Source organism: Lactuca sativa, chromosome 1 (genome assembly GCF_002870075.4).
Source record: "Lactuca sativa cultivar Salinas chromosome 1, Lsat_Salinas_v11, whole genome shotgun sequence".
In the NCBI taxonomy this organism is placed as follows: Eukaryota; Viridiplantae; Streptophyta; class Magnoliopsida; order Asterales; family Asteraceae; genus Lactuca; species Lactuca sativa.
This window is the reverse complement of record NC_056623.2, coordinates 87,311,771-87,455,949: the sequence shown is the minus strand read 5'-3', so window position 1 is coordinate 87,455,949 and position 144,179 is coordinate 87,311,771. Positions and strand designations below refer to the sequence as shown.

Here is a 144,179-nt window from a genome sequence, read left to right as displayed (position 1 = left end):
TGTTATGTGGATAATATGTCAAATATTGTATCATTTGAAATAACAAATATAGAAAAGGAAAATTGATAGAAAATAAATTTCCAAACACGTTTTGTGATCTTCTAAAATAGAAAATGGAAACTCAATTAGTTTCAACCAAACACGTTTTCTAGATTTTCTACTGAAAATAAAAACCCCGCTCCTGTTTCCGTAAACATTTCCAAAATAAACTTAAACATTTTTCCACAACTAAACACACACAAAAAATGGTACTAAAATTAATGCACATTGAATAGCAAACATATCAACAAAATATGATTATCGATCACCTAAAACAAGCAATTTCCTACAAGATCAACCCTTTTCCACCTCGAATCACATTAAAAAAAGAAAAAACTAATCAAAGTAGTTTCAGAACTTGAACAAATTCTTATGAACCTTAGATACAACTCTACAAGTCAACGAAACCCTAGTAGCAGATCTATGAATCACCTTCAAATCCTCACCATGCATTTCAACCTCACTACCATTCACAGCCTGAAAAGTGAAAAACAAAACAAAAAAAATGTATATAACAACATAAAAAATAAAAAAGTTTGTTTTTTTTTAATCATATAATGATGCCATGATGATTTTCAAGTCATCTTACCTCATCATATTGTTGAATTTCACAATCTTTTATACCATGTAAGTAATCTGATCAGCAAAAGGTAAAAAATGGTAATAAGACTTTATTAAGATCAATTGAAAAACATTTAAAAATAGGCTCACCTGAGTATGCTGTATCTTTGAATACCAATAAACTGCATGGCATCAGTGCAATAGAGAAAGGAGGGTAGTTTTGTAAATTCCCATGACTGGTTTCTTGAATGTTGCTTGTAGTGTCTACTAAAGTTGAATGAGGAGTGAAGTCCATGACAACAGGTGATCCTAATGAAAGAATAGCCACCACCGGAAAATAAGCGGGCCCATCTTGGTGGGGCTATGTTTTAATTTCACCAAAAACAAATTTATTAATAAATGGGAAAGTAAAAAAAAGGGTTAAGTGCAAAATACAATTTTTTTATCAATTTAGTCACTTAACTACAGAGTACAAACCATTATGCCTTGATTGGGAAGATACTCATTGATGAGAACATGATTGATTGCAGAAGGAAACAAACACAATTCCTCCTTGATTTTTTCTGTAATTTTTGTCAGCCATGGTGGTACTACATAGAGAAAAGGGAGAGGTATGATTAGTTGCTAATTTGATGTTATCCATTCATCCAATAAACTTCATAACTTTTCACTACATATAGAATTTAATACTTCAGTTTTATGACAATAAGGTATAGAATGTCTTAATCCCGAAATGATATTGATAAGAGAGAAGGATTAGGGCTTACAATCTTGAGGCAAAAGACCTTTTTCATGGACAATCCCTCCTGTAACAAACATCACACGAAAACAAACGAAAAATTCCATCAAAACCAACATATATTTTAACCTCCAAATTAACAAGTTCATAGATAACAGCAATGTCATACCCCAATTTTGCAATCTCCTGTTTTTCAGAGACTTCCATTTCGAAACCGGAGCTGTGTAAATCTACGAAATCAAAAAATAAAACCTCGCTTCAATTTGAGAATAAGACCGGAGCTGGTTAACCAACTACACCACTGTTCAGTCTGTTCTCAATTTCGAAGTGAAAAATCACACTGTTGTCGAATGCCCCAAAGAACAACAAAAAGGAGAGAAGATAGCAAACAGAAGATGCGTTAGTAGATTACATACCTGATTTAGGAGTAGTTTTTGATCGGAATCGGAGATGAAGTCCGGTATGTAGTACAACGTCGGAACTGAGCCGACTTTGAACTTGTTCAAATGATCACTCGATTCCATTTCCCTCTGTTTTACAAATCGATCGGAACCTTCACGCTATGTGTTGAAATGCTGACTAGTTTAACGACTTTAGCCTATCCGGGTTAAATAAAACCGATCGGATCCGATTCCAAACGTACAAAAATGCTTGAAAAGTAGGGGTCGGGTTAAATAATTTGGGTTCGGTTAAATAAGTTAGGTTGCCTTCATGTTTCAGGGAAAATGACTCTCGAGGGTAATTAACTTTTGCGTTTGTACTCATTTGGTCTCTTTTTTTTGTATTCAATATACCATCGAAGTTGTTGTTGGTGTTTACCATAGCCCTTTTGACCGGCTTTTGACCTGTGATAGTCGGTCAAAGGGTTATGGTGAACACAAACAACAAGTTCGATGGTATATTGAGTACAAAAAAAAGGAAAGGGACCAAATGAGAACAAACGCAACAGTTGGTTACCCTTCTGATTCATTTCCCCTTTACTCATTTACAACAAATCTCACATCATCTCCTATTGATATTAATGACTTTATGAGATTCATTCTTGCTTCTCTTCAAAACATAACTCACGAAAGGACATTATTCATGCATGTACAACTTTGTAATGCACTTGAATATTTATTAGGGGAATCCTGACTAAGCAGGTGCATTTCATGACTACATTTACATTTCCAATCAAATGATTTATCGTATTATGGATTCTAGACAAGTCTACAAACGAGTGGAATCACAAGTGCTATGATTTTTTAGTTTACTTAGCTTTAAGATCGAATTCATGGGATAAGATACAACATCAATATGTACAATATTATGGTGATGTGTCTACAAAAGCAGCATGATATTGTACATTTTGATGTTGTATCTTATCCCACGAGTTCGATCTTAAAGCTAAGTAAACTCAAAATTCACAGCACTTGTGATTCCACTCGTTTGTAGACTTGTCTAGAATCCATGATACGATAAATCATTTGATTGCAAATGTAAATGTAGTCATGAAATGCACCTGCTTAGTCAGGATTCCCCTAATAAATATTCAAGTGCATTACAAAGTTGTACATGCATGAATAATGTCCTTTCGTGAGTTATGTTTTGAAGAGAAGCAAGAATGAATCTCATAAAGTCATTAATATCAGTAGGAGATGATGTGGGATTTGTTGTAAATGAGTAAAGGGAAAATGAATCAGGAGGGTAACCAACTGTTGCGTTTGTTCTCATTTGGTCCTTTTCCTTTTTTTGTACTCAATATATCATCGAACTTGTTGTTTGTGTTCACCATAACCCTTTGACCGGCTATTATCACAGGTCAAAAGTCGGTCAAAAGGGCTATGGTAAACACCAACAACAAGTTCGATGGTATATTGAATACAAAAAAAAAAAGAAAATGGACCAAATGAGTACAAACGCAAAAGTTAATTACCCTCAAGAGTCATTTTCCCAATTTTGAAAATACACATAAACACAAAGTAATTCAATCCTTTTAATCTCATGATTTGATTAAATTCTAAAAATCTATGGTTAATTTTTTTTAGACCTATTTAATAAGAGCACTATACAACCATTAGTGTTTGTTCCTTTGGATCATGGTATCCTACATATACAACAAAGTAAATGAAATCACTAAGGCCCCGTTTGATAGTTGTTGACCGAGAAAGTGCTGACTGAGAAAGGTCTGTCCCAGTAAGAAATTCTGACTGAGTAAGAAATCATATTGTTTGATTGAAAATCTGACTGAATGTGCTGACCGGTGCAAAATGACCATTTTACCCCGATGCTCTACATGTTTCTATGCAATATGAAGATGATGATAATAATGATAATAATAATAATAATAATAATAATAACAAAAACAACAATAATAATAACAACAATTACAATAATAATAATAATAATAATAATAATAATAATAATAATAATAGACATTAATAATAATAATAATAATAATAATAATAATAATTATTATTATTATTATTATAATAATTATTAATAATAATAATAATAATGTATAAAAAAACTTCCAACATAATAGACATTAAATATATTATTTTAGAAATAAAACACAAAAAGCCATTTAGCTTGCTGATAAACACCATCCCTTATACAAGGGAGACCTAAGTTCTAATCCCGTAACCTTCATTAGCTGTGAATTTTTAACCAAGCCAAGGGTACTATTGGAAACCCTCACTTTCTTTCTGGGTCAGCCATCTCCCAACTTTTTTCTCGGTCAGACCTTGCTTTCCGAGTCAGACGTCAAGATTTTGTCTATCAAACACCTTTCGTCTGACCGAGTCAGCCAAAAATGTCTTACCTGACTCGATCAGATGCATATCAAATAGGGCCTTGCTTTCCGAGTCAGACGTCAAGATTTTGTCTATCAAACACCTTTCGTCTGACCGAGTCAGCCAAAAATGTCTGACCTGACTCGGTCAGATGCATATCAAACAGGGCCTAAGAGTTACAATAAGAAATATATAAAGTTGAAAATAATACTGCAAAAGAAAATAAGAAAGTCGAAAAGACCTTGGAAGAGATGTTTTCTCAACACCACACCCTTGCGACCTGCATTAAATAAAAAACGTTACAAACATCAAACAAAGAACTAAGAAGAATCATGACTCTGAAGAATAATGCTTCAAAACACAAAACAAGTTTGTCTACCGAATTCGACACTTACCCCTATCTAAAATCAAATATTTATATTCGAGAGAGGGTCGAGGCTTTTGAATGTGAACTCATATTTCAAGAGTCGAGAGATACCTTAGTCATTAAGCGTCCAAATATAATATTAGATTATAAAGAGACTTAAATGTTCTTGACTTGATTGTTGTTCAAGGGTTCCAATATGACATTGTGGATATTGGGCATTCACAAGGCAGGTGATTGTGATTTACAAGGCATGCAATGGATTCAGTTCCACGCAAACACATATAGATTTATAGCCCCTCTATTTCTTTTCAACACATCTTACATAGTTAATCAATTATTATGGGGTATGTTGGGCTAACTTTGGCTTTAATGCAGTAAGACCTTAATTTTATTTTTTTAAATAAAATTTATATAATCTAAAAATAGGCCCTTTAATTTTGTGGGCCCTAGGCGGTTGTCGGGGTGGCCCATCGTCAGGACCGAGTCTAAGTTTTATTTAGAAACAGCTACGACTATCAACCATCTTACCTTCCATTTATCCTATTTTTGTAGGACTTGAGGTCTTATTTTTGTCGTTATTTTGGAGTCTTCTACTAATTTGTTTTTACTATTTTTGTTTTTAAAAGAGTCTTCGAACATGATTGTCATATTTGAACAAATGGTTGTTTTATCATACTTTCGGGAATGAGATTTGAAAGATTACTCTGTATTAAAAATAAAATTTTTGGTTTGAAAGTTATGACATTATACCCAGTGGTGGCGCTAAACGGGGCGGTGAGGATGCTATAGCAACCCAAAAAAAATATTATATATATATATATATATATATATATATATAATTTATTTGTAAATATGTTTTATGTTATTGTATCATCAACTAAATGGATTGTACCATGTTTTTTAATGTCCGTGATAGGATAACTACATAAAATATATATTGTCAATGTTTGTACTCATGTATCAAAATCCCTGACTCCACCTGTAACACTCAAAATTTTCAAACAAAAATTTCATTTTTAAGATTCCCAAAAACATAGTTGTTAACACCATCTCATGTCAAATATAATTTTCAATTACATTACATCATAAAAACAAGTCAGAATATCCCATAATCCACAAATATCCCCATTAGCAGACGAGTGTGTACGATCATGTTGGCATCTTTCCCACGATCCTAAGATGTACCTGAACCACGTTTACATCAACATCGTAAGCATGAAGCTTAGTGAGTTCCCCAAAATAACACATACACAAATAATTAGCCTCTCATAGCTATATCACGGTAAGGACCCTCCGGTCATGTGTCTTGGTGAATACCCTCCGGTCCCACGTCTCGGTATGGACCCTCCGGTCATCACTCAATACACACGTAAAATAATATAACAACATAAGTTACAAAAACATAATGCATAAAAACACATATCTCAGTATAAAGACCCTCTGGTCAATAACATGAATAAGGCCTTCCAATAAATAACACAAATGAGACCCTCCGGTCACACATAAACTACTATACATATAAATATAGTAAGAGGACTCACCTCACGCAAAAAACAATAAATCTCGCACCCGAACTGCCGGTCAAGACTCCGCCTAAAATATGTCACATCTAACTCTAATTAATAATTAATATTAACCCCAAAATGCTAGACCGAGCCTCTCTACTAAATCTCAGGAGGGTAAAAGACCATTTTGCCCCTCCTTGGCCAAAAGTCCACAAATTGACCAAAAACTCAAAAGCCAATGAAAGTCAACGCCCAACGAGTACGATGGGCGTACTACTAGCTAAGCATGCGACAGATATTCTCAGCGCTACGATGTGCGTAGCTGGGAGTACGCACGACGTACTCCTCAGACTCCTTTTTTTTGCTTCACTTGGTCTTAATCCGCTATGACAATCACTCCAACTATAGATCTGAGCTAAATAAGGCCTATTGATTCATAAAGTTGCTGACTTTAAGCCTTTGCATGGTTAGGAAAGACCCAATTGTGACATCCCCAAGATCACGGCCAGAAAAAACCGATTTTGTTTATGCTTTGTTTAAAAATCATAGTAACATTTTAAATAAAAGTGTTGCGGAATTTGTCCCAAAACAAAATATGATAAAGATTTATCAAAAGCATTTCCATAGAAATGTATTTCATTAAAAGACTTGGGATGTCATGTTCGTACAGATCAAAAGCATAAACAGTACAATATAAGCTTTACTACATTATTTCATATCTACATGCCTATATTCGTAATCCCTTGTCCAAACATCATATCTATGCTCAAGCGCCACTACCTGTAATACATAAAACTGAGTGGGTCAGGCTTGGGAGCCTGGTGAGCACATAGGGGTTTCAACCCACAATAAATAAGTTTATTAATTTCATCAATCAACAATAACCCGATTACCCGTTCCCGTTATCCTCACTTTACGTCCCTAAACACCTATCATAAGGGACCTAGCCTAAGGATCATCATCTGGATGGACACTACTGCTGAGGGAATTCCTTAACAATAAATGTCCTAAAGGCAACCATGTGGGGGATGGAGTACACCGGTGAACACATCGTTCACAAACACCTACAGGTTGCGAGCCTGCTAGTGTTCCACTGGACTGTCTAGAAGAGTCCGTGGTCGTCATCCATACTCCGCTAGATGACAGAATCAACAACATCAACATCGAGGCCTCTCATCATTTTATCACACATCACCTATTACATCTACCCATGTTTTACCCCAACATTTTCGTAGATATAAAATACGCATACAGTTTAAATCATTGAAAACATGTATAAAAACGTTCATCCAGCATAGATAGCAAGTATTCGGATAATATGCACACATAGCACGTAATTTATATAAAATACTTCATATCTATGTGTAAGTTGAAAGTAACTATGCACTCACCTGAAAGGTGGTGACTCAGCACTCGGACAGTGCTTCGATACTCTCAAAACGATATTCCTTCGATAAAACCTAGTATCAATACCACTAGGGTTTAGTCTAACGATAACCGCGACAAATTAATAGTCTGACTATTATTATTATTATACAAGCGTTAATAACACTCAATATAACTCATAATAATAACCCAAATAATTATTTTAAGGACCTAATAACATTCCTATAATTATTTGAAAGCTATATTAAAAATTGCGTAAGCGTAGTACACTTACGACGAATTTTATCGAAAACCGGAACTTATTTGGAGCAGCGTTTTGAAACCGAAAGACTCCTTTTTCTCGGGACTCCGGGAGCCTCGGGGCTTCCCTCGGGAGCTAAGGGGTTTATCTAGGGTTTAGGGGGGGTTTGAGGTTGTAGAGAGAGAAAGTAACTAGAGAGAGAAGTGACAAATGAAGTTGCTTTCGCTGCCTTTTTATAGCCTGCGAGGCCTCGGTACGCTGGGCGTACCTCGGACCTATGCGGGGCGTAACCATTGGATAAGGCTGCCAGCGAGCTTCCAGCTGTCTAACACTCGGAGTAGATCAGGGGCGAGGGTACGCGGGGTGTACAGATTCCGGACACGGGGCGTATGCGGGGACCACGTGTCGGCCATCCGAAGCGAGCTGTGATCAGCAAGCGACGGTCAGGATAAAGCCACGTCATCAGTCCATGCATCAGCTTCGCAATTTCACTTTCTAACTTTAAAAATTCATAACTTTCGCATACGAGCTCCGTTTTCGACGTTCTTTACATCCACGCGAAGGTGGGAACGTACTCTACAACTTTCGTTTAGACTCTGTCAACTAATTTTGACTCGATTTTAAATTTTATATTATTAACAGGCCGAGACAGGATTGGTTCGTTAAATCCTCATAACTTCTTCATCCGACATCCGTTTTCGCCCATCTTTTTCTCGTTACGCTACTCTTAACGAGATCTTCGATTCTCGTTTAGGTCGTGTTGGCTAAAAATCACTCGATCTAATATTCGAATTTCGGGTTGTACACTGCTAATCCGAAACTTCGAAAAATCATAACTTCTTCATACGAAGTCAGATTTGGGCGTTCTTTTTATCGATGTTCTTAGTTTAACATATTCTACGACTTTCGTTTAGAGCGCTAAGGCTAAATCTCGCTCTATCGTAAATTCACTATTTACGCTTCCCGGTATCGTGCCGGTTCTGTCGCGGAACTTCGATGGGTCATAAATTATTCGTTATAACTCGGATTTCGGCGTTCCTTATATATCCGGAATCCTTGTTTCGACCACTACAACTTTATGTAAAGATATCGGGCTTATCTCACACTTTATTTTTGACGCTTATTTTTATTCTTTATTAATTATACATTTATAATTAAATAATAAACACATAAACACACATAATTCACATAATACTCAAATATTTCATCTTTATTACTTCAAAAAGAGTTACAATAGTTGACCTAGACTATTACATTGACAAAAATGCTTAGCCCTGAAACCCGGACGTTACACCACTCCCCAAAAATTTAACTTTCTTAACACAAAAGACCATACAACTCATGCATAGAGAGATTAAGAAGTTCAAGCACCCATTTTTATGGATTAAAACAATCTAATACAACTAAAAGGACAGAAGAATAGCTTTGGAGTACACCAAACTCACAAAGTTCCATACTTGGGACATAAAACCCTAAAAAGGACCCCAAACACAAGAATTATAACAAAAAATGAACAAGTTTTGAATACATTTGGAAGATGCACCAACTGAAGTAGAACTCAGATCCAAGAGTTAGAAGCACAAGCTATCATTCCTTCAAGGTTCCTTCTTCACCAAAAGTTTCACAAGAACACTCAAATGAGTCACAAACACTCACACAAACTAGAGGAATGAGATTAGGGTTTAGAAGAGGTCGGAGGCTGATAATGGTGGCTAGAAATGAGGCCATCATGTTCTTTAAATAGGGACACAAAAAGGTAATAGGGTTTCTTCTGAGCCTAGTACGCCAGCGTATCAGGTGGCCTCCACGATCAAGCTAAGCGCATGAGTACGTTGCGCGTACACATGCGTACACCCCCACGTACTCAAATGCCACCTTTTTCAACATAAGGACCAATCTTAACATATATAAAAAGGTTAAGGTTTGAGAAGTTATACCTCCTTTTTGGGGATGTTACACCACTACTGGTTACACCTTACATGTTATCAATGTTAAGTACAAAATGGATCGACCTAGATTCCAAATGTACAACTGGAACAACATATATTATCAATTTCATCACATTCACAATGACATACACTGGTATTAAGGATGTTACCAATGATGGTCATCATGTTGATCATACGTGATATCTCGGATCACCGTTGATTTATGTTGGTGGTCCTAATTGATTTGATATTGTAACACTCAATAGAAACATAAGTGGACTCCTCCAAGCGGAGATAAGGTCACCGTGAGCACGTGCAATGTATATGAGAGAGGTATGCGAAATTCCTTGAAAGTCCCAATTACATGAGTTAAGATATATATATATATATATATATATATATATATATATATTGTGACATCCCCAATTTCACGGCCAGAAAAGACCGATTTGTTTATGTTTTGTTTTATAAATCAGAGTATCCGTTTAAAGATAACGGTTGCGGAATTTGTTCCCAAAACAAGATATGATAAAAACTTATCAAAACATTTCTCAAAGAGAATGTATTTTCATTAAATAGTAAAACCTTGGGATGTCATGTTCCGATACAGACACATGAGCATAAACAGAACATACATTCATTTACTCTAGTGATTTACATCTCCTTTAATCTCTCAGTGCAAAGCAGCTTCGTATTGATACCTGTGATACAATTAAACTGAGTGGGTCAGACTTGGGAGCCTGGTGAGCATATAGGTTTTCAACCCATAATAATATAGTTATTATATTTAATTATCAAACAATCAACCCAATTACTCATCCCCATTATCTTCCTTACTCTTAAGGGTCTACCCTAAGAATCATCTATTCGTTCACTCCGTATTAGGCACTAAGACAATAGCTGCCATGATTCTTTATTAGGCACTAATACAATAGTTGCCATGATTCTTTATTTGGAACTAAGACAATAGCTGTCAAGGTTCTTTCGTAAAGCACTAATTCCATAGTTGTTATGGCTTATTCATCGGGTACTAAATCCATAACTACTAGTGTAGGTACTAAGTCCATAGTTACCAACGTTTATCTAACAATACTAAATCCATAGCTACCATCGTCTATCTAATAGTACTAAATCCATAGCTACCAACGTTTGTCTATACGGTACTAAATCCATAACTACCAAGGTTCATCTATACAATACTAAATCCATAGCTACCAAGGTTCATATATACATTACTAAATCTATAGCTACCAAGGTTCATCTATACAGTACTAAATCCATAGCTACCAAGGTTCATTTATATAATACTAAATCCATAGCTACCGAGGTTTATCTTTCGTCTCATCCTCAAACACATCCTTCATCGCACACCAACTATTTTGTCTACCTATGTTCTACCCAACATATTTGTAGAGATAAAATACATATACAATTTAACTCATTTAAAACCTATATAAAACTTCAATTCCATGCCCATCTCAAATAGACAAATAATATATAAACACATAGCACGTATTTCATAGCAAATACTTCGTATTTATGTGTTCGAAGAAAGTAACTACACACTCACCCAAACATATACTTAATACATTCAAACAATACTTGTATTATACTCGTGTTTATGAAAGGGACTATACACCCACACATATAAACAACTTTATATTATACACATAACACATATTTTATAAAATACTTAATATTTATGTGTTAGAAGAAAGTGACCACACACTTACTTGATCATAAGATGATCGGACAGCACTACGACTCTTCAAGTATATATTCTTCGGTGAAACCGGGATCACTTCACACACCGGGTTTCTTGCGGACAGAGCTTCGGCTCGGAAACTCTTTTCTTCTCGGGATCTTCGGGCTTCGGTACTTGCTTCGGGTCTCGGGGTTGATACCGGGGCTTCGGGGGTATTTCTTTGCACGTAAATCGATGCAATACAGGTGAGAGATGAGAGAAGGAGCAACCAAACTCGGCTGGCCCTTCAAATCTATTTATAGGGCAAAATCTGCCCTTGCCACGTTGTGGCACATTTTTCCACATCGTGGGCTTGGTCGTCACTGCATGCGTCATCGCAAGTTGCATCTGGGGGACTCCCGGAGGTGTCAGAAGACTGGCCACGTCGTGACACTGCTTGCCACGTCGTGGTATCTGACAGTTTTGGGGTTTCGCGCCCCGAACTTCAGAAATTCATAACTTTCGCATATGAACTTCGTTTTCGACGTTCTTTGTATCGACGCGAATGTGAGATTATGCTCTACAACTCTCGTTTAGACTCCATTGGCTAAATTTGACTTTCTTTTTAATATATTATAATTATATTACTTGTATATTATTTTTAGTAGGCCGAGACAGGAAAACTCCGTTATAAACTCATAACTCATTCATCTGACGTACGTTTTCGTATGTCTTTCTATCGTTGGACTACTATCGAAGACATATTCGACTCTCGTTTAGATCACTAAGGATAGATATCTATCCACCTTAAATTCACTATTTACGTTGCGCTGGGTCGCGCTGGGTTGTGCCGGTTCTGTCGCGAAACTTCGACAAGTCATAACTTCTTCGTTATAACTCGGATTTTGACGTTCTTTATATGCACGTAAACCTTGTGACATATACTACAACTTGGTTAAGATTAACCCTTCTAAATAATCTTCCATCAAAAGTCATTTTTGATGCTTATTGTCTCTAAATTGACTAGCCCGGATCTACGGACGTTATATATATATATATATATATATATATATATATATATATATATATATATATATATATATATATATATATATATATAATGGAAGAAGTGTCTATCTTAGAAAGAAAGTGAATGAGAGCTCGATTGTAGGATCAAAGTGGATGGATTGAGAATGTTAAGTGAGCCAACAAAAGTGACAAAACTAAGGATGGGAGCGGGGGTATTTTTTGAAAAAAAAAATCGGGGACGGGAGTGGGGGCGGGGGCATGGTTAACCCCCGTTTTACTTTCGGGGGCGGGGACGGGGGTTGGTAGTCTCGTCTCGAAACCCCCATTGGCGCCCCGTTAATAAATTATATATATTTACATATATTAATTATATATAAATATAATAAACAATATAATGATTTTTACGTACTAAAATTCAACAAAAACATGTTTTTAAGATATTTGTAACATGTAAAATTATGCTATAAATAACTATTTGTTACCTAAAAAATAGTTTATTTTAACTTAAACAAGAACTTCTTTTTAGTCTACATAAGGTAGCTCAAAATCAATCGGGGCGAAGGCGGAGGTAAGAAAGGGAATTCGGGGGCGGGGGCAAGGGTGGAAACAAGGATGGAGATTTCGGGGGCGGGGGAATGAGAGAATTTTGGGGGCGGGGGCACAGATGCAGTCCCTATCCCGTTTGCCCTCGTTGACATATTTATTGAGTCGACGTGAGAAGGATGGACAATATAACAGAAGTGGTTGGAGTGAACAGCAGGACAAGAGGTGATATAATCATTGGTAAAAACATTGGAATGTAATTAGCTAACCAAAAGACCAAACGGATTTTTATGTTTTATAAACTTTCGGTCGTTTTTCTTCCAAATTGCCCTAATTTTCAAAATCTTATCATTTTATCCGTATATATGATATGATTTTCCCGATAATTATATTAGTAGTTATGAAATGTAATTAGCTAACCACCGTAAAAATCTTCATTGCCACCTCCCAAGCCCCAAGCTGGTCACTGGGTGCTTACTCCACACGCAGACATCTAGGTTTTGGCCATATAACTTCCCGCCCAAAACCCCTTACGTTCGCAAATTCGCCATAGGTTTCGAATCTTTGATCCTTCAAGCCACCTGGTATAGCTTCAATGGCGGAAACAGAAACTGCTGATACTAGTAAAAATGTTATCAAAGTTGAGGAAGAAATCGAAGGAGACCAAATTGGCACAAAAAACTATCGTTTCAGCAAAATCGGCGAATCTGTTCCCATCAAATCTGATGCAGATTTCAAATTCGATATGGACAACCTTCCGTCTCGTCCCATGGCAGTCTCAGAACGTTTTGGAGTGATTATTGTTGCTCATTCCTCCGGTAAGAGCTCTTTCTCGTTTGGAGTTTATTTACGTCATTTGATGTTAACTAGGGCTGAAGGTCGCAAGTATCGAGTTAGTACTCTTACTTTTGTATCGAAGCTGCTACAATACTGATTTTTTCTTTTCTTAAGTCAGTTTCATTTCCCCTGGAGAATTGTTAATGTTTCGGGATAGAGTTTGTCACAGTGTATGTATTTACTTTAACGTGGCTTGGATTGGTTGCTGGTAGAGTTATGTCTTATGAGGTGTAGTCGAGCTGATGTTTACCAAAATTTCTATCAAACATTGAGTTAGTTGTTACTTGTTACTTCAGAACGATCTGATTCTGAAACTTCTCCAAAACTTGATAACTGCGAATAGTTTAATAACACAAACTGCCTATTGAAAATTAGTGGTATTCTTTTGTACCTATACCCATATGCATATTGTAGAAAATTACAAGGTTGGAACTTGGAAGTTGGAACTCAGAAATCAAAGTTCTTTTTATGTATTGCAACAGAAAGGGAACATATATTATAAACTGTTCAGGGTTTCCATAATATTACTCCACTTTGTTGCTGCTAGGGTTTTGTGTTGCAAGGACCAAAGATGTTATGGATTCAGCAGAAGAGTTGAAAAATGGAGGCACTGGTCCTTGTATACAGGAGCTAAGTGTTGTGGATGTTTCTGTTGGAAAGATTTCCATATTGGCATTATCTGCAGATTCTTCCATGCTTGCAGCCTCTGTTGGTTCTGACCTTTATTTTTTCTCAGTCGAAGGTCTTCTTAATAAGGTTCGTGATGCTTTTGTTATTTCATTTGCTATCTGTATAACCCTCAAATCTGGTGTTTCCATACAATGATCGGCTTAAGCATTGGTTTCAAAATGGTTTTTGTTGATGGGCTAACTTCTTGAAGTTCAATTTCCTTTTTATTCTTTCTTGAGAATCAAAAGATAGTTTGTTCAAGAGTTGATGCAATGCCACTGTGGATATGATTGTTTCTCTCATCTTTTAGGATCAAGAACCTTCCTTTTCCAAGTCAATCAATGGCTCAAGTTGCATCAAAGACATGCAGTGGAGTCCACGCTTGAAGCAACAGTATGTTGTTCTTACAAATGATGGAAATTTATACCATGCAGCTGGCCAAGATGATCTTAATAATCTTATGGACAATGTTGATGCTGGTAAATTTTATATTCTCAACTATTTAAAGTTTTCTTGGGTTGATTGATTCCTTGTCCTTTTTTTTGTCTGTAAAAGGCTTAATTTCTGAGTAGATACTTTAAGAAAACTTAAATACCACTTTGTTTATCACTGTGTTTTTGTTGTCTAGTTAACTGGAGCATGGATGGAAAGTTTCTTGCTGTGGCGAAATATGATTATTTAAGCATTTTATCATCAAAATTTGAAGAAAAGTTACAAATTAAGTTACTATTCGATTCATTAGTTGATGATTCCGCTCCAGATTCTGTTGTAAAAGGTATATCACTATCTAAATCTTGATTACTTTAACTTAATAACCTTATATGCATGTAGTCTACTTCCATATAGCTTTTCATTCTTGTGTGTTTACAAGTCAAGAAGGAACCTGAAGTGTCTTTATGCTTTTCTTACAGTGGATTCTCTCAGGTGGGTCCGCCCAGATTGTATTATCTTAGGATGTTATCGTCTGAATGCTGATGGGAAGGAGGAGAATTATCTACTTCAACTCATCAGTGTCAAAGATGGAAAAATCACAAAAGTAAGTAAACACATTAGTATCATCCTTAAGCTCTTTATTAACATAATTTTGTATTAAAGGTTTATGTTTTTGGTTCAGATTCATATAGTTTACATGTGGATTTTGTTTGTTTGCATGCAGCCCTCTTCCAATCCAGTGGCTTTGACTTTTAGTGATGCGTTTCTTGCTATAAATGAGGATGACATTCCATCTGGAAGTGGACCCCATATGTTTGTGAGCTATGTGGATGAATGGTTTGTTTTTATTTTCTCTTTTCCTAATATACATATTGCTTAGCATCATAACTGTTTTGGAAATCTCTGCTGTTTCTTGCTAATTCCATGTTCTTTTTGAATCATATGCAGTGAGATTGCATTTGTTGCTAATAGGAAGAACACAGATCAACACATTGTGCTATTTGGTTGGTCTTCAGATAAGAATAATGAAGCTGAAATGATAGAAATCACAAATGATGCATGGATTCCAACAATTAATCTTCAAGGTAACAATGGCATCTGCTAATAATCTTGATTAATTTATTTCAATAATTCTAATAAAACTTGCTTCCTACATCAGAAAACAGTGATGATAATCTGATATTGGGGCTTGCTGTTGACAAAGTTTACAAGGATGAGAAACTTAGACTCACACTTGGGGAACAAGATACAGAAGTTTCACCATGTTGCATTCTTCTTTGCCTTACTATTGATGCAAAGGTTTTTATGTTCCATTTTGCCAGGTATTTCTCATTTCCGAAACTACAAATAATATTTAAAATGTTATTATTTTTCTTTTCTTTCAAAGAAGTAAAGCTTTGGTTAACTTACAACTTCTTATGTAGTGCCACAGGCCCTTCCCTTTTGTCAGAAGATGCAACTTCTTCTGTCTCTGATGAGGAAGTTGAGTCTTCTCCAATCAGTTCTCAAAATCAAGTGATGAATATTGTTAACAATAATAAGCAAATTGAGGATCAAACTCCTCAAAAAGTAAAAGTGGATGAACAAAATGAGAAAGCACACAGTGAAGCTCATACAATGAAAAAAGACGAAAAAACCAACTCTACATCAGTTTTACAGCTAGATAAAGGTGCTACACAACAACAAGTTCCTGTTGTTAAAGATGTGAGGAAGATTGAAAATGAAAAAGTTGCTGATTCTGTTTCAAAAAATGATAAATCAAACAAAACACTATTTGGAGGTTTAGAATCATCTTTCAATAAAGCTTCTTCATTTGGTTTTCATGGTTCATCTGGAAGCTTCTCTAGTTCTTCAAATGTTTTTGGGATGCAATCTTCTAAGGCTTCATTTGGTTTGAATACTTCATCTGGATCATCACCCTTTTCTTCAAATGCTTTTGGGATGCCATCTTCTTCTTCTTCTTCTTTTTCGTCTTTTTCTGGTATCCAAAGGAGTGCAGAATCATCAGGCAAAATAGGATCAACTAATCTGCCTGTTTCATCAGGAACATCTTCTAGTGGAGGCATGTTTTCTTCTAGAACTTTTGAGCTGAAGTCTCCCTTTTCAAATACAGGAACAGGAACCACACCTTTGAAACTTTCATTTCCCAAAATGCCCTCTGCTCCATCCACAACTACTTCAACCACATCTGGGGTTAATGTTATCAACACATTGCCTGTAATGTCTACTACACCACCGAATCTAGGAAAATCTTTGGATTTGAGATCATCTGACAAAGGAAATTACAGAAGTCAAACTCAGTCAAGGATGTTAAATTCTGACCCAAATCTATCAGAACAACACAGTGTAAGTAAATGTAATCTTTTCACTTTAAAAAAAAAAGAAAAAGAAAATCAGTCTGGAGTTTATTCTGTTTTGTATTGTATTCAGGTTGAAGAGATGGCAAAAGAACTAGACACTCTGTTGGATTCTATACAAGGACCAGGTGGTTTTTATGATGCCTCTGTTTCTGCCCATAAGCAATCTGTTACAGCTCTGGAAGAGGGTATTTTGGTACTTTCAGAAAGATGCAGAAAATGGACTGTAAGTTCCTTCCTTCCTTCACAATCACCTCATTTGATTCTTCTCTGTAGTTTAAAATATTTACCATACCGACCTTACTTATAATAATAGGACACAATGGATCATGGGATTGAAGAGGTTCAACTTATCCTTGACAAGACTGTTCAAGGTAACAAACATCAAATTTATACGAAATAATTTCTATATTTAGTTATTTACCAATATATTTTAATTGCTTTTAATTTATAGTTTTGGCAAGGAAAATATATATGGAGGCAATAGTGAAACAAGCAACCGATAGTCAATATCTAGATATTTGGAATCGCCAGAAGCTGAATTCTGAATTGGAAATGAAACGTAGACATATTTTACAGATAAATCAGGTATTTACTATTTAGTTCTTTTCTTACCAACACTTATTTATTTTTTATTTTTTTGCGTTATATTTTATTAAAATAAAAATGTTTCCTTTCTGCCAGAATTTGACAAATCAGCTAATAGAACTTGAAAGACATTTAAACACCCTTGAACTCCAAAGATTTGGTGATAAAGGCGACCTTGAAACGAATCGAAGATCTTTCCATACGAGACATGGCCCACCAAGGTGATTATTATTTATTATTTATTATTTATTATTTAATTAATAATAATAATACTTTGTATTTAGGATTAAATATTAATGAAAGAATCTTTTGGTTTACAGGCACGTTCAGTCTTTACACAGTTTACACAACACCATGAATGCACAGTTGGCAGCTGCAGAGAAACTCTCTGAATGTCTTTCAAAACAAATGGCTGTGCTTAGTATCGAAACGGGACCCACAAAAAAACAAAACGTGAAAAAGGAGTTATTTGACACAATCGGAATCTCCTACGACAATTCTCCAAGTCAAGAAAAATCTAGGTCAGTCCCACCAAAAAGTCAACTTGTAATCTCTGCCAGCTCAGACACAAAGAAAAGTCAACAAAGTGCTGTGAAGAGTTCTGAACCAGAAACAGCAAGAAGGCGCAGAGATTCTCTCGATAGGGTAAAACCGTAAATTACCTTTCTTCTTTCTGTTACATAAAAAAAATGACATTTTTAACCTTGAAAATTTCATTTCAGAGCTGGGCAAGCATTGAACCCCCAAGAACAACTGTAAAAAGGATGCTTTTGCAAGAGGAGCGGACAAGTACAAGTACAAGTACACCTCCCGCCAGATCATCTTTGCCACCTGGCACTAGAAAACTCGATCGGTTGTCTGTGGGTCCCACGGTTTCTCATAATATGCCATCAGAAACACAAATAAAGCGACATTCTGAGAGACAATTGAATTCCTCCTCAATTTGGGGTAATAACAGTAACAGTAACAGTAACAGTTTAGATTCAACAAAAACTCCACTGGTAGCAGCTTCTGTGCTTTCTTTAGGCTCTGTTTCACATTCACAGTCAACGCCTGTTGTAAGTCAAGAGGTTGAAAAGTCAAAAAGCCGTTTCACCTTCAACTTAAAATCAGATGACCCAAAAATTACTCAACAGCCTCCAAGTTTCTTGGAACCTTCAAAGTCACCTGCAACAAATATATTCCAGAAGAAGCCTCTTGACTTCTCAGAATCAAGCAATAAAGAAACCGAAAAACCAAACTTTTCAGTTGGAGACATGAACCAGAAGCCGAAACCCAAAGTGGCAGAAAGCTCCTCAATTTGGTCAAAGAAGAGTCAAGAATCACCATTTTCTGCCACGTCATCATCTACTGCCTTTTCTGGAAAAAGTTTCTCTTTGGATTCATCATCATCATCTACGAAAGAGAAACAGCTTAGTGAAGCTGTGTCTTCTTCTGTTGCATCATTGTCTGTTCCTGTTACTTCAACACCTGCATCCTCAACGCCTCCCATTTCATTTAGTAAACCATCAACCAGTTTTGGGATCCAATCAGGTGCTACTCAGACAACCACCCCACTCTCTGCACCTTCACCTTCACCTTCTTTTCTTTCGTTTTCATCCTCCATTAAACCTTCAGCCAACTTAGATTTGAACACTTCCAAATCAAAACCAGATACAACTGAAACTCCAACTCCAACACCTAGTCTACTTTCATTACCCAAGTTCGATATAAAACCAAATGAGAATTCTTCAACTCAAATTTCACCTCCCACCCCTGTGGTTTCCTCAGTTGCCACAAGTAGTCCCTCTCCTTCGTTATCATCAAATCCAAAACCAAAACCAGAACAAGAACAAGCATCATTAGTGATACAAGATGCTGCAGTTTCACAGGAAGATGAGATGGAGGAAGAAGCTCCTGTACCTGAAACACCTCCCACATTGGGAAATTTCAGTGGGTTTGGGCTCGGGTCATCCCCAAACCCGAACCTGGGTGCACCCAAACCGAACCCATTCGGTGCACCATTTGGTAACCCGGTAGCTACTCCATCTCAACCGGTTCCTTCATTTGCTCCTTCTCAACCTACTGGTGGTCTGTTTAGACCTGCATCCTTCAACATTGAATCTTCACCACCCATGCAACCTTCACAACCGTCTCAACAACCAAATTTCAATGCGTTTTCTGGCGGATTTGGTGGTGGTGGTGGTGGGCAGGGGTTTGGTCAGCCGCCTCAGATTGGGTCGGGTCAACAGGTGTTAGGGTCGGTTCTTGGTTCTTTCGGTCAGTCGAGACAGTTTGGTGCTCCAAGTTCTTTTGGGGGTTCCGGTTTCGGTGCCAGTCAAACTGCTGGTGGTTTTGCTGCTGCTTCGTCTGGCGGTGGGTTTGCCAATCTGGCTTCCGGCGGTGGAGGTTTTAGTGGTTTAGCCACCAGTGGTGGTGGGTTTGCAGCGGCAGCTACTAGCGGTGGTGGATTTGCCGCTGCGGCTACTGGCGGTGGTGGTGGATTTGGTGGTGCCGCAGCAGGCAGTGGTGGATTTGGTGGTGCTGCGGGTGGTGGTGGGTTTGGTGGTGCTGCAGGTGGTGGTGGATTTGGTGGTGCTGCAGCGGGTAGTGGTGGTGGATTCGGTGCTTTTGGGAGCCAAGGTGGAAGTGGATTCTCTACATTTGGTAGTAGTGGAGGAACAACACCAAGACCTCCCTCTGAGCTCTTTACACAGATGAGAAGATAGATAATCATATATAGTTTCAAATCTAATGTTGAAGGTAGTATATTCCTATATGTTTGTTTATCTATTAAACAAAACCAATATGAACATTTTTTTTGTTTCTTTAATTAAACAAATGTATTTCTTTTCACGTGATAACGAGTTCAATGGTTTTTTGGTTATGGTTAAGAGAAAATGCTATTTTTAAATGTTTTCGTTATTAAGTGCGATTTATGTTTAATGTATTATTTTATTCAGTTTGTCAAAATCTTAGCATATATAAATATTAAATCTTAATATTCAAAATTTAAAAAGGTTTAGGCGCTTTTGTTTATGCTATCACTACCTATGGCAAATTTAGTAATAATAAAAAATAAATGATAAATTGCACCATCCGAGAACACGACCAATTCATTTTTGTGATCTATCAGTGCATATACTCCCATTTCGGGGGTGCAAATGCAAATTCAGTAATAAGTAAAGAGTATATTGAATATGGATATCTTTTATTGGTCGTTTTCGAGATTAGTTATTAGATAGTTTGATTCTCTAATAATGGTGTCTATTTTGACTTGTATTCTTATAATCACAAAAAGATAATGATACCTTTTGGTATTTTTTTTCAACAGATTCCCTATTTTTCGTCAAACTTGTCCATTTTTGTGATTTATGAGTATATATACAGTATACTCACTATCTCCTCTACTGACCTTGCTTTCTTTTTGTGCCTAAATTGAAAGGGTGTTTGGTGGATTGTAAGACATATGGGAACAAAATATAATCACGAAAAATAAACTCACAGGATCCATAAAAATTCAGTAATTTTTTGATTACCAAACTCGATAACTTGCAGTTTAAGTTGCTTCATAATCATAATTGTATTAACAATTTAACATCATCAGTTTTCACTATCTTCTCCATTGAGAAAAAGTGAGGTTAAGCTTTTCTAACGGAGACACTGAAATTAAACTACCATCTTATCCTCCTTCAACCACCACCACTGGCGTTCTATCTGATTTCAAGAAAAGATGATAGGTAGAGGGTCTAATTTCAAGACTTAAATTAGACAAGGGATAAATGTTGGCATATAATGTAAAAAGTTATTTAATTAACATTTCAGAACATAACATCCCTAAACTATATAAAAGCAATATGGGCACTTTATTATTATTAACGTGACTTGGATGTGACAAATTTCTAAAATATGTACGGAAAATTAATGATATAAGTTACATTGGTTCTATAATAGTACCAAACCCTTAAAGAATTAAACTTTTTCTTGCATCCAAAAAGAATGAACCTTATATCACCCTTTCTACATATTGCATGTACGTGTTGACATCCTGTGAAAAACTAACACGTTGTCATCACCAATATTTGTTGATAAATTGTTAGAATCTTTGAATACCATATTTATAACAAATTAATGGTTGAGAAGGATAATTTGGTAATTTTAGTATCTTGTTATGTGTTGTTCTAGTCCTACCAAATACTATACATAAAAGTTGTTCATTTTTATTCATTTATGTTTGGTTCAGTTCTTTCTCAGTTCGGTTCAATCCGCTGTCTAAATGACTTTCATACAAAACTTTAGGGGGTTAGGAGTCACTATTTTATACGAGAGGGATTGTAAATGTAACTTTTCAATAACCCAAAAAGCATAAAGAAATTGAAGTAGCGGGTTCATGCCAGTGTTGAACGCTTTCCTTTTTCATCTTTCCCCTCAAAAATCTTCTCCCCAATTCCTCATTTTCCACGATCAACACACATATAACGCATACTCACACAAAACAGTGTTCGGAGAAGAGAAACCCCACAAGAAACAATCATATCTTTATCTCAGACATTGATTTAAGATTCCGTTTCTTTCAATGTAGCCCAATTGATCGTATAACCGATGTTCTTCGCAATTTGATTGATTGGTTGAGGTGGGACGAGTTCAAATTTATCAGTTGTTTAAGGCCGGATTGGAGGAGGGAAAGATTGTGTTTGCTTTATGATGCTTTGTCCTGAATTGAACACTCAGATACAAACCTGGCTTCGTGATTACGACAAGATTCAGTCGTTCGCCGTGATTCTAATTTACATTCAAGTAATTTCTCTCTCCCCATTTTGTATTCCCATGTCAATGAATTCATGTTAGTCGTACACATTGTGATTTTACACTAGTTTTGATCCGTCTACAAATGATTCCGAAACGTAGAACTGAATTTATGAATCATGACCTAGAGTTTTCATCTGAATTCGTGTTTTTCATTAATTTTAATATAAATAAATAACACCGATTCACAAACTGTTCGTTTATATCGCGATGTACTTTTGATTTTGTATTAATCGATTGAAGTTTTATGATATGTTTGAAGATTGCTTGTGCTTTGATTGGATCATTGGGGGCATTATATAATGGAATTACGCTTGTAAATCTCGGAATTGGGTTATTCGCATTGGTTGCAATCGAGAGTAGCAGCCAGAGTCTAGGTCGAACTTATGCAGCTCTATTATTTTCCGCAATTTTGCTAGACATTCTGTGGTTCATCTTCTTCAGTCAAGAAATCTGGTTAGCTTTCTCTCTTATAATTCTTCCTCTGTATTCAATTTTTTTTCTCTCTTCAGTTTCATCTAAAACAGTTCAGTTTGGGACGTATTCAGGAACATTTCTTCAGAGATTTATGGAGAATTTGCGATATTTTCAGTGAGATTGACTCTGTTAATGCAAATAATTGGGTTCACAGTAAGATCATCATCCTCATTGTTATGGATTCAGATGTATAGATTGGGGCCTTCACTTGTAGATAGTATAGTTCCTCGAGATGGAGATATGGATTCGAGGAACAGTTTCATGAATCCTGCAACACCTCCTCATGTAGTTAGACGCACATCTGGTTCTCTTGATTCAGTTGGAGGAGGAGGAGGAGGAGCTTCCATCTATGATCCATCATACTACACCTCTCTTTTCCCAGATAACCATGATGAAGAATCTTTACAACCGGTAAATATCTTTATCATACACATCGTGCCTGATATAGAATCTATATCAGGCATTGTGCCTGATAGTGATAGACGTACTATCAGGCACACACACTATTAGGCACTGTGCCTAATAGTGCCTGATACATGATACACATGTATCAGGATTATATTTGGGATGGTTGCATGAGAAATTGGTGTAATTTTGTAGGGTCAAAACCGTCGCATGGGCATGGATGCGTCGCTGTCTGATTCTCTGTTGAAGCCACCTTTAGGAAAATCTTTTCGGGGTTCAAATGTAAGTTTAAATTCCTATTTTTATAATTCTATGATTATATGAATATAATGTTGGTAAGTTTGTTTTTGTATATGTAGGAAAGGAGCATAGTAAACAGGCTTGGGAGTCTTTGAAGTAGAAAGAAGATTATTTCACAATATATCATATGATTCCTATTTCAATATATTCTTTTTTTAATTTATTTTTACAGAATGCAGCTTTATTATTATTATTATTCTTATATTGAATGATTTGAGGTAACATACTCTAATGTACAGTTGCATCTTCAATCTATTCATTTAGTTGAATTACATTTGAACAAATATGGTATGCATGAGGGTTGTACTTCATGCATGTTGGATTGTACCTTTGCACTGATCAATGTCCAATGATCACAAAGTGGACGTACACAAAACTACAACAATATGTTGTATAAAAATATGCTATTTAAGGAAAAATGGATTTTAAAATCTGTTATTTGATATATTTAATTCATAAAATAATAATATTGAAACGTTAACATTATAGTAGTTATGGATTTTTTTTTTATTATGAAGGACTTTTGATCTCTTTTGGTCTTTGATTTGATATTCACCATGGTAAAAGGTCTTGGTCTACTTCTAATATCTTAAAAATAATATTTTTCTTTAATATATTTCTGTATTTCTTAAAATGTGTTTATCTGAGACATTTAATTAAGGGAAAAGTAGAAGAAATAATAATATATGTTTAAATATATGTTTAACATGTATTATTTGACGAAATTGAAATGAATATAATAAAAATAATTGGTATGGTGAATTATTTATAAGGTTTAAACAAAGGCCAAATAACATGTAATAATGTCGACACTTGTTTTTAATTTAATTAATAAAAGACTAAATCATTAATTTATCCTCTGTGTAACATAGTTTAAAATATGCTTATTTAATATATAAGTCGTAAACACATAGTTATTTCAAGATTTTATATTATATCTACATACATCCAAAATTCCAAATAATAATGTTTATGGTAATATACATAAACGGTAAAAAGTAAAAACTAAATTGGTTGTTTTTTAGTTTAACCAATATCGATTAAAATATTCCACTAAACCTTATTTCCATATCGGTCACTTTGACATTCTATAGCTCGTTAAAATGATAACAATAGAAAATTAACAAAATTGAGTAGTTTTAGTCAAATACTTTGATTCTAAACATTAAAGTGTTGACCAAAATATAGTAACTAATTTGCTTTTATTCATAATTTTTTTTAGGTTGATCATTTTGACCTCCACGAAGACCACCACCGACGATGCGGTATGGGTCAATTTTGCTCGTTATGGGCTTACGTGGACGGCCTTAACGCCGTTGTAACGGGGAACACCCCCCTCCCCTACTCGTTGCTTCTCGTCGTGTTACAATTCGTGTTCATTACCACCGGATGAAATGGAAATTATACTGTTTGATTTTAAACTCAAACGGTCAATTTAATAAAAAAAACTTTAAAATTAATTATTCTTTTCCTATACATACATATTATCTATACAATTTTTTTACACATAACTTCTTTCTTTCTCTTTATGTAATTTCATTTATCTTCAAAAAAAATTATGGATAACTTTTCTCTTTCTCTCTCATAAGAAGATTAATCAGTATTTTGAGTTGGAATTACTGATAAATCTTATTTATAGATTCATAATAACTTATGAATATAAATAAAAGTTACACTGAAATCAAAAGAGTGTAGTTTAACTTACAGAGGTTTTAACAAAAAATCGAGAAAAATGCACGAACAAAACTCCAAAACCGAAAGCGCTATTTTGTTGGGCTCCTAGCTACTTTAGAGCCTAGTTAAAATACTCAAGAAACCTAGAAAAATCGGACCTAAGAAAGCAAAGAGGTTTTGAGAGAGTTATGAAGGAAATGGTGTGGAAAATGAGCAAATTCGGAGGAGTATTTATAGGACATAGTAGGACGCGCTGGGTAGGGACAAGAGGCGCGTTGCGCGCTCTTGCCTTGTTGGCTCCTCTGGTCCTTTGTCACTTGTCGCAAGCGAAATCCTCCACCCATCCTCCTTCTAGAAGGTGACAAGTGTTACATTCTTATGGAGCCACGTGATGCGTTTTTGTGGAGCTATGTCGACGTGTCACTCGGAGGAAGGCGGCTCCCAACCATGCCACGTGGTGCCACGTCATCAGCGCGTGTGGTGCTCTTCGGTCGCACGATTTTCAAAATGGTGTAACTTCTTCATTAGAGCTTCGTTTTTGACGTTATTTATATCCCCTGAAAGCTCTCGATGAGATCTACAACTTTCCTTTAGATCATAACAGGTAATTCCCACTCTATCAAAAAATTATATTTTTGATAGGCTTAGACTGGTAGAAATCGTTGTAGAAAGCATAACTTCTCTCTTTCTCTCTATATAATTTCAATTATCTTCAAAAAAAATTATGGATCTTTTCGACTCGTCCGATGATTCCGATGACGATATATTCTTCAGGATGATGTATCATTATTACACTACCGACCTGCTACAACCAGACCCAGCCCCGCTACTAACAATACGTGTGATGTTAAAACAGAAATCACAACGAAGGACACGAACATCTATATCGCGATTACTTTGCGGATAATTGTGTCTACCGGTCGAATGACTTTTAAAGAAGATTTTGTTTGAGTAGGAATGTGTTCCTACGGATCGCCAATGCCTTGGAAAGCCGATATCACTTCTTTACTGTACTTTTATACAAAATAAATACAAAAGTACTATATGTTTCTTTAATTTTACAACAAATGTATTATTTTTTTAAACTGTAGTTAATATATTTTTAGGTATGAATTTTTCAATTGAGATATGATGCTAGAGGCAGAGGAGGGTTTACAACGTTGCAGAAATGTGCTGCGACCATTCGTTTGATGGCTATGGGGGAGTCACCCGACACCATCGACGACTATATGAGAATGTCCGAAAGAACCGCAATGGGGAGTTTGTATACATTGTCAAGGGGTGTTGTTGAAACATTTGGAGACGTGTATTTGCGGAAACCTTCGTTGCATGATTTTCAAGAATTGTATGCGGCTCATGAAGAGCGCCATGGGTTTCCCGGAATGATGGGAAGCATTGATTGCACACACTGGAAATGGAAAAATTGTCCGATAGCATGGAAAGGGCAATACACAAGTGGTCATCAAATCACCATTGTTGATTTTAGAGGCTGCTGCTTTTCAAGATTTATGGATTTGGCATGCATTTTTTGAGGTTGCGGGTTCCAACAACGATGTAACATCCCAAAAATCATGACAAAAAATTTCTTTAAAAATATTACTAACCATAGCATTATATCTTTTCAAACATACTAAAAAGGATTATATGACAAATTAGAGTATTTTTCTCAAAACACTTATTCATTTCATTAGAGTAAACATCCCAGGCTAAACTTCTTGGTGTGTGCCATGCGATCATGCCGTGCTCTTCATTACGCTATCGGAAACACCTGAAACCAAAACTGAAAACCGTAAGCACGAAGCTTCGTGAGTTCCCCAACCTACCTCATACCATACATATCTACTGATCGAAACATGCCATACATAATTCTTAGCACATAACCACATACTGGGCCCCCGCCCGCTGTATTGGGCCACACTCGCCATCGGACCCCATCCGTCATCAGGCCCCGCCTGGCATCAGGTCCCACCTGGCATCGAGCCCCGCTCGGTATACAAATCTATTTCCCTTAGGTCCCGCCTGTCTCTGGGCCTCGCCCGCCATTCACATACATACGATTAAATAACATACCGAAACATACATAAACATTCCCTAACCATACCCTGATCTAAGGCCTCACCTAACTTGGTCCCCGCCCCTGGTCTGATACTGAAGTAGTGGAACCCCGTCCACACTCCTACTAGTAGTGAGATACGGGCCCCCGCCCATACTCACATACTTCCTACCACGGGCCTCGCCTATGTTCTGCTAATATCGAGATATGGAACCCTATCCATACTCAGCTAGTGATGAGATACGGGACCTTGCCCACACTCACCTCCCCACCAGGCACATACAAGTATCACGATGACAATAAGTATAATCTCATGCACTACATAAGAATCTTCCTCGGGAATACCCCGACATCGGATCCCCGGCCCAGAAACATACTATTATCCAACGTACTTTGGGCTTACCCCGACATCGGACCCTTGGTACGGATCCTATCATACCAACACACGCAAGAATCACAAAGACCTCTAGCATCCTATCATTCCTCGGGCCTCGCCCGACATCAGGTCGTAACCCGGAACATATATCAATAAGTGCCTAGGGCTAACCCCCGGGTCTTCCTTCTATATATAAGCAAAACATAAACATGAATATAATGGGCCAGCATTGTGGTCGTAGACCCATACACACAGTGAGGACACCTCGCACTGCTGAAGATTCGCTGAACACTTATGACTGCTAACTGACACTTCTGAACTGCTGAACCTTCGGCTCCCCGAACTATCAATACCCAAACAACATTTAGACCATAATAATCCAAAAGTCAACCCTGGTCAAACTTGGTCGAAGTCAACGGTCAAAGTCAACCTCTAGTTGACTTGAATTGCCGAGTTGTTCTACTAACTTGTCGAGTTCATACCCCTACAACCCAATACATCCATCGACTTAACTCGTCGAGTCTAGCAAGAACTCGACGGGTCCTCCTTCAACCATACAATCGGGACCATCTTCAACTGACTCGTCGAGTTCATCCTTGAACTCATCGAGTTCATCATCCACATATGAATGTGTCTAGACGGTGACTTGCCGAGTTGTATAAACAACTCGTTGAGTCCATCTTCAGAAACTAAGGAGATTGCCTTAGACTCGCCGAGTTCTTTCTTGAACTCGTCGAGTACGATGAACTTCATGACCATCATGGACTCGGGCCGACTGAGCCCCTTTCCAAACTCAACTCATACCCTTAACATAAGGGTTTTGGGGCAAGAACTGGCCTTACTCTCCGAGTCCCACAACTGACTCGTCGAGTCTCTCTATGTCCAACACTATTCAGATGATTTCAGACAAGCTCATGGCATCCAAAACATAGATCTGGACTCAACCATCTCCTAACCATGCAAAGCTACCGCCTTTTTCCTCCATTCATGGCCTTTTGATCTAAAAAGGCCAAAAGAACACTTCATATTCTTGCATGGGGATTCCTATGGCATAAAGCTTGCACCTTTATGCTATAACAACCCTTAATAGTGCTAGATCTGAAAACACAAGCTCTTGGGACGTCCATTCCTCTCATGCTAGGGTTCTTGGACTAAAAACCCCCAAAATGAAAAAGAAGAGAGATCTACATGCATAATGATCAAGGCGGAAACTTTCTTACCAGAAAATGGAGGAGAATGCAAGAGGTTTCTGGATCTACTAGTCTCTTCTTGAACCCCCAAGGATTCACCTTCTTCTTCAAGCTTCACACCACTCAAGAATGCTCATAAAGGCTCACAAACTCATGGGAGGCACTAGGGTTTCGTTCTGGAGTTGAGAGAGCATCAAGGAGGCTGGTGAAGGGTTATAATGTTCTTTAAATAGGGTACAAGACCTGCATTTAAGATTTTCCCCAAACCTGAACAACTCGCCGAGTCAGTCCTTTGACACGTTGAGTAGGTCACTTAACTCGCGACCCTATCCGTGCTCCTACTCGTCGAGTCACTCCATCTACTCGACGAGTCCTTTCCTTAATTTGAGGTTTTCTTTCCTTTCTAGACCTCCTGAATTCGGGGTGTTACAAACGACGTCAACGTTCTTGATCAATCACCAATATTCAACGATCTTTTGAATGGAAAGGCCCCGAATGCTCCTTTCACGATGAATGGAAACGAATACAAATATGAGTATTACCTTACAGATGAAATATATCCTCAGTATTCCACATTCGTGAAGGCATTCTGCCACCCGGTTGAAGAATGAGACAATTTTTTTAAGAGAAGACAAGAAGAGCACGTAAGGACGTGGAACGTGCTGAAGGCGAAGTAGCATATAGTTGAACATGCAGCACGACCATTGGATTTATAAACTCCAAGATATATCATGTATGCATGTATCATAATGCATAACATGTTAGTAGAAGATAAAGGACGAAATATTGCACACTATATGCCAACGGAACCCAGACACGTTCAATTTCAACTAGGAACAACAGAGTATTTGCATCGAGTCGTTGACATTCAGGACGCAAATAAACACAGACAACTTCAAGAAGACTTGGTGGATTATTTCTTCTATGGTAACGATAATGATAACGAATAGTGTTTAGTTTTTAAAAAAAATGTTTTTTTAACGAATAGCGTTGTATTTCTTTTTTGAAGTTGGATGTTATGTGTAATTTAATTTCAATGTTATTTTTAATTTTTAAAAAATATTTTTATTCTATGTTATTTATAATTTTTTATACATTATGTTTTATTTATTATGTTATATTTAAAATATATTTGTTTAAATTAAAGAAAAAGGAATTCGAAAAAGAAATAAAAAAGAAATTATAAAGTGGAAAAAAGTTGGTGTTATAACAAGATATAACATGGTGACCATTTCCGCACTTAGTGTTATAACACCATTGGTGATGTAACATGTGAGGTGGCAACAAAATTGTATTATGACTAGTTGCTCATACCTTGTACTCTCATTTTTTAAACAATACTTGAGATTGGTTCTTCTAATCAAGTTTGATATAAAGGCATTTATCTTAGTTTTATGCTTCACAAAATAAGTGTACAATTTCTTTCATTGTGAGGACACTTGGGTTGGCAAAGTTCCTTTACTTGTTTGATTTCAAAGAATGTATGCTTTGGAAATTAACAAAATATACACTTTTAATCTCGTTTTGTTGGCAATTTGAATGGTGTTTGGCAACGAAATGTGAGGTGAATGTTCTACGGTGTATTTTACATTTAATTAGTCTTTCCCATCAACCAAACATGTATAAGTGACATTTAGGGTCCACAAATGAGCATACACTTTACTCCCTAGAAGATTTATTGATGACAAGAATTTAATTGTAACGGGAAGAAGCTACTCATTGTAATATAGTTCTTGTCCCAATAATGTTTATTATAACCGATATTTCAATGATATGACACCATTTTATCCATATATATTGTAATGGACTTCTGCTTTGGGTATAATTTTTCATTTTGTGTAATGTCACTTCTATATTTCGGAAAGGTTCTTTGACTCAATGCTTGAAATGCATTTTTCAACATTTCTACTCCAAAGCTACATCATATATGTTATTATTTTTGTTATATTGCAGAGGGTTTATAGAAAAGAATAAATATTTTCTAGTATGGCCTTGAATTGGACCCTTTCAAACATCACTTTCAAAGGCGTTCTTCAAATTTTGGAGTATGGAATGCATTGTTTAATGTTTCTACTATAAAATGACATCATTTATGTTTCTTTTCTAGTTATAGTGTAACATCCGAGTTTCAAGTAAGATTTTATACATTAAGTTTGAGAGGGGACGCGAGGGGGGGGGGGGGGGGTTCCTGGTCGCCACATGGTGGTGAAGACCTATTGCGACGTAGCCATATCATTTAAATAGTGTCACAATCAAGAATTAGACCGCGACACGGTGGCGGCCGGGCATAGAACCCTAAATCTCAAGCTTTATGCCATATATAAGTGCACTAACTTCTAGGGTTTGTACATTCTCTCTGTCTCCACCCCTAGACGATAAACCCTAGCCTTAAGCGAGTGCATCTGGTGTGTTTGTGTCGAAGAACTTGAGCCTTTGGGAGCTCTTTTGAGAAGAAGGTGGTGCTTGATGTTTGTAAAGCTTGTTTCATCCAAGATCCTGCCCTACTAGTACTAGCACTCTCTGGACCTTATGAAGGTATAAAGCTCCCACCTTTATTGCTTATTGGTTCTCATTTCATGCTTAGAGGTCCCTTTTAGTCCTTTAGAATAATGTTCTTGAAGTTTTGAGCAACTCCAGAACCTTAAGATTTGATTGTGTTCATTTTTAGACTTGTTTTGATGGAAAAAGGTGTGTGCTTTGGTTCCCTTGGACCCATGCACAAGTTATTGTCCTTATGAGCATCTAGAGGAGTTAGGATTTGAGTTATGGTGTCATTTTTGGTTGGGAAATAGATAAAGTCAAGAATTTTATCCAAAACCCTTTTGAAGAGCCATATATATGAAGATTTGAGCCTTGGACGTTAAGGGTTAAGAGCTTAATTGATTAAGCTTTTAGGACCGCTGTGGATCGCGACGCGGGTCATGAGATTTAGTCGCAATTGTTTTGGCTTTTAGTGACCGTTGTGTGACCAAGGAGTTGGTCGCGACATAAAGGTTGTTGACTGTTGACTCTTTGATAAGTTTAACTTTTTTCGATGGTGTATACCTTGAAGGTCTACACTTGGGAACCATCCTTCAAAGAACTATCTATGCGTACGGGGATATTCCATTATAAAGTACGACTGTGAAAATAGTATGATTCTCGTCATACAATGCTAAACGTTATTTATATATCGACCTTTAAATATTTATCTCCGCCATTACAACATTGAAAATACCAGTGCTTGTATCATGTCATAGAAAACCTCAAAGAGTATCGTTAACATTACATTTTGTTCATCTTCATATATCGTGTATATGTTGGATTTGGTGTCTAAGCCCATAACTATAATTGGTATGTACTTGACCTGATAGTAACATGGTCCTTTTGAGTTGTCTTCACCAATGCAATTTGATAGGATGGTTTTTTGAGAATAAGGTTATTTACGACTTATTAATATATTATAAGCATAATATATTAATATGGTTATTTAATTAGTATTGTCCAAGAATTAATTTGGAATTAATTTTAAAGAGACTAATTAAATATGGGTGGAATGATTATGTAAATCAATGATACTTATAGTATGGGCTAAGTGATCCATGATTATGTAAGTGGACTAAACCAATAATATAACCCATGGATAGTCCATGAAGGTTAAACCCATGGATCATAGGAATGTGGAAAGTCATGGATCATTAGGGTTTACAAAGTGTAACCCTAGCACTTGCCACAACTATAAATAACCCCCTCCATGCTCCAAAATCCGTTGCACCTTCGATAGAGACAAGTAACTTATTCTCTTAGAACCTCCTTTGAGAATATTGGCGCTTGTGAACCATTAGAGGCATCACACTTGAGGTGCTCAAGCTTTCAAAGGTCAAGAACTCTACCATACTCAAGAGGTAAGCATCGTAACCAAAGTTTTGTTATATAGCTTCAATTGTATGCTAGTTAGGGTGAATGCTTTGGAAAAAGAAAATGCATGTATAATTAGAGAAAACATAGATCCAAGCATTTAGGATTGCATATGCACTTAGGAAGTGTTATAATGCTCAAAACCCAACAGTGGTGTCAGAGCTTAGGATTGTTTTCTATTATATTTGATGCTTGCTTGTTTTCAAAGTTGGAAAAATCGAGTTTTCTGCATTTTGACTGATGAACTCGCCGAGTCCATGCAGAAATGAAGCTACTCTACGAGTCCAGTTCATTGACTCGCCGAGTTGGCTGATCAGAGTGCAGAAATTCGTGTTTTTGGCTAAAATTGGATATGATCATTACCCCAAACTGTTTTGAATCATAAAAATATGTTTTTTAAGATATGGTAGTGATCTTACTCATTCAATTGAAATATAATTATCAAAGTTTTAAAATAATTGTTGTTTTATACGATAAACCAAATTGTTTTTAAAATTGTTGATATGGAATTGTCTTGTTTATGAGTTTAGTTAGATTATGAATTATATGATAATTTAGTTGTTAGTAAAATGATCTAATTGATGTTTAATGACCTCCATAACTTGTCGTCAAGTTATGGAAAATGAAAAGTCTCATCATTAAAATCAAATTACACTCATAGGTTATGAATGTGAAGAGTTTTGACAAGTTTCAAAACTTGCCCTCAAGTTTTGGAATTTGCATAGTCTCATTAAATGAAACTTTAATTCCAAACTCGAGAGTTTTAAAAGTTAAAATTCAACCCTTATACTTTATAGTATTATAGTTTAGTAATTATATATATATATATATATATATATATATATATATATATATATATATATATGTATAAGACAAGTTGCTCTTACCGTTAGTAGGCCTTATTCACGAAGTCAGTCTATAGGGGGGGTATAAGGTTACTGCCTATATAATGGTGGTTTAATGGGTGTCCACTCTCACCCACCGCTTCCTTGACTGGTGGAGGGTCGTTAGCCGAACGGGTAAGATAGGACACTAATTCTCCCTCATTAAAAGTATAATGATACATATAAAGTAACTAAACTTATATTTAATTCACAGTCTTAGTTACTTTAGGAAATATGTGAAGATGGTGCTAATCCATGACATTACACTTTGCACCTTGTTAAGTCGTTAATGGAGCGTGTGTGGTTAACTGGAACACTAATCTGGGACTGATAATGTGTGGCAAAGGGTAGCTTGATGTTAATCATAGATCAATGGAGCGAGTGTGGTTAACCGACACATTGATTAGGTGATTTGTAACATTGGGTGTACCATGTTAATTTGCATGGTTTTTCACACCTTGTTTGTGATCCTTGGCATCCCAGTCACAAACTTGGAAGACACAATCGAGATTTAAACATGCCTTTGAAAAGTTCAATGAATCTCAAAGATCTAGGAATTTCAAACCAATTAAAACTTAATAATCTATTTCGTTTTTTATGGTGGAAATTGTAAATTGTCATTTACCTACCTTCAAATATTTTACAATTTGATTACGACATCCCTCTTCGCAATTGTATAATATTGTGTTGGATCCTAGCCTTAATATTTCATATTGGGTGTAATATTAAGGATTCTCATCTAATCTAAACTTTGTTCTTCTTCCTTTTCAGATGTCTATCCCAAACAATGCTTCAACACTGATTCCTTCGGGTTCTTTCTCCCTCATTAACCTATGTGGGAGGGTCATTTTTGATGGATCGAATTTAAATGACTGGATTCGAATCATCAGAATGGCTATTCGTTATGAGGACAAAGAATATGTCCTTGATAAAGAGATAAAGGAGATTGATGTCACCACTGCTACTCCTGAAAAAATCGCTGAACACATTACTCATGAAAGGGATGCGATAAAGGTGTCGTGTCTTATGATTGCAACCATAACTGCTGAGCTGCAGAAGTCCTATGAGGACTACTATCCCTATGAAATGTATCATGATTTGATGGAAAGATACCATCAAAGTGATCGACATGAGAGGTATGAGATCATTGCCTCCATGATCACAACCAAAATGAAGGATAGTGAACCCATCACGACCCACTTGCAGAAGATGCAGAGATATGTGGACCGCTTGCTAAAATTGAATGTCAACTTTGATGAAGAAATGACCATAGATATAATTCTATACTATTTTCCTTTTTGTTATGATTAGTTTCGTATGACTTATCATATGAACAAGGAGGAGGTCACTCTTATCAAGATTCAAGGGCTTTTAAGGACTGCAGAAAGCAACCTTAAGGGCGTCATGCCGGTTTTGTCGCAATACTTCGACGGGTCATTACTTCTTCGTTATAATTCGGATTTCAACATTCTTTATATGTATGGAATCCTTGTGACATATACTATACTTTATTTTAGATTATTTATTATAAACAACCTTCTATAAAAAAGTCATTTTTAACGCTTATTGTCTCTAAATTGACTAGCCCGAATCTGCGGGAGTTACACTAACCCGGCCTAATCCATGGGTCTATCCCAACATAGTAATGAGCCTAGCCCAACATACCATGCACAAGTCAAATAGCATAACATAACCTAGTGGGCCGACATTGGTGCCTTCGAGCCACGAGTACAGTGAGGAGACTCACCTCTAGCTGTTGAATCTCTCAAATAAATCTCAATATGTTGGTCCGGAAAATTACCACGCTAACTTCATCAAATAATGTCCAATTAATAATTAGACCTTGACCCATAATCCAGAACCAAGGCCCAACCCATTTGCTCAAAAGGCCCAAATTCCTAAATGGCATCACAAGGCCCAATAACGTTGAACTTCCAAATCGGGCCCAAAAATCATCGTGGACCTAATCCCAAGAAAGTCCATAGTCTATCTATGGCCCAAAGTCAGAAGTCCAACGGCCCAACAAGGCCCAAATCCTAAAAGCCCAAAAATATGGCCCAAACCAATAAAGTCAAACTGAAGGTCAACCTGCTAAGTACGCGGGGGGTACTTAGCTTGTACGCTTAGCGTACTCCTTCCGGGGTCAGTACGCGCAACGTAATCGCTGGGTACACCCAACGTACTCCCCTGATTACCAGCCCAACCTGTTAAGAACTTAATTGGTTAAGCCAACCTGCTAAACTCTCAGATCTGATTCTAAATGACTACTTAATACGTAAAGTTGACAACTTTACACCCATGCATGACTTAATGGGGTCCAACACTAAAAAAGAAGCTTAATAAGACGCTTAAAAATGGCATGGACCAATATTTCTCTTAAATATTACATTTTTATGAACAAGGGACCTCAATAGAGCTAAGATCTAACATCCATGGCTTATAGAGTAGATAAAAAGCTCAACTTTAGCTCAAAAGACCCAAAGATGCATAAATAACACCATAAAATGGATGTAGTACAAATGACCATTAATATGAGAGATTTTTTCCTCTAAAGGCTTGCTAAGGCGAAGATAACTCTAGATCTACAAGCTCAAGCTCCTCCCAAGCAACCTCCAAGTCTTCTTCTTCTTCTTCTTCACCACAAAACACCAGCAAACACACTTTCAAGCTCAAATCTCACAAAATACACTTAGGGTTTCATTTTTAGGGTAGAGGGTGATGGAGGCTGATCAATAGAATGTCCAAAGGTGGTATAAGTTGCTTAAATAGGGTGAAAACCCTAAAAATTAGGGTTTGCCCCAACACCACGTATGCCCCGCGTACGTGGGTAAATCCCGTGTCCAAAAAAGAGCTTATATGCCCATCGTACTCCTAACTCGTGTACGTGGGTGAATCCCTCGTCCAGAAAAGAGCTTGTATGCTCAACGTACTCCTAAGTACGCCCAACCTACTAGGCTTAGCCTTTAAGTCTCCAAACTTTCGAAAGCCATAACTTCTTCATTCTAGGTCCGTTTTTGACAATCCTTGTATCCCCGAAAAGGTAATGAGAAGCTCTACACTTGTAACAACTCAAATTTTTAAACAAATTTTTCATTTTCAAAACATAATTATTTCCATTAAAAACAAGGCATAAACAGTTTAATTATTCGGTCAATACAATTATTCAAACTCCCAAGATCATAAAACAATCTTCAGTGTGTATCGATCATGCCGGCGCCTTCCCACGGTCCTCGCTAGTACCTGAAATACGTGCACAACAACTGTAAGCATAAATGCTTAGTGAGTTCCCCAATATACAACTTACGCACATACGCCTTTCCAGGCCCGACCTTCCGGTCCATGTGTCTCTGGGGACTTCCGTCCCTGCTGGGTAAACCTTCCGGCCTTACCCACGCCGACCTTCCGGTCCATCACACATCATAACGCCTTCCGGCCCATAATATAATCGCCTTCCGGCCCGTAACATACATAGCATACATAACAAATAACTTACCACATATAGTATACATATCATATATCATATCCGACCTTCCGGTCACACAGTCAAACCCTTCCGGGTACAGTATAGTGAGAAGACTCACCTCGTAAGTGCTGAAAGCTAGCAGCTCCTGAAATCACTCGCGCACAAACCAACGAGCTACAACCCTCCTATAACATTACATAACTCATTAACTCTCATATCAGCTAAGTGTGACTATCCCTAAGAAGTCAGACTTAGGTCAACTCTGGTCCACGGTCAACTCGACTGGACTCGGCGAGTACCATGGCGACTCGGCGAGTCTAGTCGTCCTCACAGATTCCTGAATATTCCCTTTCTACTCGTCGAGTATACCTCTTGACTCGACGAGGTCCTCGTGGAAGAATCGCGGGGCCACCCCGACTCCACTCGCCGAGTCTGATGAACAACTCGGCGAGTCCCAGCACATCTTCAAGCTACTCGCCGAGTCTGAAGAACAACTCGGCGAGTCCATGCCATGCAGACGAGTAACTGCTTTCTGAGATAGGTCTCGTCCCGAAGAACACATGCATGGGACCTTCTGGACCTCTAAAGGTCCTAATACAAGACTATAATCGTGGGGGTAACAAGGCATGTCTTCATCAAATCACTAAATGGGTTCTATAAACCCTAATTCATAAATACATCAAAATGACAGATTTGGTCCGAGTATTACCTGAAAACGCACTCTCTGTGTCCCCCAAATCTCAGGACTCAATCCTCCTTGATATTCCTTTAGCCAAAACCCTCTTCTTCTTGCCTAACCAATTCTTCCAAGTTCCAAAGCTTTCTCCCTTGCTCTAGGCGTCCACAGCGATTAGGGTTCCTCTCAATTGACCAAAAGACTGAAAATGACGGCCTAAGAGGCGTTAAATACGATCCAAACTGAACGGTTAGGGTTTCTGCTGAACAGCGTCGACTCGCCGAGTCCATATCTGGACTCGTCGAGTCCAGTCGCGGACCCGCGACCAAGTCCGCGATCCTACTCGGCGAGTCTAGGCTCCAACTCGCCGAGTCCCCTCTTAAATCTCCCCAAAAACATAATTTTAAAAATACCTGAATTCCGGGCTGTTACAACACTTATATCAACTCTCCCTTTCCTTAAAACTTTTCGAACTTAAATACAAAATCCATAAAAGGCCCGAAGTGACACTTACCGATATACCCTTGGGCTCCAAAACATAATCCGAACTCCCAAACTCCCGGGTGATCCAGTATACATTTTCCACACCGAAAAGGGCTAAATCTCTCTATCACAAAGGCCCTAAGCCTTATGATAAGTTGATAACCGATCTTCGGATCATGGCCCCGAATTAGGAAACGATTCGGAACACGATGTTACAATTCTCCCCCACTTAAATTAGACTTTTTCCTCGAAATCACTCCTTACCACTCTCCTGGAAACCAAACGCTCCACCCGATACCTCCTAATGATGAACAAAACACTGATCCTTTATCCAACGAATCAACATCCTACTCCTATAATCCCAAAGCCATAACTTGCTTGATCCTCCACACAAGTAAAACCTTTCCGAAACACAATCATGTGGACCTCTTACTACAACCTGAACTAAGGAACTTCCTTTTGATCATGAACCATTCAACTGATACCTTGGCAGGCAGATTCCTCAACCATAACTTTCCGATGAAAAGACCTTTTATATAAATAATAAAAGCCCCAAATGCGAGTCCTGACCAACAACCAACTCGGTACATAACTCATATCCTGAGATCTAAAGACTTACACTTTCATTTCACCCAAAATATTCTAATTCCAAGGCGACCTTCCATTATATTGAGATATAAATTTCCCAATCCACCACTGAGACTGTCAGTCTCACACTTGGTCCTACTATCAGGCTTCTTCCATGAGTCTAACGGATAATGGCTTCCCTAGCCTATGCATCACAAGAATGCCAAACACTGACCACAGGGTCATCCCATTCTAACCAAAATCCAATACTTTAATCCAACTGATCTCTACCAGGGTCTCACCCACACTATCATAACCATACAGGCGTCGCCCACGTGTCTCACCCAGTCAACACAATCGAACGGGTCACGCCTATGGGTCTTACCCAATCGAGTGCTACTCGACCTAACCTCGTCTCAGACCCCAATGGTCATCCTCCTACAACAAGGAGAAATTGTCCGACAATCCTGGCCACCTCGCCCTAGGCATGTGTTGATCCCTTTTCAGCCCAACGACCACTCCGACCATGGCCTACCAAATATGGTGAATGTTACGACTACATCACAGACTTACAACACATCCCTGGTAACCCATCATCCTTGTATATGCTACAGATACCCTTTAGCCCTACCACAATCCCATATCACCGTGGACCCAACCTATTGTTTTGCCCTTCCTCTACCATACCAACCATAGTCCCAACCCTGGAAATCTATACGACTCTCCCCCACTTAGATTAAATTATGCTCCTTTATTCCACAAGGTCTGATGGATTTCCAACCCATCTCAAATCCTTTACCTTTTAAGCTGTCGACAACCTAAGCTCACATTAATTGGCACTCCATTACCAGCCACCCTCAATAATCGCACGAGCATTCAAAATCCAGATGAATACTTTCTGAGATCTTATTAAGTCCAAAGATTTCATGAACTTCACATGATACATCACCACATCCTTAAGTCCTTTATTCTTGTGACAAAAACTATGATCTTCGATCGGAACTGACGAATCATCCCTCCAACTACTCACTCTCCAAAGCATCCCTGCCTTCTAACCATCTTCAACCAATGTGATTCTTTGGCACTTCCAATGTCCAAACATGCTCAAGCGACCACTATCATCATCCTCTTGCTACCGCTTCTTCCCTAGCAACGATAGTGATCGAACCCAAAAGTACTTCCATAAACGATCACCATCGCCTACTAAATGCAATGCTTCAGAACTTTCACTTCACTGATAAACCAATCATGCCAATCCGACTACTCATCTTCCAAGCGATATCCCTAAATTCTTTCCATCAACGAACTAAAACAACCACCGGGTGGACTAAACCTATCTCAAAAAGTATGAACGAACAAAAAATATATTTTTTTAATATTAATAATAATAATATATATTTATTAAGAATATTAAAAACAAAAAATAACAAAAAAAAACATCTTTCATGAAAGGTAAAAAAACAATTATGAGAAGAAAACCCCTTAAATAAAATAGAGAAAATTACACGAATGGTCCCTATGGTTTGTGATTACTTGCACGCTTGATCCCTAGAAAGTTTTTTTAACTCGGACCGTCCCTGAAACTTTAATTTGTTACCCGCTCAGTCCCTCTCTTAACTTTTCCGTCTGTTTAGGTGTTAGTAACTCCCATACCGGGGGCATTTTTGTCCTTTCGCCATTGCAAGATCTCTAAAACCCACCCCCTTCATTATTTGTGGTCATGTAGCCCTTTGTGCCTTCAGAATTTGGAAAGATGGGTCGGGTTGCTTGATCATTTCATGGTTGCAGATCGAGATCACGATTAAGATGGAAGTGAAATTACTGATTCGGATTGCTTAGAAGACAATGATGATGATTTAATCAGGAATTCTTACTCGCTTACACCCGTGACGATGGTGGCTAATCTCATCGACAACTATCTTGTTGAGGTGGCATCCGATGTTAACTTAAAGCTCAAAAAGTTTCAATCTTTGGTTGCTACTGTCACTGATTTTGCAAGGTCAATCGATGAAGGAATGTATCGAGCAATATATATATATATATATATATATATATATATATATATATATATATATATATATATATATATATATATATCTCAAGGTACAGTTGACTTTTAAAGTCAAAATTGAGACCGAAATTGTTAGAAATTCAGGATAAAGATTTTCTTATACGTAATATTTGCAATCATATAAAGAGGGACAAAATATTTTTCAATTTATTCATAGAAATTTCTAAAATGTTGAAGCAGAAGTTCGAACTCAAATGGCGAAACCTTGTAATCGTAATTTTACAGGCACATCCATGGCTGATAGATTCCGATTGGGAGCTACTCTGTCGATTGATGGCCTACCAGAAACTGTCACTAGAAGCCAACACACACGCCGCACAGAATGAGAGACTGCCGCTCCGTTTCATAGTTCAGGGTTGTCTTCTTCGAGAAGCTCCGGCTGCAGACATCTGTTGCGGACTGCTTTTATGTCTCTTAAAATTACAACTCACAAACATACCTGAGCAGCATGTGCTGCCGGAAAGTGGGAACGTGCACCTTTTTCCCTTCGTTTGGATTGCAAGCCCAAGAGAAGAACACGAAAGGAAGAAGTGAGAAGAAGAAATTGAGAAAAAGAATGAACGAGGTGGGTTTTAGAGGCCTTGCAATGGCGAAAGGACAAAAATGCCCCTGGTATGGGAGTTACTAACACCTAAACAGACGGAAAAGTTAAAAGAAGGACTGGGCGGGTAACAAATTAAAGTTTTGGGGACGGTCCGAGTTAAAAAATCTTTCTAGGGACCAAGCGTGCAAGTGACCACAAACCACAGGGACCATTCGTGTAATTTTCTCAATAAAATAATATCGAATTATTTATCAATTTTAAACAGCAAAGAGCAAACAATAAAAAAAACGCGGTATTCGTTGTCAGTCTTCCTACTTTCTCAGAAACTTCTCCCATTTCTTGTTATTCCATAAATCCAACGATCAAACTTTGGATCCTCATCTGACTTCTCTTCAGAGACCATAAATTCCCAAAATCCACTTCCAGCAACACGACAACTCCTACAATTCATATGACCCCACAATACCCATTCAGATTCCACCACAAACGTCTTTGATTGCATCTTTCCAACACAAACACGTCTTTGATTGCAGTTTTCCAACACACCGGATTTCGTCTGCTGATACTGGTAATTGTTTCACTTCCTCTTTCTTATGTTAGTCAGTTTCGATCCAGATTGGCTAAGTTTATGAAAGAATTGAAATCTAGAAGCTTTCAGATTCTTCCAGGTATAGATCATACTAATCTATACCAAGAAATTTGACTTTCTGGATCTTGTTATATTAAGTTTTGAAGATCTATTTTTCTTGTTAATTACCAGTATAATTTCGATCTTTGTAATCTCAGATCATGGGTTTCTAGGGTTTTATATACTTCGATCTGTAATAATATGTTTGAATTAACAAACCCAATTTTTTTCTACTCCGTGGTTGCTGATCTTGATTGCGATTGATAACAGAGCTTGATTCTGATTTCTGAAAGTGAGATATGGATGAAGATAGAGAGTCAACAAGATACTGGTGTCATCAATGTAATAGGCCCGTAGTCCCGATCATAGAAGTGCTAACAATCAAGTGTTCGAGTTGTCATGGTGAATTCATGGAGGAAATGGATAGTGTCACAAGCGACCACCACCACCACCACCGTGAAGATGTTCCTGACCGTGGTCAGTCGTTATGGGCTCCAGTCTTTCTCGGCATGATGAACAACCCTCGCCGTCGCCGGAGATTTTCCCACATCGACTTTGATGAAGATAACGAGGAAGAAGACCGCCACCGGAGCTACAACTTCCGGGAGGGAGGAGACTCTGATTTGGACCGTGAGTTTGAGTCCATCATGAGGAGGCGGGGCCGGAGCTCCGCCGCCATCCTCCACCTCCTCCAAGGTGTTCGATCTGGATCTGAAAACAATACATCACAAGAACGTGATCATGATAGGGAACGTGTTATTCTGATTAATCCTTTTAATCAGACAATAGTTGTTCAAGGTAGCGGTGGTGGGACCCATCCAATTGGTTCTTTAGGTGACTATTTTTCGGGTCCCGGATTAGACGAATTACTACAACATTTATCTGAAATTGACCCGAATAGACACGGAACCCGACCCGCACAAAAACAGGCGGTGGAAGCAATGCCAACTGTAAAAATCGATGAAAATTCAGTTCAATGTTCGGTTTGTTTGGATGATTTTGAAGTTGGAAATGAAGCTAAAGAGATGCCATGTAAACATAAGTTTCATAGCAAATGTATTCTACCATGGTTAGAGCTTCATAGCTCGTGTCCCGTTTGCAGGTTTGAGTTACCTTCTGATGAAACAAGACCCGGCCAAGAGACAAACGGGTCGGGTGGTAGTGAAGATGGGGATGATAGAAATTTGAGACGTTTGTCTCTTCCTTGGCCTTTTAGTACCTTATTCGGGCCAACAACTGGGCCCCAACCCGGCTCGATGCCATCTGCATCGAGCTCGGGTTCGTCACCATGGGCTCGTAGAGCCTATGGTGAGGATGAGGAACAGTAAGTTTTCATGTTTGTTAGAGAGTTGTGTATAGAGACCAGTTGGGAAGTGTAATGTTGAAACTTATCGGCTTTCAAAAATGTATTTATACGTATTATATTAATGTTCTTGTGCCTTTCTAAATCGTATAATGACATATTTATGCAACCAATTATGACCAATTTGCTATAAAGGTCATGGAAGTTGTTAGTGTTAAGTTATAGTCATGTTCTTTGGATCAATAAACCGTGATTTGTGTTCCTCATGCATATAATAATGATTGTCCAAGAAAGAAATTAAGAACAACAAATAATCTCCTCTCATAGTATGTGTTTGATCAATTTAATCGTAAAACTAAATTAACATCTAAATCATAACATGTTAGGATGTTCCAAATTTACAAAAATAGCCATTTACACTAATGGGATTATAAAAATAGCCAAAAAAAATCGAAATTACAAAATTAGCCAACGATTTCGCAGATGGAGATGCCCCATCTGTGCGAAAGTACAAGCACCTAAAGCACAGCTGTGCTTTAGGTGCTTGTACTTTCGCAGATGAGATGTGCCATCTACGAAATCCCCTTGTGTTTTACTATATAAACGTTTTTTTTCTCCATTTTTCACTCTTCTCTACACAAAAACTCTCTCTATCTTTGGGTTTCTCTCGGAATTTTGGTTAGTTTTTGAAGAAAATGGAGGATTATGTCAACAATCCCGCAAATATGGTTAGATTTTAACTCTTTTAATGTTTAAACTTATTTTTTATTTTATCATTTGTTGTATTATTTAGTGTTAAAAAAGCGTAATTTTGTTGTGTTTGATAGTTTTAATATTTCTTTAGTATACTTGAAGTTTAAATGCTATTTTGTTAGTGTTTGTTTGAATGTACAAGTAGAGACTGCGTAGATAATGTTTACAATTTGTTATTTTTGTTGTTTGTTTAGTTGTTGTATAACCTGAAAACTTGTATATTCTTATCGTATAATTGTTTATATAAAGTGAAAAATAGTTAAATTATAGTATATGCAAAATAGTCGTTTGTATATATATTTGTCGTATAAGTATAACATTTGTATAAGTTGAAAATTTGTCGTATATATATTGTTAGAAATTGTTTGTGTTTGTCGTATAAGTTGAAAATTTGTATAAAGTTGTCGTATAACTTGCAAAATTGTTAATTTTGTTGTCGTTTTATTTGAAAAATTGTTTGTTTATATGGTTATAAAATGTTAGTTTTAATTAGAAAGATAAAAATTGTTTATATATTTGTCGTTTAAGTTGAAAATTTGTTTAAGTTGAAAATTTGTCGTTTAATAAAATGTTTATATAATTATGTATGATATGGTTTTTATCGTAAATATATTTGTTGTATAACTTGGAAAATTGTTTATATATGTGTATGTTATTGTTTTTTATCGAATATATATATATATATATATATATATATATATATATATATATATATATATATATATATATATATATATATATATATATATATTAGTAATTAAGAAATTGTATTTGCATTACTAATTGTTTATGTACTTATTGCAGTTCGTAATCATATATTTTAAAAACAAAATATTTTTTAGTTCTCTAATTTGTTTTTGTGTTTTTTTTGCAGCATGATTTTAGTTTTATGAATACGAAAGCCTTTGCGAACTTAAAAGGCTCGGGCAGTAACATATGGGAAGTATTTGAAGTTTTAGATGATGCCAGACGTGCCATTTTCAGAGATACCGTATTTGGTTATTTTATTGATGTCCCTCGTTTACAAGGGGACGCATTATTGTTTCATAAAATGTTTTTTCATCAGATCTGGCCGGACCCTGTTTTATCTCCAGATGGAATAAAACGATTATATTTTCGAGTAGGCAATACGAAAATGGTTTATGGGCCGGAAGAGTTTTGTTTGATTACCGGCTTCAATTTTGGGGAGTATTCAAAAAACATTGGGAGAAAAGGGTCGGAAAAATTATTAAGCAGTAAAAAAAGATGTTTATTGCGTGAACGGCTATTTCCGGACCATACTAATGGTTCGGTGAAAATCGGCGACCTGAAACGTTTAATTTTAAATCGAACATTCCTAGCACTTGACGACGTTGATGCAGTTAGAGTATGTTTGATATACATTTTGTGTGAAGGTTTTTTAGGTAAAGAAGTTAATGATCGGGTGCCACAAGATTGGTTTTTTTTGGCTGAGAATTTGGATATCTAGAACAGGTATATTTTGTTTACGTTAAAAGTTCTATTTTATTAAAGTTATAATTTATATAATAACCAATTTTGTTTTTTTGTTTTGTTAGCTTCGCTTGGGGTAGCTATCTCTGGGATTTTACTTATGTTGACCTTGATGATACATGGAACAAAATACATAATTATTTATCACTTTCTGAGCGTCGTCAAACTTTAAAGTACTCCGTCTCAGGATTTACGACTCCAATAAGGGTATAAAAATTTTCTTATATTTAAATTGTTTTATTGTTATGTTTTTTATTTTAATTTTAACTTTTATTACTGTAATTGTAAAAAATTATAGATATGGATATATGAGATGATTCCGGCTGTTCGTGCATGTGGATTTGTATTGAGAAAAAAATAAAGACTTGCCTCGGATGAAACGATGGAGTGGAACAAAAAAATTGAAATGGGTTGACGTGAACAAGATTTGGTCAAAGATACAGGTTTATAAATTTTTCGTTTATTATTAATAAACTTGATTATTATACTTTTATATGCATTTTTAATATGTTTAATTTTTTAGGAGGGGCAACCACCAAGACAAAACATGTTACCGGGTGATGGTGAGATGACATCTTGTTATTATATGTCATTTCAAGAGTATGTATATGGTGAAGGGAAAGCAGTTCCATCCCCAGTACGGGACCATTTTAGGAGACAAGACGAATCTTCGTCTAGTATGTCATCCAATGGTCGCTCTCATGGTAGAGGTCGGGGCAGTGGGAAACACAACCTAGACGAGGTGTTGAAACGACTACATGCACTGGAGCAGCATGTGTTTATGAACCGACAACCTACAAAGGTTTTTGTTGAAGAAGTGAATACTGAACAATTTTGGAACGACATTAGTTTTGATGATCCGATAGTGTCACAAAGAAAATATGATGAACAGGTTAGTTACACGCTACATTATTTTTTAAATTTTATTAACATATATGAATATCTGTGTTCATATTTTATATTTGAAAATATAGGTTGTGCAAGATGAAGTGATGAATAAAAACAATACAACTGAAAATGTTTTTGGTGATATTCAAGATGACAAGGTTGTTATAGATATTACCTTTACGATTTTAATAATTACTTTTTAATAAAGTGTCTTTCGTTATTAAGTAAAAAGTTATATTTTTAATGTAGGTGTTGGAGGAGAGGAATGACTATGCGGGGAACAAATTTGATGATGATGTGTTTGATGTAAATGATTATAGTGAAGTTAAAGAGGTTCTTATAGTTACATTAATATAAATATTTTGTTTTTAGTAGATTAAATCATTTATTTAATTAGATATTATTGCTTATTAAATTATGTGTATTTCGTTATTAAGTATAAAGTTTTATTTTTAATGTAGGAGTGGGAGGAGAGGAATAACAATGCGGGGAGCAAATTTGATGATGATGTGCCGGACGAAGACGAACTAATAATAACGGGAATTGTAGATTATTTTGATGAGTATGATGGTAAAGAAGTTACACCCGATAAACTGAGGACTCGAAAACCATCACAATATTTGTGCCCTCCTTACACCGAGGTATTCGTTTTATTTGTGCCCTCCTTACACCGAGGTATTCGTTTTATTTGTATGGGGATACATTTGAAGTCGATGACAATTTTGCCACCAGCAACGTACAACTTGAACGAAGGGTATGTAGTTGTGGTAAATGGCAAAAAAGCGGTATACCATGTGGCCACGCTATAGCATGTCTAAGAACCCGTACATCTGAATCCATTCACGGAATGGTTGATTACAAGTTCACTAATTATGTGTATCGACTTGCATATGGATCTGAATTGGTGAATACTATACCATCACATGTGCATTGGGAAATACCAAATGAAACGGTGGTCCTGTTACCTCCCTCAATGCAGTAGTTATTCATGTAGCACCTTTATGTTTTATGTAGTATTATGTATTAGTTTTTTATGTCCCCTGTTTTTATTTTAGTGTCGTGTTACGTATTAGTTATCCATGTACCCAGTTTATATTTTATGTCGTATTATGTATTAGTTATTTATGTACCCCATTTATATTTTATGGCGTTCTATGTATTGGTTATTGAGGAAACAATATATATTAAAAGAAATGGACGTTTATTAAATAGTAACGACTACACACATACAACAACAAGCAACTTAAATAACGAAAAACAATTAACTTAACCAACATGCATTTAAAAATAAGGGACATTCTTTAAAAGATTCCATGCATCTAAGTGGGTAAACTCGCTACCATCAAATTCAAAACGGTATAGTTCCAAAGCCACCTGCCGTAGAATGTCTTCATCCGTATTTGCATGTTCGTTATCCAACTCGTTATAAATACGTTGAAATTGTTTCACCTTTATTTTCATATCCAGAAACTTCGCTTTGACATCTCTTCTTCTTCGATATTGAGTACGACTCATTAAATGGTGAAACAAATGACAAACACGAGACCAAAATGATCCAACACGAACTTGTGGGGGACCCGGTGGAAAATCCTCCTCTACAGTTATAATCCAAGCTTGAACCAAAGCGACCTCCTCTGCGTTCCTCCATATATGTGGTGAGTCCATAATTGCAAGGAGGGAAGTAATACGATACAATTACAACGGATATTAAAATCTATTTATAACGACTCCTTACTATCCTGGTGCAATGGCTTGTCAATTCAAGCAGCAATGTATTGTGTTGTCATTCGACCGGGGATGACTTGTCAACTCGAACAGTGATCTGTTGTGTTATAAGTATAGTACACTGCATTCGTCAGTTTGACTATGAATTGCAGACATATTAGAAGATTGGACTGCGATTTTGTGTAGAAACTACTATAAATTGACCTTAAGTTACATAAATACTTTATTAAATAAACCAATACAGCTGTTCAAATATTGTTTTTTAGATTCTACTCTCTTTGTTTCAATCAAAATGAGTTCTATATCATGGAGCAATGAAGAGTTCTTGGTTCTTACACATGCTTATATTCATGTGTACGAGACAAGCAAGTTGAACGATCCAATGTTTTGGAGCTGTTTAACCAATATTTTCAATGCTGAAAACCGAATGGCTACAAGAAACGATCGTGACGAACTAGACATCTTAGCAAGATGGTATGAAATGAAAACCGAAGTTCTATTATTCAACGATCTTTATACCAAAATTGACGACACCCGTTTAAATGCTACTGAGGAGATCATCTTGGAAGCTGCTAAGGAGGAATACAAGTCATTAAGTAACGGGTTGGAATTCCAGTTTGAAGCCCCTTGGAATATTTTTAAATATATCCCGTTTGTTTAAAATCTATTTTAGTTTATTATGTGAGTACTAGGTTATTTTCATTTAGTAGGTTATTTTCATGTATTTCGTATGTATTTCGTTTGTTTAAAAACTATTTTAGTTTATTATGTGAGTACTAGGTTATTTTCATGTATTTCGTATGTATTTCGTTTGTTTAAAATCTATTTTAGTTTATTATGTGAGCAACTCGTATGATTAATTTGAATAAATAAATGTCCATTGCATTAAAGAAGAGGACAAAGAGTTATCCCGACTTCTCACTGAACTTGCTAATGATATTGAATCGGAATGCAAACAAGCTCAAGAATGGATTGACCTCAATAAAAACAAAATCAAAGAGCATAAAGATTGGATAAAAAAGAGTAAGAAGGCAATCAAAACGACTGAAAAACGGCTTGCTGAGAAGGATGAGCAGTTGATACACATTATGGTAAAAAAGGATCGTTTCGAAGACAAAATGAGAATTAGGGATGACTATATAACAATGGAGAAAGAGAAGTACCCGTTGCACTTCCCTGAGTTTAAAAATTAGTTACAAAGTTGTTGTAATATTATCATGAAACAGATTAGGTTGCAAAAGGATCGTTTGTTGTCTTTTTAAATAACATGTTGTAACTGTTAAAAAAAATCTGCAAACTATATTTTATAATATAAAGGCTTCATTCATTGTTATAATCAACAAACTTAACTAAAATATGAAAGCATAGCAATGTCTTGTAAGAGTTAATAAAAATATTACAATACATAATAAGTTAACAACTTGTCATTACTCTTAATTTCAAGGTTGTTTTATATCAAAATCAGCGTTATAGGTTTGTGAGCAACCCGCTGAACCACCAATATTATATGCCATTTCTGCAGTAGACCTGCTCTGCTACCGGACGCTTTTCTAGTACAATTATTTCTCGTGTGTCCTAGTTAACCACATGTAGAACACTCTTTTATAATTGGACCCTCGCCTTGGGATGGAATGCGGTCTGTGTTTCTTGGCCTGCCTGGCTGACGTTTATCCATTATAGGTGGCTTAACAATCATCAAATCATCGGGGATCTCCCATTCGGATGGATTTGGCAGAGGGTTTATTGATTCCTCATATGTTTTCCTCAGTGTTTCGGTAAGGTAAGCATTTAATGCAAACCTCGAACAGTCTTGGTAATTGTTCACTGTTAAACATCTTATGACATGACCACAAGGTATCCCATCAAGTTGCCAATGCCTACATGTACATGTCATATGTTGAAAATCAACAATCACATTTTGTGCCCCCTTTTTGACCCCGCATTTCGTATTTGAGATCATGCGAACATCCCATTTGGTAAAAGTTTTCTTGTTTTCTTTTACAACTTCATCCGCCCAAGGGGTAAGTATTGTTGTTGCTTCCGCTAAAAAAACAGCCAAAATGAAGAAGTTAAGATCAATAACATCAAAACTAATAAAACATTAATATTACAAATTTACTTAATACCTGCAAAGTTACGTCTTTGAAACCACCATTGTTGCATTGTAGCACAAAAAAAATCGATCAACATAAGTATTGGCACCTTACGTGTGTGTCTAGATAATGCATTTATAGACTCCGCACTGTTGGACGACATAAGATTGTATCGGTTCCCTTTAAAATGTGCCCTTGACCAGGTTTCTGGATTTATACTTTTTAAGTACTCCCATATTGGTTCTTTTGTCTTTTTCATAACATCCATGGCAACATCAAAAGCATCAACTGTGTACGCCCTACACGCCTCCCAAAAAATTCCTTTATCCGTCTTACTCTTGCCGAATCTAGATACTATGTTGAAATACAAATGGACACCACATATTCCATGATGAGCGTGAGGAAAAATGTTGGCAACGGATGTTGCTATAGATGGAGACATATCAGATATAATTGTAAGCTCCTGCATATTTCCTATGCAATCATGTAGTTTTTGAAAAAACCATGTCCAAGAATCGGTACACTCATTTTTGAATATACCATATGCAACCAGTAATATTTGGTTTTGTCCGTCCTTAGTAACTGCAAGTAACATGGTACCTTTGAACTCGCCCTTTAGGTGAGCTCCATCTACTACTAGGGTCGGCTTACAAAAATTGACAAAAGCGCGTACCTACAATACATTGTATATCTATTCAAATACACCAAAATAAATATTAAAAAATTAATATAATATGATAATACTAACCGAGCAACCGAGTGCAATGTACAAAAACTCAAAGCGATCATCAGCATCTGTTTTAATATGTGTGACAGTACCCGGATTATGTTTGGCCAAGTTGTGACAATACGCCGGAAGTTTGGTAAAAGAATCCTCTTTCGTACCCCTTAACGACAACAATGCATATTGCTTCGCACGCCATGCCTGATGGTATGAGATATTGATATTCAATTGAGCATTCATATCATTAACAATTTCTTTTCCCCGATAAACTCTACTATAGTCTTCAGCCAAAACATCAGCAACATATTCACCCAAAACATATTTGTTTGCTTGTCGATGATTAGGTTGCAACAATGTTGAAGAACATGTGTGTACATCAACAAATTTATTCACTTGGAAAAGTCCATCAGAATTTTTAATTGCTTTTGCTCTTAGTAACCAAGAACAATTTTTCGAAACACACACAACTTCATACCTTGATTTGGTGGATCTACTTGTCCTCGTCTGGAAACCTTCTCGAAGACATTTTTTACCAATACACCGCTTTAAAAGTTCTTTGTTCTTAAATATACTCTCACATTGAATCTTTTGAAGATTCATGTCTACCATCTGTGTTGGGATATCTTCATTAATATCAACTGGCCATGCTGGTACAGGGGGCATACCGTGAAAAAGGTTATCGGGAAACTTAGCTTTAACTTCATCACCCAACTCATCTCTATCGGAATTGCTTTGTAGCTCGGTTATATCTAAACATACATCACCAACATCAACATAATGCCCGTAAACATGATTTTTTTTTTCATTTTTTTGACTTGATTTTTTTTCTTTTTAGTTTTATCTACCACACGCCTATTCATAAGTTTAACTTCTTGTTCGGTAACATCATCACAACGACCACCCACATGATTAAGATATGTACCAACATCATCATCACCAACAGACTTGTAATTCTCAGGATCCACATAGTGAATATGTGAATAACTAACATTAACATTTTCAGCAACACTGTGAAACTGAGGTACACTAGGAGTATTGAAAGTACCTATCGGATCGTTGCTCCCTTTATAACTGCATAAATTACCAACAAGCTGGTTTCCAATTTCACCACCCCCATTAACCTCCTCAACTTCATCAACCACCACAAACACTTTCACAGCCCTTCCTCCACTACATTTGATTACGTTTATCAACATTCTAACATCCATGTCTTCAACTATAGCTATATAATAATTTAATTCAGGATGGTGGAAACGAAGACTAATTCTATATTTGTCTAACAAACCAATTTTGCTTCTTACCAAAGATACAAAATCACTATAACTAATATACTCAGAAAATATCAAAGCAAGTTCAGAAATACCTCTCTATGGACATATGTATCCAGATTAGTTCCATTAACTTGCCATCTCCCACCGGTTACAAGACAAACCAAATATTCAATCATTTTTTGAACAAATTGTAGAGAAAGTTCCTAAACAAATAACAACCAAAATGATATTTTTTCTACAAAACTTTTTATATAGCAACATGATTTCGTAGTCAAACCAATTCATTTCATAGTCAAACTAAAAAAAAAAAAAATTAAAAAAAAACCACGATTTCGCAGATAGAGTTAGAGTAAATCGCAGATGGACCTATTCCATCTGCGATTTTACCCCTATATATACAGAAAAAAATTAAAAGCACCTGCGAATGTACAAGCACCTAAAACACAACTGTGCTTTAGGTGCTTGTACTTTCGCAGATGAGATGCTCATTTCGCAGATGGAGCATCTCCATCTGCGAAATCGTTAGCTAATTTTGTAATTTCGATTTTTTTTTTGGCTATTTTTGTAATGCCATTATTGTGAATGACTATTTTTGTCATTTTCTCAAAAAATAATGTATGATTATGGAAAATCAATCATATCTTAAATTTAAAAGGATTTGTGTTTAAAGCTACACACCTCTTCGGTTATGACATCTATTATGAAACATATATTTAGTATTATCATTGAAAGTTGCATACTATGGGCATGCAACTACTAGAAACGAGAAGTTGCCACAACAATTAAAGGAGATTTCTTATGGACAACAAGGCCATACTTCTCACTCATGTCCAAATCCTTTCCTTTGACTCCATCTGGTAATGCCAAATCGAACTTGTATATCACATTTGCTAATGCTAATTCAATGATGACTATAGCGAATTGAATCCCAGGGCACCCTCTTCGTCCACCACCAAATGGAAGAAACTCAAAGTGAAGCCCTTTGTAATCTGTGGAAGAGTTGAAGAACCTTTCAGGCCTAAATTCCTCTGGGTCTTCCCATAAGGTAGGATCTCTTCCTATCGCCCAAGCATTCACAATCGCTTGTGTGCCAGCTGGAATGTCGTAACCCATTACTTTCACATCTTGTGTTGATTCTCGAGGAACAAGTAGTGGAACTGGAGTATGCAAACGTAAGGTCTCCTTGATGATGGCTTTAAGATAATTCATTTTCTCTAAATCCTTTTCCAAAATCATGGATCTTCCTTGTGCTATTTCTGTTACTTCTTGTTGTACTTTTTCCATTATGCTTGGGTGTCTTATTAGCTCACTGATTGACCATACCAAACTTGCATATGTAGTATCTGTTCCAGCAGTAAATACATCCTACAATAAACATAAGTTTTAATGGTGTTCCATTACTCTTGGGTGTCTTTAGCATCGTCATTATTGCGTGTTTATTAAAGTCATTAATCCTATCAATCCCTTCCCTCTGTTGAAATCGTGGAAGTGGGTGGTAAGTAAATTTCCTTTGTGAGTAAATTTATTCATTAATATTGGTCCAAGTCACTTCCATCAATGATTAGATGTCTAATGTTTCGTTTGAGGTGCAAATGTGACCTTATCCAAAACAAAAAGATCACAACTCTTTAATTCAAAATTAAAAGATGAAAATAAAACTCTTACCAAAATGAGGGCTTTGATGACATCTCTATGAAAGGTAAAGCCAGTTGCGTTATCTCTTTGTACATCCAATAAGGTGTCAACTAGATCTTGATCTTCACTATATAAAGTATCCACCCCTCTTCTCTTATCTAAATGTTCTTCAACAACACATTCAAGAAAGTCATCAAATTCTTTAGCAACTTTATGTGCTTTCTCCTCTAAACCACTGAATCGGTCTATCCAAGCCAACCATGGAATATAATCACCAACATCGAAACCACTGAGCAGATGCACAAACCTGTCCATTATGTCTGCAAACGTTGACCCACCGTATTTCCTCCCTAGACTCGCCATGCAGACAATGTTATTCGTAAGCCAAAAAAACAGTTCATTAAGATCAACTAAAGAACCATCACTGTTTTTGATCTTGTCAATCATAAGAGCCACCTCTTTTTCCCTCACTTGTTGAAATGACTGGACTCGAGTATTATTTAGAAGATGGACTACAGCGATGCTCTTCAGTTGCCTCCAATACTCTCCATAAGGAGAAAACGTTATGTCGTTGGAGCCATACAAAAGTATGTCGGGGATTCTTAACTTGGGTCGGCTTGCAAATTTCAAATCATGGGTTTTCAAGATCTCTTTGGCTGCTTCAGGTGAGGAGGCAACAAGCATGGGCACGTTGCCAAGGTGCATCAACATGAGTGGACCATGTTTTTTGGACAGGGCCTCAAGTGAGCGGTGGGGGTTCAACCCTAGTTGGTGGAGGTTTCCGATGATCGGAAGCCTTGGTGGAGATGGTGGTAAATTTTTATTGGTCTTGGAAAGAGTAGTTGAAATCCATTTGAAACTGATGATAATTATTAAAACGATGCATGAATAGTAGAAAAGAGGAGAATTCAGTAAGAAAGAAGACATTTCCCTTACGAAGAGATTTATGATGCCCAATAATATGGAATGGTTTATATAAAAAGCTAAAATCTCAGCACGCCAACAATTCTTTATTATTATTTCTTGGAGCTAAGCGGTTCATTTGTGCGGTATGCATTATATTTCAACAGATAGATTAGTGTATGGATAAGGACTACTATGCCCGTGTTTTTTTAGATGACTTACAATGAAACTGAGTTGTTTTTCAAGAAATACTTTGATAATAGTTCTAGCCCGTTTACATGTTAAAGAAACATCATTACATTTATTTTTGTTGTTTAGACGGCTAGGAGCGGGCAACGCCTAATGGCGTTATTATGACGTGGCCTCCAAACCGGCGTTATAACGCTTGGAACACCGCACCCCGGTGGCATTTTTGTGTGTTACGTTAGGACGTGTTACCGTGGTAACGCTTGAAAACGGCTATTTCTTCGAGGCTCAACGTATACATTTCCTTTTTCAAAGAGGGAGATCACGAAGGAAAGGGAAAACGGTTGCGGTGGAACAATTGGAAGACGAACCTCCAACATCGTGGACCGCGGACGAGGAGTACGCATTGGCGGTGGCTTGGTGCGGAACATCAAAATATCCAACGCAAGGAAACGACATGTGAAGAGTTGCCTTTTGGGAAGCCGTGATCGAGAAATTTCGTAGCCTTTTGAGCAAAGATGAAAATTACCGCAATCACGACATGTTGAGTAGCAAATGGACTCAAATAAGCAAGAAGTGCACCAAGTTCAATTCCACCTACAACAAGCTTTCCTCGCACAAGCAAAGTGGTGCAACCGATTTTGACGTTTATAGAGCGGCGAGGGAGCAATATCATGTGGAGATCGGTCAGGTTTTTGAGCACGAAAAAATTTGGGAGATTGTGAAGGAAGACCCAAAGTGGAATAAAATCGACACATTTACAGAACAACAATCGAAGAGGTCGCGCGGCACGGGTTCCGTCGATGTTTTGGACGCACGCACGAACATCAACCTCAATGCGGACATGGATGAGATACCGGACGACTTGAACGACATTGAAGAGATCTCCCCTCCTCGACGACCAATAGGCCGCGACAAAGCGAGGCGTGCTCAACGGTACGCGGATGGAACCGAAAGTAGACGACGAGAACAAGCCGAAATGAAAAAAATTTTGACGAGCACAACGAAATCGCGCGTAAAAGATATGATTTGCAACGGGAACATTTTGAGTTCTTGCGTCGTGAAGCCGAGGACGATCGTATTGTGAAAGATTTGACAATTCTTCAAACTAGCGAGGATAATCTACCACCGAGACGGTTGGAGACACTCCGAAAAATGAAGGCGAAGATTGAGCAGAAATATTTAGACGAAGATTAGTGTTTTTTTTTCGTTGTAATGTTTTTTTTTTCGGTCTATTTTTTTCGTTGGAATGTCGTTTTATGTTTTTTCGTTGTAATGTAGTTTTTAATTAGTATTTAATTTAATTATGTGTTATTTAATTTAAATGCTTTTTAAAAATTATTATGACATAAATTAAAAATAAAACAAAATAGAAAAATCGGAATTACAAACATAAAAAAATTAAAAAATAAAATAGAAAATAAATGGTGTTATTACATGTTATTTGGTGTTGCCTATTTCCACATTTGGTGTTATAACACCAATTTATGACTAGGATGATGATGTGACACCTTTTGGATGTGGTAACACTGATTAAACTAACATTATGTTGTACAAGAAACTGCCCTAATAGTCAACTTCGACAAACATCAATTTCTTGGTTATATTTTCTGGCCAACACAATTCCAAAGAAAAAAGATGACACCATTTGATCCGGTCATTTTGTAAAAAATATTGCAAATCACACAGTCTCGTCTATATTCTCTCTTGTGAATACGCTGCACCCATCTCTTTACGAATTTTCGGCCTCCCTTCCATTGATGCTCATACCTTTCCCCACTGCTAGAAATAATAGAGGTATCAATGACAAAATCAGCAATGTAAGTTATGCCAAGCTAATGAACGACAAACTTCCAAGGGGTCAACAACAGAAAAAACCAGGATTTCTGTTCGGTAAATTCTAGCCATTTAAAAATGGATTGGAGAGGGATTAGCGATGGGTTCAACAACAAAAAAAACATCTCTCATTAAACGCGGATTTTCAATTTTTTTATTGTTTTCATTGATTTTCAGTTATCTCCTATTTTCCACCCCACCCAGAATCTCTATATTCTTAACTTAATTTCATTTGACACTCCCCACCCTAACATCGAGTCCGATCACCCCCAATCCTAACATCGTCGATTCTTGCAACCGCTACCCTGTTATCTCCGATTCCAGCCACCTCCACAACTATCGTTGCAAATTCACGAAGTTAGGTACACAACCTTTTTTCAACGACGTCAAATATCAAGAATATTTAAGCTATATGTCACGAAGTCAAGATTGTGGTTTCTCTTTGAGGCGTCGACCTCCACTGTTATGTTATTTGTTGTACATCTCAACAACACATCATCAAGAGCAAGACTTTTAGGTATCAGATGCTCTAACTTGAATGTTGTTTAAAAGGATTACATATTTTTCTATATTTTTTTTGTTGGTTTTGACCATGTTCGAAAGACGTGAACTAAGTAGAGTTTGTATGTGTTTGAAGTTATCCAATTTTGGTTTTAACCATGCTGAATATTATAGGATCAGGGATCAAAAGTAAATGTATGTTGATTGGAGTCTATCACCGGTGATGGGGATTGGTAGGGATGGGAAGGGGAAGGGAGCAAAGTGTTTATAATTAAAGTATTTTGAAAGAGAAACAGGTGGTTAGGAAAGTATTATTGTATTTTTATATTGAGCTATTTGAGGATCACACACAACTTAATTTTTAAAAAACCTAAATTGGTTGTCATTAACTTGTGTACTTGGTAAGGCATAACAATATACAAGCCACGAGACTTAACTTGTGGCCAGGTAGAGGGTGCACCACATTCGTGCACACCATCCCCGATGCCACGACCATGGTGGTTTGCGGATAGTGACACGATGAGAAACGCTCTAATGGGGGAAGAACTTATGATTACTTACGGTTAAACAGCTACTTGTGGCATCTTTAAATATTATTAAAAAAGAACATTTAATTCACCAATGAAACAATCAGGGCCTTTGATTGTGTTTTAATCCTATATTTTCCACCATTAAATCAAACTGCTGACATCATCTTCCCCAAATAAATTTCAAACAAATTTACATTTAATTATACAATCTATAATAATTATAGCATCTTTAAATTCAATAATTATTTTATCAATTGAAACATATCATTCTATTTATATACATGATATCAGTTTCTCTAATTAATATTGTTCGTAATTTAACTCTCTTATTTATAGCTTTTGATTTCCAAATTCAAATCCGTTTATATTTTATTTTTTAAAAAACTCATTTAACAAGAATATCAATAATTAAGTTATTAACCAATAAAATCTAATATAATCTCATTAAATCAGCAAAATATTTAAGAGTCAAAATTAAAATCAATATTATTCATAATTTATCTTCTAGTATATCCCATATAAAATGAACAAAGCTAGTGGAACGGATCAAAAGCAGGATAATTTTTTTTTATTGTTACACTTCAACTTGCATGAACAAAAACGTATCTGTTGTTCCAAGGTTTTCAATAACTCTTTTATACATATTATTATAATCTCCGATTAAATTTTCAAATTTTATATTAGTGAATTTGTTTCTATTAATGGTTTTAGTTTCAAAATCGCCATTATAGTACAAGACTTTACCGGCGTTGTGTCACTTACGTTATTTGATCGTGACGCAAAGAAACTTCTGTAAAACAAACACACTAGAGTTGCTTCAAAAGTTTAATGAGGTTATCGGTATTAACTTCATTTACATAAAACTAATTTTACTTTTTGTCTGTCTATTTTTATAACCGTTTGTTTTTCCATTTTTAGGAGGGTAATATGAAGATTTATCCATCTGATTTGAAATTACTTTTGGATAAAAAGTTGTTGTTCAAAATGCAAATTTCTCATTATAATTTGAAGAAGAATGTTGATGGTTATGTAATCTCAAACTTCAATGTTGATAATAAAATCACTTTTGAATTGGAATGAAAAATTAACATCGAACATATAACATTCTTTTGCGAAACATACTACAAACACTATACTTATTCGATTCGTTTTTTTTTATATTTTAGTTGATCAACTAACATATGTCTATGTACTACAATTATAGACGTCGTAATCTGATTCGTTTAACGTTTTATCGGCGAAATTCGGATGTCAAGACACATTACATTTAAAGGTTTTAAATATATTATAACTAAATCTAATATTTTAAATAGTTTAAAATATTATTAACTTTTAGATTGACATATGAATTTATTTTCTATATTTAGGATGCAGTTTCGTTTACTGGTGATAACGTCACACCGGCTTCGAATCTTGATAAAAGTATTATAACAAGTCCACTAACTAAGTGGACATCCTTTAAAAAAATGTCTAGACATGAAGAATTAAAACACAACTTGGAATGTGTTTACGAAGTTGATAATACGGAGACAATGTCCTCAACCAAACGATCATTAACATCAATCGCAGATCGTATTTGTTGAGAATGCAAACCAAAACTGTTAATTCCAAATAAAGAAAAATAATATATGATTTTCGTGATTTTATATGAGTAGTTGAGTGATTTGAGTACAATTGATTTCATATTATGTTTACATACCATTTGGTTTTTGGGTTAGTTTTTTGATTACTTTGTTTAATACTATTCGTTTTTTGGGTTAGAATTTTGATCATTTAAATACCTTTTGGGTTTTATGAAATGTTGAATTATTCATCTATTTGTCTTTTGGGTTTAAACTCATATGAATTTAGAATTTTAATCATTTTTACTCTATTATTCCGTTTGAATGTGAATTTGTCAACATTGTTACAATGTTATTCATTACAACTTCAATATAAATATTAGCAAACTACAACTTTTCATGAAATTATAAGCTTTTATAAATCTTTTAACCGTTCTAGAACAATAATTTACAATTTCTTGTGAATTTATTGAAAAATTTATTAGTAAACATTTACCATTGAAATATTATTATTTTTTAGATATTAATGATATCCACAATTTTACAGATTTAAATGATAAAACCCATTACAATGACGCTAGAGAGAGGCAAAGACTAAGACTTTTGCATTTTTTTTGGAAAGGGAACTTCCCTAACGAGGGTTTCCGGGCCAGCTTTCACGCACCGACTAATCCCCCGCTGCGAACATGAGGTTATGCTTCATGACACGAAGTCGCTGCACGCGAAACTCTATGGCCACAGAGGCTGAGTAGTGCGATGATTTGAACATGAGTCAATAGGTTATCCACCATATCTTCCACATGTCTTACGAAGTCACCGCAACCCAAGTGTATGGCATTTACATATACAAAATAGAAGATTGAATTCTATGTCTAAAAGAGAATCTTTATTTCATCATCTAAAGCAATATTTTTTTTTATTGTATTTCACTTATACATTTTCCACCTTTAGATCAAATTGTTTACGTCATCTTGACCAATGTTTGGTCAAACATGTTGTGCATCAATGTTTCTTCAAAAAACTTAGTTTTCTAATAATTTTAATAACAAATTTGTTGAATTAAGCATACTTTCATGATTATAAATTTGTCTATTTTCTATTGTTAAATCAAGTGTAAATGAATTTCGTTAAATTTCATATTCTATGATGTAATTTATGCACTAATTAGTCAAATAATAGTAGATATCCAAGTGGTCGGGTACCTCCATGACAATAAGCAAACATGTAAATTATATGCAATTTCACAATATTGTAATTTTTTTTACTGGATTTAAATGAATAATTACTTCTTTCACTTGATTTAGATTCTTTATTACTCATATAAGGTTGTAAAAAAATAAAATTCTGATAAATTGAAAAAAATGTTCAACAAAACCTTAGAATTTTGAAATTTGCTGGAAATTTGGTTATACGCCAAGTTAGGCTTCTTTTTGTGTTGTCATGTTTGCTGATTTGGCTATGTAGAGTTCATTTGAAGTTCCATTTCTCTACAAGAATATTAATGTTCGCATCCAAGCGGAAACAATCAAAACTGGTAAGCATTCTAAATGGATGCACTTCTTGAATCAAACATCTAAACCGAATTTCATTTGTTAGTTGGATGTACCGACCAAAATGTAAGATTTGTGAAAGTTCATTATTATTTATTAGTGTTAACCTTTAGCAAATTATGAAACTAATATTATATTTTTGTTAATAACATTTTTTTGTAATAATTTATATGATCAGAAGATATGTATATGTGATTGGGTGTAGCCTAAAAAATCATATTTTAATTTTTATAAGGAAAAATACTTTGAAATCGACCAAGTTACAATGTCTGAATTTGATGTTTATGGTTATGACAACTCACTTTATTTGTAATGTTTATCGAATTTCTTTGCAAAATTTAATGTTGCCGGTACATTTAACAACTTATTGTTATTTTTGGTTTTACATGGCCGATATGAGAAGAGCCATATTAGCCTCCATGAGGGTTGGTACGCCAAACACACTCAATTCATAAAGCAACTACACAACATGTTTTAATCAAGAAGTCGCATTATGTTGTGATAAAATAAAGATCACATAGATTATTTATGTCAAAAATTACTGTATTAAAAAAACCAAATTGCTCTAATATAAATATTAAATATTTTTATCTACTAAGTTTGGTTCAAAAACTCTAACAATGAATCTAACTAACATTTTTTTCATTAAAATTCAACCCAAGACAAAGCCACTTATTAATGTGATATGTATTTATGATATGTATTTAATCATTGCCCGCGTTTAACGCGGGTCATAATCTAGTTTCCTTAAGAAAATCATATTTACTTAAACATACTCATCATCTCATCTATATATACCACTAAAATTTCACTCAAAGTCTTCAATATCTTTTATCTATCTTTAACACTATAAACATGGAATTTTCGAAAAATACGATTTTGTGATGACGGGGAGTTTTTCTCATCATTCTTTAATATTGTTACAAACACTGTTGATCAATAATACACGCATGTTAAGCACACAAAAATCCATTGTCAACCAATATCGTCAAGCTTCATATGAACATTTGGGTATGTGATTATTTTGCTGGGAATTGTATTTATAACGAGGAAGCATTTGATCATCGTTTTCGTATAAATAAAGAGGTATTTTTACGCATTAGTAACACTTTAGAGGCACGATATGATTTTTTAGCACAACCGGACCTAGAGGTAGAATGGGCTTTACTATTATACCGAAGTGTATGACTAAACATAGGTATCTAGGTTATGGTATTACCTATGAGGCAACAGATGAGTATTTAAAATATATGTGAGAACTGCACGAGAGTGTGTGAAGTATTTTTGTGCATATGTTACCGAGGTTTTTAGCAAAGAACACTTACGTAAACCTACTAGACGTGATATTGTAAGATTGTATATGGCTTATGAACAAAGCATGGTCTACCAAGAATGGAATGATAACTAATCTTGATTGTAGGGATGGACATATGGACCTGGGAAACGGCCGGAACCGGTACCGGAATCGGAATCCAATTGAACCGGTCGGGTCGGGACCGAGACAATATTTTGGTGGATTTTTGGAACCGGGAACCAGTAGGAACCGGAACCGGTAGAACCGGCAAAAACCAATAGAAACGGCAAAAATCGGAACCGTATGTTGCTATTTTTCGAGGACCAGTTCCAACATTGAAGACACGATAAGAACCGGTAGAACGAGCGGTCCGGTTCGGTTCCTATTTTCCGCCAAGTTCAGAATCGGGCAGATTCCAGCAGTTCGGTTCCTTTGCTCATCCCTACTTGACTGTATGCTTCGGGAGTGGGAAATTGTCCAAATATATGGCGAAGTAAATTTACCCAAGGTGATATAGGTGCACCATCTTTGATACTAGAAGTTGATGCATCTAATGATTGTGGATTTGACATGAGTTGATAGGGTAGTAGTGTCCAACAATGACATAAACATTCTTAGTAATTCCCTGATTTTCAACGATATTCTGATCGGGTAAGCACCTACTATGTTTGTGATAGTGAATGGAAGAGAATACAAATATGGTTACTACCTTTTTGATATGATATACCCTAATTACGCTACTTTTGTGAATGAGTACAAGTTAGTATGAGATTAAAAAAATCACAAAAAGGCAAGAATCTTCTATGAAGGACATATTTAAGTACGAGATTAAAAAAATCATAAAAAGGCAAGAATGTTCTATGAAGGACATATTTAAGGAGGGAGTTTGGTGCATTAATTAAGAAGAAATGACATGTAGAGAAACACTACACGACTACAGGATGACGATAAGATACACAACATAATATACACTTTTAACATATTACATAGTATGGCGGTTGAGCCAGTAGGACATTCTATTTGCACATATGATTTAAGGCTTATGCGGTTAATTAATCGTCCGCAATAATTCATTTCCATGTACAGATGATGAATATATGGCAAGAGCTCTCAAAGTACAATATGTTGAAACGTGCCAAATTTTGGTACAAGACTTTACAGAGCATTTATACCAAAATGACGTTGTCGAGGACGAATAGTAATTTTATGTTTGAATTATATCTTTTTTTGTAAATTTTATTTTTATTTATGTAATTTTCATATTATTTGCATTTTAATTTTAGTCGGTATGTAAAATTATTAAAATTAAATATTATTTGATTAGTTAAAAAATGAAAAAAATGTCATATTAGCCTAACAAATTTACCGCATTTGTTTTAAAGGGTCATTCTAAAGGGTTTTTTTTTAATTTTTTTATTATTATTTTTTATTATTTTTATTTTTATTTTTAATTTAAGGGAATGAAGTATGAGTTTACCTGCTAAAATTGGGTTTAGTAGAGCCATGAAAGACAAGTCACCCAAATTTCAAGGGTGGAAAGTGTAACTTGACATAATAATCAATTCAATGTACTTGAATTGGATGAAGATGTTTAATGAAGTCTTAAAGTCAAATAGCTAGTAGTCTTTAGTCTTGTATCGTACTTATATCCTTTGTTTGATAGAAATTTATCTTTATCATTTATTTGACTTTGAGAGGTAAAACTCATATACAAATATGAGTGCTTCAAACAAATAAGTATGAGAAAAAACACCAAATAGAAAACTGAAAGTAAGGTAGTTTATTTTGTGCAGAGCTTTTCGGTTGGCAGCCAAAAAAATATGATTGGTACCTTTCAGTGAGTGATCAGGTTATAGGTGTAATTTAGTCTTGTATGATTGTAATTTTCTTGGTGACAAGAAAATCTCTCTCTCTCTCTCTCTCTCTCTCTCTCTCTCTCTCTCTCTCCCTCCCTCCCTCCCTCCCTCCCTCCCTCCCTCCCTCCCTGGGGCACGCGCGAGTGGATGTAGGTCAGATTAGATTGAACCACTTTAAATATTGTTTTCATTTTTTTGGCTTGGAGTTTTTTGTAGTTTTATTCTGTGAGTGTTACCGAAATCATTTATCATTTTGCCTAAAGTCGCTTAACTTGTTTTGTTGAATGTCCAAAAAACCGGTATCAGAGCTATGGTTGAAGATGAGAAAGTTAAGATCGAAAAATTCAATGGTCAAGATTTCGTTTTCTGGAAACTGGAAATCAAAGATTATCTCTACCAGAAGAAGTTACATCTACCATTATCTAAAAGGAAACCAGAAGTGTTGGAATAAGACGAACTCATGGAAAGAGCCCTCAAAATGCAATCTATTGAAACGTGCCAATTTTTTTGGACAAGAGTTTACGAAGCAATTATACCAAAACGAAGTCATCGAGGATGAATATTAATTTTATGTTTGAATTATGTATGTTTTTGAATGTTTTATTTTTATTTATGTAATTTTCGTCATATTTGGATTTTAATTTTAAGTTTATATGTTAAATATTAAAATTAAATATTATTTAGTTAGTTAAAAAAATGAGAAAATATCATATTAGCCATATGACTTTATCGCATTTGTTTTAAAAGGTCACTTTAAGTTTTTTTTTTAAGGGAATGAAGTATGAGTTTACCTGCTAAAGTTGGGTTTAGTAGAACCATAAAAGACAAATCACTCAAAGTTCAAGGGTCAAAAGTGTAACTTGACATAATAATCAATTCACTTTACCGTGTTTAATGAAGTTGAAGAATGGTTGAAGTTTTAAAGTCAAATAGCTAGTAGCCTTTTAGGCTATGGGGAGTGGTCACACCCACCCAACCGGAAAAGTGCTGCAACATGTGCGTCACGTCAGCTTCACATCCAACTCACCACCAACCCACTAAAGATTGGAAATGGTTACAACTCCACAAATTCTTTTTTTATTCTTTTTGTTTTTTGAACATTATATTAATTAAAAAACATAATTGATAATATACATTAATTTTTTAAAACATAAAAAAAAGCACATTTCATTAATTAAAACATAGAAATTTAAAACTAAAATTAGTAAAATTAAACATTACATTGTCTAAATAAAATAAAAATTAAAAAACATAAAAAAAACATAGAAAAATTCTAATCATCGTCGTTGTCGTCACCGGTATCATCCGCCTCGTCGCCACCATCGTCTTCCTCCTCATCGTCACCATCGTCATCATCGTCGTCTTCACCGTCATTTTGCCCTTGAAATTGTCGTTCCCATATGTATTCGGTCAAATCATGTTGTAGATTGTGATGTGTTTCACGGTTTTGTATTTCAAAACCCTCGAGAAGTATGTCGGACTGTCAACTTGTGTTACTGCAAGTGGGTTAAGTATATCGTTTGTGGTATATGAGCAAATAGCCCTACCCTCTTCTTCTGTTATCATGTTATGTAAAATAGCACAAGCAGTCAACACCGTCCTCAATTTTTCTCTGTCTCATGTTCGTGCCGGATGTTTGATTATGTGTCACTTTTGTTTGAGGACTCCAAACGACCGTTCTACATCCTTCCTTGCAGATTATTGTGCTAACTTGAACATTTTTCGTTTATCGTCGGCCGTAAATGTGTATGACTTGACAAATGTAGCGTATTCTGGATGTATCCCATCACCTAGGTAATACCCATATTTGTATTCATTTCCATTGAGAACATATGGCATTTCTGGTGCTTTATCCTGTAAAATATTGTTAAATATCGGAGACGCTCAGAGCACATTCAAGTCCGACCTTACCAAAGAATGCATGCCAAAAGTATAGGTCATTTGAAACAACCGCCTCCAAAATAACAGTTGACACCCCATGATCACCTCGCATGAACTGGCCAAGCCACGCGTTGGGACAATTTTCCCACTCCTAATGTGTACAATCAATGCTACCAAGCATCCCTGGAAAACCATGTTTCGCTTGATGCGCAACATACAATTGTTCGACATCGCTTTTAGTCGGATGTCGCAAGTATATGGCACGGTAAAGCTCTATGACATACTCACAAAATAAATATGTACACTCTCGTCTTTGTCCGTCTTTCGCCTCACGCCACACGCAACCCACCGGACATGGGGGCGGTGTTCACGCGTGGGGGAGGCTGCCACCTTAGTCCAAGACGCGTGAAAACGCTCCCATACCGGGTGGCCTTAGTGTTGTACGTACTTATGTCCTTTTTTTTTTTAGAGAATCTTGTCTTTATCATTTATTTGACTTTGGCAGATAAAACTCATATACAAATATGAGTGCTTCAACAAATAAGTAGACAAAACTTCAAAAATGGTCCCTGTGGTTTTCAAAAATATGAAGTTTGGTCCTTAATTTGTAAAAACCTCACAGATGGTCCCTGTAGTTTCAAAACATTTAACAAATGGTTCTTTTCGCCAACTCCGTTAGCATTTAGCCGTTAGGTGAAGAACATTTTTGTCATTTCACAACCATAGGGACCATTGATGAAGTTTTTCCTTATTTAAAAAAAAAAAAGAAAAAATATAATTATTTAATATTAAAGGGCCCCACCTCTCTCTCTCTCTCATCCATACCCAGTTTATGGCTCCATCTGCAAAAATATGAAGCTATATGTTCTTTACCATATTAGAGCTCGCCGACATCACCATTGCCATCAAAGAAACACTTCCAACCTTTCATCCCGTCGACAGTGGAGGAAAAATTGGGAACTAAAACATAATGGGAAGAGGGAAAAACGGTCACATGAATTTTGGGATGAACTTGAGGCATGATTGAGGGGATTTCGGTAAAGGGTGCTGACTGTGGCATGGTGGAGCTGAAACTTGGTGGTGGCTGGGTGAGACCGTGTACAGACACCCAAAGGAGATGAAGGTGAAGGCGATGAAATCACCGAAGGAGACACATCCAAATCCAATTCAAAGAGGTTTTCTTCTTCAACGAAGGAGCTTGTAGATCCGCCGAAGGCATTAGATCCAAACCAGTTTTATGGTTTTTTAGTTCACACTTGAAGATTCGTTTCAGCTCCGACGGGAACCGCTAAAAAGAACAATGGACACATATGATGAACTCCACCGGGAACGACGAAGAACTCCGAAAATCTTGAATTGTTTTATTGTGTTTTGTTGATCAAGAATTGATGGCGAGTTCATTGTGGGTTTTTAATCCGACTATGGATTTAGAGAAATAGTTGGTTATCTCCACTGGAATCGATTGGTTCATAGTCGGGGATCTGAGAAAGAACATCGTTGTGAGAGTTAGTTCGTCGATGGTGGCCATGGAGGATGGTTCCCATTTTGGAGTGTAGGGTTTGATTTTTTTATGACAGAGTTCTTCTTCTCCAACGAGAAGATCGTCGAATGTGTAAATGGTGATGAAGAAAGAAGATGAAATTCCCACCACCGCTTCACACACACATACACACACACACAGAGATAGAGAGAGAGAGAGATAGTAGGGCACTTTAATATTAAATAACTATATATTTTAAAATAAGGAAAAACTACATAAATGATCCATGTGGATGTGAAATGACAGAAACGCCCTTCACTTAACGGTTAAATGCTAATGGAGTTAGCGAAAAGGACCATTTGTTAAAAGTTTGGAAACCACAGGGACCATCTGTGAGGTTTTTATAAATTAGGGACTAAACTTCAGATTTCCGAAAAAACCACAGGGACCTTTTTTGATGTTTTGTCAAATAAGTATGATAAAAAAACACCAGATAAAAAATTGAAAGTATGGTAGTTTATTTTGTGTAGAGCCTTTTGGTTGGCAAGCAAAAAAATATGAGTGGTAACTTACAGTTAGTGATTAGGTTACAAGTGTAATGTAGCCTTGTATGATTGTAATTTTCTTGGTTATAAAAAATCCTTTCTCTCTCTCTCTCTCTCTCACACACACACACACACACACACTCTCTCTCTCTCTCTCTCTTTCTCTCGTTCGTCAGTGGACATAGGTCAGATTAGACCGAACCACTTTAAGTATTGTGTTCATTTTTGGTTTATAGTTTTTTTTTGGAGTTTTATTCCGTGAGTGTTACCGAAATCATTTATCGCTTTGTCTGAAGTCGCTTAACTTGTTTTGTTGAATACCCAACAAACTAGTATCAGAGTTATGGTTTAATATGAGAAAGTTAAGATCGAAAAATTCGATGGTCAAGATTTTGTTTACTGTAAATTGCAAATCAAAGATTATCTCTACCAGAAGAAGTTACATTAACTATTATCCGAAAGGAAACCAAATGTGTTGGAACAGGAGTAATGGGATCTGTTAGATCCATAGGGTTTTAGTGTATTTAGGTTGGTTGTCATTGCCAAAGAATGTTTCTTACAACATTTTCAATGAAAGAACAATGTTTGGTAGAGGAAGTGGTGGTAGAGGAAGATCGAAGTCAAGAAAGAGAGGTCAATAGAAGAGCATAAAGAATATTATCTGTTGGAACCGCAAAGAGAAATGTCATTTCAAAAATCAGTGCCCAAAGCCTTTGGCAGATAAAGGCAAGAAGGAAGTGAATATGACAGTAGATTCGGAAGATGATGCACTCATTTGTTGTGTCAAAAAATCAACAAAATCCTGGATCATGGATTGTGGTGCGTCTTTTCATGCTTGTCATGCTAGAGAAGTAATGTAGAATTTCAAGCAGTACAAAGGGAAAGTCATATTAGCAGACAATAAGATCCTAGATATTACTGGAGTTAGGGATGTGGTCCTCAAGACGGCTTGGGGTACAAAGTGGACTTTGAAGAATATCATGTTTATTCAAGTCTTGAAGAGAATGTTAATATTAGTAGGGTAGCTTGATGATGAAGGTCACTATGTTACATTTGGTGATCATTAGTGGAAAGTGACAAAGGGAAACTTAGTTGTTGCTAGAGGTCAAAAGCAGGGTACACTTTATATGGTGGAAGTTTATGATGCTAAAGCACATGCTATTGAAGAAGTTGGGATACCAATTTTATATGACACTAAAGACTTAGACATATGAGTGAGAAGGGAATGAAGATGCTAGCCTCCAAAGGAAGAATACCAGATCTGTAGACAGTGACAATTGATTTCCATGAGCCATGTGTTTTGGGTAAACAGAGGAAGGTTCCTTTCACAAAGATATGTCATCCGCGCATGTCCAGGAAGATGGAGTTAGTTCATTCAGATGTTTATGGTCCCACTTTAGTTTCTTTAGTGGGCAAATCCCAATATTACATTGCTTTCATTGACGACTGCACAAGGAAAGTATAGGTTTATTTCTTGAAGCATAATTCTGAAGTTTTCAACACATTCAAGAAATGGAAATCTATTGTAGAGAATGAAACAAACTTGAAAATCAAGTGTTTCAAATCAGACAATGGGGAGGAATATAGTAGCAAAGAATTTTATTTGATTATTGTGCTAACTAGGAAATCAGAACGCTGAAGACTGTTCCGGAGACACCTCAATAGAATGGAGTAGTTGAGAGGAAGAAGTAAACATTGAACGTGAGGTCTAAAAACATGAGACTACATGCAAGTTTACCAATATTGTTCTGGGCATATTCGGTCAACATAATTGAATTATTAATCAATAGAAGACCCTCATTCCCCATAGGTTTTAAGATTCCAGAAAAGCAATGGCAAGGTTAGGAGATTTCGCTCAAACACTTGAAGGTATTCGGTTGTGTCTCGTATATTAAAGTTAAAACCTCGGAGAGAGACAAACTAGAGCTGAAGGAAAGGAAGCGCACCTTTATAGGTTATTGGTTGGATGACATGGGGTACCGCTTCTAGGATAATGAGAATAAAAAGGCTATTAGAAGTCGAGATGTGGTCTTCAAAGAGAGTGCTCTATACAAGGATGAAGTTGAAAAGATCTCTGGAAATGAAAAACAACCAAAAAAGAAAGATTAAGTTGATTTAGAAGAAATATTAGATGACGACGTTGTAAAACCTATCAGTACTCTAGAGATAGGTGAAACTTTAGGAAATAGTGGGAGCTCAGATGTATCATAGGATAGTATTTTAGAGGATGAGGTTGAAAATGAAGCTGAGACCGTTACACCTATTGTCAGTAGATCTACTAGAGTACGAAGACCTACAGTCAAGTATTTTTTATTAGATAATTACTTGTTGTTTACTGGGAATGGTGAATCTGAGTCTTATCTAGAGGCCTTAAGGATGAAAGATTCCATACAGTGGGAGAAGGCTATGGAAAACGAGTTGAGCTCACTGGACAAGAATCACACTTGGTCCTTAGTCAAGCTCCCAACAGGGAAGAAACCTCTACAGAACAAATGGGCGTTTCGGTTCAAAGATGAGATTGATGGCAAAAAAAAAAGATCCAAGGCAAGGTTGGTGGTAAAGGGGTTTTAACAGAAGATGAGAGTTGATGAAAATGAGATATTCTCTAAAGTTGTGAATATGACTACAATCAGAATAGTCTTGGGTATTGTATCCTCTTGGGATCTCCATCTAGAGCAGCTAGATGTTAAAACAACCTTTCTCCATGGCGACCTAAAAAGAGACATCTGCATGACACCACCATAGGGTTTTCCCACAGTTGGTAAATAAAATATGGTGTGCAAACCGAAGAAAATTCCATATAGATTGAAGCAAGCTCCAAGACAGTGGTACTTGAAGTTTGATAGTTTCATGCAAAGGAGTGAGTACAATATACAATTCCTACAATTCATATGACCTACCTTATAATACCCATTCAGATTCCCACCACCAACGTCTTTGATTGCAGCTTTCCAAGAAAAACGTCTTTGATTGCATCTTTCCAACACACCAGATTTCATCTGCTGATATTGGTAATTGTTTCTCTTTCTCTTTCTTATCTGAGTCAGTTTCGATCCATGTTGGTTAGGTTTACAAAGGAATTGAAATTTAGAAGCTTTCAGATTCTTCATGTATAGATTATACAAATCTTTACCAAGAAATTTGAATTTCTGGATCTGGCTAAATTACGTTTTGAAGATCTATTTTTCTTGTTAATTACCAGTAGAATTCTATCTTTGTAAATCTCAGATCAAGGGTCTCTAGGGTTTTATATACTTTGATCTGTAATAATATGTTTGAATTAACAAACCCAAATTTTTTCAACTTCGTGGTTGCTAATCTTGATTGTGATTGATAACAGAGCTTGATTCTGATTTCTGAAAGTGAGATATGGATGAAGATAGAGAGTCAACAAGATACTTGTGTCATAAATGTAATAGGCCCGTAGTCCCGATCATAGAAGTGCTAACAATCAAGTGTTCGAGTTGTCATGGTGAATTCACGGAGGAAATGGATAGTGTCACAAACAACCACAACCACTACCACCTTGAAGATGTTCCTGACCATGGTCAGTCATTATGGCCTCCGATCTTTCTCGGCATGATGAAAAACCCTCACCGTCGCTGGATATTTTCCACGTCGACTTTGATGATGATAACGAGGAAAAAGACCGCCACCGAAGCTACAACTTCCAGGAGGGTGGAGACTCTGATTTGGACTGCGAGTTTGAGTCCATCATGAGGAGGCGGGGTCGGAGCTCCGCCACCATCCTCCACCTCCTCCAAGGTGTTCGATCAAGATCTGAAAACAATACATCACAAGAATGTGATCATGATCATGATCGGGAACGTGTTATTTTGATTAATCCTTTTAATCAGACAATAGTTGCTCAAGGCAGCGGTGGTGGGACCCATCCAATTGGTTCTTTAGGTGACTATTTTTTGGGTCCCATATTAGACGAATTACTACAACATTTGTCTAAAATTGACCTAAATAGACACGGAACCCGACCCACACAAAAACAATGCGGTGGAAGCAATGCCAACTGTAAAAATCAATGAAAATTCGGTTTAATGTTCGATTTGTTTGGATGATTTTGAAGTTGTAAATGAAGCCAAAGAAATGCCATGTAAACATAAGTTTCATACCAAATGTATTCTGCCATGGTTAGAGCTTCATAGCTCATGTCCTGTTTGTAGGTTTGAGTTACCTTCTGATGAAACAAGACCCAACCAAGAGGCAAACAGGTCGAGTGATAGTGAAGATAGGGATGAGAGAGATCTGAGGCATTTGTATCTTCCTTGGCCTTTTAGTACCTTATTCAGGCCAACACATGTGCCCTAACTCGGCTCGATGCCATCTGCATCGAGTTCGGGTTCGTCACTATGGACTCTATGAGCCCATGGTGAAGATGAGGAACAATAAGTTCACATGTTTCTTAGAGAGTTGTGTACAGAGACCAGTTGGGAAGTGTAATGTTGAAACTTATCGGCTTTCAAAAATGTATTTATACGTATTATATTAATGTTCTTGTGTCTTTCTAAATCGTATAATGACATATTTAGGCAACCAATTATGACCAATTTGCTATAAAGGTCATGGAAGTTGTTAGTGTTAAGTTATAGTCATGTTATTTGGATCAATAAACCGTGATTTGTGTTCCTCATGCATATAATAATGATTGTCCTAGAAAGAAATCAAGAACAACAAATAATCTCCTCTCATAGTATGTGTTTGATCAATTTAATCGTAAAAATAAATTAACATCTAAATCATAACATGTTAGTATGTTCCAAAAAAAAATGTATGATTATGGAAAATCAATCATATCTTAAATTTAAAAGGATTTGTGTTTAAAGCTACACACCTCTTCGGTTATTACATCTATTATGAAACATATATTCAGTATTATCATCATTGAAAGTTACATACTATGGGCATGCAAGTACTAGAAATGAGAAGTTGCCACAACAATTAAAGGAGATTTCTTATGGACAACAAGGCCTTACTTCTCACTCATGTCCATATTCTTGCCTGTGACTCCTTCTGGTAATGACAAATCGAACTTGTATATCAGATTTGCTAATGCTAATTCAATGATGACTATAGCGAATTGAATCCCAGGGCACCCTCTTTGTCCACCACCAAATGGAAGAAACTCAAAGTGAAGCCCTTTGTAATCTGTGGAAGAGTTGAAGAACCTTTCAGGCCTAAATTCCTCTGGTTCTTCCCATTAGGCAGGATCTCTTCCTATCGCCCAAGCATTCACAATCGCTTGTGTGCCAGCTAGAATGTCGTACCCCATTAGTTTCACATCTTCTGTTGATTCTCGAGGAACAAGTAGTGGAAGTGGAGTATGCAAACGTAAGGTCTCCTTGATGATGGCTTTAAGATAGTTCATTTTCTCTAAATCCTTTTCCAAAATCATGGATCTTCCTTGTGCTATTTCTATTACTTCTTGTTGTACTTTTTCCATTACTCTTGGGTTTCTTATTAGCTCACTCTTTGACCATACCAAACTTGCAAATGTAGTATCTGTTCCAGCAGTAATACATCCTACAATAAACATAAATTTTAATGGCGTTCCATTACTCTTGGGTGTCTTATTAGTTCTTATTGTTCCTGTTAACAATATCTTGAATGTGTATGTATTTCATTAATAATACAAGTATATATACAGGCTGTGATACACTGGATATGAATGATATCTTTGCTAACTAATATCCCATAATACTAGGAAACATTATCTTGCTGTGATGATACTATAATCTCGTCTAATATACCCCCGCAGTCGAATCGGGAGGAGCACGGACGTTGAGGCTGTTTTTGAAGTCATCAAATAGCACGAGAGGTAGACCTTTGGTGAAGATATCGGCGACCTGATAGCGTGAGGGAATGTGAGAAACACGGATTTGACCACGAGCAACTTTTTCCAGAACAAAGTGGATGTCAAGCTCGATGTGTTTTGTTCTTTGATGTTGAACAGGATTACAGGATAGGTATACTGCACTGACATTGTCACAGTAGACGAATGTGGCTTTATTTTGAGGAAATTTAAGTTCTAATAGTAGATTTCGTAGCCAACATGTTTCAGATACTACATTTGCAACGGCTCTATACTCCGCCTCGGCACTTGATCTGGGAAGAGTTGGTTGTCGCTTTCATGACCAAGATACGAGATTGTTTCCCATGTAGATAGCATATCCTGACGTCGATCGTCTTGTGTCCGGGCACCCTGCCCAATTAGCGTCTGTGTATGCGATAATGGAGTGTGTGGGTGACCGGGTAATGTGCAATCCGTGATGGAGTGTGCCCTTTATGTAGCGTAAGATCCTTTTAAGAGCATTGAAGTGATTTGTTTGAGGAGCATGCATGTGCATGTAAATTTGCTGAACGGCATAACAAATATCTAGACGAGTGAACGATAGATATTGGAGCGCACCGGCTAATTGACGGTAGTGAGTGCCTCCATCGGACAAAACAGTGCCGTCATTTTTACTTAACTTGGATTTTGTGTCAACTGGTGTGGATGATGGATGACAGGAACTCATGCCGGCTCTTTCTAGGATTTCGGTGGCATATTTGTGCTGGGAAAGATGAATGGAATTTTTCGTTCGTGTGATTGAAATACCAAGAAAGTAGCTTAGGATTGCAAATTCCTTGGCTAATAGTTGCATGAACTTTTGGCGTAAGTGGGGTGATGATGTCACGAGCAAGATGTCATCTACGTAGAGAAGTAGGAAGGCGGTATGTGATCCTTTCTTGTAAATGAACAAAGAATGATCACATTTGCTGTGTTTGAATCCCAAAGTGAACACGTAATCAACGAATCGTTGGTACCAAGCCCGGGGCGCTTGTTTGAGGCCGTATAAAGATTTCTTGAGTAAGCAAACATGGTCCGGATAGGAGGGATCGGGAAACCCTGGGGGTTGGTGCATGTACACAGTTTCATGTAGGTGCCCATGTAAAAACGCGTTTTTCACGTCAAGTTGATGAATTTGCCATGCATTTGAGAGAGCAATGGAAAGAACTGTCCGTATTGTTGTTGGCTTCACCACGGGACTAAATGTCTCCCCAAAATCAATTCCTTCCTTTTGAGACCTGCCATCAAAACCAAACGAGCTTTGTATCGCTCTAAAGAACCATCAGACTTAGTTTTGTGGCGATAAATCCACATACTCCGTACCACATTCATATTCGGAGTTTTTGGGACTAACTTCCACGTATTATTGTCAATAAGGGCCTGGAATTCATCGTTCATGGTTGTATTCCAATCCGGATTTTTGAGAGCTTCCAAAAAAGTTTTAGGTAAAGGTGAAATAGATGATGTAGCATGAAGAATGAAAGGTTGTTTTGGTTTAGAGATGCCCAACATACTTCTGGTGTGGATGGTTCGATTAGAGGTAGATTGTGATATGGGGGGGGGGGGGAGGGGGGTTGTTGGTTGCTACATGACAGAAGATGGATGTGAAGCCTTGTTAGAACGACGTGAATAAGGAAACTGGATGGAAGGTTTTGATGATGGAGTGAGATGGAAGGTTATAAGAAAATCTCTCTCTCTCTCTCTCTCTCTCTCTCTCTCTCTCTCTCTCTCGCTCTCGCTCTCGCTCTCGCTCTCGCTCTCGCTCTCGCTCTCGCCAGTGGATGTAGGTAAGATTAAACTGAACCACTTTAAATATTGTGTTCATTTTTGGTTTGTAGTTTTTTGTAGTTTTATTCCGTGAGTGTTACCGAAATCATTTATCATTTTTCCTAAAGTCGCTTAACTTGTTTTCTTGAATACCCAAAAAATCGGTATCAGAGCTACGGTTGAAGATGAGAAAGTTAAGATCGAAAAATTCGATGGTCAAGATTTCGTTTTCTGGAAAATGGAAATCAAAGATTATCTCTACAAGAAGAAGAAATTACATCTACCATTATCCGAAAGGAAACCAGAAGTGTTGGAATAAGACGAATACATAGCAAGAGCTCTCAAAATGCAATCTATTGAAATGTGCCAATTTTTTTGGTCAATAGTTTACGGTGCAATTATACCAAAATGAAGTCAAGGATGAATAGTAATTTTATGTTTGAATTATGTCTGTTTTTGTATGTTTTATTTTTATTTATGTAATTTTCATATTATATTCATTTTAATTTTAAGTTTATATGTTAAATTATTATGTACTTAGTTAGTTAAAAAAGTGAGAAAGATATCATATTAGTCCAACGACTTTATCGCATTTGTTTTAAAAGGTCACTCTAAGTTTTTTTAAGGGAATGAAATATGAATTTACCTGCTAAAGTTGGGTTTAGTAGAGTCACGAAAGACAAGTCACTCAAAGTTCAAGGACCAAAAGTGTAACTTGGCATAATTATCAATTCAACTGTACCTCAATTGGGTGAACGTGTTTAATGAAGTTGAAGAGAGGTTGAAGTCTTAAAGTCAAATAACTAGTAGCCTTTAGTGTTGTACGTACTCATGTCCTTTTTTTTTTTTTATAGAAATTTGTCTTTATCATTTATTTGACTTTGGCAGATAAAACTCATATACAAATATGAGTGCTTCAAACAACTAAGTAGATAAAACTTCAAAAATGGTCCCTATGGTTTCCGGAAATCTGAAGTTTAGTCCCTTATTTGTAAAAATGTAACATCCATAAAGTTCGAGCCAATTAAAACTTTTTAAATCATTTAAATCCATTCACTCATTACAATTTGTTTTCAAAAATAGTTTAAACATCAGAGTCCCAGAAATCATTATCATCAATCGAGTAAGTGTACGGTCACGCCTTCGCCTTCCCGCGACCATCTGCTGAACCTGAAACAATAAACGAAAACTGTAAGTCCGAAAGCTTAGTGAGTTACCCCCAAAATACCACCACCATATGGATATAACCATAACATATAAACATATAAAAAAACAACATGCATAATGAGCCTTCAGCCTGATTGGACCGCCTCACAGGCCTTCAGCCCATCTGGACCGCCCTCCGAGCCTTCAGCACGTCTGGACCGCCTCGTAGGACCTACTGCTTATCTGAACCGCTCGTTGGGCCTTCGGCCTAACTGAACCCCTTTGTAGGGCCTTCAGTTTATCCGGACCGCCTGCCTATGTTGGCCTTCAGCACAAAGCAGGATTGCCTCAACCCAACCCCCAATCGACAAACATGTACACATACATATCATACGCTAGCATATATAACAACCAAGATGATCTAACAGATCACTAATCATAGCAACATCCTATTACCAAGGTACAGACCTAACCAGGTCATTAAGCATGTCACCATCCTAACTACCAGGATGTAAAGCAATAAGCATATCATAAAATAAACCCGAATACAAATCCAAAAAGGGACGACATTGGTGCTTTAGACCCATTAGATATAGTGAGGATAACTCACCTCACAACTGACGCGCTAAAGAGATAAGCTCAACTCTCGGATCACCGTCACAAACTCCACCACCTATATTCGTCATAGAACCATATCCATAAATTTCCAATTTCCCAAAATGCCTCCAGAAGTCAACTAGGCAACCATTGGTCAAAGTCAAAGTCAACGGTCAAGGTCAATAGTCTATGCTGACCTCAACTCGTCGAGTACAACCAGCTACTCGCCGAGTTCTTTGCATAACTCGTCAACTCGCCGAGTCACTTGAGTGACTCGTCGAGTTCTTAATGTTTGCGGACGTAAACTCCTTGACCAACTCGTCGAGGTTCCCTGCAACTCGCCGAGTTCATGTGTGTCCAAAGGTCGGGAAAACCCTAGCTGACTCGCCGAGCCCACGAAAATCTTCATCGGAATCGCTGAGTTGACCATGTAACTCGCTGAGTCCCTTCAGTCCTTCATCCAATCAGACGCTTTTTAAGCCATGATAAGGTTCCATATTGCAGATCCAGTTCCCCAAGGCATGTTTATCACATAAAGTTGCAAACTTTACGTGCATGCAAGGCTCTAAAGACTCTAAATGACAAATCCAAGCTTGAAATAGAGTCTTAAACCTAAGGAAAGTCTCATACTAGCAAAAGCTAGCAGCTTTATGGACTTCGAGGCCCAAGAGAGCTCAGATTTGAAGTTGCAACTTCAGATCTTAGCTCATACATAAGAAAAGATTCCTAATATGCTTGTAAAGCGCTAAAATTCACCCAAATGAGATCTAGAAGGAAATGAGGTCAAGATAGTGACTTGATACCTTCCAAGAGATGTAAACTGAGGTAGATATTAGATCCCCACACAATCTTTGCTCCTAGCCACTTGTTCTTTAAGTTTTTATCACCAAGAATCCTCTTTCAAGACTATCATAAAGGACTTTATGACTTGCAAGCTCTCGACCAATCCCTGACTTGGAATCAAAAATCTTGACAACAACTTGCAAACCAATGAAATTAATATGCATAATTCCCATAAAGACTTTCTGATATTCCCCACAACCCTCACTGCTCCCATTATTTAACCAACTTATTGATAATTTTTCCCCAAATTCCTTTTTATGCCAATCTTGAAAGTACCACCTTGATTGAGACTGAATAGATTCCACCAATACGCATCTAGCTCCTGAAGGCTTCCCGAATGCTACCAAAAACCTGAGCCTGCTGAAAACCAAGATTCCACACTCCCGAAGTGGGTAATCATACCCAAGTCCAAGGGGACATAAAGTATGTTGAACTTGATGATAGGCTGACACGTCCCTTGGACTTTACCCACCATTACTTATCTCCTTCAGATAAGCCTTGCTGCAAGAGAAGTCAATGAACCAAAGGTCGAGGACGCCTGACACTTACTCCAGAGAATCAACACCCACTCAAAACTGAACATATCCATCTTCTGGAAACGATTTACCAATCATAATCTGCCCAGAACTAGTCTGGGAACAACAATACAACATGAACTGAAATAATCCCTCAACAACTGATACTCGCTCGAGAATCCCGGTTCTCCCCTACTTAGGGTTCTAACTACCACCCACTGGTTCGAAACCCATTCATAACTCAACCGACTCAACCAGGCACGATCATTTCTGACCATGGAATGAATAACATATGCAGAATGATCCTCCCAGAACGAATTAATCGAATCCCAAGAGAAACCTGAATTTCAGCTGAAGACCTCCGAAATCCCCACTTATAACCGTTTATAAGCATAGAAAACTACCAATCTACGACCCAACATACCTTCCTTGCTTGCAATATGAAGGACAATTCGGCAGCTGGCCTTCCCATTTCCTGAGAATACGGGCCCATTCTTGCATCACAAGATACTCATGCCACGTCGATCCACTTGTGCACACCAGCGTTGATGTACTGTCGCCAATCACTATGACCAACAGACCCCGAGCTGAAAATACAACCTGACCCTAGAGGTCACAAGCCTACTCACTCCTTAGAACTCGAACTACTGGAAGAGCACAACCCTTGCCCTAGAAAACGACGTTCTAATCCATCAGCCAACCATTATATGTCCAACTGAAGACTCAAGCTGGTCATAATCATCACTCCCTTCCTGAGCCTCGCGACTCGCATTCCCGACTTCGAGCAAAACCCCTGAGGCCTCAAACCAAAACTCACTAGGTGTGGACCAACAGCTCGAATCCGTAACTCCATTGGGCTCTCAATAGATACCAAGTCCATCCCCATGACTGAGCAGCCACAACCAAAAGATTGACAGGAATAGAACCACTGCCGCGAACCATGGTATCCAACCATGCTACCGTCCCTGACCAACCCTTAGAATCCCATGAGAATAAATTCTCCTAACACTTCTAATGACCTAACAACTTATGAAGCCCCGCAAGACATAGACCAGATGAAACATGCAACTAACCCGAAATTTACTACTTATCCATACTCAACAATATTCCAAGATAAAATAAATACTGATCACAGACGATTGATCATATTTTTTTTTGCAGAATGGGGGGTTTCCAGTTACATACCAGAGACTTCTTGCGGCTCGACTTTGATCTCCCGAGGAATGATGACCGCTGGAATCCGAATTCCTTCCGTCCTCCACGCAGGACAATTGGACCTGAAATGACCTGGCTGGTGATAGTGAAAGCATATCTGATCCTTCTTGCAACCTCGTTGCACATGCCCTCTCTCCCCGCACTTGTAGCACCTGAATTTGTGCCAAACAAATATGTGGGTTCCCCCACACTTGCCACACACCTACTGACCCTCCTGATTTCCAGTACCCAATTCAGTAGCCTCCAAGCCTTTGTCCTCTACTAAAAAGTCTCTCCTCCTCTTTCCTAGTTATGACCTCACCATCGGCACTCCCCCAGTAGTGACTTCCTTGATACACGTATGAGTCCTATGCTTTCAGTAGTACGCACCCATACTACCTTCCACACCCACCCATATTTGTCTCAAGTATCACCACAAGACCCTAACAATATACCTATACATAGCGAGTGCTCAATCCTCACTCCTAGAGGAATGCTAAACATCTCATAACTGGCCTCCCAGCCTCTCACTACCCACCCATCCACCAACTGCCACACGACCCTCCATTGGTTCCAGTTAACTGTTGCATGAATACAATCACATACCACACAGCTTAAACAATCTTAGACTAAAAGACTTAATCCCAAAACGGTTGGACTCAGACAAGAGCTGCGCAGCAGGACCAAATCCCTTACCCTAAGACTATTTAACCCATGTAGCATGTGACTTGGAGCATTCACCCAATAGTTAATTCACACACGAAAGAGTCATACAACAATTAACTAGGTACTGTACAAAAGATAAGGCATCAAACATCAGGCAATTCTATCATACGGTTCTTGAGGATCCCTATCTTATCGCTAGCATGTTGTTCTAACATATCACATAATCAAATAACTGCATGGAATTTTGGGGTCTACTTACTAGCTCCGGCTGATCGTACACTTCACATCATCTTTTAATTATTTTGAAAACGATAAAAACATCATTTTGAAAATCTTTCCGTGATTTGAGACTAGATTCACACGAGTGTTCCTCCAATTCACTCAAACCAAGGCTCTGATACCAACTTGTAACATCCATAAAATTCGAGCCAATGTAAAACTTTTTAAATCATTTAAATCCATTCAATCATTACAATTTGTTTTCAAAATAGTTTAAACATCAGAGTTCCCAGAAATCATAATCTTCAATCGAGGAAGTGTACGGTCACACCTTCGCCTTCCTGCGGCCATTCGCTGAACCTGAAAAAATAAACCGAAACAATAGTTAACCCCAAAATACCAACGCCATACGGATATAACCATATCATATAAACATATAAACATATAAACAAACAACATGCATAATGAGCCTTCAGCCTGATTGGACCGTCTCGCAGGCCTTCAGCCTATCTGGACCGCCCTCCGAGCCTTCGGCACGTCTGGACCACCTCGCAGGACCTACAGCCTATCCGGAACACTCGCTGGGCCTTCGGCCTAACTGAACCCTTTTGTACGGCCTTCAGTTTATCCAGACCGCCTGCGTATGTTGGCCTTCTGCACAAAGCAGGATTGCCTCAACCCAACCCCTAATCAACAAACGTGTGCACATACTTATCATACGCTAGCATATATAACAGTCAAGATGATCTAACAGATCACTAATCATAGCAACATCCTATTACCAAGGCACAGACCAAACCAGGTCATTAAGCATGTCACCATCCTAACTACCAGGATGTAAACCAATAAGCATATCATACAATAAACCCGGATATAAATTTGACAAGGGTTGGCATTGGTTCCTTAGACCCATTAGATATAGTGATGATAGTTCACCTCACAACTGACGTGCTGAAGAGATAAGCTCAACTCTCGTATCACCGTCACAAGCACCACCACCTATATTCGTCATAGAAACATATTCATAAATTTCCAATTTCCCAAAATGCCCCCAGAAGTCAACTAGTCAACCCTTGGTCAAAGTCAAAGTCAACGGCCAAGGTCAACAGTTCATGCTGACCTCGACTCGACGAGTACAACCAGCTACTCGCCAAGTTCTTTGCATAACTTGTTAACTCGCCGAGTCGCTTAAGTGACTCGTCGAGTTCCTAATGTTTGCGGCCGTAAACTCCTTGACCAACTCGTCGAGTTTTCCTATAAATCGCCGAGTTCATGCGTGTCCAAAGGTTGGGAAAACCCTAGCGGACTCGCCGAGTCTCTCTATTGACTTGCCGAGCCCACAACAATCTTCATCGGACTCGCCGAGTTGACCATGCAACTCGCCGAGTCCCTTCAGCCTTTCATCCAATCAGATACTTTTTCAGCCATGATAAGGTTCAATATTACAGATCCAATTCCCCATGGCATGTTTATCATGTAAAGTTGCAAACTTTACGTGCATGCAAGACTCTAAAGACTCTAAATGACAAATCTAAGCTTGAAATGGAGTCTTACACCTAAGGAGAGTCTCATACTTGTAAAAGCTAGAAGCTTTATAGACTTAGAGACCCAAGAGAGCTCAGATCTGAAGTTGCAACTTCGGATCTTAGCTCATACACAAGAAAAGCTTCCTAATATGCTAGAACTGCCCTAAAATTCACCCAAATGAGATCTAGATGGAAATGAAGTCAAGAAACCGACTTAATACCTTCCAAGAGATGCAAACTGATGTTGATATCACATCCTTACACGTTCTTTGCTCCAAGCCACTTGATCTCCAAGTTCTTCTCTACAAGAATCCTCTTCCAAATCTTAAAATACACAAATGGAGCATTCTCACATGAATTAGGGTTTATGGACTATCAAGAGGCTGTAAGGGGAGGCTGAGGAGGCCAATGATCCTTTAAATAGGGTGCAAAACACCGGAAATTAGGGTTTCATCCTCCAGCTCCTACTCGTCGAGTCTTTTTTTTGGACTCGACAAGTAATTCACGTAAACACGTAGACCAACCCGCTGCTACTCGACGATTCAGGCAACCAACTCGTCAAGTAGACCTTGAAATCATTAGAATTTATAACCATAAATCAATACCTGAGAATCAGGGCGTTACAAAAAACCTCACAGATGGTCCTTGTGGTTTCAAAACTTTTAACAAATGGTCCTTTTTGCTTACTCTGTTAGCATTTAGCCGTTAAGTGAAGGGCATTTCTGTCATTTCACAACCACACTTACCATTTATGAATTTTTGACTTATTTAAAAAAATGTAGTTATTTAATATTAAAGGGCCCCTCCTCTCTCTCTCTCTCTCTCATCAATACCCAATTTATGACCCCATCTGAAAAAATATGAAGCCATATGTTCTTTACTATCTTAGAGCTCGACGACATCACCATTGCGATCAAAGAAACAATCCCACCCTTTCATCTCGTCGAAGGTGGAGGAAAAATTAGGAACTAAAACAAAATGGGAAGAGGGCAAAACGTTTACATGAATTTTAGGATGAAATTGAGGTGATATTGAGGGGATTTCGGTAAAGGGTGCTGACTTTGGCAGGGTGGAGCTGAAACTTGGTGGTGGCGGGGTGAGACCGTGTACAGACACCCAAAGGAGATGAAGGTGATGGCCATGAAATCATCGAAGGAGACACATCCAAATCCAATTCAAATAGGTTTTCTTCTTCAGCAAAGGAGCTTATAGATATGCCGAGGGCATCAGATCCAAACCAGTTTTATGGTTTTTAGTTCAGACTTGAAGATCTGTTTCTGCTTCGACGTGAACCGCTAAAAAGGACAATGGACACTTATGATGAACACTACCGGGAACGACGAAGAACTCCAGAATTCTTGAATTGTTTTGTTGTGTTTTGTTGATCAAGATTTGATGGTAAGTTCATCGTGGGTTTTTAATCCAACTATGGATTTAGAGAAACAATCGGTTATCTCCACTGAAATCAATTGGTTCGTAGTCGGGGATATGAGAAAGAACATCGTTGTGAGAGTTAGTTCGTTGATGGTGGCCACGGAGGATGGTTCCCATTTTGGATTGTAGGGTTTGATTTTTTCGTGACAAAGTTCTTCTTCTCCAACGAGAAGATCGTCGGAGGTGTAAATGGTGACGAAGAAAGAAGATGAAATTCCCAGCACCACTTCAGAGAGAGAGAGAGAGTGAAAGAGAGACAGATAGGGTGGGGCCCTTTAATATTAAATAACTATATTTACTTTTTTCTTTTTAAAATAAGAGAAAACTTCATAAATGGTCCCTGTGGTTGTGAAATGAGAGAAATGCACTTCACTTAACGGCTAAATGCTAACGGAGTTAGCGAAAAGGATCATTTGTTAAATGTTTTGAAACCATAGGGACCACCTGTGAGGTTGTTATAAATTAGGGACTAAAATTCAGATTTCCAGAAACCACAAGGACCTTTTTTTTGAAGTTTTGTCAAATAAGTATGAGAAAAAAATACCAGATAGAAAACTGAAAGTAAGGTAGTTTATTTTGTGCAGAGCCTTTCCGTTGGTAGGCAAAAAACTACGAGTGGTACTTTACAGTGAGTGATCAGGTTACAAGTGTAATGTAGCCTTGTATGATTGCAATTTTCTTGGTTAAAAAAATTCTTCTCTCTCTCTCTCTCTCTCTCTCTCTCGTTTGCCAGTGGACATAGGTCAGATTAGACCGAACCACTTTAAGTATTGTGTTCATTTTTGGTTTGTAGTTTTTTTTTTGTAGTTTTATTCAGTGAGTGTTACCGAAATCATTTATCGTTTTGTTTGAGGTCGCTTAACTTGTTTTGTTGAATACCCAACAAACTAGTATCAGAGTTATGGTTAAATACGGGAAAGTTAAGATCGAAAAATTCGATGGCCAAGATTTCGTTTTCTGGAAAATGCAAATCAAAGATTATCTCTACCAGAAGAAGTTACACCTACCATTATCTGTAAGGAAACTAGAAGTGTTAGAACATGAGCAACGGGATCTGTTAGAGAGACAGGATTTTAGTGTATTCAGGTAGGTTTTCATAGGCAAAGAACGTTTATTACAACATTTTCAATGAAAGAACAATGTTTGGGCTGCTTAAGGCGTTTTCTAACATGTATGAAAAACCCTCAACGGTGAATAAAGTTTTCTTGATACGACACTTGGTGTATTTGAAGATGAAGGAGGGTAGCTCGGTGACTAATCATGTTAATGAATTCAATTCAATCATTTCAAGGTTGATTTTGGTTGATACTGGATTTGAAGATGAGGTCATGGCGTTGCTGTTATTATCTTCACTGTGTAAAAGTTGATCCAGAACAATGACAATAGTTAGTAGTTCAGCCGAAGGTACTAAGATGGCATTCTAAGATATCCATAACTTAATCCTTGGTGAGGATGTGCAGAGACGGAGTTTCGGAGAAGCTTCCATTAGTCTTCTAAGTAATGAAGACGGAGGAGGCGGTGCTAGAGGAGGATCGAAGTCAAGAAAGAGAGGTCAATCGAAGAATGGAAAGGATATTATCTGTTGGAACTACAAAGAGAAATTTTATTTCAAAAATCAGTGCCCAAAGCCTTCGGTAGATAAAGGCAAGAAGAAAGTGAATATGATAGTAGATTCTGAAGATGATGCACTCATTTGTTGTATAAAAAAAATCAACGAAATCCTGGATCATGGATTCTGATGCGTCTTTTCATGCTTGTCATGCTAGAGAAGTAATGCAGAATTTCAAGCAGTACAAAGGGAAAGCCATATTAGCAGACAAAAAGATCCTAGATATTACTAGAGTTAGGGATGTGGTCCTCAAGACGACTTGGGGTACAAAGTGGACTTTGAAGAATATCATGTGAATTCCTGACTTTAAGAGGATGTTAATATTAGTGGGGTAGCTTGATGATGAAGGTCACTATGTTACATTTGGTGATCACTAGTGGAAAGTGACAAAGGGAAACTTAGTTGTTGCTAGAGGTCAAAAGTAGGGTACACTTTATATGGTGGAAGTTTATGATGCTGAAGCATACGCTGTTGAAGAAGTTGGGATATCTACTATATGGCACCAAAGACTTGGACATATGAGTGAGAAGGGAATGAAGATGCTAGCCTCCAAAGGAAGAATACCAGATCTATAGAATGTGATAATTGATTTCCGTGAGCCATGTGCTATGAGTAAACAGATGAAGGTTACTTTCACAAAGATATATCATCCGCCCAAGTCCAGGAAGATGGAGTTAGTTCATTCAGATGTTTATGGTCCCACTTCAGTTTCTTCAGTGGGCAGATCTCGATATTACGTTGCTTTCATTGACGAATGCACAAGGAAAGTTTAGGTTTATTTCTTGAAGCATAATTCTGAAGTTTTCAGCACATTCAAGAAATGGAAATCTATTGTAGAGAATGAAACAAACTTGAAAATCAAGTGTTTTAGATCAGACAATGAGGAGGAATATAGTAGAAAAGAATTTTTTTTTTATTATGGTGTTGACTAGGAAATCAGAACGCGAAGATTGTTCCGGAGACACCTGAATAGAATGGAGTAGTTGAGAGGATGAACCACTACTAGAAAAACTGCCTTTAATGACACGCAGTAATTTATGATATTCAAAAGCGTGTGTCCTAAAAATAATTTCATCTCTTATAAAATTTCAAGGATAGAGGACACGCATTTGTGCGTGCCCTAAAATTAGTGTCCAAAAAAACACACAGGGTTCATGTGATAAAATGTGTGTCATGCGCGCACGTCGCTTTATATTTTTTTTTTCATAAACACGCGTTTTAGAAGCTTGCGGGGGAAAGGAAGTTCCAAAAGTTTGAAAAGCCGACATGTTTACTTCTACCTTCTTTCAATCGTTCTTATCTCTTTCTCACACAATCAAATACCACAAAAAACCTTCACTCGGAGAGGCACGATGTCTCTCTCACCATCATTGCTTTTTTCTCCCACAACAACATCACACCATCACCAAATCTCTGATCTCCGACCGATGTCTCAACTCATTCTTTGCCCCCGCTCTAATTTTTGAGTCAAATATCCAAAATACGAACCACGATGCGCTTCTCCTATCTCCCATACCAGTCGGCAGAAATCATGGAGTCTCGTGCCTAAAATTCTATATAGGGCCACAAAATCGACTATTTTTGGAACTAGGGTTCCAGTTCTTATTGAAATCGAAGGTTTTTTGGTCACCAGGCCATGAAATTGAAATCAAAGGGGGTACAGTTGTTGGAACCATGACTATTGTTGGAACTAGGGTTTGGGTTCATAAACCCTCCATCTACTTCTCTCGATCTTCAGTTCCTCAATGGAAGAGCTGTATCAAAACTACAAAAATACAGTAAACTTCTTTCGGGGCACCCTGTACTAATCCTTTAGTTGTAGATATTGATTTAGTAGATTTTATATTTATGTATAATCTTACTATGTTCTTTCTCATATTGTTGCTATTTTTTATGTGAAGAGAACAACAAATGTCGTCTAAAAAGCCAACATTGACTCCAATGTAGAAGAATATACTCAGATTCCGTCGGTCAAAATCACCAAAGACTATGCCGGTGAACCCACACTCCAACTCCCAGGAAAGGATTCCGATGAAGTTGCTGTGCAGAATGGCAATCAACTTCCAACCCAAATCCATGATGATGATGATGATGATGATGATGCCATTCTTTCATTTTCAAACAAGGAATCTTTTTCTTTCACCAACAATTCGTGTAATCACTAATCACTGATTCTGTTACTCTGTCAGTTCCATTATTTTGTCATTCATTTCCTTCCAACCTGAATTGTTATTATTATTATTATTTTTTTTATTGTAGATGACGCAGTGAAAAATGGCTCTCAAGAATCTGGTGTTCCTTTGGATGATGGTTATTCTTTACATGCCAGCATCATCTATCCTCCTGGTCTTCAACTTCCAGGAAAGGAATCCGATGAAATTGATGTGCAGAATGGCAATGCCCGAGTTCATGAACAAGTCCATGCTGCTTCTTTTTGTGAACCCAAAATCCAACTTTCCGGAAAGGAATTTTATTCCAATTCTAATGATGCCCTGAATGGCCATGGTGATGGTCATGAACCCAAACTCCACCAGTTAGGAAAGGAATCTCATTCACACTCCGATTCCAAAGTTGACAAAATTGATGTGCCAAATGGCCATGGAACTAATCGACTTTCACCAACTACTCCCTGCTGCTCCTACTTCTAATAAACACTCAGGAAACGACTTTGATTCACATTCTAATTCCAAGGTCGGCCATGAAAAAGAAATTGTTAAAGTTACCAGTCAGTTTTTTCAAGGGAAAGAAGATTCATATGAAAGTCAAATGAATAGGAAGCAAAACAACAGAGGAGAATTCCTGGAGCACTTTCTGATTCTGAAGCTAGAAGCAATTTAAATGGGCTGCATTCAGATATTCCCAAACATATGGAAAACCCATGTACTGAAAGGGTGTGATTGTAATTTCATCACTCTTTTGTCTTACAAATGTTTGATTGAAAAGGTATTTGAGGTTTGTAGTCAGTTGTATGGATTCAAAATTGAGATTCCTTGTTTCAGGGAAGACAACAATACAAGTGGACTCTGTACAGGCAAATGTTAATTCCAAAGATGTAGTAATATCAAAAAGAGAAGACTAACAAGATATCCAAAATGACTTCTACCTGTAGTTCTTGATGACTCATAGTTACACTAGTTTGCACGTTATGTCTGGGTGTTTGATGAACTGCCTCAGTTGGGTTTTTTTTAGCAAGTCTTGGAATCCTATTTAGGGGTTTTCGTTTCCAAAGATCGGTTCAATCTGATCAAGTTAATGGAGCAATTTTGCATACAGGGACATTATAGCTATTACTGCAGTCCATAATATATGGTTAATATAACTAAATATTTTATTTATGATGTTCTTTTTAGGCTATTTGAACGGGGTCTAGCTTATGTTGGAACTGATAATCTTTCATTTTCTTTGTGGGATAAATACATTGAATATGAGTATCAATTACGGAAATGATGGAATCTTGCCATGATTTACACATGGATATTGGAGATTCCTAAGGGAGGAGGGAGTCGTTCCCTCCTAACCCACCGAACCCACTACCACATTAATTTTTGTGTCTTTTTTTCTTCATCGTTCCCAACCCACAATACATGGAAATCCTATCTTTTTGAACCCACTCAACCCACTCAATTAAAAAAAATACAAAACAACCAGGGTACAAGTTTTAAAACACATGGTACAAGAGAAAATGAGAAAGAGAAAATAGAGAGATGATGAAGTGGGTTAGTGAAACCAATCAACCTACCCGTTGAAGCGGGAATGGTATCGTCGATAACTCTATTGCTAATTAATATTTTACCTTTGATTGTTTTGTATTTTTTTAACCGAGTGGGTGAGTGGGTTCAAAAATATAGGGTTTCCGTATGTTGTGGGTTGGGAAAGATGAAGAAAAATGAAAGAGAAAAAGTGATGTAGCAGTGGATTCAGTAGGTTGGGAGGGAATCACTCCCTCCTCCCTAATCAACAGTTGGATCGATATTTTAACAGATGATGATTGATGTATGCTTTTTCAACACAATCTTTCTTTAACTAGTCAAGCCACATATTTTCATTCTACTTTTTTTTTTTTTTTTTTTTTTTTTTTTTTTTTTTTACTTTTGAAAGCTTTAGGGAATTAGCTGCTAGTCTCCCTTTATCAGAACTCGGAATAGCTGAAGAACTTGAAGCTGCAGCAAGGGTAAAAGGGGAATTCAAGAATCAAGAAAGTGAGGGTGAGATCCATTCGAATGATAGATTAACTGACGCTAAAGAGTTGGAGACCTATATTTCCCTTAGAGAAGAGCTTTATAAAAAAAACTAAGAATTTAGAATCTAAAATCATAGATTTTGAAACAGCCATCAAGAGACCTTATTATCACTTTAGGCCACTTAATGTTACAGAGCTTGAAAACTGGCATAACTACCTTGATTTCATTGAAGGATGTGATGACTTGAACAAAGTAATCAAACTGTATGAGGGAAATCTCCGGAAAAGTCCCAATATTTTACCCTAATTTACAAAAAAGTCCCAAACTAAAATTGGTTTATGAAAAAGTCCCAAAAACCGGTAAAAATGACGAGTTGGCCCTATTTTCTCGGTTTACCGGTTTCATTACTTACCCGGAAACATTAAAGACCCATTATTTTACCATTATTTTCATTAAAGTCCTATTATTTTACAATAATTTGGGACTTATTCATAAATTATGGTAAAATAATGGGACTTTTTTAAAACCGGTTAAGTAATAAAACCGGTAAATCGGGGAAATAGGGCCAAATCGTCATTTTTACCGGTAATTAGGATTTTTTCATAAACAAATTTTAGTTTGGGACTTTTTCATAAATTAGGGTAAAATATTGAGACTTTTCCGGAGATTTCCCAACTATATGAAACATGTCTAATTGCTTGTACAAATTATCACGAGTACTTGATACGTCATGTATGTGTACAATGACTTAATGCAACACTTTAAATGAAACTAAATTATCATATTACCCTTACATTCCAACAAACAATTTTCAGTATTCATCCATTTTATTTCTCATTTGTTACTAAGTTAGGGTATATGGTTTTTGTTGAAGGTGAAGATGAACAAATGTTTGTCATTTTTTTTTTATTTTTATTTTTTTTTATTTCTCATTTGTTACTAAGTTTAGAAAATAAACGGAGACTAAATGAATTTCATAATTTTTGTTTATAGCTCATTCTCTTCAGTTTGCTTCTTACTTCCAATGTTATGCCAGATAACAATGGAGATTGATGGATGTCGGTTAATAGCCTTTTCTGGAGCATATAAAGCAATAAGTTATTAGTATTTTTTAAATAAATAAATGTTACTCAATTTGAAAAATGAAAGGGAATAAAAGTAACTAAATGTCGATATTTTTAATTTGAAGGTGGTGGAGTGTCTAATTAGGTTGGCTGAAGACGATGGTGGGACAGTTGAGGAGAATGGTCCTATTTTCTTGGCATGTGATACTATTTTAAAATCTTCTTTTAAAGGTATGTTATTTTGGCTATTTATTACCCTTATTTGTGATATTATAATTTCTTTTATTCTTGTTTTTCTTTGTGGTATTAGAGAGAGGAGATTGGGGTCCACATTGATGATTCTTATTTTATCAAGCTGTTCGGGGTGCTGTCATCATGGGCAGGTATAAATATAATGTAACATTTATTCATTTCTTGGTTTACTTATTTATTTATTTTGGGAATTTTGATGTTAATTTAAATTTTTGGGTTTTGTCAGAGGATGATGTTGACTGGTCTAGTACTATGATGGCTGCAAGCATCTGCTCTCTGATATTGGATTCAACATCCGAAACGGTTCTTGAATGCCATCCACATTTTACCCGTAAGACATCATATGTAATGCTCATTTAGGATTATTCTTTATTTTAGTAAGGTATATTAACAAGTTGAGCTAATATTTAATTTACTTAATTGGTGATTGGTATTTGTATTTTCTTTCAGGAACATTAACAAGCCGATGCAGATCTTGTTCAAATTGTTATCTCGGGTATGTATGTCAGTTTGTTATTTTAATGTTATTTGGATCTTGTTCAACATTATCACAAAAATGTATGTGTTGAAAAATCATCACAAAAATGTTTTTCTCATTAAACATGCTTGTCCTTGTAGTTCTATTGGATAAGAAACCCGACGAGGTTCCCATGGTAAGTGTAATTTGGTGTTTTGCAAGTTTGTTTCACCACAACAACTGATTTCTCATGTTTGCTATGATACTATTATGCTTGTGCAGCCTGTATAATCTGTGCTAAGTAAGATCATGGAAGAGTTTGAGAATCGCATCACTAGTCAAGTTGAACTGGTAAAGCTTCTTAGCTATGTTCTTTCCTAATTTCCTTGCTTGGTGTTTCAAGTAGAAATATAATTACTGCAAAGTTGTCTTACAATCAATCATACTTGCTTGACATTTTGTATATTCTTGATCACCCGAAACTTGAAGCTACTAAAGATACCTTTAATGAAAACATGACTTATTGGTAGATCATTTTGATTACACTCTCATACATACCATGTGCATTATTAATTAGTTGATATTGATATTGTACAACTGACATGATTATTGTGTAGGATTTCCGTGTTGTTTTTGATCAAGAGTTGGGATTGATATTGATGCTAAGAGACATGATGATTGGTTGGATACATGAAGGGTTTTAGAGCATCATTAGACAGCTTAATGATGAGTTACTAAAACAAGAAGGTTCCCCTTTATAGCAATGTAGCATTAGGTTATATAGTTAGGGAAAACCTCTGAATAACAATGTATTATAATATCAAGGTATTATAATTTTTTGACATGATGTTATTGGATCAAATTGATTGTTTTGGTATATATTTTTTTTTCTATATTTTTGTATTATGCGTAAAATAGTATCGTAAAGGCACGTCGTATATGCATATTATAAATGGCTGCTGAAGTTTATGACATGCAAATGTGTGTCATCTTCATTTATGACAGGGGCTATAATGATACGAAACTCGTGTCCTAAACGCGTGTCGTAAGGTTACGACACGCAAATGCGTGTCGTCTTACTTTATGACAGGGCCTTCCTTGATACACATAGCATGTCGTAAATGAGCGCCATAAATGCGTGTCGTAACTGCACGTCGTCTATAGACGACGCACAAAAGCGTGTCGTCTCTCGTTATGACAAGGCCTTCCTTGACACACATTTGCGCGTCGTTTGAGCGTTTTACGACACACATTGCACATCGTAAAAGGCTGTTTTTCTAGTAGTGAACTAAACATTGAATGGGAGGGCTAAAGACATGATACTACATGCATGTTTACCAATACTATTATGGGCAGAATCGGTCAACATAATATATATTTAATAAATAGAAGACCCTCATTCCCTATAGGTTTCAAGATTCCAGAAAAGCAATGGCAAGGTCAGGAGATTTTGCTCAAACACTTGAAGGTATTCGGTTGTGTCTTGTATGTTCAAGTTAAAAACTCAGAGAGAGACAAACTAGAGGTGAAGGTAAGGAAGTGCACCTTTATAGGTTACGGGTTGGATGACATGGGGTACCGATTCTAGGATAACGAGAATAAAAAGGTTATTAAAAGTTGGTATGTTGTGTTCAACGAGAGTGCTCTATACAAGGATGAACTTGAAAAGAGCTCTGGAAACGACAAACAACCAGAAAAGAAAGATTAAGTTGATTTAGAAGAAATATTAGATGACGACGTTGTAAAACCTATCAATACTATAGAGATAGGTCAAACTTCAGGAAGTAGTGGGAGCTCAGATGTATCATATGATAGTATTTTAGAGGATGAGGTTGAAAATGAAGCTGAGACCGTTACACCTATTGTCTGTAGATCTACTAGAGTACAAAGACCTACAGTCAAGTATTTTCTATCAGATATTATTTGTTGTTGACTGGGAATGGTGAATCTGAGTCTTATCTAGAGGCCTTGAGGATGAAAGAGTCCAAACAGTGGAAGAAGGCTAAGGAAAACGAGTTGAGCTCGCTGGACAAGAACCACACTTGGTTCTTAGTCAAGCTCCCAACATGGAAAAAAGCACTACAGAACAAATGGGTGTCTCGGTTCAAAGATGAGATTGATGGCAAAAAAAACAATACAAGGCAAGGTTGGTGGTCAAGGGGTTTCAAAAGAAGAAGAGAGTTGATGACAATGAGATATTCTCTACAGTTGTGAATATGACTACAATCAGAATGGTCTTGGGTATTGTATCCTCTGAAGATCTCCATCTAGAGCAGCTAGATGTTAAAACAGGCTTTCTCCATGACGACCTAAAAAGAGACATCTACATGACACCACCAGAGGGTTTTCCCATAGTTGGTAAAGAAAATATGGTGTGCAAACTGAAGAAAATTCCGTATGGATTCAAGCAAGCTCCAAGACAGTGGTACTTGAAATTTGATAGTTTCATGCAAAGGAGTGGGTACAACAAACAACTCGTACAATTCATATAACCCCACAATACCCATTCAGATTCCCACCACAAACGTCTTTGGTTGCAGCTTTCCAACAAAAACGTCTTTGATTGCATCTTTCCAACACACCATATTTCATCTGTTGATACTGGTAATTGTTTCTCTTTCTCTTTCTTATTTGAGTCAGTTTCGATCCATGTTGGTTAGGTTTACAAAGGAATTGAAATTTAGAAGCTTTCAGATTCTTCATGTATAGATTATACAAATCTTTACCAAGAAATTTGACTTTCTAGATCAGGCTAAATTACGTTTTGAAGATCTATTTTTCTTGTTAATTACTAGTAGAATTCTATCTTTGTAAATCTCAGATCAAGGGTTTCTAGGGTTTTATATACTTTGATCTGTAATAATATGTTTGAACTAACACACCCAAATTTTTTCTACTTCGTGGTTGCTGATTTTGATTGCGATTGATAACTGAGCTTGATTCTGATTTCTGAAAGTAAGATATGGACGAAGATAGAGAGTCAACAATGTAATAGGACCGTACTCCCAATCATAGAAGTGCTAACAATCAAGTGTTCGACTTGTCATGGTGAATTCGTGGAGGAAATGGATAGTGTCAGAAGCAACCACCACCGCCACGACCACCTTGAAGATGTTCCTGACGGTGGTTAGTCGTTATGGCCTCCGGTCTTTCTCCACATGATGAAAAACCATCACCGTCCCCGAATATTTTGCCACATTGACTTTGATGATGATAACGAGGAAGAAGACCGCCACCAGAGCTACAACTTCTGGGAGGGTGGAGACTCTGATTTGGACCGTGAGTTTGAGTCCATCATGAGGAGGCGGGGTAGGAGCTCCGCCACCATCCTCCACCTCCTCCAAGGCATTCAATTCGGATCTGAAAACAATACATCACAAGAACGTGATCGTGATCATGATAAGGAACGTGTTATTCTGATTAATCCTTTTAATCAGACAATAGTTGTTCAAGGCAGCGGTGGTGGGACCCATCCAATTGGTTCTTTAGGTGACTATTTTTCATGTCCCAGATTAGACGAATTACTACAACATTTTTCTGAAATTGACCTGAATAGACACGGAACCTGACCCATACAAAAACTAGGCGGTGGAAGCAATGCCAACTGTAAAAATCAATGAAAATTCGGTTAATGTTCGGTTTGTTTGGATGATTTTGAAGTTGGAAATGAAGCCAAAGAAATGCCATGCAAACATAAGTTTCATAGCGAATGTATTCTGCCATGGTTAGAGCTTCATAGCTCATGTCCCGTTTGTAGGTTTGAGTTACCTTCTGATGAAACAAGACCCGGCCAAGAGGCAAACAGGTCAGGAGATAGTGAAGATAGGGATGAAAGAAATCTGAGGCGTTTGTCTCTTCCTTGGCCTTTTAGTACCTTATTTGGGCCAACAAATGTGCCCCAACCCGCCTCGATGCCATCTCCATCGAGTTCAGGTTCATCACCGGCCCATGGCGAGGATGAGGAACAGTAAGTTTTCATGTTTGTTAGAGAGTTGTGTACAGAGACCAGTTGGGAAGTGTAATGTTGATATTATCGGCTTTCAAAAATGTATTTATACATATTATATTAATGTTCTTGTGCCTTTCTAAATCGTATAATGACATATTTATGCAACCAATTATGACCAATTTGCTATAAAGGTCATGGAAGTTGTTAGTGTTAAGTTATAGTCATGTTCTTTGGATCAATAAACCGTGATTTGTGTTCCTCATGCATATAATAATGATTGTCCAAGAAAGAAATTAAGAACAACAAATAATCTCCTCTCATAGTATGTGTTTGATCAATTTAATCGTAAAACTAAATTAACATCTAAATCATAACATGATAGGATGTTCCAAAAAAATAATGTATGATTATGGAAAATCAATCATATCTTAAATTTAAAAGGATTTGTGTTTAAAGCTAGACACATCTTCGGTTACTACATCTATTATGAAACATATATTCAGTATTATCATCATTGAAAGTTACATACTATGGGCATGCAACTACTAGAAACGAGAAGTTGCCACAACAATTAAAGGAGATTTCTTATGGACAACAAGGCCATACTTCTCACTCATGTCCAAATCCTTTCCTTTTACTCCATCTGGTAATGCCAAATCGAACTTGTATATCACATTTGCTAATGCTAATTCAATGATGACTATAGCGAATTGAATCCCAGGGCACCCTCTTCGTCCACCACCAAATGGAAGAAACTCAAAGTGAAGCCCTTTGTAATCTGTGGAAGAGTTGAAGAACCTTTCAGGCCTAAATTCCTCTGGGTCTTCCCATAAGGTAGGATCTCTTCCTATCGCCCAAGCATTCACAATCGCTTGTGTGCCAGCTGGAATGTCGTAACCCATTACTTTCACATCTTGTGTTGATTCTCGAGGAACAAGTAGTGGAACTGGAGTATGCAAACGTAAGGTCTCCTTGATGATGGCTTTAAGATAATTCATTTTCTCTAAATCCTTTTCCAAAATCATGGATCTTCCTTGTGCTATTTCTGTTACTTCTTGTTGTACTTTTTCCATTATGCTTGGGTGTCTTATTAGCTCACTGATTGACCATACCAAACTTACGAATGTAGTATCTGTTCCAGCAACAAATACATCCTACAATAAACATAAATTTTAAATGGTGTTCCATTACTAGTACTCTTGGGTGTCTTATTAAATCTTATTGTTCCTTTAGCATCTTCATTATCGTGTGCGTGTTTATTAAAATCATTAATCCTAACAATCCCTTCCCTCTGTTGAAATCGTCGAAGTGGGGTGGTAACCCAAATATTTTAATGACATTTATTATAATAAACTAATCATAAAACAGTAAAAAAAAATAAAAAATAAAATAAATAAATAAATAAATCATGATGTCTAACATATATAAGGCATGCAACCTCATTTGAATCACTTAGACATCTCTCATAATTGTTATGATAGTTCTAGTTGTCTTGTATAGACGAATCATAACAAAATAATGACAATGAGACTATTCGAATGAAAAATCCAAATAGAAACAAAATCTACATATTATACTAATTAAACCACATTAACGATTTTTTGAAATTTACTATACTTTCAAATATAACTTGTGTTTAGTACATGGTAGTTTCTATGAATTTTGTAGTTTAGTTGAGTAGTTCTAAATTTTCACAACATGAGTGGTTTTGTAGCTAACTATAGTGCTGTTCTAATTTAAACCTTATTTTCCTTTACTTCGGTCTTTTAATTCTAAATAGAAAATTCATATCCCGGCTTCACCTTAATTTTAACTAGAAAATTCTTATCCCCACTTCACGGGGGACATATGCCAACTCTTTAATTCAAAATTAAAAGATGAAAATAAAACTCTTACCAAAATGAGGGCTTTGATGACATCTCTATGAAAGGTAAAGCCAGTTGCGTTATCTCTTTGTACATCCAATAAGGTGTCAACAAGATCTTGATCTTCACTACCTTGAGCATCCACTTCTGTTCTCTTATTTACATGTTCTTCAACAACACATTCAAAAAAGTCATCAAATTCTTTAGCAACTTTATGTGCTTTCTCCTCTAAACCACTCAATCGGTCTATCCAAGCCAACCATGGAATATAATCACCAACATTGAAGCCACTGAGCAGATGCATAAACCTGTCCATTATGTCTGCAAACGTTGACCCACCATATTTCCTACCTAGACTCGCCATGCAGAAAATGTTATTCGTAAGCCAAAAAAACAGCTCATTAAGATCAACTAAAGAACCATCACTGTTTTTGATCTTGTCAATCATAAGAGCCACCTCTTTTTCCCTCACTTGTTGAAATGACTGGACTCGTGTATTATTTAGAAGATGGACTACAGCGATGCTCTTCAGTTGCCTCCAATACTCTCCATAAGGAGAAAATGTTATGTCCTTGGAGCCATACAAAAGTATGTCGGCAATTCTTAACTTGGGTCGGCTTGCAAATTTCAAATCATGGGTTTTCAAGATCTCTTTGGCTGCATCAGGTGAAGAGGCAACAAGCATGGGCACGTTGCCAAGGTGCATCAACATGAGTGGACCATGTTTTTTGGACAGGGCCTCAAGTGAGCGGTGGGGGCTCAACCCTAGTTGGTGGAGGTTTCCGATGATCGGAAGCCTTGGTGGAGATGGTGGTAAATTTTTGTTGGTTTTGGAAAGAGTTGAAATCCATTTGAAACTGATGAGAATTATTAAAACGATGCATGAATAGTAGAAAAGGGGGGAATTCTGTAAGAAAGAAAACATTTTCCCTTACCAAGAGATTTTGATGCCCAATAATATGGAATGGTTTATATAAAAAGCTGAAATCTCAGCACACAACAATTCTATCATTATTATTTCTTGGAGTTAAGCGTTTCGTTTCTGTGGTATGTATTATACTACAATAGATAGATTATTGTATGGATAAGGACTACTATGCCCGTTTACGTATTTAGTTTTTTGTTTCTATATATATATATATATATATATATATATATATATATATATATATATATATATATATATATATATATATATATATATATATATATATATATATATATATATATATATATATATATATATATATATATATATATATATATTTTAAGATGACTTACAATGAAACTGAGTTGTTGTTCAAGAAAATTTTTGATCAGGTAGCTACCCAGCGGTTTACAAGTTCAAAAAACATCATTACATTCATTTTTGTTGTTTGAAAAACACGGTTAAACTAACATATGTTGTTCAAGAAACTGCCCTAATAGTCAACTTAGACAAACATCAATTTCGTGGTTATATTCTCTTGCCAACACAATTCCAAAGAAAAAAGAAAACACCATTTGATCCGGTCATTTTGTAAAAAATTTGCACATATTGCAAATCACACGGTCTCTTCATTCTTCTCTTTTGTGAATACGCCGCACCCATCTCTTTACAAATTATCGGCCTCCCTCCCATTGATGCTCACACCTTTCCCCACTAATAGAAAGAGAGGTGTCAATGACAAAATTAGCAATGTAAGTTATCCCAAGCTAATCAATGATGAACTTCCAAACCAGGATTTCTATTCCGTAAATTCTAGCCATTTATAAATGGATTGGAGAGGGATTAGTGATGGATCCAGAAACAAAAAAACATCCCTCGCTAAATGCGGATTATCAATTTTTTTTATTGTTTTCATTGATTTTCACTTATCTCCTATTTTTCGCCACCACCCCGAATCTATATATTCTTAACTTAAATTTCATTTGACACCCCCACCCTAACATCAAGTCCAATCACCCCCAATCCTAACATCGTCAATTCTGGCCATGCACCGCTACCCTGTGATCTACGATTCTAGCCGTCCACACCTATCGTTGCAAATTCATGTATTTGGGTACACAACTTTTGTTCAACGACGTCAAGTATCAAGAATATTTAAGCTATATTTCACGACGTCAAGATTGTGGTTTCTCTTTGAGGCGTCAACCTCCAGTTTTATGTTATTTGTTGGCCATCCCAACAACCCATCATCAAGACTTTCAGTTATCTACTTATCTGTCAGATGCTCTAACTTGAACGTTGTTTAAAAGGATTACATATTTTTCTATTTTTTTTGTTGATTTTGACAATGTTCGAAAGAGGTGAACTAAGTAGAGTTTGTATGTCTTTGAGGTTATCCAATTTTGGTTTTGAACCATGCTCAATATTATAGGACCAGGGATCCAAAGTAAATGTGTGTTGATTGGAGTCTATCACCGGTGGTGGATATTGGTAGGGATGGGAAGGGGAAGGGGAAGGGAAGGGGGCAAAGTGTTTTTAATTAAAGTAATTTGAAAGAGAAACAGGTGGTTAGGAATGTATTATTGTATTTTTATATTGAGTTATTTGAGGATCATAACACACAACTTAATTTTTAAAAAACCTCAACCGTTGTCATTAACTTGTACTTGGTAAGGCATAACGGTATATAAGCCACAAGACTTAACCCGTGGCGAGGTAGAGGGTGCACCACGTTCGTAGGACGTGCTATTTGCATGTATGATTTAAGGTTGATGCGGTTAATCGTCCTCAACAATTCATTTCCATGTGCATTTCCATGTACAGATGATGAATACATGGCAGGAGTTCTCAAAATACAATCTATTGAAACATGCCATTTTTTTGGACAAGACTTATTGGAACATTTATGTGACATCCTCAAATTTCTCAGCCAAAAAAGACCGATTTATTTTATGCTTTTTAAAATAAAATCAGAGTAATCCTTTAAAAAGATGTTGCGGAATTTATTCTCAAAACAAAACATTATAAAAGTTTATCAAAACCTTTCTTCAAGAAATGTATATTTTCATTTCATATCAAACCTCGGGATGTCATGTTCCAATACAGATCAAAAGCATAAATAAGACATTATAAGCCTTACAACAGTTATTTACAACTACTCGCCTATAATCCAAATATCACTCATCATCATCCGACTATGCTCGGGGTCCACTGCCTGTAATATAAAAAGCTGAGTGGGTCAGGCTTGGGAGCCTGGTGAGCATATAGGATTTTCAACCCACAATAAATGATAAACTTATTAAGTTCTCAATCAACAATAAAGCTATTAATTTCATCAACCAAAATAACCCTAATTACCCATTCCCATTATCCTCACTTTACGTCCCTAAAACGACTATCACAAGGGACCTAGCCTAAGGATTATCACTAGGGGTGACAACATTGCTTTCCTCAACAATTTATGTCAAACAAGACATCCTAACATAATACAACCAATAAGGTGACAAAATTGCTTTCCTCTACAATTTATGTTAAATATGACAAACATCGGGGTGACAAAATTGCTTTCCTCTACAATTTAAGTCCATAGCACTTATTTTATCGACAGTATTTCCCACGGGAATCCCCCCCCTCGCAATACATGTCAATGGGTTTTCCATGTGTTAAATCCATAGCTCTTATTTATCGACAATATTTCCCACGAGAGTCCCCCCCCCCCCCCCCCAATACATGTCAATAGGTTTTTAGAGTAGGTAATCGACAGTATTTCCCATGGGAGTTCATAGCTCTTATTTATCAACAGTGTCCAACCCACCTTCCATCACACACCCACTATTACATCTACCCATGTTTTACCCAACATTTTGGTAGATAAAATACATATACAATTTAAATTATTTAAAAACATGTATAAATCATTCCTTCAATATTCATCTCAAATAAACAAACAATATATATTCACACAGCATATATTTATATAAAATACTTCATATCTATGTGTAAAGTGAAAGTAACTACACACTCACTTGATTTAACGATCATCGGGCAGCACTTCGTTGCCTAAAGCGATCGTTTTTAATAAAACCGGGAGTTTTATTGAGAAACCGGGCTCTGCGAAGGTCGGGCTTCGAAACCGAAAAGATAAATTTTCCGGACTTCTCGGGCACTTCGTGGTGTATTCCGGGTGTTATAATCGATATCGGGGCTTTGGGGGATGTTAATATGAAGGAAGTATTGAAAAAGGGGTGAAAGATGGTCCGAAGTCGGCTTAGAAGAGAGGAGTCAGCAGCGGGGACACGCGACAACAGCAGGGCTAAGGTGCGCAGGTGGCTCGCACGTGGGCTGCGCATGCGAGGGGCTCGGTATCGGCGTTTGATTGGACCGAGATCTAGTCTAAGGCTTCGGACGTGGCACCCCCTGCGAGACTCGGACACGCCATAAGGGACACGCGTCAGATCTTTAGTGGACAACTTCAGATGGCTCTCCGGTTCGGATGACTCAGCAAAATTTCGGACATGTGCCATGATTTAAGCGAGGGTGACGTGGCCGAAGTCCACGTATGCGAAATTTCTCGGTTTTGACAACATTTCTCGATTTTCGCGCCAAAACTTATAACATCCACAACTTTCGCATATGAGCTATGTTTTTAACGTTCTTTATATGCACGCGTAGGTAAAATTACGCTCTACAACTTTCGTTTAGACCTCGTCGGCTAATTTTGACTTTAATTTTTATATTATTATTTTCAACAGACCGGGACAGGAAATCCGTTAAAAATTCATAACTTCTTCATCCGACGTCCGTTTTCGTCTGTCTTTTTACCGTTGTGCTACTATTGACAAGACCTTCGATTCTCGTTTAGGTCGTGTCGGCTAAAAATCACTTGATCTAAAATTCGAGTTTTTAGCTGTCTACAACTAAGCTGAAATTTCGAAAAATCATAACTTTCTCATACGAAGTCAGATTTGGGCGTTCTTTTTATACCTACTCTCGGTTTAACGAACACTGCAACTTTTGTTTAGATCACTAAGGCTAAAAAGTAGTTTATCAAAAACTCACTTTTTACGACATTCGGCACCGTGGCGGTTTTGTCGCGAAACTTCGACTGGTCATAACTTCTTCGCTATAACTCGGATTTCGGCATTCATTATATATCCGTAATCCTTGTCACGACCACTACAACTTTCTTAATAGATATCGGCTTTATCTAATATTTATTTTTGACGCACATTTTTATTCTTAATTAATTAAACCCTAATAATTAAGCATAAAACACATAATATTCACATAATTCATTTTCATTTCTTCTAAATGAGTTACAAAGGTTAACCTAGACTATTATGTCAATATTAATGCCTAGCCTAGAAACACGGGCGTTACAATTTATACCAAAACAAAGTCGTTGAGGACGAATAGTAATTTTATGTTTGAATAATGTCTTTTTTGTAAGCTTTAATTTTATTTAAGTAATTCTCATATTATTTTCATTTTAATTTTAAGTTTATATATTAAATTATTAAACTTAATTATTATTTAGTTAGTTAAAAAAATGAGAAAATGTCATATTAGCCCAAAAACTTTATTGCATTTGTTTTAAAAGGTCACTTAAGGTTTTTATTTTATTTTATTTTATTTTATTTTTATTTTTTTATTTTAAGGGAATGAAGTATGATTTTGCTTGCTAAAGTTGGGTTTTGTAGAGCCATGAAAGACAAGTCGCTCAAAGTTTAAGGGCCAAAAGTGTAACTTGGGATGATAATCAATTCAGTTGTACTAGAATTGGTTGAATTGGGTGAACGTGTTTAATGAAGTTGAAGAGTGGTTCAAGTCTTAAAGTCAATTAGCTAATAGCCTTTATGTAACATCCCTCTCTGACACGTATCACAATATTGTTCGTTTTGGGCTCCTAGCGCAAAAACTTCCCATAGGGTCACCCATCCCTTGATTGCTCTCGCTTGAGCACGCTTACCTGCAAAGTTATTATGAGATCTGATGCCCTCACATCTTTAAAACGCGTTGTGTTAGGGAAGGTATCCACATCATTGTTAAGGAATGCTTATTTCTCCTTCCCAACCAATGTGGCATCAGGTGCAACCTACCTTCACCCCCCATTATAGGGTTTGACGTCCCGTCGAACGTATCGACTTTGGAAAATTGGGCCGATTATGGGTCTGAAGTAATTTCGGCCTTTTTGGATCAAAAATTAGGAATTGGGCTTTGGCCCAATTGGGGATAGGGCATAGTGGACATTTACATTAAGTATGGATCCTTAGTCAAGGATGGTAATCCAATTGTTAATTGAATGTTTGTTTTTTCTTTGTGTTAGTTCGGGATTTTTGTGAGCCAGCAGGCGGAGGTTTTCAGTGGGGTTTGACATTGTGAGGTGAGTTTTCCCTCGATGTACTAATGGGTATAAGGCACCAAGGCCGACCCTTTGGATTTGATATCCTGACATGTATGCTATAGTGTTGTGGTGATCTGTTAGATTGGTATCCTAGTATTTAGGATGTTGTTATGCTTAGTGATCTGTAGGATCTGTCTGTTTGTTGCAGGCTGGCAAGGCCGATGGTGAAGGGGGGCAAGAAGGGCCGGTGCACAGGGCCCAATTTTTTAAGGCGCCCAATTTTTTTTTATAATATTCAATTGCAACTTAAATTTTCATGCAACCCAATTCCTCATAGTCAATTAGTCCTAATTGAGAACACGCTTCAGCGAGAAGAGAGCGCATTTGCGCCTCGCAGAATACCCAATTGAAACAATCATTTATTTATCGTCTCTCTCGTCTCCCATTTTTGTAGTCCTAACAGGTCGACTCCATCTCTGGCGTTTTTGGAAACCTTCTCCAATCGACTCCTGCACCTTCAATTATTTAAAAATGACGTTTAGGAACTGAGACTCAGAGATCCAATGTAAAATCAGACGCCTCTGAGGAAACTGATTAGAAATGGGCACAATAGAAGTGCCATGGAAGCAGCTTCTTCTCAACGCAATGCAATCTAATTCCCTCCTCATATATGATACACATATCCCTAACACAATGTTTTTCTTTTTTATTTATCCAAACACCTTCTATCGCAATAACCCTTCTCTCAATTTTTGGTTTATATAAAAAGCTAAAATCTCAGCACGCCAACAATTCTTTATTATTATTTCTTGGAGCTAAGCGGTTCGTTTTTGTGGTATGCATTATATTTCAACAGATAGATTAGTGTATGGATAAGGACTACTATGCCCGTTTTTTTTAGATGACTTATAATGAAACTGAGTTGTTATTCAAGAAACAGTTTGATAATAGTTCTAGCCCGTTTACATGTTAAAGAAACATCATTACATTTATTTTTGTTGTTTAAAAAACACAGATTAAACTAACATATGCTGTTCAAGAAACTTCCCTAATAGTCAACTTTGACAAACATCAATTTCTTGGTTATATTTTCCGGCCAACACAATTGCAAAAAAAAAAAGAAGACGCCATTTGATCCGGTCATTTTGTAAAAAATATTGCAAATCACACAGTCTCGTCTATTTTCTCTCTTGTGAATACGCTGCACCCATCTCTTTACAAATTGTCGGCCTCCCTTCCATGCATTGATGCTCACTCCTTTCCTTACTACTAATAAACGACAAACTTCCAAGAGGTCAACAACATAAAAAACCAGGATTTCTATTTGGTAAATTCTAGCCATTTAAAAATGGATTGGAGAGGGATTAGCAATGGATTCCACAACAAAAAAAACATCTCTCATTAAACGCGGATTTTCAATTTTTCTTAATTGTTTTCATTGATTTTCCATTATCTCCTATTTTCCGCCCCCACCCACAATCTCTATATTTTTAACTTAATTTCATTTGACACCCCCCACCCTAACATCCAGTCCGGTCACCCCCAATCCTAACATCGTCGATTCTAGCAACCGCTACCCTGTTATCTCCGATTCCAGCCGCCTCCACACCTATCGTTGCAAATTCACGAATTTAGGTACACAACTTTTTTTAAGGACGTCAAGTATCAAGAATATTTAAGCTATATGTCACGGAGTCAAGATTGTGGTTTCTCTTTGAGGCGTCGACGTCCACTGTTATGTTATTTGTTGGACGTCCCAACAACACATCATCAAGACGAAGACTTTCAGGTATATGCTCTAACTTGAACGTTGTTTAAAAGGATTACATATTTTTCTATATTTTTTGTTGGTTTTGACCATGTTCGAAAGAAGTGAACTAAGTAGAGTTTGTATGTCTTTGAAGTTGTCCAATTTTGCTTTTGGCCATGCTCATTATTATAGGATCAGGGATCAAAAGTAAATGTATATTTATTGGAGTTTATCACCGACGATGGAGATTGGTAGGGATGGGAAGGGGAAGGGAGCAAAGTGTTTTTAATTAAAGTATTTTGAATGAGAAACAGATGGTTAGGAAAGTATTATTGTATTTTTATATTGAGTTATTTGAGGATCACACACAACTTAATTTTTAAAAAACCTGAATTGGTTGTCATTAACTTGTGTACTTGGTAAGGCATTATTGAGGTATTGATTTTAATATTGAATTTTCACACATTACAGGGAAAATAAGTGGCCAATATAAAGCCTTTACAGGAGTATTTACAGGAGTAAAGGTAGCTGTCAATTACACCTATAAGTGGGCTAAGGCAAGATCGTCGGCAATGGATCGCATGTCGTGAAGATATTTAGTAACAGTGCGTGATCCTTTTGGATTGGTGGTAAGTTTAGATTTGAGCGAGATGATTCAGGAACGAGAAGCGTTGGCATAGCTTGTGGTGAGACGGAACCAAGCTTCATATGATGTTTCAGCAGAAGATAGCAAGGGTTGTATAACATCTGTGCAACTACCAAGTAAGGCACTGAACAAGATCTGATCTTGTCTGTACCAGTGAGATTACTCAGCATTGGTTTTACTGGGAGGTTTTGAATAACCATCGATGAAGTGGAGGAGATCAAGGCCAATGAGGGTGGAACGAACTTGGTTTCGCCAAACAAGAAAATTAGATGCAATAAGTTTGATAGGGAAGTGGGTAGTGGCCGTGAGATGAATGATGGTGGTAGAAGGAGTTGATTTATCTGACAAGATTGTGATGATTCTGCAGGTTTGAGAAGAAGGAAGGCAATGGGGATCGAGATTTCTCAGAGGAGAAAGAGAGCTCTTGATACCATTTTGAGGTATTGATTTTAATATTGAATTTTCACACATTACAAGGAAAATAAGTGGCCAATATAAAGCCTTTACAAGAGTAAAGGTAGTTGTCAATTACACCTACAATAACAATACATGGTAAACTTTGACTAACTAAATATGGTAAATATTATAATGGAGATGATTGTGGAAATATTTACGTGATTGCCTTGATAGGCATAACAATATACAAGCCACAAGACTTAACTCGTGGCCAGGTAGAGGGTGCACCACGTTCATGCACACCATCCCTGGTGCCACTATGTAACAACCCGAAATTCATATCTCTAAATGTAACCCTTCTCGCGACTCGTTCCGATCATCCAATCGCCATTTCCGATTTCGTTTCTGATTCCGGCATTTTATTAAGTCGTTAATATGGGTTTTATTTTATGACTTAATAAGTGACTTAATACCCTTAGAACTCATTCTAACGTCTCATATTAATGATCGAAACATTTCTAGAATCAACCATATCGAGTTACGGCAAATTGGCCGGGTGCGACCAAAAGCTCCGTCTAACGCCGGTATCGGGTAGAATTCTACCGTGTTCCGAACTTGGACACTATTTAAAGTGATCCAAGTCTTCATTTTGAAGCTTTTGCTCCATTCTACAACTTTCACTCCAACCTCTCTCCTCAAACTAGAATTAAAGGTCCAAATCTCAAGTTTAAGGTCTCAAATCTTCAAGGTACCTTCCCTAATTGGTTATGCAACCTCTCTAGCCTTCAAATTCGAGTTTAAACCATGGATTAGCACCATTACCATGAGTTTATGGCCCTAGAACAGTCCTAGGCCGTAAACTCATATAAAGGGGGGTTTTTGGAGCAACAAAACCCTTCCAAACCACAATTAGACCTTGAATATGGCTAGATGACTTTATGGAATGAGCTTAGAATGCCTTGGACCATGATTTAAAGCCTTGTATATGAGTTTACGGCCCTGTAAGGTGCCTAGGCCGTAAACACATATTTAAAGGGGTTTTAAGCCATTTAACCCTTCCAAGACACAAAAAAGACTTAGATATGACTTTTAGAATATTGGAAATGGACCTAGAACACCTTAAACATAAATTTTGAAGGGTTTGTGTGAGTTTACGGTCAAGGCTTGTGCTTGGGCCGTAAACTCCTTAAACAAGGGTGTAAACTCACTTCTAAGGTGTTAGAAAGCCATCCAACACCACCAAAAGCCTTGGAATAAATCATAGAACCAACCAAAAATAGTTTAATGTGACAACCCGATATTTCAACTCTTTGTAATGACCTAAAAAGTCAAGTATTGTAACCACCTTTGAGTTAATGAAATTAACTTTGATAATAAAATGTCCAAAAAGTTTCTATTTAAATTCATAATATGTTTAATGTCATTAAACCGTGATCGTACGTAAAAAGAACGCCCAAATCCGATTTCATTTATTGAAGTTATGATTTTTCCAAGTTCGGCATAGCAGCAGTCAGCTAAAAACTCGAATCGGAGATCGAGCGACTTTTGGCCGGAATGACCTAAACGAAATCGAAGGTCTCAACAATGGTAATTCAGCGGTAAAAAGTCTGGCAAAAATCGACGTCAGATAAAGAAGTTATGAATTTCTAAAGAAATTTTCTTACCGCGACCTTTTAAAAATAAATAATAAAAATAATTTCCGAATTTGCCGATGGAATCTAAACGAAAGTTGTAGAGTATGGTCTCACCTTCGCGGGGATATAAAGAACGTCGAAAACGGAGTTCGTATGAAGAAGATATGAATTTTTGAAGTTTATTAAATAAATTATATATAAATTTAAATCAAAAATCTGGTATTATCCGAAGGGGGAGTCAGCATGCTCATCTGAGTTACGCGCCGCGTAACCCCGTACGCCCCGCGTACGCGAAGGCCTTGGTCTCGGTCCGTCCACGTCGCCCCTATGCGAGCTATCCGATCCGTCCCATCCGAAGCGAGGTAGTCGAGGACTTGGTTACGAGTGACGCACGAGTACGCCCCGCGTACGAGCGTACGCACCGCATACCGAGGCTTCTCAGACCCCCTATAAATAGAGATGCGAGGATTCCGGGAAAATCGCCCCATCTCTCATTTCTCTCACGATATTGCCTCGATTTTCGTGTCCGTTTTAACCCGAAACCCTGGTCATTTTGCTCAAGTCCCGAAGGTCGATTTTACTCCCGAGATTCCCGAGAATCCTAAGAAAAATCCGTTTCTCGAGACGAAATTCTGCCCGGTTTCCATCTCGCTTTCTTCAAACTTTCAAGTGAGTTCATACCCCTTAATTAACCTTTTAAATGTTCTATAAATGCTTTTATATGCTTTCAAGGGGGGGGGGGGGGGGGGGAATACAAGTAAAACACACAAGTATCATCGTGTGTTATATAAAGAATTTTTATATGCTTTTACATAACCAAGTCATATGTGATTTATAAACTTTATAGGGAACTTTCGTATATAAAATATCTTACAATAGCATTCTATCTTTTGAAGTATAAATTGTTGTAATGCATGTATAAACTAAACATTTTCTTAGATTATATGTATACTTGTCTATCTTAGGCTCTACAAAAATCTATACTTTCATAACAAGTGATTCCTTTTCTAGGTATTTCTAAACAAACGAGACACACTATTAGAAAACTATAATAGGTATAGTTTTACGAGGATATTGCTAACTTTTACATACTAGAAACACGATTTTCAAGAAATCACTTTCATATACAAGAACAAACGAACATTTTTAACATGTAAATCTGTTTTTATACCACGGTTTGTGAGACATTAACTTCACATACGTTCGAGTACACATTTCAAGTCCTGTATTATATACCAGAATCCCTTGGAGGGGGAGCATGGTGTTTGTGTATAGATCTATACGCGCTTGACAACCCGCGCCTTGACTGTTAGCTACAGTCCACCATTTGGGGTGACAAACGTCATAACATTCCAACGCCTGAAGAACGTTGTGTATAGGCATTCCGAGTCAATAGTATGGTTATAAAACTCACATGGGGTATTAAAAATGCATTGATTTACAAGGTTTTCAAACACATTGGTTATTTTAAACTTACATACAATTTTTAGGAATCCAAGGCGAAACAACGGTCGGGAAGCACCTGTACCACCACACCTCCACCACCTCAATTTGATATTGTCATGTTCCAAGCAGCTACCATGTCACAAATCAATAACTCCGAGTACTACTGGCTCAGGAACTGGCACACAACTATCCAACCATGGTGAGAGTCATGGGCAACCCCTAGAATGCACCTATAAGGATTTTACTAATGCCAAACCCCGGATGTTTTATGGAACTGGTGGGGTGATAGCCCTGAGGCAGTGGGTTGAAAGGACGGAGTCAGTATTTGAAATCTGCTTCTGTCCCGAGCACAGCAAAGTCAAGTTTGAAACTTTCACCCTTATTGATAGGGCTTTAACTTGGTGGAATGGCCACGTTAAGGTACTTACCCTGATAGTGGCAAACTCCATAAGCTGGGAGAGCTTAAAGGTCATGTTGATGAGAGAATACTGTCCACGAGGAGAGATTCAAAAACTCGAGCATGAGCTCTGGACTCTTGGAATGGTTGGTAACGACATCGCGACTTATACCAACAGGTTCTGCGATCTGGCAATCCTTTGCCCAGACATGACTGCTCCTGAAAGCAAGAAAATAGAGAGATACATTTGGGGACTGTCGCCCCAAATTAGGTCCAACGTGTTAGCTTCAAAACCTGACACCTTTGAAAGTGCCAAGGAACTGGCACAATCTCTTGTTGATTATGGAGGTCATCAGAACTCAACGGTTGCTACACTAGAACCACAAAAAGGAAACAACAACAACAACAACAACAACAACAACAACAACAACAACAACAACAACAATAACAAGAAGAGGGTATGGAATAAAGGAAAGGGTGGGTCTTCCCAAGAATCTGCGAAGAAACAACTGGCCTCAGTGAATGCTGCCACGGTACCTACTACAGTCCCTACAAATCTTACCCGACAAAGACTTATGGGGGTAATCTTCCAAAGTGCACCAAATGCACTTACCACCATCATGGACCTTGTTGGGAAATGTAGTGCTCCAACTGCAACAGAAAGGGACACACTGTCCGTTTCAGCAAGGATCCCGCAAAGCCGATCACTCAAGTTCCCAACGCGGGTGTAGGCCAGACTTGCTACGGTTGTGGCGAGGTGGGCCACTACAAGAGGAACTGCCTAAAGGCAGCAAATACCGGCGGGATGGGACGAGTTTTAGCTATAGGCCACGATGAAGCCGTAGCTGATCCGACTGTAGTTGCTGGTACGTTCCTTCTAGATAATTCATATACATGCATATTATTCGATAGTGGAGCGGAGAGAAGCTTCGTGAGCCAAAACTTTATTCACTTACTTAAACCTAAACCTAGCAAGTTAGAAAAATCATTTACGGTAGAGATGGCCAATGGAAAAACCGAAAGTACTAACTGCATATACATGGATTGTACGTTAACTTTAGACGGTCATTCTTTCCCAATCAATCTCATGCCTGTCCCAATTAAAAGTTTCGACGTCATAGTCGGCATGGATTGGTTGAGTCTTCTTCGCGCCGACATCATGTGCTTTGAGAAAGCAGTTCGTCTTAATCTCCCTAACAACGAAACATTAATTATCTATGGCGACAAATCAAGTACAAACCTTCGTATCATTTCATGCATCCAATCTCGAAAGTGTTTACGGAAGGATTGTTGAGCATTCCTAGCGCACATCGTCGATACAAGTCAGGAACCGAAGGACATCAAGAACATTCCAGAAGTACGCGACTTTCCCGATATCTTTCCAGAAGAACTACCGGGATTACCACCACAACGCCAAGTCGAGTTTAGAATCGACTTAGTTCCAGGGGCTACCCCAGTGGCAAAATCTCCTTATCGTCTCGCACCAGCAGAGATGCAGGAACTTTCCAATCAACTTAATGAACTCCTTCAAAAAGGATTCATAAGACCAAGTTTCTCACCTTGGGGAGCACCGATCCTGTTTGTAAAGAAGAAAGACGGATTGTTCCGCATGTGCATCGACTATAGAGAACTGAACAAGCTTACCGTCAAAAACCGTTATCCTCTACCCCGTATTGACGACCTATTTGATCAACTTCAGGGAGCAAACTACTTCTCCAAAATAGATCTACGATCCGGATACCACCAATTACGAGTACTAGAGGGGGATATTCCCAAGACAGCTTTGCGAACTCGTTATGGGCACTACGAATTTGTAGTGATTCCGTTCGGATTAACCAACGCACCAGCAGTATTTATGGACCTCATGAATAGGGTATGCTGTCCTTACCTGGATCAGTTCGTCATCGTCTTTATCGATGATATACTTATCTACTCCTGAAGTAAGGAAGAGCATAGTCAGCACCTATGAAAAGTCCTAGAAACACTGCGATCGGAGAAACTCTATGCGAAGTTCTCTAAATGCAAATTTTGGATTCGAAGAGTCGAATTTTTGGGCCACGTTGTTAGCGAGAAAGGGATACACGTGGACCCCTCCAAAATTAAGGCCATTGAGAACTGGTCGGCACCAAAGACACCTACAGAAATTCATCAATTTCTAGGTCTCGCCGGCTACTATCGCAGATTCATAAAGAACTTCTCTAGCATTGCGAAACCTCTTACTACATTAACCCAGAAAGGCGTGGCCTTTGATTGGGAAGCGAAACAAGAGAAGGTGTTCCAAACACTGAAACAGGCCTTGTGCACCGCACCGATACTATCCCTCCCCGAAGGGATAGAAGACTTCGTAGTGTATTGCGATGCGTCAAACCAAGGACTTGGCTGTGTTCTTATGCAGAGAGGGAAGGTTATAAGGTTATTGCTTATGCCTCCCGACAGCTTAAGACACACAAAGTGAACTATACGACACACGATCTTGAGTTAGGAGCAGTGGTATTTGCTCTGAAGATCTGGAGACACTACTTATACGGAACAAAGAGTACTATTTTCACTGATCACAAGAGCCTTCAACACATTTTCGATCAGAAAGAACTCAACATGCGACAACGACGATGGGTTGAGTTACTAAATGACTACGAATGCGAAATTCGTTATCATCCTGGCAAGGCCAACATGGTAGCTGACGCCCTCAGTCGAAAGGAATACACTAGTCGGAGGGTCAAATCTCTGACTATGACTATCCATTCCCACTTATCCACACAAATTAAGGAGGCACAAATGGAAGCTTTGCGACCTGAAAATGTGGCGGGTGAATCCCTGCGAGGAATGGAAAAGAATCTAGAAGTCAAGGGTGGCGGAGCCTATTATCTCATGGACCGAATCTGGACACCGAAACATGGTGGTTTCAGAAATGTAGTCATGACCGAAGCACACAACTCAAGATATTTCGTTCACCCAGGTTCAGATAAAATGTATCTGGATCTTAAGAAACTGTACTGGTGGCCTAACATGAAAGGAGAAATTGCTACCTTCGTAAGTAAATGCCTTACTTGCACTAAGGTTAAGGTCGAGTATCAGAAACCGTCATAATTACTACAACAACCGGAGATACTAGAATGGAAATGGGAGCGGATTACTATGGACTTCGTAACCAAGTTACCCAAGACGACGGGTGGACTCGATATCATATGGGTCATTATCGACAGATTGACAAAATCCGCGCATTTCCTACCCATCAAGGAGACTAACAAAATGGAAAAGCTTACAAGAACTTACATAAAGGAAGTAGTGCGACTGCATGGTGTTCCGATATCCATTATCTCCGATAGAGATAGTAGATTCACTTCAAGATTCTGGCAGTCACTACAAAGTTCCCTGGGGACTAGGCTAGACATGAGTACAACCTACCACCCACAAACAGACGGGCAAAGTGAGAGAACGATACAAAATTTAGAAGATATGTTGAGAGCCTGTGTGATTGATTTTGGAAAGGCATGGGATATCCATTTACCCGTTGTCGAATTTTCATACAACAATAGTTATCATACAAGCATAAAGGCTGCTCCATTTGAAGCCCTCTATGGTCGAAAGTGCAGATCCCCTCTGTGCTGGACTGAAGTTGGCGATACCCAGTTAGCTAGAGGAAGAGTTCCTGAAAGCACTCTCATCGGTCCGGAAATCATAAGAGAAACGACAGAGAAGATCGTTCAGATACGTGAACGATTGAAAGCCTCCAGAGACCGACAGAAAAGCTACGCTGACCAAAGGAGGAAACCTTTGGAATTCCAGGTAGGAGACCACGTTTTATTGAAGGTCTCACCGTGGAAAGGTTTAATACGCTTTGGGAAGCGTAGGAAACTAAATCCAAGATACATAGGGCCTTTTCAGATTCTTGCTAGAATCGGCCCTGTGGCTTACAAACTTAACCTACTGCGTGAACTTAGTAACATACATCCAACCTTCCATGTCTCGAACTTGAAAAAGTGTCTGTCCGATGAGACTCTTGTTATTCCACTCGGTGAGATCGAGATCAACGAGAGCCTCAACTTTGTGGAAGAACCGGTAGAAATCATGGACCGAGAGGTCAAACAAACAAAACAAAGTCGCATACCCATCGTGAAGGTTCGCTGGAACGCCAAGCGGGGACCTGAATTCACATGGGAACGCGAAGATCAGATGAGACAAAAGTACCCTCATCTTTTTCTCTAATCCACTAGTATCTTTACTACTTTAAATTTCGGGACGAAATTCCCTCTAACGGGGGGATGATGTGACAAACCGATATTTCAAATCTTTGTAATGATCTAAAAAGTCAAGTATTGTAACCACCTTTGAGTTAATGAAATTAACTTTGATAATAAAATGTCCAAAAAGTTTCTATTTAAATTCCTACTATGTTTAATGTCATTAAACCGTGATCATACGTAAAAAGAACGCCCAAATCCGACTTCATTTATTGAAGTTATGATTTTTCCAAGTTCGGCATAACAGCAGTCAGCTAAAAACTCGAATCGGAGATCGAGCGACTTTTGGCCGGAATGACCTAAACGAGAATCGAAGGTCTCAACAATGTTAATTCAGCGGTAAAAAGTCTGGCAAAAACCGACGTCGGATAAAGAAGTTATGAATTTCTAAAGAAATTTTCTTACCGCGACCTTTTAAAAATAAATAATAAAAATAATTTCGGAATTTGCCGACGAAATCTAAACGAAAGTTGTAGAGTATGGTCTCACCTTCGCAGGGATATAAAGAACGTCGAAAACGGAGTTCGTATGAAGAAGATATGAATTTTTGAAGTTTATTAAATAAATTATATATAAATTTAAATCAAAAATCTGGTATTATCCGAAGGGGGAGTCAACATGCTCATCCGAGTTACGCGCCACGTAACCCCGTATGCCCCGCGTACGCGAAGGCCTTGGTCTCGGTCCGTCCACGTCGCCCCTATGCGAGCTATCTGATCCGTCCCATCCGAAGCGAGGCAGTCGAGGACTCGGTCACGAGTGACGCACGAGTACGCCCCGCATACCGAGGCTTCTCAGACCCCCTATAAATAGAGATGCGAGGGTTCCGGGAAAATCACCCCATCTCTCTCATTTCTCTCACGATATTGCCTCGATTTCCATGTCCGTTCTAACCCGAAGCCCTGGTCATTTTGCTCAAGTCCCGAAGGTCGATTTTACTCCCGAGATTCCCGAGAAAAATCCGTTTCCCGAGACGAAATTCTGCCCGGTTTCCATCTCGCTTTCTTCAAACTTTCAAGTGAGTTCATACCCCTTAATTAACCTTTTAAATGTTCTATAAATGCTTTTATATGCTTTCAAGGGGGGGGGGGGAATACAAGTAAAACACACAAGTATCATCGTGTGTTATATAAAGAATTTTTATATGCTTTTACATAACCAAATCATATGTGATTTATAAACTTTATAGGGAACTTTCGTATATAAAATATCTTACAATAGCATTCTATCTTTTGAAGTATAAATTGTTGTCATGCATGTATAAACTAAACATTTTCTTAGATTATATGTATACTTGTCTATCTTAGGCTCTACAAAAATCTATACTTTCATAACAAGTGATTCCTTTTCTAGGTATTTCTAAACAAACGAGACACACTATTAGAAAACTATAATAGGTATAGTTTTACGAGGATATTGCTAACTTTTACATACTAGAAACACGATTTTCAAGAAATCACTTTCATATACAAGAACAAACGAACATTTTTAACATGTAAATCTGTTTTTATACCACGGTTTGTGAGACATTAACTTCACATACGTTCGAGTACACATTTCAAGTCCTGTATTATATACCAGAATCCCTTGGAGGGGGAGCATGGTGTTTGTGTATAGATCTATACGGGCTTGACAACCCGCGCCTTGACTGTTAGCTACAGTCCACCATTTGGGGTGACAAACGTCATAACATTCCAACGCCTGAAGAACGTTGTGTATAGGCATTCCGAGTCAATAGTATGGTTTTAAAACTCACATGGGGTATGAAAAATTCATTGATTTACAAGGTTTTCAAACACATTGGTTATTTTACACTTACATACGATTTTTAGAAACAAACATTGGTCTTGAGAGAAGGCTACTTTTATACTAGTAGAAAATATAGGATTTTCTGGAAACAAACAAACAAGGACAAAACATTTCATTTCATACAAACATTGTCATTTAATACTTATGAAACTCACCAGCTTAAATGTTGATCTACTCTTTCAAAACTTCTTGTATGTCCCAGGGATTCAGTAATTTCAGGTACTAATATGCTTTTGAAGAAGAGATGCTGCGGCACCAGTTTAATTTCATATTTTGACATCATATTGTAATTGGTTTTGAACATGTAACTTTTGACAAATTTAAGCTTTCAATTATATATATGATGGTTGTATTGCTTTCTTTACTATGTATTCATTTGTTACGTTACCACATGAAGTCATCCGCCCCCGAACGTTTCCGTCGTTCAGGTTTTGGGGTGTGACATTTAAGGACCTTAAACACAAAAAACCTCACATATGAGAGTTTACGGCCATAGAACATGCTTCAAGGCCGTAAACTCCTAAAAGGATGTCAAATGGTGCCCAAAATTCATTTCTAGGCTTGTAGGAATTTTTAGAATCACATGTGATTAATTTTGGGACCTTAAAAACAATTATTCAAGGAGATATGAGAGTTTACGGCCATAGACCCCATGCCAAGGCCGTAAACTCCCTTAAGGGTTGTATTTGGTGATTTTAATTCAATCCAAGTCTTAGGTAAAATTATTCCAAGCATTTCCAAGTGTTAATATCCATTTGTGACCCATTAAACACCATAAACCACCCCACCATAAGTTTACGGCCGTAAACTCATGGGGAATGGGTGTTTAGGCCCTAAACTTCATTGGGGAGTTTACTCTTGGGGAGTAAACTCAAATTCCAAGTCGCTCGCTTCAATTCCCGTCCGTAGATGTCACCCGGGTCACTCCAAACACCCGTTTTGGGGTGTTTTCGTTCGTTGGAGTGTGACTTCATATCTAATTAGAGTTTATGAATTTAATTAGATATATTTGTATGCCATTTCATATTACATAGGAACCTCGCGTGTTATCAGGCCTCGATTCGACGTTTACATCCGAAATCAACACATATCCGCGTCCGGTGAGTTCATACCCCTACCCTTTTTCAATGGTTTTTCAATGTTTTCAGGGGGGGAATACAAGAAAAAGTACAAGAATATCTTTTACTGAAACTTATGATTTCAGTCAAATGGTTTCATAATTGTACATTTTAAGAATTGAAAACCTTTTAACAAACTGTTTTAACTTGCAGAGTTGTTTGTTTTAACCCGATTTTCAATTCTTATTACACTCTGTTATATTGTATACTTTACATTTGATTGTTCACATTTAAACTGATAGAACACATAAACCATTGTAATGTCTGTAATAAAACACTAAGGTTCGAGTGTAAAAGACAGACACCATTAGAAAACATAAAACATCTGTACGTCCTTAACAATACACCTAGGTTCGAGTGTGATAGATAAATACCATCATAACACACAAATCACTGTAATGTCCTTAATAATACACCTAGGATCGAGTGTAAAGGACCGTAATCATTAAATAACACCTAGGCTCGAGTGTAATGTCCTTAATAATACACCTAGGATCGAGTGTAAAAGGACAATCATCATTAGATAACACCTTGGCTCGAGTGTAATGTCCTTAATAAAACACCTAGGCTCGAGTGTAAAGGACAGGTACGTAGAACATAGCTAGTCGTAAATACTACTTTCCTAGTCGAAAAGTAAAGAGTAATCTTAAAGATTGGAGACACGTCCTTGTAACACTTCCATGGCACGAGATAGTGGAGGACTAACCCTGTAACCAGAATCTCCGTTCGTAGGAGAGCGTGGCTTGAGTGTATAGATCTATACGGGACTGACAATCCCACACCTGGCTGCTAGCTACAGCCGAACCGAAAGGTTCAAGGGTGACAAAAGTCATAGAAAGGATACTGGCCATGGTCCGAGTCATATCCAGTCTGAGTATGGTTAAGGACTCGCAATCAGGATTATTAACACTTCACAAGTTTTTATTAGTTTTATGTACGTAATAAAACTAATGTACGTTCAAGGATGTCAGGCACACATACACACAGTCAGCAAAACATGGGGTTTTCCTAGGGAGAACACTGAACATAACCAGAACTAGGAAAGATACATACACACACAGTCAGGGAAACATGGGGTTTTCCTGGGAAGGACACCGAACATAATCAGAATTGGTAATAGTTCACACACACACACAGTTAGGAGAACATGGGGTTCTTCCTGAGTAACAGTAGTACGTAACTAGAAAAGTGTAACAAGTTAAACAACTGAACTACAATTAACAAGAACAATCATGTTTTCATTGTACAACGTTTACTTTACTTTCGGATTTGGAAACTAACTTTACATAAGAAAATATGGGATTTTCTTGGATAACCACTTTTTCAGGAAAACAAAGGAACTCGTACATTTTCAGAAAAACTAACCACTTATGAACTCACCAGCTTTATGTTGATTTTCAAACCGCTTGTATTCTCATGTCCGTGTTAGACAGGTACCCGAAGATCCTTATGTGCGAAGACGGAGTTCTCAGAAGACTCGTTTCGTATTGTTTATATATATATATATATATATATATATATATATATATATATATATATATATATGTATCACATGTATAAATTTTGCTTTTAAAGCAAATGTAAAACTTTTCTATATGTAATGTAATGGTTGTTTACTTTACTTACTATGCACATTTGATTTGATACTCAACGTGGAGTCAACCTCGAAAATGTTTCCGCCTTCGGTTTTCGGGGTGTGACACACTACCATGGTGGTTTGTGGATAGCGACATGATGAGAAACGCTCTAATGGGGGAATAAGATTTGATGACTAAGGGTTAAACGACTACTTGTGGAATTTTCTTAAGAAAATCATATTTACTTAAACACACTCATCATCTCATCTATATATACCAGTAAAATTTCACTCAAAGTCTTCATTATCTTTTATCTATTTTTAACACTATAAACAAGGAAATTTTTGAAAAGATATGATTTTGTGATGACGGGGAGTTTTTCTCATCATTCTTTAATATTGTTACAAACATTGTTGATCAATAATTCACTCATGTTAAGCACACAAGAGCCATTGTCAACCAATATCGTCAAGCTTCATATAAACATTTGGTATGTGATTATTTTGTTGGGAATTGTATTTATAAGGAGGAAGCATTTGAACATCGTTTTCGTATAAATAAAGAGGTATTTTTACGCATTAGTAACACTTTAGAGGCACGATGTGATTTTTTAGCAGAACTGGACCTAGAGGTAGAATGGGCTTTACTATTATATAGAAATGTACAACTGCACATAGGTATCTAGGTTATAGTATTACCTATGAAGCAACGAATGAATATTTAAAATATATATGAGAACTACATGAGAGTGTGTGAAGTATTTTTGTGCATATGTTACAGAGGTTTTTAGCAAAGAACACTTACGTTAACCTACTAGACGAGATATTGAAAGATTGTATATTACTAGACATGATATTAAAAGGTTGTATATGGCTCATAAACAAAGCATGGTCTACCAAGAATGGAATGATAACTAATCTTGATTGTAGGGATGAGCATATGGACTGGGGAACCGGCCGCAACTGGTATGAATGGGAATCCAATGGAACCGGTCGGGCCAGGACCGAGACAATATTCTTATGGATTTTTGGAATCGGGAACCAGTAGGAACCGAAACCGGTAGAACCGACAAAAACCAATAGAAACGTGTAACATCCGGATTCCCAGGTATATTAATTTATTCATTTATATTGAATTTTGGAGAGATACTCGGCGAGTAGGAGCCCCGACTCGCCGAGTTAGATCGCGATTTGAGTGGTCTGATTAATGAGGGACTCGGCGAGTCCATGCATGGCTTCGGTGAGTCCACGCTGTTTAATGAAACCCTAATTTCTCGGGTTTGTGGCCTATGTAAAGGCCCTTATGGCCGTCATTTGTGGCCACCAGTCCATAGAGAGAAACCCTAGAGTGCTAGAGCGTTTTGAGAGAGAGAAAAGAAGCCATTCTTGACCGTTGTGGTGTTGTTTAGCAAGAAGAAGGAGGTTCTAGCCAAGGGAAAGCAAAGGGGGTTGCTATTCTGGGGATTTGAAGCTAAGATCATTTCATATGAGGTATTACTTCAACTCTTCTTCTGTTTTAGGAAGAATATATGGTTTTAGGGTTTCTTATGCCCTTGTCTAAGTTGATTTGAGGTCCAAATAGTCCCTTCTGATAATGAGGCTTTGGATCTGCATCCATAGAGGTTCAGAGAGCCTTACTCATCAAGCTTTATGAAGAGCAATGGAGGTCATGACCTTGGGTTAAGGTATTTGGGGCTAAATCATCATATATGGTCATATGGATGTTGCATGTGCATCAAGATTGAGACTTTACATGATTATAGTGGTTGGTAAGGCCAGATCTATGGATTAGAGGAACAGATCTGAACTTAGAAGGTCGTTTGTGTGTGAGCATGGCATGTACTCGCCGAGTCCATGAGAGGACTCGACGAGTTGAGACAGGTTACCCCGCGACTCGCGATCTGTGACGACCTGTGGAGTATAGGGTTGACTCAGTGAGTCAAGAGAGGACCATGGGCAAAGAGGAAAGGCGTGTATGCTATGTGTATGTATGAGATTAAGTGCTTTGTGTATATGTATGCTATGTGTTGTATAGACCGGACCGGAGGGTCCAACGATACAGACCGGACCGAAAGGTCCAACGAGTTATAACCGGATCAGAGGGTCCAACGAGCTACGGGACTAGAGGGTCCCGCTGAGACACATCGGACCGAAGGGTCGCATTGTAGCCTCGAGTGGCGTATGTGTTGCTTGTGGTATTTGGGAAACTCACTACGCTTTTATGCTTGCACTTGTTGTGTGATGTGTTTCAGGTACTAGTGAGGATCGCGGGAAGGTGCCGGCATGATTTGTACACACACGAGGAGTTTCTATTTTATGATCTTGGGATATGATGTTATGATTTAAATATGTGAACAATGGTGTTTTTATAACAATTATGGATGAAAATGTGTTTTATAAAATGTGAAAATTTGTTTGAAATATTTGGGTGTTACAAGTTGGTATCAGAGCCTTGGTTTGAGGGATTCGGGTACACCTTCGGGCGTATCGGAACTCAAACTGAGGATTTGAGAGATTTTCAAAATAAAATTCACAAAATGTTATTAAAAAGTAAAAAGTTCTGAAAGAGCAGAGCAGAGCAGTGTGTACAATCAGCCAGCGCCCGAACGTTGATTTCCCAAAATATCCTTACATTATGTGTTATGAGATATGATGTGATATGATATGCATGTTAGAGTAGGCTAGGTAATCATATTAGGACTAGAGTGGCCTGATTTGTGATGCCTTAGCCTAGGAATGGTTTGTTGCTTTGTGATGCTTGAGAGTGAATAGGTAGCCTGTTCCAGTGAGATATAGTGTACTTGTGACCTGGGATCCAAGGAGGAAGACTTAGAGTGAATGCTGATGCGGTGTGGACGGTAATATAGGGCCCGTACTACCGAAGATACCGGAGCAGTGCGCGCCCTAAGTAAGAATTCTTTGGGTACTAAGGAACAAGTAGGGTTGAGTTATCGAGTGCGAGTATACTCGAGCGAGTCTCTGATACCTTGTGTTGTATTTCATTTGAGAGAGACATCATGGTTGGGACACGCCACCGGCCAGGGACTAGCGAGGGGGTTGTGAGTGATGAGGAGCTCTGCTATATGATTCATGATGAGGTGGCTGCTGCCATCCGTGATGAGATTCCCGAGATGTTCGGGTCTATCAAGACCACGTTGATGGAGACTTTTGATGAGCGATACGCCGCTCTTACTGATGCAGTTGTTGCTGCGGCCACCGCAACCGTCGCTGCTGCCAGGCCGCAGGGGGTGACTCGTTGCTGAACAGAGAGTTCAGCAACACGAAGCCACCAAAGTTTAATGGGATGCAAGATCTGATTGCTGCTATGAGATGGATTACCGATGTTAAGGGTTGTTTCTATACTTGCTCGTGTCCAGAGCATTTGAGGGTTCGGTTTGCGCTGAACCAGCTTCGCTTGGGGGCGAAGGACTGGTGGAAGTTTGTGACGGCAGACTTCACTACGGCAGAGCTGACTGCGGTGACCTGGGAGAGGTTCACCACGATGTTTCGAGATGAGTATGTCCCTCCGGTGGAAAGGGAGCGTTTGGCTCAGGAGTTCTTGACCCTCAAGCAGGGTGTTGATTATGTTACTGTGGTTAGCAGGAAGTTGTTGGATAAGGTGTCTAAGTCCATAACTATTTCGGGTCAGTACTTGACCCGACCTGGCATGGTCCATTTGGGTTGCATGGCACCATGCAATTGGATAGACTAAATGAGAGTAATAACACTTGGAGATTATTAATATATTATAAGTTCTAATATATTAATAATATTATTTGATTAGTTTGATCAAGAATTAATTTACAATTAATTAAGTGATCAAAGGATAACTAATTAAATATATGGGTTGATTATGTAAATCATTCATATCTTGTATAGTGGGCTAAGAGGCTCCATGGATTATCAAGTTGGGTTCCACCCATAGGATGCTCCATGGGAGTTACAAACCCATGGGTCATGGAAATGAAGAGTCATGACACATTAGGGTTTACATGGTGTAACCCTAGATGTGTCAACACTATATAAGAGTCCCATTCTCCACCAAAATCGGGTACACATAAGAAACTAAAGGGCTTGGCCGATTTTAAGAAGTGTGTATTCTCTCAAAAGTCTTTCCAAGAGCATTTAGTGTTGTGTGAAGCATTTGAGGCATCACACTTGGGGTGCTAGGCTCACAAGGTTTCAAGGAACATAAGCAACAACAAGGTAAGTTATTCTATCCTTCATTCAAGTTAAAATTGTTCCCTATGAATGCTCGATAGGAATATAACCTTGGAAATTCAACTTTGCATGATAATTAGACAAACATAGATCCAAGGTTATTAGGGTTGCATGTACACTTAGGAAGTGTTAGAATGCTCAAAACCCATCAGTGGTATCAGAGCCTAGGCTTGTTTGTTTGTTATTTGTGCTAAAAAGTTGAAGAAAGTCGAAAAACTTGTTGTCTGACTGCTGGACTCGTCGAGTCCATGGGGGACTCGTCAAGTTCACTTGTATCTTCAACCTACTCGTCGAGTAGGTTAATGCACTCGGCGAGTAGGGTCGACAAAGTGTAGATTTTCGACTTTAGTTGCTGGAAATGGATTAGAAACATTACCCTAAACTGTTTTGGTACTTGAAAACTTGTTTTAGTTGGTGTAATGTCTTGCTAATTCATTTACAACTACTAGTTATCAAAATTACAAAGTTTTAAGTGTAGTTTTGATTCATGAAAGTGCTAATGTTCATGTTCTTGATCTTATGATGTTTAGATGATCATAGGAATTATTTGTAACCTATGTGGTAGTTTAATTCTTGATCATAATGTGTTTTAATGGAGTCCATAACATGTCCTCAAGTTATGGAAAACCAAAAGTCACTTGAGTTAAAAACCATTAAAAGAACACAAGTGTTAGAAAAATGAAGAGTCTTCATTTTATTACTCTATTAAACTCATAAGTTACAAGAAATGAAAAGTTTTGAAAGTTTACAAAACTTGCCCTCAAGTTTTGGAACAAGTAAAGTCAAGTTAAAACTTTAGTTCCAACCCTTAGAATTTTAAAAGTTAAAATTCAACCCTTATACTTATATTATTATGATTTAATAATTATATATATATATATATATATATATATATATATATATATATATATATATATATATATATATATATATATATATATATATGTATAAGAACAAATTCGTCTTACCGCTAGTACGCCTCATTCACGAAACCGGTCTATCAGGTGGGTATAAGGTTGTTGCCTATAAAATGGCAACTTAATGGGTGTCCACTCTCACCCACCGCTTGCTTGACCGGTGGAGGGTCGTTAGCCGAACGGGTAAGACAAGGACTTACAAATTCTCATTAAAAGTATGATGAATATTATAAAGTAACTAAATGTTTTATTAAATTCCCAATCTTAGTTACTTTAGGAAAAATGTGAATAAGGTGCTAATCCATGAAATTACACTTTACACTTTGTATAAGTCGTTAGTGGAGCGTGTGTGGTTAACCGGCACACTAACTTGGACTTAACAATGTAGGTAAAGGGTGACTTAAGGTTTATTATAGTATCAGTGGAGCGTGTGTGGTTTACCGGCACATCGATTGAGTGATAAACTTTAAGGGTACCAAGCGATTTGCATGGTTACTTTACACCTCGTTTTGTGATCCTCGGTATCCCAGTCACAAAACTTGGAGGGCACACTCGAGATTGAAACATGCCTTTGAAAAGTTCATTGAATCTCAAAGAATCTAGGAATTTCTAAGAACCAATCAAAAACCTAATATCTAATATTTCGGTTTTCGTGGTGGAAATTGGTGAATCGTCATTCACCTACCTTTCAAATATGTTATAGCTTGGATTACGGCATACCTCTTCCAAGTTATAATATATTGTGATTGGATCCTAGCCTTAATATTACATTTGGGTGTTTTATTAAGGACTCTCCTAATATCTAAACTAATCTTGTCCATTTCTTTCAGATGTCTTCAAACAATGTTGCTTCTGGCTCTAACCCTAATAGCTCCTTTACCCTTATGAACTTGTGTGGGAAGGTCACTTTTGATGGATCCAACTTCAATGAGTGGATCAGAAACATCAGGATGATTACCCACTACGAGGACAAAGAATATGTCCTTGACAAGGAGCTTAAGGAGATTGATGAGACCACTGCAACTCCTCAGGAGATCGCTGACTTTCAGGCAGATGAAAGGGATGCTACGAAAGTGGCATGCATCATGATGGCCACGATGACAACGGAACTCCAAAAGTCTTATGAGGATTTCTACCCTTATGAAATGCACCAGGATTTGATGGAAAGATACCATCAAAGTGCATGACAAGAGAGGTATGAAATCATCTGCTCCATGATAACAGCCATGATGAAGGACGGGGAATCCGTCACGAGCCACATGCAGAAAATGCAAAGGTATGTGGATCGTTTGTTGAAGCTTAATGTGAACTTCCCTGAGGAGCTTGCAATAGATATCATTTTGCACTCCTTACCATCGTGCTATGATCAATTCCACATGACATATCACATGAATAAGGAAGAGGTCACACTCAGCAAACTTCAGGGACTTCTCAAGACCGCAGAAACAGGTCTTAAGGGGAAGTCGGTTGTTAACACTCCTACTCTAAACTCTACTCCGGTTTTGGCAATCGGGAAAAGTCGACGGAAGAAGAGAAAGAGCTCTTCTAAGGGTACCAAGGCTCGGACCCTTGATGGCTCTTCTTCAAGTGGAACCAAGAAAGGTTTCATCACTCCTTCTTCTGACCCAAAAGAGGCTGAATGCTTCTATTGCCATGAAAAATCACATTGGAAGCGGAACTGCCCAAAATACCAGCAAGATGTGAAGGATGGGAAAGTTAAACCCAACCATGCAGGTATTTACACTATCATTTCTAATAACTCACCCCATTCTAAATCTTGGGTCCTTGATACCGGTTGTGGTATTCATATTTGTTGTGACTTGCAGGGACTAAGAAGAAGTGAGAATGTGGAGCAAGGAAGAATAAACTTAATCATGGGGAGTAGGAAAGCTTTACCTGTTACCAAGATTGGAGTTTATACTTTATCGCTAAGTAGTGGGTTTAATTTAGATTTGAATAAATGTTGTTATTCGCCAGGAATGGCAAGAAATATTATTTCCTTTCATGCTTTGTACAAACAAGGGTTTACCTTTTCGTTTAATAATGAAGTTGGTTCTATTGATGCTTTCTTTAATAATGTTCTTTATTTTAAAGCATTACCTTGTGATGGTGTGTATGAAGCTGTATCTGTTATAGATAACTTAGGAAATAATGTTTTGTGTATTGATTCTATTAATAATAATAACTTGGATGAAGCATCATTATGGCATTGTCGTCTTGGACATATAAGCAAGAAACGCATAGGCCAAATCCAAAAAGGATGGAGTCTTGGAGTCATTTGACCTAAAGTCAGATGATAGTTGCGAATCATGCTTACTTGGAAAGATGACAAAGTCACCCTTCACAGGTTCTTGTGAGAGGGGTGAAGGTTTGTTGGACCTTGTACACACGGATGTGTGTGGACCATTCAAACATGCCACAAGGGATGCTAATCGTTATTATTTGACTTTTACTGATGATTACAGTAGATATGTATATGTCTACTTGATCAAGCATAAGTCAGAGACTTTCGAAAGGTTTAAGGAATTTAAACAGGAAGTCGAGAATCAATTGGGCAGGAACATTAAGATTCTTCGATCCGATCGTGGTGGTGAGTATCTTAGTTCAGAGTTCCTTGACTATCTAAGGGAATATGGGATAGTCTCACAATTGACACCTCCCAGGACACCACAGTTGAATGGTGTAGCTGAGAGGCGTAATCGAACCTTGTTGGATATGGTTCGTTCCATGATGAGTCGAGCTTCGCTACCAATCTCATTCTGGGGGTATGCCTTAGAGACTGCCGCCCATATCCTTAATCTAGTCCCTACAAAGAAAGTTGCCAAAACTCCTCACGAGATGTGGACTGGTAAAGTACCCAAACTAGACCACATCAAGATTTGGGGATGCGAGGCTTTCGTGAGACGCGAGACTCATGATAAGCTCGAACCCCGAAGCGAGAGGTGTATTTTCATCGGCTACCCACAACAATCCTTTGGTTACCTATTCTATAGACCTAGTGAAAATGTGGTCTTTGTAGCTAGGAGGGCTTTCTTTAGAGAGAGAGAGTTCATAAGCCAAGGAAACAGTGGGAGGCAAGTTGATCTTGAAGAAATTCAAGAGTCAAGCGGTGAAGGAACTTAAAACCCTAGCACTCAACTTGAGGAGGAAACTCCTGTTGAGCCAATTGACAAGTCTGTACCTCTGAGGCGTTCCACAAGGGTTAGGAATGCTCCTGAGCATTACTATGGATTCCATATTACTGCAGAAGGAGATACACTTATCAGTGATGAGACACTGATAGGTCTGGATGAACCTAACAGTTACGTGGAAGCCATGGCAGGCCCTAAGTCAGCCAATTGGAAAGAGGCAATGGACAGCGAAATACAGTCCATGTATGACAATCAAGTTTGGAACTTGGTTGAGAATGTACTAGGTCGTAAGACAGTAGGGTGCAAATGGGTCTTCAAGAAGAAGACTGACATGGATGGTAAGGTACACACTTATAAGGCTAGACTGGTTGCAAAGGGCTTCTCTCAAATTCCTGGAGTGGACTATGATGAGACCTTTTCTCCAGTAGCCAAGATTAAGTCTATTCGGGTTCTTTTGGCCATAGCTGCATTTCATGACTATGAAATATGGCAAATGGATGTCAAAACCGCTTTCCTTAATGGAAAGTTGGCTGAAGATGTTTACATGAGTCATCCAGAGGGTTTTGTCAGCAACGAGTACCCTAATAGAGTGTGTAAGCTTGAGAAATCCATTTATGGATTGAAGCAAGCACCTCGCAGATGGAATCTTTGCTTTGATGAAAAGGTCAAGGAATTTGGCTTTTCTAGGAGTGAAGATGAGTCTTGCGTGTATGTCAAGGCTAGTGGGAGTATAGTTAGCTTTTTGGTGTTGTATGTGGATGACATACTACTCATAGGAAATGACATCCCAACCCTGCAGGAAGTTAAGTCCTGGCTTGGGAAGTGTTTCTCTATGAAGGACCTAGGAGAAGCTACCTATATTCTAGGGATAAGGATCTTGAGAGATCGGAGTAAAAGACTAATTGGACTTAGTCAGAGTACCTACTTGGATAAGGTGCTGAAGAGATTCAGCATGCAGGATTCCAAGAAAGGAGAGTTACCCATCCAGAGTAACACCAGATTGAGTAAGACACAAAGCCCTAGCACTGAGGCTGAGATAGCAAAAATGAGTCGAATACCTTATGCTTCGGCTGTAGGATCGATCATGTATGCTATGACGTGTACTCGACCTGATGTAGCCTTTGCCCTGAGCATGGTTAGCAGGTATCAGGCGAACCCTGGCAAGGCACACTACTGCGGTAAACAATATCCTCAAGTACCTACGGAGGACTAAGGACTGGGTCCTTATCCTCGGTGGGAGTGATGAATTGAGAGTTGTGGGGTATAGTGATGATAGCTTTCAGACTGATAGGGATAATTTCCACTCTCAGTCGGGCTGGGTCTTTACCCTAAATGGAGGAGCAATTTCTTGGAAGAGTTCCAAGCAAGAGACAGTGGCTGATTCAACTTGTGAATCAGAGTATATTGCAGCTAGCGAGGCAGCAAAGGAGGCGATGTGGCTGAAGAACTTCATTGGAGACCCTGGAGTTGTACCAGCTATTAAAGAGCCAATGGAAATTTTTTGTGATAGTGAAAGTGCTGTTGCCTTAGCCAAGGAACCAAGGGATCACGGGAGATCCAGACACATCGACAGAAAATACCATTTTATCAAACATCGAATAGAAGAAGGACTCCTCGTGGTAAAGAGGGTATCATCGGATGAGAACCCAGCAGATCCCCTCACAAAGGGACTGACTCGGGTTAAGCATCTCCAGCATGCTCGGAGCATAGGGCTGAAGGATGATATTAGATTTAGTAGTTAGATAACCCATAAATTTGTAAAGTGTAATTGACATTAGATGATGAATAAAAGGTGTTTTATTTATGAGTAAAGTGTTGCTATCTCTTGTCGATCGTTTACTATATTTCTTTTGCATGTTCTGACTTCCAAAATAATTTTGTTTGGTATAACATATTATTCAAACCTCCACAGTCGGTCATATGTCGGAAGTAGGTATGAATCAAGACTGTCATGATTGGTTGCAGAGGTCTAAGGTGTTGGACAAGGCTACAACAATCATGAGTGCTCATAAGTTCTGAGCATTGGACTCAACCCACGCTCACTGGAATCACTTCATGGAATTCTATCTCGAGTGATCGTGAGACGGTAATATCATATAAGTCTTCAAACCTAGAGATATGATTTGTTACTTACAAGTTGGTTATGCATTGATTGTACGAAAACGCATTGGTAACTCGATGTTATAAAACGTGCTTTTGTGTGTAATTCAATGAGTGGTAGAACAAACATATGAGTCGAAGTTTATCTGTTCCTTCTTGGATTAGAAGCTGATATCTGGGCCCCTCGATGATTTTGTTTTGACCTATGTACCGGGCCCGGTCAGAACTAAGTTGATGTGTTCAATTAAGTTCTTTGTCAAACAAATCGGAAATCGAGAAACAAACTGCTGGACAATAAGTAAGACATTGTTCCATGTATTTGTCCGGCTGATATCTAGAACGGAGGATTATATGATCCCTTATCTTAAATGACGTACCATCATCTTCTCAGTTTTGAGAGACCTTGAAAGAGCTACGATTGCCGGTCGGTTCCTGAAGTACTGGAGTTATAGTTATTAGACTTATCCAAGTGGGAGACTGTTGGATAAGGTGTCTAAGTCCATAACTATTTCAGTTCAGTACTTGACCCGACCCGGCATGGTCCATTTGGGTTGCATGGCACCATGCAATTGGATAGACTAAATGAGAGTAATAACACTTGGAGATTATTAATATATTATAATTTCTAATATATTAATAATATTATTTGATTAGTTTGATCAAGAATTAATTTAGAATTAATTAAGTGATCAAAGGATAACTAATTAAATATATGGGTTGATTATGTAAATCATTCATATCTTGTATAGTGGGCTAAGAGGCTCCATGGATTATCAAGTTGGGTTCCACCCATAGGATGCTCCATAGGAGTTACAAACCCATGGGTCATGGAAATGAAGAGTCATGACACATTAGGGTTTACATGGTGTAACCCTAGATGTGTCAACACTATATAAGAGTCCCATTCTCCACCAAAATCGGGTACACATAAGAAACTAGAGGGCTAGGCCGATTTTAAGAAGTGTGTATTCTCTCAAAAGTCTTTCCAAGAGCATTTGGTGTTGTGTGAAGCATTTGAGGCATCAGACTTGGGGTGCTAGGCTCACAAGGTTTCAAGGAACATAAGCAACAACAAGGTAAGTTATTCTATCCTTCATTCAAGTTAAAATTGTTCCCCATGTATGCTAGATAGGAATATAACCTTGGAAATTTAGCTTTGCATGATAATTAGACAAACATAGATCCAAGGTTATTAGGGTTGCATGTACACTTAGGAAGTGTTAGAATGCTCAAAACCCATCAGAAGTTTCATGAGAGGGCGATGTTCTGCCCTGAGCAGGTGCCTACTGAGCAGGCGCGCATGAGCCGGTATTTGGGCGTTTTGAGGAGGGATATTTGGGAGTTCGTGTCGAACTCGACTTAACAGACATTTGCTGAGCTCCAGGAAAATGCCCGAAAGAGGGAGATGGAGTTGGAGACTCAGGCCAGGGAGGAGGCCTAGTCTCAAAGGTCGGATCGGCGGCCGACACAGTCTCAGCCGGCAGCCAAGCGGGCAAAGCCCGCTGATTCGAGATCTGGGGGTTCGAAGGGCCGCGCTTGTGGGAAGTGCAGCAAGAGCCACGAGGGAGCGTGCAGAGCTGGGGTGTGTTACAATTGTGGGAAGGAGGGGCATTACGTGAGGGATTGGCCTAAGGGATTTTCGGTTTGCTTTCATTGCAACCAGACCGACCATCGGAAGGCCGAGTGCCCAAGGCTACTGCAGGGATCAGTGCAGGGGTCCGCACCTGCTGCTCGAGCTACTGAGACCCGGCCAGTGAAGGCTGAGGCACCGAAGGCTCACGGGGGAGCCTTCCAGTTGACAGTGGAGGAGGTCCGTGCAGCGCCCGATGTTGTGGCTGGTATGTATTCTTTCTTTGTTTATGCTGATTTTGAGATATTGTGCTTATATTATGTTATGTGTAGGTACTTTTCTTGTGAGTTCTATGTCTGCTTTAGTGTTATTTGACTTGTGTGCGAGTCGATCTTTTGTGTCAATAGCATTTAGTCGACACATCAGTGTTCAGCGAGAGGCGTTGAGTTGACCTCTATGATTTTCTATAGCCGACGAGCGAGCGGTGTATGCTACGAAGGTGATTCGGGGATGTGTGCTCGAGATCTTCGGTGTCGCGTTTTCGATTGATCTGGTCCCGATTTCGATGGGGAACATGTGTGTTATAATGGGAATGGATTGGCTGAGCCGATTTGGGGCTGTGATAGACTGCGAGTGACAGTTGGTGACGATACGAGACCCCAGTAGGGGAGTACTTGCGTTGTATGGTGAGGGTACCCATTCTGGGTCAGCATTTTGTTCGGCCGCTAGGGCGAGGCAGAGTCTACAGCGGGGCTGTAGTGGGTTTGTGGCTTATGTGGTGGATACGAGAGTAGATGCAGAGAGACCGAGGTCGGTCGATGAGGTCCCGATAGTGCGTGAGTTCCCGGATGTTTTTCCCGAGGAGTTGTCGGGTGTGCCTCCCGAGAGGCAGGTAGAGTTTCGTATTTATTTGGTTCCGGGGGCAGCTCCTATTGCCAAGGCGCCCTATCGCCTTACGCCACCAGAGATGTAGGAGTTATTCTCGTAGCTGCAGGAGCTGCTGGGGAAGGGGTTTATTCGACTCTCATAACTTATGAGTTTAATTAAAGTGTTAAAAACTTTAATGAAGTGCTCTTGAACATCCATAACTTGAGGAAAAATTATGGAGTCATAAAACAATTTAATGAGGAAAAAGACTCTTGATTTTGTAACCTATGACAACTTATATGAGTTTTAAGATTCATAAATGTGACTTATAAGTTACATAAACACATTTTATGCACTTCTTTTAGATTAATTTGGATTAAAACCAACTATCACATAATTTTATTCATTAATCTAAATTCATTCATAAAACAAGGTAACAAAAAACTTTTGGTGATCCATAACTTATTCTTAAGTAATGGAATCCTTTAAAACATTAACACCAAATTTTGTAACTCCATAAAAACTTTGAATCATTTTTTTTAAAACCTTTTCATATCCATAACTTATGGAGGTTGTAAAAAATAAAACTCTTTAGATCAAACTTTTAAAACTCATAAAATAATCATATCGTTTTATCTTTTATTAAATTTGACCTAATTCAACTCATAAAGCAAGTTATTCAAATTTTACAAATAATTAGTTTTTCACAAGAACAAGTAATTATCTTAAAATTTGACAAACTTCATGTTTTTTTTTTCCTTTTTTTTTCAACTTTGAAAATAAAATATTTGCATCAATATAACAGAAAACAACCCGAGGCTCTGATACCACTGTTGGGTTTTGAGCATTCTAACACTCCTAAGTGTACATGCAACCCTAAATACCTTGGATCTATGTTTTCTCTATTATACATACAAATATGAACATCCAAGGTATTATCCTAATCTAGCATACAAAACAATGAATATAACAAGATAGAATACATACCTCTTTTATGTAGAAAGTCTTCATGAAGCTTGAGTGCCTAGTGCCTCAAGTGTGACACCTCAAATGGTTCACACAACACCAAATACACTTGGAATAACTTGAGAGAAACTTGAACACTCCGTGAAATCGTTTAGCCCTCACACATACACATAGTGTACAATTTCTTGAGCCATGGGATTCTTTTATATGGTGGCTATTAGGGTTACACCATGTAACTCATAACTTTACCCATTCCTTATGCTCCATAGATTTTAACCTCCATGGAGTATCCATGGGTCACCCCATGGACTTAGTCCAACATATGGAATCTTGGATCACAAGCCCACATATATAAGAATGAATGATTTACACAATCAACCCATATATTTAATTAGTCTCCTTTTGATCACTTAATTAATTCCAAATTAATTCTTGATCAATACTAATTAAATAACCTTATTAATATATTAGAACTTATAATATATTAACAAACCTTAAGTGTTATTTCTCTCATTATAGTCTATCCAAATGCATAATGCCATGCAACCCAAATGGACCATGCCGAGTCGGGTCAAGTCTTACCAATTATAGTTATGGACTTAGACATTAATCCAACATTCTCCCACTTGGATAATTCTAAAACTATTATTGTGTATGACTTGAAGAACCGACTGGCAATCGTAGCTCTCAAACACTTCTGTCGAACTCTGACCTTGCCGATGAACTCTGACCTTTGTCAATGACTTGTCCATTAGATAAGGGATCATATATTCCTCCATTCTAGATATCATATGGACTGAGACATGGATTATAATCATTCTCTCTGTCCATTTGTTGTTTCCCGATTTCCGATTTATGACGACTGACTAATTGAATAAATCAAATCAGTCCTGGCCCGGCCGAGAACTTACATTTGTCATCACCAAATCATCGAGGGGCCCACAGATATCGCTTTTATTCTGAAGGTAAAAGGAATGGACAAACTTCGATTCATATGGCTTGTTCTACTACTTGTTGAATCATACACAAAGGCACGTTTTATAACATCGAGTTACTGAATGCGTTTTCGTGCAATCAATGTACAACCAACTCATAGTAACAACTCATATCTCTAGGTTTGAAGAATATAAGATATTATCGTCTCATGATCACTCGTGATAAAATCCATGAAGTGATTCCAATGAGCGCGGGTTGAATCCAATACTCAGAATTTATGAGCACTCATGAGTGTTGTAGCCCTTTGTCCAACATCTTAGACCTCTATAAGCCAACCCATGACAGTCTTAATTCATATCTAATTCCAACATATGAATGGCTGTGGATGGTTTGAATAACTTAGTCATCCAGAACAATGACCTAGTTATTTTGGAAGTTAAAACATGCAAAGTGAAACACAATAATAATTGAATCCAATATGGTATCAAAACCTATGAACATAAATAAAACACCTTTTATTTATCACCATATGATTACACATTATTCATTGTATACTGTTTCAGCTATCAACTTTATTCTTGAATTTAAAACAATAGTTGTCCCATGCTCCAAGCATGTACACTATGTTTTCTAAACACTAGTCATGCCATACACCAAGTATGCATACTATGTTTGTCTATGATCTTTACTTTGTGAAATAGATCAATTGAACATAGCTCCAATGATCCTCTTTTCACAGTCCCAAATCCTTACTGCAAATGCAAGAATTCCAAATTCATGCCATGTACTGAAATATGTTAGATTCTAAACTTATATGCATTGATCCTCTTGTAATGATTATGCACAAAGTCACAAGGACTTGACAACAAACATTACAAAGTATTCCAAAGGAGATCAACTCCTTGGAAACATCCTTCTTGCATTAAGTTTCCTTAATCTTACACAGATTGAATAATTTCTAACTATGAAATATTTCTAGATTCCATTTTGACTATCACTTCTGAACAAGAGTTGCCTCCTTACAGATTATGTCAATATGGTCCTTCCAGAATTATCACTATACTTCCAACTATCCTTGAGCAACCAATCTTTGGTAAACCTTAGATTGTCCTCGACAATTGTTTAATCCTTTTAGTCATATCCAATTCTAGACCTTTTCCCTTCTTAATGTGCCAGGCATTTGGAAAATTTTAGAAAGGATGAATATAGCACATGTAATCGATCCTATATCCAAAGCATATGGGACACGATTCATGATGTCTCACATAAAGACTAAACCAGTCTTTTGCTATAACATTTCCATTTATATTTGCCAAGTTCTCATAATTCAGATTATGAAAAGGGATGCCGTAATCATAATTGAATTTTAGAACGCGAATAATGGACCCATATATAGAATTTCCTTATTTTGAGCCATTCCAACATGAAAATCATATATATATATATATATATATATATATATATATATATATATATATATATATATATATATCCTTGACTAAATGATTAAAACCTCATGATCTAAGCTTATAGATTTGAGATGAAGTATAATTTCCTCTCCCTTAGTTATAGCAAAACAACTTTTTTCTAATTGGAACCTTTTGTTTTCTATAATTAACATTGCTAACTTGCAATCTTTATCATAATTATCATGCTCCCACTAACATGATGATTATTAGCATGACACTTATGCTCCCACTAGCTTTGACATGTACTCAAAAATCAGTTGGGCTTCTAGAAATCAATATTTTATTGACTTTCTTACCAAAGTTCAGATTTCTGATACTAGATTGCTTTGATAAAACATTATCAATATCATACACCTTATCTTAGATAGCTCACAGGTGTGTCTAGACAATTTTAAGAACTATGAAAAGGGATGTCGTAATCATAGTCTCAAATGTTTAGACCTTTGCCACTTCTCACAAGTCCATGTTAGTGTGCTAGTAAACCACACACGCTCTACTAACGACTTTGAGAATGCAAATATCACAATTGCTATCTAGCTAAAATCTAATTGGTGAAAGTGTTTCCTCACCATCGTTTTCATGAATCGGAGAGAAACCTTATGACACTTAGATTTTTATGGTGTATGAGTTCCTACCCATATGAATTTGTCAAAACCATAATCACAAGACAAGGATAATGACAAATCCAAACTCATATGGATTGAACTCAATCTTAATTTCTTGCCACCTGGCAGCTCAAGGGCTTGCCATTGCTTCCAAGTTGTTGTGCAACCAATTGAGAACTCTAAAATCTCATATGCAAAGCCAACTTTAACTGGAATGGGCACGTAATATGTCAACATGATAGGTTATAAACCTCAAGTCGTGTGCTAGTGAAGAACTTTAGGTTTTATTCTTGATTAGTTCTTGAGATAGTGTGGATTCTAATCAAGACAAACACTTCACACAATTGGCCTTAGTTGGTCTTTGTTTTATCCAAAACATCACAACTTACCAATTTCAAATGTACAAGAGTAGAAAACTTTACTCTTACATTTGACATGTGTTTTAAACCTTCTTTAAGACATGTCACTCAAATTACAATCTTGGAGTATGACTCTGAGACTTGTATTGGAACGAAGTACGACTCATCTTCTTGATTTAACCATTTCAACAATTCAAGTTCCTCTTCTTAGTCATAAGAATGCACTAAGATTTCCATAGAGAACTAATTGTGCTATGGTTTCTTAATCATTAAGATGATCACAAAACTGATACTAAAGTACTCTCCCATCTTTTCAGATTTGAGAAACTTTTATCTTTCTACCTAAGTTGATTCTTCTTATTCGCTCTGCGTTACATTAGAACCTTTTCCAATGTCTCAGAATTATACTTAAACTTGTAAGTATAACCATATTTATTGAACTTAAGTAAATCATGACGAATAGTCTTATCAATCTTTTGTGGTGGACTTAATCAGTGCACAAGACTATGTACTCGATCCCTTAGTCCTTTACTTGACTCACACATCCATGTGAACAAGTAAGTAGTCTTAATTTTCCAATACTTGAAAGTTCTCATTCATCATGCTATACAACTTGCATGATTCCAAGTTCCGGTCCAATTGAAACTTGGGTGATGAGAATCTTTCCTTATTTGGTAAATTTAGACATTACCACAAATGAAAGAATCAATTTCATATTTCCACTCTTGCTATTAATGGAATCATATAAGCAACAATTTTTCCTCAAATGTCATTGTAAGGATATTTTAAAATAAATAAAATCATCATTTTTCCTTTTATTTTAAAAACTTTGCGGAAAAACTATTTTTACAATGCGAAAGAGCATGAAAACTTTGTTGTTATCTATTCCTAAGCAATATCTCATAACTCCTAAGAAGTAGCTCAAGAATCCAATCTTCAAACTATGCGATAGAAATCCATCTACGCGATCAGATTCAACATATTCTTTCTTTAAGTTTCTTCACTTTTCTTTGATTCTTAAAACATCACCATGTGACCTAGTCACATCAAGTATCAAGAATCTCATAATAGAAACGTAACAGAGTTAGATAGTGGACTTTACCTGAAGTAGAGTCAAACTTATTGACTTTACCAACCTCATGATCTTTCAGGTAAATTTGGCAGCTTCGCAACCAATGCCCCTTCCTTTGGCAATGTACCCTTGATAATGGGACTATCTCAAACTTAGCCTCTCTCTTTACCATTTGGTCAACCAAGTTGACTATGGCCGATCCTTTTCCATTGGGAAAAGAGAGCTTTACTGGATATCCAATGTCATCATTGTCAATGTCCATAAAGTTTTAGAAAGTTGATCTTACCAAATAGATAAGATCATTAAGGGTCTTGTCATAGTCTGTTTCATAAGTGTCCCAAAGGAACTCACTATGGGACTTAGAAAGTGATTGAGCCACCAACTTTCTCAAGACTTTGACACCCAACTCTCCCGGCTTGTCAATATGTGACTACATCTCCAAGATGTGACCACACATAGACCTTTACTTGCCAATAGGGCTTGAGTGACCTTAATATTTTCAAGAACTTGTGGGTTAGGGAGAATAATTGGAGGAGGTGAAAGAAGTATGATTTCCATGGGACATCATCTTCATTTAGGAAAGCTTGTTTCATGAGATTTGGGAAGATCATAGATGTCTAAACCCGACATCTTTTGGGAGATATTCAACATAGTTGATTTAAAGTCCATAATATAACACCCAATATGAAATATTAAGGCTAGGACCCAACAAACTATTTTATAACTTAGAAGAGGTATGTCGTAATCCAAGCTATAAAATATTTGAAGGTAGGTGAATGACTATTCACCAATTTCTACCAAGATAAACGAAATGTATTATTAGGTTTTAATTGGATTTGAAACTCCTAGATCTTTGAGATTCATTGAACTTTTCAATGGCATGTTTCAATCTCGAGTGTGCCCTTTAGGTTTTGTGACTGGGATGCCAAGAATCACAAAACAAGGTGTGAAGTAACCATGCAAATTACTTGGTACCCTTAAGTGTTTACCCCTCAATCGATGTGCTGGTTAATCACACACACTCCATCGATACTATGATAAACATTAAGTTACCCTTTTCCTACCTTGTTAAATACGAGTTAGTGTGCCGATTAACCACACACTCTCCACTAACCGACTTAAACAAAGTGCAAAGTGTAATTTCATGGATTAGCACCTTATTCACATTTTCCTAAGTAACTTATTATTAAGAGTTAAGTTACTTAGTATTTATCATTAATACTCTTAATGAAGGGATAATTCTAGTCCTTGTCCTACCCGTTCGGCTAACGACCCTCCACCGGTCAAGGAAGCGGTGGGTGAGAGTGGACACCCATTAAACTATCATTTTATAGGCAGTAACCTTATACCCCCTTATAGACCGGCTTCGTGAATGAGGCCTACTAACGGTAAGACTGACTTTACTCTTATATATATATATATATATATATATATATATATATATATATATATATATATATATATATATATATATATATATATATATATATATATATTATTATTATTAACTTATAATATTATAAAGTATAAGGGTTGAATTTTAACTTTTAAAATTCTAAGGGCTAACTTGGAATTAAAGTATTCATGGGGAAAACTTTACAAATTCCAAAACTTGAGGGCAAGTTATGGAACTATTCAAAACTCTTGGATTTTCATAACTTATGAGTTTAATTAAATTTTAAAAACTTTAATGAAGTGACTCTTGAGCATCCATAACTTTAGGACAAGTTATGGAGTCATAAAACAATTTAATGAGGAAAAAGACTCTTCATTTTGTAACCTATGGCAACTTATATGAGTTTTAAGATTCATAAATGTGACTTATAATTTTTACATAAACACATTTTATGAACTTCTTTTAGATTAATTTGGATTAAAACCAACTATCACATAATTTTATTCATTAATCTAAATTCACTCATAAAACAAGGTAACAAAAAACTTTTGGTGATCCATAATTTATTCTTAAGTTATGGAATCCTTTAAAACATTAACACCAAATTTTGTAACTCCATAAAAACTTTGAATCAATTTTTTTTAAAACCTTTTCATATCCATAACTTATGGAGGTTTCAAAAAATAAAACTCTTTAGATCAAACTTTTAAAACTAATAAAATAATCATATCATTTTATCTTTTATTAAATTTGACCTAATTCAACTCATAAAGCAAATTATTCAAATTTTACAAATAATTAGTTTTTCACAAGAGCAAGTAATTATCTTAAAATTTGACAAACTTCATGTTTTTTTTCCTTTTTTTTCAACTTTGAAAATAAAATATTTGCATCAATATAATAGGAAAACAACCTGAGGCTCTGATACCACTGTTGGGTTTTAAGCATTCTAACACTCCTAAGTGTACATGCAACCCTAAATACCTTGGATCTATGTTTTCTCTATTATACATACAAATATGAACATCCAAGGTATTATCCTAATCTAGCATACAAAACAATGAATATAACAAGATAGAATACATACCTCTTTCATGTAGAAAGTCTTCATGAAGCTTGAGTGCCTAGTGCCTCAAGTGTGACACCTCAAATGGTTCACACAACACCAAATACACTTGCAATAACTTGAGAGAAACTTGAACACTCCGTGAAATCGTTTAGCCCTCACACACACACACATAGTGCACAATTTCTTGAGCCATGGGATTCTTTTATATGGTGGATATTAGGGTTACACCATGTAACTCATAACTTTACCCATTCCTTATGCTCCATAGATTTTAACCTCCATGGAGTATCCATGGGTCACCCCATGGACTTAGTTCAACATAAGGAATCTTGGATCACAAGCCCACATATATAAGAATGAATGATTTACACAATCAACCCATATATTTAATTAGTCTCTTTTTGATCACTTAATTAATTCCAAATTAATTCTTGATCAATACTAATTAAATAACCTTATTAATATATTAGAACTTATAATATATTAACAAACCTTAAGTTTTATTTCTCTCATTATAGTCTATCCAAATGCATGATGCCATGCAACCCAAATGGACCATGCCGAGTCGGGTCAAGTCTTACCAATTATAGTTATGGACTTAAACATTAATCCAACAGATCAAGACCGCCATGGTCGAGTATTTCGATGAGCGCTATGCAGCTCTTGCAGAGACGACTCCCACGGCGGCTACAGCGGCTGTAGCAGCGGCAGGGGGAGGAGCCGGTAGAGGTTTTCAGTATCGGGACTTCGATAATACAAAGACCCCTACCTTCGATGGGGTTCAGGATCCGATTGTTGCTATGCGATGGTTGTCAGATGTGGAGGGATGTTTCTTCACATGTTCATGCCCTACTTATCAGAGGGTGAGATGTGCTCTAAAACTATTGAGGCTTGGGGCGAAGGATTGGTGGAGGTTGACTACGGGGTCATATTCGGATGCATGGAGCGTTGCAGTTTCGTGGGACCAATTCCGGGAGATGTTCAGTACTCGTTATGTTCCACGGGTTGAGAGAAAGAGAGAGGTTGGCTCAGGAGTTCTTGGAACTAAAGCAGGATTCAGAGTCGGTGACGGAGATCACCAGGATGTTCACTGAGAGGGTGATGCTTTTCCCGGAGTTTGCTTCGGATCAGGCTCAGACGTCCTGATATCTAAGTATGCTCAAGAGGGATATCAGGCAGTTTGTGTCTATGCAGCGGTGCGAGACCTTGTTGGAGTTGCAGTAGGCCGCCAGGCGGCATGAGTTGGAGATTGAGTTGCAGTTGAGAGAGCAGAGGCAGGCCCTGGTGCAGTCGCAGCCAGCACCGAAACGGTCCAAGACCGTTGATTCTAGGTTGGGAGATTAGGGCAGCCACACTTGTGGGAAGTGCGGGAAGGGTCACACCGGAGTTTGTAGGTCCGATGGTGTGTGCCGCAAATGCGGGAGAGAGGGGCACTATGCGAGGGATTGTCATAAGTCAGCCCCGGTTCAGGATATAGGGATTTGTTATCAGTGTCATCAGGTTGGTCACTTGAGGGCCAACTGTCCGCAGCTTGCTGCAGGACCGGTGCAGGCTCCAGCACCGGCCACTTTGAGGATTACGGGTGGAGGTCAGGGTGGAGCAGAGCCCCCGAGGGCTCAGGGTCGTGCTTTTCAACTTATAGCAGAGGAGGTCAGGGTAGATCCGGATTCAGCTGCGGGTATGTTTCCTTCTTGATATCTTGTTATCTTATGGTTGTTATGAAGTATTATATATGCTTGTCTTGTTCGCATGACTCATGGTATTGCATTCGTTCGATTTTTTTTCGGGTTTATTGTATTATTGAGGAATCGGTACTTGGGGGTCGAAATCGGTTAGTATTCAAGGGATTGTTGGTCAGAATTTGGTTGTATGGTCTTGTTGTCGGGTATATCAATTGCGATTTGAGAAGTATTCAGCGAAGAGTTGAACTCCCTTAGAGATCGAGATGTGTGATGCCGGGAAAGAGATTTTGTGGAGGTTGCTCGTTTTGATTTAGTTCAAGTAAAATAGAATTGTTGAGTAAGAACGTTTAAGGGATGCCAGTCAGGTCACCAGTGGTTGGTAGTCAGTGCTCTAAGTGGGGAGAATTGGAAAATTCTCAGGAGGATCGGCAAGTATTGAGGTTTATTAGCCGTTGAGATTCGACAGTGTTTTAGTCAGCCAAGAGCCAAGAGTGTGGGCTGGTGTGAGTAAGTGACATACCAATGGGGCAGGGAGTAGACCATGGGTTCATGAAAGATAGTGGTTGAGGTGAGGCCTGGGTTTAGGCCATGAAAAGGATTCCAGGATCGGAACGAGAGTTCGGAACCCCTAGGGGGCTAGAACAGTATGTACGGGAAAGATTCTCTGGAAGGATAGTTGGAATGATGTATGATAGTTTGAGCGGTCCGGGAAGACTAAAGGTCGGAAGGCATGCCAGTCAGGCCGAAGGCTCGGGGAATGGTCCAGACAAGTTGAAGGCCCGGAGGGCGGTCCAGACATGCTGAAGGTTCTGAGAGTGGTCCAGATAGGCTGAAGGCCTGGTAAGGCGGTCCAGTCATGCTGAAGACTCTGTATGTGTTAGTGGAACAATTTGAGGAGAATGAGAGCATATGTCGCCAGGATATGGTAATTGATATGGTCTGGCCCCAAGTATTGATCATGTTAGTGGAAGGAAGTGCATGGACCCGAGAGTCCTTGCGAGTAGAATCAGAGTAGGAGAAGTCCGAGGATAGCAGTTACTCTACATGGATAGTGTAGAGTGGAGTTTAGCTCAGTGGCACGCGCAGGCATGTGAGGGTTGTTGAGTGGATTTCCTGTAAAGAAAAAGGTATGTAGCTCCGGAAGGAGTGTGGGTCCTCCGTTAAGGGAGGGAATGGAGTAAATGGATGACCGTCGTGCCCCAAACATTAGTAGGAGGTGCTGGATTGTACCAGATATACGGAAGCACCTACGGGTTGGCTGCTCGTTGAGGTAGTGGCAATTTTGAGTGATGAACAGTCATATTTTCAGTCTCCTTGGAAAAGGAGGAGGTTAGTGGCTCCAGATTGGAGATTTGGAACAAAGGAAGGTAAGACAGCAGGTTAACAAACTCGGGAGTAGTTTGGACCGGTGCTGAGGTCGATATAAAAGATTTCAATCAGAGGCCAAGGACCTGGGGACCATGATAGAGAAGATGCAGTGGTAAGATTGCAAGAACCTGAGTTGATTGAGTAATCGGAGTCTGTAGTGCAGGGGATGTTCTGAAGTGTATGTTGCAGTAGGCTTCGAGGACGAAGCCTAATTTAAGTGGGGGAGAATTGTAACACCCCGTTCTTGATTTATCTATTTATGGGTTCCCGAGATCAAGAGTAAGGGCGTTTCGGTCCTTAATGTGGATATAGAGTTGACAAGAACGGACTTATGATGGAGGAAATGTTGTAAATTAAAGATATTGGCAGCAATGGTCCCTAAGGGGGAAGTTTAGCAAAGGGGTCCCATACATGCCAAGCATGCATGCATGTGTTTGGCTGGGTACGCCCATCGTAACGAAGGAAAGGAACGAGGGGGTCTTTTGACGTACGCCCAACGTACTGGATGTACGCCCAGCGTACGCCTATCATTCAGAAACCCTAAATTTTGGGCCAGCCACTATATAAGGAACATAATAGTTCCAACACTAGCCTCCATAAACACTCTCTCATCCTCAAAAGCCCTGGATAGCCGTTCTACCTCCATTGTTGGGTGTGTTTGACCTTGGAAAGCTTGTTTGGCAAAGGAGAGTCTAGAAGAAGAAAGAGGAAGTTGTCAAAGAAGGAGTTGAATGGCTGGAGCTTGTAGATCTGGAAAGACATCATCTTCTGAGGCCCTTTTGAGGTAAAAAAGTCTCTGGCTTGGCAATCATAATGTGTAGATCTATGTGTTGGGAAGTTTTGACATCATTCTTGTCCCAAAAACCTCATCTTGATGCATGATTCGAGTTGGTTGAGATTATCTGTCCTTTTAGACCTTAGGAGAGGTCTTGAGTAAGAAAAATGAGGTCCCAAGGGCTTTGGTTGTCTCATATGTGATATAGATAGGTCTTAATGGATTAATACCTTGGATTAAGAGCTTTATGGACGTCCCAAGTAATAAAGTTTGAGACTTTATGAATCCTAGGCATATTTGGTCTATGGATCTGAAGTTTGGGCTTAAGAGCTTAAGCCATTAAGATCTTATGAGAAGTTGTAGTTCAGCGGAGTTACGCCCCGCGTAAATGGGAAGTACGCCCAGCGTAGTGGGTTTGTGCCCCGATCCCAATTCGTGAGCATCGTTGTATGCCCAGTGTACCAAGGAGAGTACGCCCAGCATACTCCCTCTGTTGGGTTTTCATTTTGGGCCTTAAGAGATTTGGCTGTTATTGGACTATTAGAGCTTGGGCCGTAACTGGACATTATGGATGGAGTATTTTGGACTCACTAATTATTATGGACCTTGGATCTAGGCCCATTTGGTGAGGTGGGCCCAATTTAGTAAATTGGGCCAATATTGGGTTTTGCTTCGGACTTTTGGTCTTTGGGCCACTAGTGGGCTTGAGAGCTTACCTAGTGTTGAGCCTTTCATATTTTTATTATGGGCCTTAGTCGTGGACCAGATTGAGTTAAGGGTGAACTGGTCAATTTACCCTTGGAAGGATATTGTGCTTGGACTAATGATTGTTTTGCTGCTTCGGATAGTTCGGGATTTTTGGTGAGGCTGTGATTCGGGAATCTGCATCTTCAGTTCAGAGTTTCGGCAGTTGCGAGGTGAGTTATCCTCACTATATCGACAGGGTCTACGGCACAAAGGCCGACCTTTATCAGATGGAAATCCGAGTAGTTGTTGGTTATGTTATTGCTTTGTTATGTTTGCATCCTGGTAGTTAGGATGGTATATGTTAGAGACCTGGTTAGGGTCGGTATCCTGGTTTATAGGATGATGCTATGCTAGTGACC

General features: G+C 37.6%; 9 protein-coding genes, 1 long non-coding RNA gene and 2 pseudogenes across 12 annotated transcripts; 6 read left to right on the top strand and 6 right to left on the bottom strand.

The window, feature by feature from the left end:
* Positions 1-246: 246 nt before the first annotated feature.
* On the bottom strand, positions 247-1,925 carry LOC111897001 (uncharacterized). Its single transcript, XM_023892978.3, has 7 exons — positions 1,756-1,925; positions 1,509-1,569; positions 1,368-1,406; positions 1,078-1,190; positions 751-961; positions 629-675; positions 247-516 (listed from the first exon to the last, which is right to left on the bottom strand). The coding sequence occupies exons 1-7, from the start codon at positions 1,861-1,863 to the stop codon at positions 391-393; spliced, it is 705 nt and encodes a 234-aa protein (XP_023748746.1). The 5' UTR covers positions 1,864-1,925; the 3' UTR covers positions 247-390.
* An 11,284-nt stretch (positions 1,926-13,209) lies between these two features.
* LOC111896999 (nuclear pore complex protein NUP214) lies at positions 13,210-20,545 on the top strand. Its single transcript, XM_023892976.3, has 15 exons — positions 13,210-13,614; positions 14,181-14,389; positions 14,613-14,781; positions 14,931-15,077; positions 15,214-15,338; positions 15,459-15,571; positions 15,683-15,819; positions 15,894-16,056; positions 16,159-17,080; positions 17,165-17,317; positions 17,408-17,465; positions 17,546-17,679; positions 17,776-17,900; positions 18,000-18,324; positions 18,402-20,545. The coding sequence occupies exons 1-15, from the start codon at positions 13,392-13,394 to the stop codon at positions 20,385-20,387; spliced, it is 4,989 nt and encodes a 1,662-aa protein (XP_023748744.1). The 5' UTR covers positions 13,210-13,391; the 3' UTR covers positions 20,388-20,545.
* A 1,495-nt stretch (positions 20,546-22,040) lies between these two features.
* Positions 22,041-23,918, top strand: LOC111896975 (uncharacterized). The gene is made up of 5 exons (XM_023892951.3): positions 22,041-22,455; positions 22,727-22,920; positions 23,013-23,352; positions 23,542-23,628; positions 23,706-23,918. The coding sequence occupies exons 1-5, from the start codon at positions 22,360-22,362 to the stop codon at positions 23,739-23,741; spliced, it is 753 nt and encodes a 250-aa protein (XP_023748719.1). The 5' UTR covers positions 22,041-22,359; the 3' UTR covers positions 23,742-23,918.
* A 17,900-nt stretch (positions 23,919-41,818) lies between these two features.
* On the top strand, positions 41,819-43,580 carry LOC111896912 (E3 ubiquitin-protein ligase SIRP1). 2 transcript variants are annotated; one of them, XM_023892883.3, is made up of 2 exons: positions 41,819-42,192; positions 42,423-43,580. In XM_023892883.3, exon 2 carries the CDS (start codon positions 42,452-42,454, stop codon positions 43,478-43,480), a length of 1,029 nt encoding a protein of 342 aa, XP_023748651.1. In that variant the 5' UTR covers positions 41,819-42,192; positions 42,423-42,451; the 3' UTR covers positions 43,481-43,580. The 2 variants fall into 2 exon arrangements, with proteins under 2 accessions (XP_023748651.1, XP_023748650.1); XM_023892882.3 differs by having other exon boundaries at positions 41,820-42,092.
* Positions 43,581-45,684: 2,104 nt separating this feature from the next.
* LOC111896966 (uncharacterized) lies at positions 45,685-47,716 on the top strand. 2 transcript variants are annotated; one of them, XM_052765094.1, is made up of 6 exons: positions 45,685-45,906; positions 45,998-46,142; positions 46,223-46,262; positions 46,674-46,745; positions 46,837-46,920; positions 47,049-47,716. In XM_052765094.1, exons 3-6 carry the CDS (start codon positions 46,260-46,262, stop codon positions 47,394-47,396), a joined length of 507 nt encoding a protein of 168 aa, XP_052621054.1. In that variant the 5' UTR covers positions 45,685-45,906; positions 45,998-46,142; positions 46,223-46,259; the 3' UTR covers positions 47,397-47,716. The 2 variants fall into 2 exon arrangements, with proteins under 2 accessions (XP_052621054.1, XP_052621072.1); XM_052765112.1 differs by lacking the exon at positions 45,685-45,906 and having other exon boundaries at positions 45,937-46,142.
* Positions 47,717-49,669: 1,953 nt separating this feature from the next.
* On the bottom strand, positions 49,670-52,878 carry LOC128134076 (uncharacterized). Its single transcript, XM_052771465.1, has 5 exons — positions 52,493-52,878; positions 52,175-52,351; positions 51,154-51,878; positions 50,439-51,078; positions 49,670-50,355 (listed from the first exon to the last, which is right to left on the bottom strand). The coding sequence occupies exons 2-5, from the start codon at positions 52,335-52,337 to the stop codon at positions 49,892-49,894; spliced, it is 1,992 nt and encodes a 663-aa protein (XP_052627425.1). The 5' UTR covers positions 52,338-52,351; positions 52,493-52,878; the 3' UTR covers positions 49,670-49,891.
* A 140-nt stretch (positions 52,879-53,018) lies between these two features.
* On the bottom strand, positions 53,019-54,996 carry LOC111896968 (cytochrome P450 Tp4149). Its single transcript, XM_023892945.3, has 2 exons — positions 54,066-54,996; positions 53,019-53,765 (listed from the first exon to the last, which is right to left on the bottom strand). Exons 1-2 carry the CDS (start codon positions 54,960-54,962, stop codon positions 53,157-53,159), a joined length of 1,506 nt encoding a protein of 501 aa, XP_023748713.1. The 5' UTR covers positions 54,963-54,996; the 3' UTR covers positions 53,019-53,156.
* A 10,530-nt stretch (positions 54,997-65,526) lies between these two features.
* LOC111896936 (uncharacterized) lies at positions 65,527-71,269 on the bottom strand. The gene is made up of 2 exons (XM_023892911.2): positions 71,060-71,269; positions 65,527-65,733 (listed from the first exon to the last, which is right to left on the bottom strand). Exons 1-2 carry the CDS (start codon positions 71,267-71,269, stop codon positions 65,527-65,529), a joined length of 417 nt encoding a protein of 138 aa, XP_023748679.2.
* A 140-nt stretch (positions 71,270-71,409) lies between these two features.
* Positions 71,410-72,482, top strand: LOC111896937 (E3 ubiquitin-protein ligase SIRP1-like; annotated as a pseudogene).
* A 476-nt stretch (positions 72,483-72,958) lies between these two features.
* Positions 72,959-74,154, bottom strand: LOC111896938 (cytochrome P450 Tp4149-like; annotated as a pseudogene).
* A 21,673-nt stretch (positions 74,155-95,827) lies between these two features.
* LOC111896970 (cytochrome P450 Tp4149) lies at positions 95,828-98,267 on the bottom strand. Its single transcript, XM_023892946.2, has 2 exons — positions 97,317-98,267; positions 95,828-96,574 (listed from the first exon to the last, which is right to left on the bottom strand). The coding sequence occupies exons 1-2, from the start codon at positions 98,208-98,210 to the stop codon at positions 95,966-95,968; spliced, it is 1,503 nt and encodes a 500-aa protein (XP_023748714.1). The 5' UTR covers positions 98,211-98,267; the 3' UTR covers positions 95,828-95,965.
* A 6,548-nt stretch (positions 98,268-104,815) lies between these two features.
* LOC122196047 (uncharacterized) lies at positions 104,816-116,236 on the top strand. Its single transcript, XR_006187328.2, has 3 exons — positions 104,816-105,346; positions 105,779-106,393; positions 116,079-116,236. It is a non-coding gene; the product is annotated as an uncharacterized LOC122196047 (long non-coding RNA).
* Positions 116,237-144,179: the final 27,943 nt, after the last annotated feature.

Bases quoted from the DNA above. Each gene is read 5' to 3' on its own strand.
- LOC111896966 (XM_052765094.1), top strand. The intron at 46,746-46,836 runs GTTGTTATAGAT...TTTTTAATGTAG, and splicing joins GTGATATTCAAGATGACAAG to GTGTTGGAGGAGAGGAATGA. The intron at 46,921-47,048 runs GTTCTTATAGTT...TTTTTAATGTAG, and splicing joins ATTATAGTGAAGTTAAAGAG to GAGTGGGAGGAGAGGAATAA.
- LOC111896999 (XM_023892976.3), top strand. From the start codon at position 13,392: ATGGCGGAAACAGAAACTGCTGATACTAGTAAAAATGTTATCAAAGTT. The intron at 14,390-14,612 runs GTTCGTGATGCT...CTCATCTTTTAG, and splicing joins TCGAAGGTCTTCTTAATAAG to GATCAAGAACCTTCCTTTTC. The intron at 18,325-18,401 runs GTAAAACCGTAA...ATTTCATTTCAG, and splicing joins GCAGAGATTCTCTCGATAGG to AGCTGGGCAAGCATTGAACC.
- LOC111896975 (XM_023892951.3), top strand. From the start codon at position 22,360: ATGATGCTTTGTCCTGAATTGAACACTCAGATACAAACCTGGCTTCGT. The intron at 22,921-23,012 runs GTTAGCTTTCTC...GGACGTATTCAG, and splicing joins TTCTTCAGTCAAGAAATCTG to GAACATTTCTTCAGAGATTT. The intron at 23,629-23,705 runs GTAAGTTTAAAT...TTGTATATGTAG, and splicing joins AATCTTTTCGGGGTTCAAAT to GAAAGGAGCATAGTAAACAG.
- LOC111896968 (XM_023892945.3), bottom strand. From the start codon at position 54,962: ATGTCTTCTTTCTTACTGAATTCTCCTCTTTTCTACTATTCATGCATC. The intron at 53,766-54,065 runs GTAAGAGTTTTA...TGTTTATTGTAG, and splicing joins TCATCAAAGCCCTCATTTTG to GATGTATTTACTGCTGGAAC.
- LOC111896936 (XM_023892911.2), bottom strand. From the start codon at position 71,269: ATGAAGAATCTGAAAGCTTCTAAATTTCAATTCCTTTGTAAACCTAAC. The intron at 65,734-71,059 runs GTAGGTCATATG...ACAAGTTGACAG, and splicing joins ATCTGAATGGGTATTATAAG to TCCGACATACTTCTCGAGGG.
- LOC111897001 (XM_023892978.3), bottom strand. From the start codon at position 1,863: ATGGAATCGAGTGATCATTTGAACAAGTTCAAAGTCGGCTCAGTTCCG. The intron at 1,191-1,367 runs GTAAGCCCTAAT...TTCTCTATGTAG, and splicing joins AGGTCTTTTGCCTCAAGATT to TACCACCATGGCTGACAAAA. The intron at 517-628 runs GTAAGATGACTT...TTCACTTTTCAG, and splicing joins AAATTCAACAATATGATGAG to GCTGTGAATGGTAGTGAGGT.
- LOC111896970 (XM_023892946.2), bottom strand. From the start codon at position 98,210: ATGTTTTCTTTCTTACAGAATTCCCCCCTTTTCTACTATTCATGCATC. The intron at 96,575-97,316 runs GTAAGAGTTTTA...TGTTTATTGTAG, and splicing joins TCATCAAAGCCCTCATTTTG to GATGTATTTGTTGCTGGAAC.
- LOC111896912 (XM_023892883.3), top strand. From the start codon at position 42,452: ATGGATGAAGATAGAGAGTCAACAAGATACTGGTGTCATCAATGTAAT.
- LOC128134076 (XM_052771465.1), bottom strand. From the start codon at position 52,337: ATGGATGTTAGAATGTTGATAAACGTAATCAAATGTAGTGGAGGAAGG. The intron at 51,079-51,153 runs GTTAGTATTATC...AATGTATTGTAG, and splicing joins ACATTGCACTCGGTTGCTCG to GTACGCGCTTTTGTCAATTT. The intron at 50,356-50,438 runs GTATTAAGTAAA...CTGTTTTTTTAG, and splicing joins TCAAAGACGTAACTTTGCAG to CGGAAGCAACAACAATACTT.